The sequence below is a fragment of the Nicotiana tabacum genome, chromosome 18 (assembly GCF_000715075.1).
Source record: "Nicotiana tabacum cultivar K326 chromosome 18, ASM71507v2, whole genome shotgun sequence".
Classification (NCBI taxonomy): Eukaryota; Viridiplantae; Streptophyta; class Magnoliopsida; order Solanales; family Solanaceae; genus Nicotiana; species Nicotiana tabacum.
The window spans coordinates 117,756,729-117,900,907 of NC_134097.1; the positions used below are offsets into that span (position 1 = coordinate 117,756,729).

The 144,179-nt window shown below is 38.5% G+C and overlaps 6 protein-coding genes across 9 annotated transcripts; 3 read left to right on the plus strand and 3 right to left on the minus strand.

Annotated features, from left to right (window-relative positions):
• Positions 1-27,989: 27,989 nt before the first annotated feature.
• LOC107773331 (DNA polymerase epsilon catalytic subunit B-like) lies at positions 27,990-32,993 on the plus strand. 2 transcript variants are annotated; one of them, XM_075237185.1, is made up of 7 exons: positions 27,990-28,292; positions 28,389-28,454; positions 28,626-28,685; positions 28,807-28,902; positions 31,336-31,442; positions 31,995-32,368; positions 32,507-32,644. In XM_075237185.1, exons 1-6 carry the CDS (start codon positions 28,125-28,127, stop codon positions 32,353-32,355), a joined length of 858 nt encoding a protein of 285 aa, XP_075093286.1. In that variant the 5' UTR covers positions 27,990-28,124; the 3' UTR covers positions 32,356-32,368; positions 32,507-32,644. The 2 variants fall into 2 exon arrangements, with proteins under 2 accessions (XP_075093286.1, XP_075093285.1); XM_075237184.1 differs by having other exon boundaries at positions 31,995-32,993.
• A 633-nt stretch (positions 32,994-33,626) lies between these two features.
• Positions 33,627-40,180, minus strand: LOC107816386 (uncharacterized). 3 transcript variants are annotated; one of them, XM_075237186.1, is made up of 7 exons: positions 39,592-40,180; positions 38,019-38,200; positions 37,152-37,301; positions 36,998-37,071; positions 36,738-36,856; positions 35,188-35,271; positions 33,627-34,408 (listed from the first exon to the last, which is right to left on the minus strand). In XM_075237186.1, exons 2-7 carry the CDS (start codon positions 38,023-38,025, stop codon positions 34,312-34,314), a joined length of 531 nt encoding a protein of 176 aa, XP_075093287.1. In that variant the 5' UTR covers positions 38,026-38,200; positions 39,592-40,180; the 3' UTR covers positions 33,627-34,311. The 3 variants fall into 3 exon arrangements, with proteins under 3 accessions (XP_075093287.1, XP_075093289.1, XP_075093288.1); XM_075237188.1 differs by having other exon boundaries at positions 38,019-38,195; positions 39,592-40,170; XM_075237187.1 differs by having other exon boundaries at positions 39,605-40,167.
• Positions 40,181-45,873: 5,693 nt separating this feature from the next.
• Positions 45,874-96,195, plus strand: LOC107775468 (DNA polymerase epsilon catalytic subunit A). Its single transcript, XM_075237189.1, is given in 50 exon segments — positions 45,874-46,186; positions 46,283-46,348; positions 46,519-46,578; positions 46,698-46,793; positions 48,817-48,977; positions 49,180-49,268; positions 49,386-49,603; positions 49,957-50,043; positions 50,133-50,267; positions 50,859-50,981; positions 51,534-51,617; positions 53,595-53,759; positions 53,976-54,152; positions 63,521-63,634; positions 63,930-64,034; positions 65,603-65,721; positions 65,809-65,950; positions 66,035-66,129; positions 66,258-66,363; positions 66,468-66,547; positions 66,652-66,828; positions 67,036-67,123; positions 67,273-67,353; positions 67,547-67,690; positions 77,388-77,483; positions 77,634-77,834; positions 78,987-79,041; positions 79,123-79,265; positions 79,341-79,474; positions 79,476-79,781; positions 81,894-82,038; positions 82,123-82,320; positions 82,415-82,489; positions 85,520-85,710; positions 87,727-87,910; positions 88,011-88,075; positions 89,546-89,672; positions 89,769-89,870; positions 89,958-90,041; positions 90,297-90,371; positions 90,509-90,568; positions 90,699-90,961; positions 91,044-91,092; positions 91,329-91,489; positions 91,577-91,643; positions 92,217-92,363; positions 92,559-92,729; positions 92,830-93,042; positions 94,342-94,448; positions 95,001-96,195. Coding segments are annotated over 50 exon segments (6,660 nt in total). The 5' UTR covers positions 45,874-46,018; the 3' UTR covers positions 95,362-96,195.
• A 615-nt stretch (positions 96,196-96,810) lies between these two features.
• LOC142172658 (uncharacterized) lies at positions 96,811-109,089 on the minus strand. The gene is made up of 9 exons (XM_075236325.1): positions 109,056-109,089; positions 108,418-108,505; positions 108,129-108,255; positions 101,009-101,207; positions 100,158-100,307; positions 100,004-100,077; positions 99,744-99,862; positions 98,194-98,277; positions 96,811-97,414 (listed from the first exon to the last, which is right to left on the minus strand). The coding sequence occupies exons 1-9, from the start codon at positions 109,087-109,089 to the stop codon at positions 97,318-97,320; spliced, it is 972 nt and encodes a 323-aa protein (XP_075092426.1). The 3' UTR covers positions 96,811-97,317.
• Positions 109,090-109,915: 826 nt separating this feature from the next.
• On the minus strand, positions 109,916-114,133 carry LOC107775472 (putative oxidoreductase At1g06690, chloroplastic). Its single transcript, XM_016595211.2, is given in 10 exon segments — positions 109,916-110,379; positions 110,477-110,596; positions 110,906-111,017; positions 111,208-111,287; positions 111,378-111,466; positions 111,547-111,611; positions 112,233-112,349; positions 112,573-112,657; positions 113,870-113,963; positions 113,965-114,133. Coding segments are annotated over 10 exon segments (981 nt in total). The 5' UTR covers positions 113,998-114,133; the 3' UTR covers positions 109,916-110,193.
• A 19,114-nt stretch (positions 114,134-133,247) lies between these two features.
• LOC142172659 (uncharacterized) lies at positions 133,248-133,574 on the plus strand. Its single transcript, XM_075236326.1, has one exon. The coding sequence runs from the start codon at positions 133,248-133,250 to the stop codon at positions 133,572-133,574; it is 327 nt and encodes a 108-aa protein (XP_075092427.1).
• The last annotated feature ends 10,605 nt before the right edge of the window (positions 133,575-144,179 follow it).

Consider the following 144,179-nt stretch of genomic DNA (forward strand, 5'->3'; position numbering starts at 1 on the left):
ACTACAAAATTGCCACTTAAGAGGCAGATAAGCAAATATATAGAGGCAAAGCGACAACTGCCCGCTTACTTAAGAGGGCCAATTAATTCTGGTCGCATTAACTTCACCCTCTCCTAGGGGAGTGTACTAGAGGAATCACTCCGGATCCCACATGACTCAGAAAACTGCGGGACCTCGGGAGACCCCCGACATCATAAACATCAGTTCGAGAGGAGCTGTCGACTCAACCACATGACATGGCCAATTTCAGGGCCCCGATTTGTCCAGATAGAAGGCCCCGAAGGGCCGATGCCGGAACACAAAAGCAAAAAGTCAAGGAGAAGGGATGATAGAACGAAATCCCCTTTTATACATAAACAAAAAGAAAAAAAGTCTTTACACTGTCCATTTCCCGGGGGCAGCATACAAAGCAAAGGGGAAGGCATACAAAAAAGAACTCAGAGACTACTCCTCGTCGCTATTGTCTTCGCCCTTATCGAGGGCAATAAAAAGCGCCAATCTCTCATCCACTACATGGGCCTCCTTAAGATCAGCTAACAGGTCGATGCTTTTGGCCCCGAGTTCCTCCAGGTTCTCTCTCTTCGCCTCCGCTTTGGCATGCTCGATAGCTCAGATTAGTTTCTGCTCAGTTGCGATAGATATGTCACGAGCCACTATATGCGTTGTGGTTGTATCCTCCCGATAAGAAGCAACATCTCATTTGGCCTCAGACTTAGCCGTGGCCAAAGCAACAATCTCCATGCGAGTATCCATAGGAAGATCCCGGGATGTCACCAATTCCCCAGCCACTATTTCGTTTCGCTCTGTCAGCCCTAAGATCTCCGCATTTAACTGATTAATCTGCAAGCCACTCTGCTCGACCTACGGGAGAAGGGCAAGTCAATAAATATACAAATACGGAACGTGTGTGAATACGAGGTAAAAAGTCGGGTACGAGCAAGGCAAAATACCTAAACAGCAAGATTGGCCTTCTCCCGAAGCGCCGTCTCCAAAGCGGCCCGAAGCTCTCCCAACTCTTTATCTCCCCGGACAGAGTGAGCCTTCGAATCCTGCAGCTTCAAAATAACTTTCTTACGCTCCTTTTCATGATAATAAGGCTCCCCACGAAGTCGGAGGATGGCATGGTCGTACATCTCCTTACACTGTGGCACAATGAAAAAATTAGAAAGACAACGAATGACGCCTGAGGACGAAAGAAATGAGCAAGGAATGACTATCACCTACTGCATGGATTTCTCTGCTGCTTTAACGGCGCTAGGAATATCGAGATCACCTCCGTCAATAATGTCATCAAAAATATTGGAAATAAAGTCTCCTCCCTTGGGAGGAGTCCCAGCTGTGGTGCCAATCATCCCGTGGGCATCCCACAGTTCCCCTGATGAAAACGAAAAGTTTGAAATAAGGTCGTTCAATTCGCCGATTTCTCCAAGTGGCAACTCGCATTCCTGGAAGGCCCCGAGCTCCGATCCCTCAAGATCAACACCAACGGTCCCCCTAGTAGAAGTTGCATCAAATCTGGCTACGCGATTGAAGCTACATCAACGTCCTCTTCAAGGACCCCCGACCCATGAGCCCAACCGGAGCTAGCCGTTCCGGACTCAACAGCCTCCGACCGCGATGCCTACAAGTCTGTCGCACTTGACCTTGTTCTCCTTCTTAACGGGCTTCCATCATCGTCCTCACCTTCGGTATCAGGATTCGACTCTAATGTTGGAGAATCAGTCCCGATAGTGGCTCGGTGCTTGAATGACCAGGTTCTCTTTACCATAGGACGAACAACGGCTGCCCTACTTTTGCTCTTCTTGCTCGTGCCGGGCTCCAAGGCCCCTGCTTCACCATTAGGGGCGGCCTCATTTGCATATTCTCACCAAGACCTGCGCTAGCACAATAACTGCGATACGCTTTTGTTAAGGGCTCAGAAGGAAACACAAGATACGAAGCATATGTGGTAAAGGAACCTCACCATGATTCTTGGCCACCCATTGCTTCTTATCTAGGCCGGTCCAAGACCAAACGCGGTACGGGAATTTCTCTATCAATCACCCGATCCATCCCGACAAATCTGGGACCACCTTCGGATGCCAAGCAGCAGCTGCAGAAAGCATAAATAGATTATTATGTCAAACGGAAGAGTAGTTGAAAAGCAGCTAAAGGGAAAATCGCTTATGTCGGGCGTTACACCTCTCCGGAAAGGGCATCCTCTGGGCCGGGATAATGTCTGAGGTCCTCACTCGGATATACCTGCTCATCCATCCTCAGTCCTTTCCCTTATCGATGCTCGTGAAAAAAGATTTTTTGGACCGATCGCGGAGCTTGATTAAGCCTCGATACAGTCGAGGGATGTACATTCCGATCAGATGATTAAGGGTAAGAACATCACCTTCAACTCCTTCGGTGAAATGTCTAAGCATCAACACTATCCTCTAAAAAAGGGTAAATCTGACCAAGTTTCACCTAGTATAGGTCACATAGTTCAAGAATAACCGGGTCGATCTCCAGGGGAGGAGACACGACGAATTTATCAGGGCCCAGGGTAAATGGGTAAGTGTATACATAAAGAAAGCCAATCTTGAAGTCAGTAATATTATTATTAGGACCGGGAATCTCCACCTATACTGCCTTGCTCCATCGGCAGTCCTCCATCACCTTGCTAACATCGGTCACAACGCTGACATATCGGGACATATGCTCACATCGGCCCGGCGTAGATGAGGTAGTATCGACATCGAAATCCCTTGACGTGTTGAGATCAGGTGGGGTATATTGTTCCAAAGTGGGAATCGATCTGGTTTCTTCCTTAGGTGATCGGGACGACGATGCAATGTCGTTCCGTCGGGGAACCGTCATAGAAGTCCTAGCCATGTCAATGGTAAAAATCCTTCTATGAAAAGATGAAAGACTGTCAAATACAAAATTCTGACTCGCCTGCTTGTAAGTGGGATGAAAATGGGAAGTATCTAGCAACCGGTGCATTTATAGGAATCACTGGAGAAGCCGAAAGGATGAGCCGATGACAGTTTATGGGTTTTCTCGATTACCGTATCTGACGACGGCCTTGCACAATTCTCTGGGGCATGACATTTAATGCTCTTAGACGGTTGACGTCATGGCAATAATAACCTCGAGACGATGGGTCAATATCATTTCCTATTACTTTACTCTAGGAAACGCGGAGACTATCTGTATGTGGTGAAAGCAGATGGGTCTATTTCTCACCGATAAGGTGCATTCGGGGAATCATATCAGCATGTCAAGGCTGTAGGATTATGATTGAGCTCCCTCCTTCGAGGTTCGTCTGCGACCCAGCAAAGACTCCGAGGATGGGGAATTTGTTCGCGACCCAACGAAGGTTCTAGGGACGGGGGATTCCCGAGGCAAGTAGCTAAAATCAGCAAACACTAGCATCGTGCCTAGCCGTCCCATCCCCGTATCTTTACATTTAATGCACTTCGTACTATATTGTATCCCCTCTCCTATATAAGGAAAATCCATGCCACTTTGTAGAGGGCTGATGTTGCTCCAACTATTTCTCCACAAGTGCAATAATATCTCTCTCTCTTTCTTCTCTCTAACTTGCTCGCTCTCACTGGCCCGAGGTCACTTTAGCTTTTATCGCTTTCTTCCTTGTTCTTCATTTATCGCCTGCTCTAGCCATATAGACCTTTGTATGATCATAACCTAATTGTTATCCCATTCCCGATTACCCCCGAGCTGGATATCGACCCCGAGGTCCTCCATCGACCAGTCCGAAGCTAGGGCAGTAAGCCCCTCGGTTTGACTACTGCCTCATTTTAGCTTGCATTTCATCGTTAAACTTCATATTCCTAGCATCGTCTTCTCTAACAACTAACATAAAAATAGATCACGTATTTTTAAATTTTCATTTACAAATTTAATTGGTGTTACCATTTTCACGGTAAACACTGGACTATGATGACATGATTAAGTCCACTAATCCTAGAAGCTCATATTGGGTGACAACTAATACATAAATAGTTCCTGGGAAGCATTTGTTTAAATATTTTATGTATTCTTTGAGGCTATGAAGAAGGGATGGATGGTGGGTTGTAGAAGAATCATAGTTTTTGATGGTTGTTTCCTAAAGGGAGCTTGCAAAGGTGAATTATTAGTGGTTGTTAGAAAAAATGAAAATAATCAGATGTATCCCATTGTTTGGGCTTTGGTAGATCAGAAGGTTACACATTCATAGAGTTGTTTCATCAACTATCTCAAAACAAACTTGGAATTGAGGAATGGTGAAGATTTAATAGTCATGTCTAACATGCAAAAGGTACTGCAATTCATTTATTAAGTTGTCTGTTTGCTTTGAGTTAACATTATTATTGCTGCCCGTTGTTGCTATTGTATCTCATTGTTGTTGCCATGTTGTTGATGTTGTTATTGGGGATTGTCATCTGCTGATGCTAATTTTCTACATGTTGCTAAAAGAAGAATGTGTGCAAGACACATTTGGACAAACTGGCAGAAAGCATGGAGGGGAGAGGAGAGAAAAAAGCAGTTTGGGAGATGTGCTAAGGCTCATTTTCAAGTAAAGTTAAGAGAAGAAATGAAGAAATTGGATGAATTAGGAAATGATATTTTTGGAAGTTTACTGTCCTATGATAAAGAATATTGGTGTACGGCATATTTCAATGAGAAAGGTTATATGTGATGTTGTAGAAAACAACATGTGTGAAACATTTAATTCCTGGATACTAAGCCTAGGCATAACTCTGTCATAACTATGCTTGAAGAAATTAGACACACAATGATAAATAGGCAAGTTGATATAATCAAGTTTGTTGAAACATGTTCTTCTGATATATAACATATGGCAAAACTAGTTTTAGAGGAAAACAAGAAAATGGGAAGGAAGTTAAAAGTTCACTAGAATGCTCACACTGGATTTGAAAAGCATGAAGGCATGTATAGACACACTGTTGATATACAAAAAAGAGAATACAGCTGCAGATTATGGCAGTTAAGACGTATACCATGTCAAGATGCAATATGTGCCTTTTATAAGATTGGGAATGAGCCAGAAAACTATGTTGAACAATGGTATACGAAAGACACTTTCCTGGTTGTTTACCAGTACTATATTCAGCCAATTCCAAACATGCAAATGTGGCCTGAGTCTACCAAACCATCAATTGAGCCTCATGAAGTTACATCAATGCATGCTAGGCAAAAAAATACAGAATAAAAGACAAGGATGAACCAAAGAAATGGAAAAAAATATCAGAGAAGGGTGTTAAGATGTCATGTTCCATTTGCCATCAAATTGGTCACAACAAGTCAGTATGCAGTTTAAGGGTAAGTTTGATGACTTCCATTTCAATTTGATTTCATAGTTTTCATAGTACTTGATTAATGACTTGTCACTTTATACTAGAGACAAACAAGCACACAAGCTGGAAGGTCAAATGGAACAACACAATCAAGCACACGAGCTGGTAGTCAAAGTTATACAACCCAAGTTGCAGGTACATCAGCTACCACAACCCAAACTTCAATGGCAACATCATCCTTTTGTGGTGAAATATAAAAAATAAGAAGGAACAAACCATCCGAAAGAGGTAGAGGAACTGTAGGAAGTGGTGGTAGGGGAAGAATTAGATGAGCTGGTAGGGGAAGAGGTGGAAGATCACTTGCTGCTTCTGTTGCATCTGGTGCATCTATTTCTACTACTGCCAGACCACTTGTTGCTTCTGTTGGAAAGAAAAGGACCAGAAATTCTGGTTTTGATTTGTACACAGACACACAGACAGGAACTAGTATCTTTAATGTAAGTGTGATAAGTATTATTCATTATTAACTAACTGTATTTTCTATCCTTAGGCTTATGTATTATTCATTACTAACTAACTGTATTTTCTAGCCAGGTAGGCCAAGTGAAAGACTTATTTCAATGGGTACAAACTTGATGAATGCTGCACAAACTAATACAGATATTGGATCTAGACCAAATGTTCTTAAGTGGAAAATGAATAGAGCTATCACAGGGAATCAACTTAAAAAACAAAGGGATGTTGCAGTTTCCAACAAAAAAATGAAAGCTGGAACCTCTACTTCATCTACACCAGTTGACTCTTGTCAAAGTCAAATTTAGGAAGAAGTTTCTTGTATTTTATTGGTCATGTGTATGAACCATATTTTGTGAAGTAATTTGAACCTACTTATGTTGGTCATTTTGTCATATGTATGAACCTTACTTTCATATGGTATGTAATATGAACCTGTTTTTGTTAGTCCAATTTTTCGGATTAGTCTACCTTTGCTATTAAGATATTGACAGTATAAATTTATTGCAGTGGGGATGATAATAGATTAGTCCACCTTTTCTTCAGCAGTATAATTTTTTGCAGAAACTGAAACATATTTGGTCATTGAAAATGTTACAACCCCAGTTTCGTATGTGTAAGTACGTCGTAAGTTAATTGATGTAAGCTCTGAAATGATATCATCTTTAAAAGTACATAAAGTAAGTTAATCATTTTAACTTGGAGGTTACAGATATTTAAGATCATGGACTGCAACTACCAAGAAGGTTGGAAGGTTTAGATGCTAAACCAATCTAAAAAAAATAACTTTCGTTGAAAGTCGACAAGTTGGGAATGTTATAACATGTACTTTCGGGGTGAGACTAGGGTACTCAAAATGATAAGAAGGTTATGTTATGAGTTATTTTTATCTTATGATAGTCGTGTGCTATGTTTTGAAGTCAAGTGAGTTGTTGAACAAAAGTTGGCAAAAGTCATCACAAGTTATATTCATAAATGTGCTGAAAATTAGGTCAAATATAGATGCGATTTTCTCCCAATATACTTGGAAATAAGGAATGATATACCTACCAAATTGAAGATCTACAAGTCTATTTAACTCATTAAACCGTTCATCAATACAACATAGGATTAGAGAGATATTTGCAGTTTTGTAAGACTGCGCAGACTGCATGGGTGACAAGTAGGTGTGTCACTAAAGATTTTTGAGCAATACATTTTGTGTGTTATATGAGGTCTTTTGGGAAAATATTATATACCAAAATGAAGGTATTGGAATTTAGTTTCTAACGCTCTTAACCGTTCATTCATATGTCATCCGAATAAAAAGATATAAGTGTTTAAAGAAGAGCCAATAATAGGGTGCCAAGCTAGCACCTCTTGGACTTTTCAAAATTGGATATATATAGGCATTATGTCGTCTCTTTCTTCAATTTTCCACATACAATGACCAGAATAAGAACCCTAAACTTATCCCCAAGCCCTCCACAAGGGTTTCCAAGAATAGTAACATCCCGAGTACGAAATCAAGAAGCGATAATACTAGAACGATCCCTACGACGTAAGTATATATCGCCTCTCTTTTTTCTTTGTAGTTTGAGTTTTGGAAGTACTTCATAGTTAAGAAAATGTATACTTTATGTATTTAAGCTTTAAATATCAAGGAAAGTTGATAATTTAGTTTTCTAATAGTTAGAACTCACGAGACGGTGATTGGAAGCCGTGAGTTCGAGCTATTCGACTTGTAGTGGGCTGTTTTGTGGGTTGTTTCGTGTTGCTTTTGGATTGTATATTTTTCTGATATTTTATGGAGTTTTGGAGGATAAATGTGTATAGAAATATCACATAATGACGGAATGGTGGGCTGGTCATTCGTTGTTACATTTTTTAAAGTTATTTGACACTACTTTTGTTGTCGTTTTGTGTATGAAGTGGTTAGGGTGTGTGGGTTGTTTGTGATATATTGTGATGGAGATAAGGTTTGAAAATGATGCATACATGTTGTTATTGTTGTGTTCTTGGTGTTGTTGGTATATGGTATTGGAAGAGGGCCTTGTTACAGGGGAGATGTTGCCCAAATTTACGTAAATGAGCTACTAGTTTAAGTTGTGAACTTAGCCTTTACTCAGCACTGATTTTGAATCTCCTTATGTTGTGGTAGATTGAGTTGAGTTGCTTGAAGAATTGCTTGGAAGGTATTAAGAATTCAACAGAGTTAAGGTATGTTAAGGTTAAATCTTTCTTTCACTTTGGCATGATCCAGTAACTACATCTGTTTGATAACGAGACATAAAGAGAAGTTCATATTTCTGAATTTATGTACATTTTTCTAGTCTCATAAGTTACAGCATTCTCCCTTATCGGGACTTCATTTTCAGTTTAATTTTATCTTTTTTCAGCCAAGAGAGTAGAGAGTCTATATATATACAATATTACAGTATTTTCACCACCATCGAGCTATAATCGATGGCCAAGCGCCTATGAGCGAGCCCAAAATAGCCAAGATACAGAGCCTAGTATGGCCAAGCGCCTATGAGCGAGCCTACTACAGCAAAGCAGTTACACATACCGAGCCTTATAAGGCCAGACAACTATTTTACTTACTATATTGAGAGAGTTGAGTCAATATCAACAGGTAAGCATATCTTCAGATTATCTTTGACTCCCAATTACTTTCAGTTATTATATTATCAATTCAGTTTCAGCTTTTAGTTATTTTGTTTCCTTACATACTCGGTACATTATTTCGTATTGACATCTCTTTTGCCAGGGATGATGCATTTCATGTTTACAGGTCCTCGTTGACAGTTGGACAGACCCTCCCAGTAGACAGAGCTAAATATCAGCTTGGTTGGTAAGCTCCACTTCCTCGAAGTTACCAGGTCTAGACCTTGGAGTCCATTTTATATATACAGGTTTGATGGGTAGGTCGAGGCCTTGTCCCAACCATGGTACAATTTAGTTATCTCTAGAGGCTTGTAGACGAGTCGGATGAGAGAGGCATTATTTTCAGACGATTCAAGATATGGCCTCATCAGCCTAAGTTGAGGGTTACCCCTACAGAGTTCACAACTACATAGTGGTACACTCCGGCCGAGGATGGCACTGGGTGCCGGCCACGCCTCTTCAGGTTTGGGGCATGACAAACTTGGTATCAAAGTAGTTTTATCCTAGGGAGTCTACAAGTTGTGTCTAGTAGAGCCTTGTCTATAAATGTGTTGTGCACCACATTATATATACAGGAAGCTACAAGGCATTTAGGAGTCTGTTACCCTTATTTCAAATACAAATATGCTATTGAGCTGAGTCATAAGAGTTCGAGCCAAAGCTTATGTTTGCTAATGATATATATATGCTTTCAATTAGAAAAATTATAGCTAGCTAGATGGATAATATAACGGCAGGTAAGGGCATTAGTAGAGAGAGAATTTTTGACGACGTGGCGCTGTTTGAGACCCTATTAGATCGTGCATGCCAGATGTGTGAATTTCCCACTTACTCTAACACGGGAATATCTAACATACCCCGCGAATAGCAGACCATGGGAGTATCCGAATGTAAAAGTATAAGTTTCAATAGGTAACATAAGCAAGGTGAAGAAGGTACGAGGTACCTAGTTAATAAAGATTATCCGAATTTCCACGTCAGACAAAGAAATAAAAGGATTCTAAGTTACCTTCAATAGAAATAGAGGTATGTACAATTGGTCACACCCATCTCAAATATGCTATGGGAGCTAACATATATAGTTTAAGAGAAGGATGGGATACCAGGATCCATCTTGGGTTAGAGTAACCCGAAATGGTGGATTGAGCCACGGGAGCTAAAGGTGAAATAATATTTTGTTGAAGTTTTTAGAATAATGCAATAGATAGAAGTATTAGCAGGAGAATAAGAAGAGAGTAAATAACGCATTATGAGTAAGGTATGATAAATGGGAGATAACGGTAAATCAAAATATGGTAGGATGACAGAATCTATGGTCAAGTGAAGCAAAAGACAATAGACGACAGGCTTTGAGACTATAAAAGAGTATATGCCATAAAGTCATATCCTTATTTCGAGAAATGAGTCGGTGACTCCAACATGATTACTAGAAAGCTAAGTTAGACCACCAGAGTGATAGAAATCATGATAGGCTAGTAAACAAGATAAATCAAACATGATTTAGGGACCAAAGGATTCGATAATAGCCAATATCGTAAGAATTTCAGAGATCGTGTTTCGGCAAAAATAGAATGGACAATAGAAGAATAACCTTTAAAGGTATTCAGGAAGACGCTTCCCTAAAGAAAGAACTGTAAGCAGAGTTAAGCTTAAGGAACTAAGTGTGCCAGTTACACTAGGTGTCACCCTCGCACGTAAGAAATTTAGTTATCCCTAGTAGAGAAGGGATACCGCAAGGCGAGTAAGAGGTAAGAGTCAGTGAAGACATGAAAAGACGCTGAAGATGAAGAGGTAAAATATTTGTAGGTGAACCTTCATAGCATTAAATGTTAGTACTACCCTAAAGGGGGAGATGGGGTGATATGGTATTAAGTCAGAGTTAAGTGGTTCAGGTAACTATGGAATAGTAAAGGAAGAATGCGGTAAAAAGGCGAAATGAGTGAGATTGAATTTATTCAGATCATACATATATACTACGATTCCAGAACACTATGCAAGCACGATGCCAAAGAGAGGCAGTAAGGGTTCTTGGCCAGGATGTTATTGATAAATAATTGTGAATGACCACTTGATACATTAGGAGCAGTACGAGAGGTAAGTTAAGACAAAAGAAACAACCCTAACAAGATTACGCGGAATATAGATTTGAGAATGGACCAACGAGCAGTTAGTAGTTAATTCAGAAAGAGCCTAGTTATAGCTAGACAAGAGGATACAGATAAATCAGCAGATAGTGCAAGATAAACCTAGTGAACCCCAGCATAGGGAATTCAGTCTCACAGATACGACATCGTAATCCTTGCAAAATATTTCAATAGGAGTTGAGGTAGTTATAGTTGCCGTAAAAGTGTTACGGAAATAATTGAGAGTGCCACGGGGGAGACAAAAAAATTTTGAGTTCAGAAGTAACCCTATAAGAACAAGGGCACAGAGGTATAAAACTAAGGATATTTATAGGCGAGTAAGCACATCGAAAATTCCATTGGGTATATGATGTAATAAGCACACAACTTTACAAGAGTCAGAGGGTCTCCCCTAAGTGCTACAACACAAGACTAGCTGAGGAAATAAGGAAGAAGGCTTCAACATAAGCATAGTGACCTAATGAAGAAATGATCTTGGAACAACAATTTCACTACAACATTGTATTTACTCCATAACAAGTGACACCTGTCGTAACTAAGGAACGTGAAGTAAAATAAAAAATAATATTCGTGATCATATGAGTTGCACGAAATTCCAATATATGTGGGCACCAATATAAGCTTAAGTATTCATGCAATAAGTGCCAGAAAAACCAAGATAAGTAATTGTTTACGTTTCAAGACAATTGAGAAGGCACGAAAAGAATTATTCGATCTATGACCCAGAGTTAGTTATGTTACGACCGCACTTAAGATTTTAGAGTATTATTCATGCATCATATATGTTGACATTCTTATAGTTATAGGTGACTCTGGTATAACTTAAAAGAAAGAATTGAATCCACGTCACAGACAAATACTTAAATTGCTTGAAGGTTATATCATGGATGTTCCATACATCCACGAGGGGCTAAAGTAATAACTAATACCCCGAGCCGCAGATTAGAAGATAAAGTAAGCCTACTTAAAGGCTGAGATATAAGAGGAAACTAAAGAGTTACATCAGCTAAATGAATTAGAAGTCTGATTATTAGACCCCGATGAGTATAGAAATCGTGATTCAGAACATTGCAAAATCACTTTTAATATAATAGGTACACGAGAGATAGTAAAACGGCCATATTCTATAATGGCTCTACGATAAAGTCAGTTAGAGGAGTACTAGCCTCATAAGAAGTTAGTATGAAACTCCCGCCGGATTATGTATGCATAAGAGGTGCAAGTATTATAGTAGAGCTTCAAGTTGTGGATGTGAATTCCACCTATGTTGAAGGGTAGTTATGAAAGGGACAGAAAATACAATGCTAGATTTAAAGGTAAGTAAGGTAAATATGAAGAAGGTACGAGATGCCCAAGTACATAAGGGTACGAATAATCCAGATATCAAATAGAGGGCTGGAAGCGTCGTAATTCTGTATCAAGAAATGATAGTGGTGTCGTGAGTGGCATATTTTCCAGCTTGTGGTTTCCAGGTACAAAGAGGTCTAGTTAAGAGAGAAAATAAGAGTTAAAGACGATATGATGTCTCGCTTGAGGTTCCAGAATAACATAAGTAAATCTATGGTGTTAGCAAGTTAAAGGAAGGTTGCGAGTGGTATAAATAGATATGTAGGTCGCAAGCTTAAGTATGGTAGAGCGACAAGGTTTTAGTTAGACAAGAGTAAGGATAAGAAAAGGTGAGTGAGAATAGGTAAGTCCTCGGGATTAAACCTATCACAACAAGAGAGCTGATGGTTTCCATAAAGTTATAAAAAGCCCAGTATAGCATGAGTGAACTCAGAGGAGTTTAAGACAAGGAGAATTTAGAAGAGATGGAATGTTACCCTAGTGATAGAATAAGGGTGTAATTTTGATAGATAAGAGGATGGCGTTAGGCTTTTGATTGGATAATGATTAAAACAAAAGGAATTTCATGAATTGCACAGGATTAAAATACCCCCATAAGGTGAATCACGTTGGGGATGATATGAAATACGATTAATGAAGTATTAGATGAGATTGGGCCGTCATTCTTAAGATGAACAGTAATGAGGAATAACTAAAGGACGTAGATTTATATATATAGGATAAGTAGCAAGAGAGTAACTTAGAGTTGGGTATCAAACCTCGGTAATAATAAACTGAAGTAAGTGTTATGGTATAGCATAACATACTTAGATGTAGTAAAGCCATAAGGATAGATATACAAGGCTACGAAACAAGATATAGCAATAGTCATAAGTTCGACAAAGTACTGAGAGAATAACTTCAGTACACCTCTATATACCGGGAGGAACAACTTGTCATAGTTCTGTATATGTTTCCAAAGTGAGGCCTAGAGATTGGCTAAAAGCTAGAGGAAAAAGGACAAAAGAGTCGCATAGGTGCACATACAAGGACAAAGTCGTACAGGTTGCATGACAGAAGGTCGCAACAATTACAAGATTGGAAGAATTCTGACAACAAGTCGTGATGTGAGAAAGAGGCCTAAAAAGGGGGAATGCCCTGGCCTTCGGATTTACTCACATAACAGTTGCCTAGATGTCGAGGACAATACTAAATTATTCGTAAGAGCTATAGGTTATGAAACTAATAAGCGCATCAGTCAACATTCGAGGACAAATGTTCCAAATGGGGGAATGATGTTACACCCCCAGTTTCGTATGTGTGAGTACGTCGTAAGTCAATTGATGTAAGCTCTGAAATGAGATCATCTTTAAAAGTACATAAAGTAAGTTAATTATGTTACATGGAGGTTACAAATATTTAAGATTATGGGTTGCAAGTACCAAGAGGGTTGGAAGTCTTAGAAGCTAAACCAATTGAAGAAAATAAGTTTTACCGAAAGTCGACAAGTTGGGAATGTTATAACATGTACTTTTAGGGTGAAACTAGGGTACTCAAAATGATAAGGAGGTTATGTTATGAGTTATTTTTATCTTATTATAGTCATGTGTTATGTTTTGAAGTCAAGTTAATTGTGGAACAAAAGTTGGCAAAGGTCATCACAAGTTACATTCATAAATGTGCTGAAAATTAGGTCAAATGTATATGCGATTTTCTCCCAATATACTTGGAAATAGGAGATGATATACCTAAAAAATTAAATATCTACGAGTCTATTTTCTAATGCATTAAACCATTCATCAATACAACATAGGAGTAGACAGATATTTGCAGTTTCGCGAGACTGCGTAGACTGCATAGGCAACTAAGGATTTGCCTAGTAAAGAAGCTTTTTGAGCAATACATTTAGTGTGTTATATGAGGTCTTTTTGGGACATATTATATACCAAATTGAAGGTATTGGAATTTAGTTTCCAACGCTCTTAACCGTTCGTTCATACGACATCCAGATAAAAAGATATAAGCGTTTGAAGAAGAGCCAATAATAGGGTGCCAAGCTAGCACCTCTTTGACTTTTCAAAAATGGATATATATAGGCCTTATGTCATCTCTTTATATATATCAGTTTTGGGGTATGTTTACCCCACGGATGAGAGAGACATTATTTTCAAATGATTCAAAATATGGCTTCATCGGCCTAAGTTGAGGGTTGCCCCTCCAGAGTTCATAGTTACAGAGTGGTACGCTCGGGCCGAGTATGGCACCGGGTGCCTGCCACGCCTCTTCAGGTTTAGGTCGTGACAGAAAACTTCATCATACATGCTGTAAATTTCAATTACACTGAATAGGCAACATTGGCCATAAATCAAAAACCACATTGCAGTAAAACAAATGGGGTACATGCCCATATACATATACCATACATCTAAATAATAGAAGATCACTCCAAAACTAAGCTATAGTTACATTACAAGCAACCACATCAGTATACTCTCTTTCTTCATCATCTTCGACTTTTCTTCTTCATAATTTTTTACCCTCTTTAATAATCCATGCATGACTTTGGTATAGTGTTCAGACAATTCAACATCATACCAATGGAAAAAATCACATCCATCATCAGCAACTTTCTCAAATCTATAGCCATAGAATCTTCTACTCGGATTAAATGGTGACCGCGAAAGTTTTAAATGAGCAATTTGGCCGCATTTGCAATTAACAATGGGCTCCATTGAAATAGAAGAAGTAGAGAGGGAGAAGAAAAGAAATTTTCTTCAAAGGGAGGAAGAAGATAGACGTGACTGGAGAGAGTGAGAGAAGTAAAATGATTTTTTGATGTTGGGTTTGGGAATTTAAATTAGGGAGTTCATTAATGTTTTTTTTTGGAATTTCATAAAAAATGGTTTATTACCGTTGGGATGACTTATACATGCACGAATCCGGAGGTGTGTTACACGCGACGGGGCTGACTAGGTTGGTGTATTTATTGAGTTCACTTTTTAGTCACATGAAATGGTTAAATGAAAAAAGACTTAGTTGAGGTGTTCAAATGATCTTTGGGGACAACTTAAACGTACGCTTTATGTATTTCGTGTTTTCCTTTTCATATTGTTTTGCATATCATCTACTAAAACTTCGAAAAGACTTACTTGGATTCTATGTTTCTTTTTTCTTTTTTAATTCAGACTCGATATTTAAATCATTATCAACAACAATAATAACAATCCAGTGAAATCTCATAAGTGAAGTATGGGGAGGGTAGTGAGTACACAGACCTTACCCCTACCCCGAGGGAGTAAAGAGATTGTTTTCGAAAGATACTCAGCTAAAGAAGACGGAAAGAGACAAATACATTAGTACCATCAACAAAAAACATAGAAATAATAGCAGCGACATAAGAACCAGAAAATAGATGAAAATAATAACAATAACAAGTAAATAAGGCCAATACTATGGAAAATGAAAGAATAGTATGAACACAACATTAACCACTAGTAATCTAAGACGAAACCCTATTAGGCTAGTCTCACACCCGATATGAAATAGAAATTGCTCAACTACCTCCTAACTTACAACCCTAATGCAGACCTACACACCTTCCTATCAAGGCCCATGCCCATGGAAATTTAAAGACATGTCATATCATGCCTGATCACCTCTCTCCAATACTTTTTAGGTCTCCCTCTACCTTTTATCATACACGCCAAAGCTAATCGCTCACACCTCTTTATCGGGGCATCTGGGTTTCTCCTCCGCATGTGCCTGAACCATTTGAGCCTCGCTTCCCGCATCTTGTTATCCATAGGAGCCATGCCCACCTTCTCCCGACAAACTTCATTTATAATCCTATCTATCCTAGTGTGCCCCACATCCACCTTAACATCCTCATTTCTGCTACTTTCATCTTTTGGATATGTTAGTTCTTAATTGGCCAACACTCCACCCCATACAACATGGCTAGTCTAACTTCTGCTCTATAAAACTTATCTTTGAGCAACAGTAGCACTTTCTTGTCACACATGACTCCAGATGCTAATCTCCATTTCATCCACCCCGCCCCTATACGACGTGCGACATCATCGTCGATCTCTCCATCCTCCTAGATAACCGACCCTAGGTACTTGAAACTGCTTTTCTTAGGGATGACCTGTGATTCAAGCCTCACATCCATGCCCACTTCCCTCGACTCAGCGCTGAACTTACACTCCAGTTATTCTATCTTAGTCTTGCTTAGCTTGAAACCCCTAGACTCAAGGGCCTGATTCCAAACCCCCAGCCTCTCGTTAACATCACCTCATGTCTCATCAATCAGAACTATGTCGTCAACACCATAGCACCTCTCTTTGAATATGGTGCGTCAGTACGTTCATCACTAGGGCAAATAAGAATAGTCTAAGCGCAGATCTTTGGTGCAACCCCATAATAACCGAAAAATGCTCAGAGTCCCCTCCCATTGTCATAACCTGAGTCTTAGATCCATCATATATGTCCTTAATCACCCTAATGTAAGCGACCGACATACCTTTCGCCTCCAGGTATCTCCAAAGAACCTTCCTAGGCATCTTGTCGTACGCTTTCTCTAGGTTAATAAACACCATGTGTAGATCCTTCTTCATATCCCTTTACCGTTCCACCAACCTCCTAATAAGGTGGATAGCTTCCATTGTCGACCGACCCGGCATGAACCCAAATTAGTTATCAAATATACATATTGTCCTCCTCATCCTTACTCACACCACCATCTCCTAAACTTTCATGGTATGACTTAGCTACTTGATACCCCTATAGTTGTTACAACTCTGGATATTACATTTGTTCTTGTACAACAGTACCACCGTACTCCACCTCCACTTGTCCGGTATCCTCTTCATACTGAAAATCACATTAAACAGCCCAGTCAACCACTCCAAGCCTGCTCTATCCACACTGCTCCAAAATTCTACTGGAATTTCTTCTACCCGTTTGCCCTGCCCCTGCTCATCTTTCGCATAGCCCCAACGACCTCCTCAACCTTAATACATCTACAATATCTGAAATTTCGGTGACTCTCAGAATAACCCAATTTACCTAGCATAATATCCTTGTCCCCCTATTCATTTAGAAGTTTATGAAATTAAGTCTGCCATCTCCGCTTAATCTGTGCCTCTCCCATCAATACTCTATCATCCTCGTCTCTGATGCACCTTACTTGGTCCAGATCTTGATCCTTCCTCTCTCTCCCCTTGGCCAGCCGGAACAACTTTTTATCCACGTATTTGTCACCTAGTTCCTCGTACATACGACCAAACACTGCAGTCTTGGCCTTTGTGATCGCCAACTTCGCCTCCTTTCTAGCTACCTTATACCTCTCTCTTATCGTTATCCTCTCCTCCCCTCCTGAGCTCCTTACTACCTTCAGGTATGCTGCCTTCTTCGCTTCCACTTTACTTTGGACCAATTTATTCTACCACCAGTCACCTTTGTTCCCGTCAAAGTAACCATTCGATACCCATAATACCTCTCTCACCACCTCCCTTATACAGCTCGTCATCGTTGTCCATATTGCACTCGTGTCACGACCCAGATTTTTCACCCTCGAGAGTTGTGATGGTGTCTACTAATGTGAGCTAGGCAAGCCAATTCTTAACTGCTACTTCATTAACAAATTACTTTTTTGAATAATTATCAGTGATAACATGAAAACATTGGAATTAAATAAATAAGCGGAAGACCTAAATTAAATAAGCTGAATAATAATGCGAAAGTCAACATATGCCTCTACCCAAGAACTGGTGTCACATCACTCACGAACTACTAAGAGTACTAGATACAACAATTTGAAAGAAATATAACACCGTTTGTCTCGAATATATGAGATAATAGAATGAAATATAAGATAGAGGAGACACCGGGCATGCGGATGCCTGCAAGGCTACCTCGGTGTCTTGGTGGACTGAAGGCTAGCTCCCGCGCTATTGTTGTTGTCCAATACCTGGATTTGTGCAAAAGAGCACAAAGTGTAGTATCAGTACAACCGACCCCATGTGTTGGTAAGTGCCCAACCTAACCTCAGTGAAGTAGTGACGAGGCTAGGACCACACTCCAAATAACCTGTGCAGTTCATATATATATACATACAGCGGAAAAGAGATATAGGAATAACCAGTCAATGCGGGAAGGGGAAATATGTTGTGGGGGTGAATATAGTTACGAATAGAAAGGCATCAAGTAAGGAAGGAAACAACATAACTAGAATATCAACAAGGAAGTAGAAATCAACAATTTGCATGGCATCACCCTTCGTGCTTTACGCTCTTCCTCATCAAACAACAATCACAGGGAAAATAGGGTAAGAAAATCTAATACCTCGAAGTAAATCAAATAACAACAAGTAATGAAAGAAACAACATAACTCGGATATCAACAAGGAAATCAGAAATCAACAAATGCACGGCATCACCCTTCGTGTTTTACTCTCGTCCTTACCAAATCAATTGTCTCTTAATAATGTGCACAGCATCACACTTCGTGTTTTTACTCTCTTTCTTCACAATATAGTCAATGAATATCGGTACGGAATGGTACATCGTATGACACGACATCACCCTTCGTGCTTTACACTCTTTCCTCACAATAGCAAACAATGCACGGCATCACCCTTCATGATTTATCGCTCTTCCTCACCCAAACAACAATCACAGACAAGGGGCAAGGGATTAAACAAATAATAATAATAGAAATCTCGACAAGAGAATACAATTAAACAGCTAAGTCCCGGCAAGGGAACAATATCAATAAATCTCAACATCCCGGCAAAGGATATAATCAACAAAGCAACAAGCATCCCGACAAGGGAACAATTCAATAAACCTCTCTCTTTCTTTCACTTCTTACTTTATAACTCACTTTACCACTTGAGCCAATGCTCCAAAGGGTTCCATTTATCTCATATACTTTCACAATTTGTATTACCACTCGAGCCAATGCTTCTCGAAGTTCAAAGATCACAATTTCTTTCACATGCTTTTTACAACATAAAGAAATCATCATTAAGGCATGAAAGATACAACAAGATTAGAATATCCGCAATATAAAGACTCACGGTCATGCTAGACACCAACGTATAGATACTCATCATCATGCCTATACGTCGTACTCGACAATTAGTACGTAGCAAATAAGACTCAACTCCTAATCCCTCAAGCTAAAGTTAGACCAAACACTTACCTCGAAGCTTTGAACACCACTCAAGCCTCAATTATAGCTTTACCCCCTTGATTCCACCACCAATCCGCTCGAATCTAGTCACAAGTTACTTAATTACATCAATAAGTGCTAAATGAATCAACCCCAATGCATGAAAATGAGTTTTTCCAAAGTTTTACCCAAAAAGTCAAAATCACCCCGGGCCCACGTGGTCGAAACCCGATGTTCGGACCAAAACCCGACTACCCATTCCCCCACGAATCCAAATGTATAATTTATTTTGAAATCGGACCTCAAATTGAGGTCCAAATCCCCAATTTTTTTGGAAGACCTAGGTTCTACCCAAAACACCCAATTTTCCCCATAAAAATCTTTGATTTTAAGTTGAAACCATGTTAAAAGATGTTAATGATTGAATAAAACTAGTTAAAAATGACTTACAATTGATTTGGAAAAGAAAGGTTGTTTGAAAAATCGCCTCTTATGTTTTTGGGGTTTTGAAAAGTGAAAAATAGTTGAAAATCTCATCTATTTATACCCCTCTCATACCCTCACCGCGGACCGCATAAAAAGGACAGTGGCCGCGGAGCTCCACCGCGAACCGCATTAAACAGACTGCGGTCGCACAGGCCTCCCTGAAGACCTACAGTTCAGCACCCTGTGCGGACCGCACAAAGGCGATTGCGGCTGCACAGCCTCCACTGCGCCTCACACAAAGGCGACCGTGATCGCGCTGGACCCTCCGCGGTCGCACGCGATTTCAAGCGGACTGCACTAAAGGGTTCAGAGGCCTGCAGCTTCTTGAACCTACAACATCTGACTTTCTAAGCCTAAGGCATCCCGGAACCTACTCGAACTCACCCGAGCCCTCGAAACTCCAACCCAAGTATACACACAACCTCAAAAACATCCTACATACATATTCGTGTAATCAAATTACCAAAATAACATCACGAGCATCAAATTAAACCTTGAGATCAATGAAATTTCTCAAAACTCTTTTAAACATCACGTTTCTCAATTAAGGTCTGGATCGCGTCAAACGACGTCCGTCTTTAACCAAATTTCACAAGAATGACTCAAGTCATATATAAGACCTGTACCGGGCGCCGGAACCAAAATACGGGCCTGATACCATTGCTTTCTAATCAGATTTCACTTCAAATTTCCTTAAACAATTTCACTTAAAAATTCATTTCTCGGGCTAGGGACCTCGGATTCCGATTCTGGGCATACGCCCAAGTCCCATATTTTCTTACGGACCTTCCAGGACCATCAAATCACTGGTCCGGGTTCGTTTACCCAAAATATTGACTGAAGTCAAATTTATTCATTTTAAAGTCAATACTTAACATTTTTTTTCCACAGAATTTCATATTTAAGCTCCCCGGCTACACGCTCGGACTGCGCACGCAAATTGAAGCGACTCTAAATGAGGTTTTCAAGGCCTAGGAAGCACATAATGGGTAAGAAAATAGGTGATGACCCTTTGGGTCGTCACAACTCGCGTCCCCGCTACTCCGCCAGGCTCCCATAGCCGATAACCTCCCCCCAACTCCGAAGCTTTTTCCTTAATGAAGGCTCCCCACCTGATCCTCAGTCGACCTCGAACAGACTTCTTCTTCCTCTTTATCACGATACCAACGTCCATCACTAAGAGCCTATACTGTGTCGCGAGGGTCTCCCCCGGTATAACCTTGCAATCCTTACACTACCCTCTATCACACCTTCTGAGGGGGAGGTAGTCAATTTGATTCTTTGCTGCCATACTTTGAAACGTAATCAAATGCTCATCCCTCCTCGAAAAACTAGAGTTCGTAATCACCAGCTCATATGCTTTAGCAAAATCCAATAGTGAAGCTCCTCCTCCGTTTCTATCCCCAAAGCCGAAGCCGCCGTGTATATCGCTATAGCCACCAGCAGTTGACCCAATATGACCATTGAAATCTACTCCTATAAACAACCTCTTAGCAGGTAGAATACTACGCACTAACTCATCCAACCCATCCTAGAAACACCTTTTAACCTCCTCATCCAGGCTCGTTTGCGGCGCATAAGCGCTAACGATATTTAGAGTGTGCTCTCCAACCACTAATTTAATAGTCATTAATCTATCATTCACCTGCCTAACCTCAACCACATACTCTCTAAATTCCGGTTCATCAAAATACCCACTTCATTCTTACCCTTCGTGCCTCTAGAGTACTATAGCTTATACCCGTCAACATCCCCCCCTTCAATCTTACCCACATAGTCTCCTGAACACAAGCTATATTGACCTTCTTCTTCTAGAGAATCTTCGCTAACTCTGTAGACTTACCCGTCAACGTTCCTATGTTCCAAGACCCAATTCTCAACCTAAAAGCTCCTTTACTCCCCCTTCACCCTTGCCTCCCGTCCCACCCCATGTCATGGCCCCCTTACCCCCGAGGACATGACCTTACTCTACCATCCCAGACCACATCCATTATACTTACGACAGACTAAGAAAAATTGCTAACACAAGTTATAACTACAGGCACACTAATAGTATGATTAAGCTAATGCGAACTACAGTGGCAACAATTTAACTAACACAAAGGAGATAAATAGAAAAATGGGAGGTACCAACCAGAGAATAGAACCTGGATATTCGACTCCTGCAGGCCTTTGCAAATTCCAACAGGGGATGCTCTGCACTGCTTGCTTGTACGCCTCACGCTCGTCTCTAATTGGGTTGTAGTTGAGAGCATCGAGCATTTGCTGTCACTTCTTTAACGATAGACGCCTTAAAGGTCGCCAGATAGTTAGCTGATGTGGTTGTATCTCGCCAGAACCGGCTGGGATGTCCTAGCCGAAACTCCACATGTACAATGTGACACTCTATGGCGTGTTTATGGGCCCCGCTGAAAAAATCCTAGTCTTGCCATCTGCGCGCGCACACAACAGAAAACTAAAAACAAAAAATAAAAAAAAACGTGGAGGGGACCAAAAAGATAGAGCAAGGAAGAGGAGATAAAGTAAAGGAAGTAGGGATAAGGAACAATGGCAATCGCCAGATCTGTCAGGCAGTCGGCGATGGGGTAGCAGCTGGGGAAAAAAAGAAAAGAAAACAGAAGATAGAGTAGGGGAATGAGATAAGGGGGATGAGAGAGGGGGGAGAGGAAGAATATGGGTAAAGAGGGCAAGAACTTACCTGGTGGTAGTGGTCGTCGCCGAAGCTGGAATATATATATATATATATATATATATATATATATATATATATATATATATATATATATATATTAATTAAACAAATATGACCAAGCAATAACAATGTAAATAGAAGATACATACCAAATCAATTAATTTAATGTAAATTTCAAGAGCTTGTTTGGATGGTTGTTACATATTATATTGCTTAAATTTTATTATATCATATTATCAAATATGTTGTTATATGACAATAAAAAATTTCATTTTATGTTATAATCGATTTGGTGTGATCATATTTTTTTTATTATTATCTTGCCCTTAATTAATATTTTAATAATCTTATTTTACCCTTTATCATAGCTTTTTCAACCTACCTTCTTTAAAATAACTCTATTTCATACCTTTTTAATAATATTATAAGTATATTCTTCATATTTTTTGTATGTGGCATTGTGAAATAATGGAAGACGATACAGTCTATACAAGCGTCTAATTGATCAAATGAATATGGTACAATACAATACAAATATGAAACTATATATGTAATAAGTATCCAAACAAGCTGTAAAGTTGTAGTATTGTAAGGCCCCGTGAAATTCTTACTAAAAAACCCGAAATCTCATAGTGCCAAGTTAGAAATATGTTTTAGAAATTTTAGATTGATCTGTGCATTAAAAGTTAAGGAAAAATATTTTTCAGAAGAGCGCGTTTCAGCCTATTATGCGGCCGCATAATAGCAATACAGACCGCATAGTCGCCGTAGAGTGAGGCAAAATGTTGGCTAATTTTGAGGAAAACTATGCAGCCAATTATGCGATTGCATAATCTATATGCAGGCTACAGAGTCGTCGCATAACCTCTTTGGGATTTTTGCGAAGGGCGATTATGCAGTGCATTATGCGATCGCAGAACAGGTATGCAGACCGCATATTGGTCGCATATCCGGGCAGAATATTCAAGTCTTGAGGGCTACTTTTGCGGTCCCTTTTGCGGGCTGCATATCAGTATGCGGTCACATATACGACCGCAGATTGAGTCGGGGCTCCTATTTTCTAACTTTTAAAACCCAACCCCATTCCGTTAAAATACCCCATTAGACCCTCTTGTGCTATTTTCTACTATGTTTAGAGTGAGCGAAAGAGTTCTATAGGGAGAAAGTGATCATCACCAGGTCACTATCCAGTCCTTGCCCAAATCTTGGAAGATTATCAAGTAAAGTTACTAAGCATTCATCCTAAGAGATCGAAGTTGCTAGGAGTTCCCGAATTATTGTAAGAATTTAAGGAAAGCTCTATTGAGGTATGTATGGTTAAAACCTCCTCTTCTTAGAAATTGAGCTCCCTTGGTGTCCATGCAAATGTTGTAAGTCCGAAATTTGATTGATGTAGTGCTTGTTATTTCAAATAAATTGGTGTTACAAGAATATATGTGAAAGGTGTGTCTCAATGTATCTATATGCTATTCTTGGTAAATTGAGGATGTGTGAAGAATGTGAACTATTTGCTAAAATACCTAGATTTCAAGTCAAGTTTAAATTATGATTATTATGCCGAACTATGTGAAATCCTCTCTATGCTTACAACTTGAATTGCTCTCGTATGTGCCCATTATCTTAAATTGCAAGGTTAATGTTGAAAGTGGAAATGATGTGAAATGTGGGGGGAAAGAGTTTGAGTTATGAAATGTGGCCTAGTGGCAAGTATGATGTGATAATTGTGGCCCCAAGTGCCAATGAACTGATATATGTGAAACAAAAATTGAAATGAGATGATTGATGGAAAAGGGAAACGTCTTGGTAAGACGGCTTAGCCGATCGGGCCGTGATCGGATGCCATGTCGCACACATGGTGGTATTGTGCTGATATTGAAACTGGAAAGTGAGAATGAAATTGTGATTGAGGTATATATCTCAAATGAGGCAACTTAGCCGATCGGATCGTGATCGGACTCCGCCCAAGAAAGCGGTGGTATTATGAAAGATGATGCAACAATATTAAATGTCCCAACCTAAATCTATGAAGGTTATGTGAAAGCTATGTGATCCCTTTTATTTGATGATGTGGTGATTGTTTAAAGCTTTTGTTTATCCTTGTGATTTCTTTATTCTTGTATGGATGTTCTTTCTAATGAGATGACGTCCCTTTTGCTGGGGGCGCTACATCTTTGAATGGATGTAGGTGGTTCCATAGCAGACAATGCCCACCGCAGGTAGCGGAGCATCCTCCTCTCAGCAATCTTGGTGAGCCCCTCTTCTTCCAGGGGTTATGCAGTATATCTTTTGTTATAAATTATCACTTTTTGAGGTATAGCCGGGGCCTTGTTTCTGGCATTATCATAACTGTCTTTTGTATCTTTAGAGGCTCCGTGGATATTTGTGTGGATTATGTACGGGCGTTGGATGGGTCACTAGACTATGTTGTAATTCTAAACTCTTGTTCTTCTAAAATGTAACTGTATGAAATTTTGAAAACTTAACTATAGTTTAAGGGTTGTAATATAAAATGAACTAGCAATGATATATGTACGATATTTTCTATTATCTAAATAAATGAAAGCATGGTTTCGTGATCATATTGAGTTGGGTAGGAAGTGTCCAAAAGGCTTGCTAAGTTGGGTTCACTCGATTGAGCGCCGGTCACGCCTCCCGAAGTTGGGGCGTGACAAGTATGTAACTCCGCGTCAATGAGTTTGTTCACGTTATTTGTTTCAAGCCTAGAAGAAGAAGGAAAATTTATATAGATTGAATAGCCAGCATAAAAATTGCCTATTTATCACTAGAAGCAAAGTACGTGGACACAAAATCTATACTTGGTTCAATAAAAAGAATAGTATTTCCTTTAAGCAATATCGAGTTCATTTTTGGCGCTTATAGTTTAAAAATTGTCGTGACCATAGGATTCAAGATCCAATTATTTGGCGCAAGTTTAGTATTCTACTCTCCTTATAGTTATATTCAAAACTGTGAAATTTGGCTCATAGTGTATTCAACATATTTATTTTATCAAAATAGACTTCTAATCATGATTTTGATCAATTTGGAAACGAGTCTAAATTTTAAAATGAGTGCTCTTGGAACGAGGCTACTCCTGTGACTTATAGCGGTGAGTACTGAGTATGTAGTTATAAGGATGATCTTCAAAGTGTGTGGTCTTACATTTTTAGCTCGCTTGCCCAGGGGCACACTCTTAAGTTTAAAAAGTTTTAGTAAACAAACTTTTGAATTTGACACTGACAGTTTGCCTATTGGGCAAGCAGGGACAAAAGGTTTGCCCATAAAAAAAGTTGTAGACAAAAATTTAAGACCACACATTATGGTGTCAAAATTTTGCAAGTCTTTGTATGAGAGACCACCCGAAAAATAGTATAGCCACTTTTTGAATATATTTAAAGTTAGCTAAAGTGTAATTTTAACAAATACATACATTCTTACCTTTAATAAAAATAATGAGATATTCAACTAGAGGCATTCAGATTTCCAATCTCACGACCTCTCAATTTACAAACTCTTTTATGTTATTATTAGTTATTATATGATCAAAGTCACATGTGTTAAGTTTCTTGAGAGGCAATGAAGTTGTTAATCTCAACTTAATAATTTCTCTTTTGATTTTAACTAATTATTACACGATCAAAGTCATATGAGTTCAAAGCAGGCAAACATATGATTATTATTCAAAGGTTTAGTATTTTTTGTTTTACAAAAACCGTTTTTACAATTAAACAATATAGAAATTTCGGCAACTAGTCACCAGAAATCTTTCTTCTAACATGTTTTTTGATGAATAATTGTTGAAAGCATCAAATAATTATCATAGAATAATCAGATACTCTAACGAATAAACATAAATACCGCTATTGCCCATCGGACAACTCATGATATTCAAAAGTTCTAACTTTTCCTATAACTAAATATCGGTTTTATATCGAATATTTCAGTGGTTAGCCATTAATAACTTAAATTTTGTCGAATTTACATGAACGCCAAAATTATAAAACCGTAAGAAATATTTGTCGAAAACTTTAATGCCTAGACGTCGAAAAGTTTTCGCAACACACTTTTTTTTGACAATCACTTTTCCGTTGATAATTCTTTGACATTATTTATTTTCTTACGATCTTATTGCAAATTTGACTGTTGGTAAGTTATGTATTTTGAAATTAAGTAGTGTTTATTTTAAATACTTTAATCCACATATTAGAATTTTATATTATCTGGTTTCACATTCAATTTCGTATAAAATATCCACTAACACATGCATAATGAAACAAAAAAGTAGTATTAATTTTTGCCCAAAATTCAACCACAATTAAAATTATTTTTCTTGTTGAAAAAGAAAAAGATTTTCTTGGTGGAAAGGGTTTCTTCTATATGTGACTAATCATTATCTTGAATTTTTTTAAAACATTTAAATATTAAGGATCTCTACTTTTCACAATAATAACAACAATATCCACAATGTAGTAATTAAGAAAATCACGTTTGGGGGGGGGGGGGTTATATTTAATATTTTCTTATATATATATATATATATTTAAATTCTCCTTTCTTATAAATGTAGGTAGATTGACCAAGTCACTTTGCATAATAGTCTTATTTGATATGCATGAGTTATCGTCATAAAAGTTTTTTATTCTCCTCCGCATGCATCATATTATTTCGATCCAACAAGTGGTATCAAAGGTAATGGTTGAATCGAGATTGAAGACAAGTTCAAGTCGGATTCAAATCAAGCAACGACCAATTTGACGATAATGAAGTTTTTGGTATAAAAAAATGTTCGGAATACTATATGTGGAGGTAAAACTTTCAACCATATATTTCACATTCAATCCCGTATAAAATATCTATTAACACATGTATAACGAAATAAGAAAGTAATATTAGGATTTGCCCTGAATTCTACCATAATTAAAATTACTTTTCTTGTTGGAAAAGAAAAAGATTATCTTGGTGGAAAGGATCTCTTCTATATTTGACTAATTATTTCAAACATTCCAAATGCTGCATCTTTAAAAGCAAAACATCATTTTTAACTCATGCTTATCGGCTCCAATTTTTTAAACACATGCTCACTTTTAATGCACAAGGCTTCAATTTAATTCATACATATTTTCAGTCATGGCAAACAACAATGATGGAGATTATGTAAAGAAGAAGAATAAAGTTTTGTCAAAAAAATTCAGGCCAAATGGGAGAACAGTTATAATTTGCCCTTATTCTACTATAATTAAAGTTGCATTTCTTGTTAGAAAAACAAACAGGTTTTCTTGGTGGAACCGAATTCTTGGTGAACAATGTCTTTTCCATATATAACTAATCATTTTCTTAAAAGATAAATTTAAATGTTTATAAATTAAGGATCTCTGCTTGTAACAACAACAATAATATTCACAACATAGTCATTAAGAAAATTATGCTTAGGAAAAGATTTATATTTTAATATTTCATTTTATATTAATATCTTTTTTTTAATCTCCTATATTTTATATATGCAGGTCAATTGAGCAAGCCATTTTACATAATAGTGTCATTTAGAAAATCATATGATGGGTTGCCAAACCCAAATGGTTTAAAGTAGAATTCACTCATAAAGAAGACTGTGGGGCAACATCGTCATTTCAGAGCTAAATAAAACAATAGAAAAAGAAAGCGCGGGAAAGAGAGTCACTCCCCTCTCAACTCGCCCCCCCCCCCCCTCTCGTTTCAGGCGAAGCATTTTTCCCTCTTTTCAGACCCTAAGACAAATCAGAAAAACCAAACTCTATATCCAACTTCCGATTTCAATCCCTTCCCCAGCTCAATAACTATACTTTACTCGCCGGAGTTCACATCGTAAAAAGGATGAACGGCGGTGGAGATAACCGGCGCCGGGACTGGCGAGACACCACGAGGATTTCCAAGAAACAGAAACTCATCCTTAACTCCGAAGAACAACTCGAATCTAAGCTCGGATTCGATGTTTTCACTGAAGGAGATAAACGGCTCGGCTGGCTTCTCACTCTGGCCTCTGTACTACACCTCAAATTTTACCTCTTTTTTTGTGTGTGGAAATTTTAATGAATAAATGAATTTTAATTCTTTATGTTTTCTGGTTCAATTTTGTAGTCGTCATGGGAGGATCAGGAGACTCGCAAAGTGTACAGTTGCGTCGATCTTTATTTCGTTTGTCAGGTAAAATTTATACTGTGATTTTGTTGCTTATTTATGTGAAAAAAGAAAATGTTATTTTTTATGAGTTATTGATAGAATATTCTTACTGATGATGTTTGTTTATTGATTCTAGAAAGGAAAAAATGAATTGTTAATGTCTGTGGGTTTTTATGTGGGAATTTTTGATTGAAGGATGGTTCAACATTCAAATCGAAGTATAAATTCAGGCCATACTTTTACGTGGCAACAAAGGTCAGTGATTTTTCTTTTGAAATGATTTAGCTTTCTATACTCAAAGAGAGGAAGGAGCTCTTTTTTTTTTTTGTGGTGCAAATTTCATATTTTTGTTGATTGTTGTGCTTTTGTTTGACAGGATAAAATGGAAATGGATGTCGAGGCATATTTGAGAAGGCGATATGAATCTCAAATTGCAGACATTGAAATTTTAGAGAAAGAGGATCTTGATCTTGTAAGCCTCTCAACATCAAAGTTAGGATTTTCTTGTCTCACGAGTGCTCTCACTTTCAACATTTCCATGTTGATGGAGTGTAGGGTGTATATGAGTGAGATCTCCCCCCCCCCCCCCCACTCACACAAAATAAAAAGATCTATTGGATGGGTAAAGTGCGCCCAGAAATGCAGCTGGCCCATAACTTAATTTTGCATTCTATCACTTCCCATTTCCTGTTACTAGAATATTTTGTCAGTGGAGTCATCAGTCATCATTGTTTGAGTGCTATGCACTAGAGAAAATGGGTCACATGTCTAGTCATGACGTGGCAAACTGGAGTCTGGAGATGTATATAGATTTAGGGAACTGGAACCACAGAAAAAATGCGGTGTTTTATGTTGTTATGTGTTTAAGCTTGTAAAACATGCTCAAAGTGTTGGACTTTTTGAGCTCACTACAAAATTATACGCATCCCCCCTTGTAGTTATCTCACAGGCTACAACACATTCTTGCTGCTGAAATCAATATAGAACCTTTAACAATAAAAAAACATGCTCAAACTATTAGACTTGAATGATGCCGATACAATCTTATCAAGCTATATTTAGGTTTTTTTTGAACTTTGAAATTTGTTGGATATTTTGGTGTTTATTCATAAGTCGTAACTAACACTGTTAGAGAGGTGTTAGAAAATAATTTACTCCTCCACCCTCCATTTGGTATTTCCTCTTGGATTTACTAGGCAAGAGGAAACAGCTTAACAAGGAATTTAATGAAACCATTTACGTTGTCTATGGTGAAATAAGCATGAGAATTAACTTATTACACTGTATGGAAAGAAAGAAATAAGAGGTGTTTTGAAGGCAAGAAGGAGCAGCTGCAGTCTGTGAAATATCATTGTTTGCATTATTTGTACTATCGGAAAGATAAAAATGTTGTCATGAATTTACATAACACGCTGGACACGCTAGACTGCTTAGGATTTTAATGTTTTTAAGCCAGCACTATCTCTGTATTTTCACAGTATCAAGCTGATACTGTTTTGATAAAATCTTCACCTTATCCTTAAAAAAAACACTAAAAAGGAACTTATATTCTAGCTTTCCCTGCCTTTTTTTTATTTAATGACAGAAAGTTGGTGGCATTGATTCTTCTACCACAAAAAAAGAAGAGTGTACAAGAGGCAATTGCATGGAGATGTATATATATTTTGATCACCACGGTTTCTGGGCCAGCTTGCACGCACCTGGACTAATTCCATGGGATACTTGTTACCTCCCGCTAACATAGGTCGTCGGGTAACTCTGTCCACCAAAGTTTGAACAGATTGGAAGAAATTACCTAGTGTTTTTGCCTCTGTTGGGATTTGAACCTGAGACTTCATCGTACTCAATCCACTTCATTGACCACTAGGCCTCTGTGTGCTTGGTGCCTTCTTCTTGTCCCTTTTCCCCCTTCTGTTGCCCCCAAAATGAATTTTTTTAAAATGCGAAGGACCTATTCTCATTTACCTCTGCTTTCATTGGTTATAACTTAAGTTGCTCGGACTCGAGTGTGGGCATCCGATACGGGCACGGATCCGACTGTCGGATTCGGCAAAAGCTAAATTTTAAGATTTGGGGCTGCGGATCCAGGTATGGATACAGATGCGGGGATTCGGCTAAAATATTCAAAATTATAAAAAATAGAGCTACAAAGAGAAAAAGAAAGCCACTAAAGGCCTTCCACCAACTTTCCATCTATATCGCTACTACTGTCTACAGAAGTCTTAACTCAAAACACGACCCTTTGAATTCTTGGTTTTTCTGAAACACAAAGCAACAGATATAATACAAAAGTACTACAATATTGAAGGTATGCCATTTCCCATGTATTAAATCTATTTTATTTTTAATTTTGAGAAATCAAAATCTCAATTTGCCCCCAAAATTTGTCGATGGACTCAGGTCAAAGTATCCGAAGGTAGTTGACCGAATCCGGGACGTATCCTGCACCCGCTCCCTTCCCGTGTCGAGACGGGTGCGGCACCAAAAACGAAGAGTCAGCGCAACTTATGTTATAACTAGTAGAAATGATTTTTGTCTTGCATCATGCTGTCTCTACTTCTGTCTGATGGCTTTTTTCTAGTTTCTCTTTCACTGAATACATCATCTTTCCTTCTCAATAAACCAGTGTGTTTTGCTAATGTTTTGATCTGCTATTTTGTTGGCTCCTTAGAACTTAGAGATTCTGATTTGAAAAACTATGATCACTTTGGCGCATCATATCATGCTAGATTATTTAGTGATATCCATTGAAATGTGGAGCGCTAAAATAGATTGTAATGGTGTGTTAATTATGGGGCTAAACCGCTAAACATAAGTTGGATATTCACTAGTATGATTCTTCAGCAAGAATAACATTTCATTGCAGCATGCCGTTGATAAGTTCTCATTACTTTCCTTTGTGCAGATCATGAGGAGAAATCTATTAAAACTTGTTCGTGTTAGGGAATTCGCTCCAGAAGCAGAATTTCACGGTCTCTCTATGTCGTATACCCTTCCAAATGTCATTTGCAGGTAAATGTAGGGTAAATAGGTGTTACTTTTGTCTGAAATGAGAAAGGATGGCAGTATCCGCCACTACTGGAACTTTGTCTACTGGATATTAGTTGGTTGTAGGGGTGGCAAAATGGTTAAAAGAAAATAGTTAACCACCCATATTATCGACTAAAAAATGGGTTGGATAATGAACTTTTTAAAAACGGGTCAAATATGGATAAGAACCATATTAGCCATTTAGAAAATGGATAACCAATGGGTCTAACTTTTACATTTGTAAAGCCTCAAATTGGGGGTTCCTCGGGTTAGGGAGATTAAGAATTCTCCCAAAGTGATCATATGCAAGAATTCATGGATAATATGGTTACCCATATTATTCGCCGGTTAACCCATTTTTTACCCGTATTAAATATGGGTTGGGTCGGATAATTTATCCGTTTTTTCATTACCCGTTTTCGACCCTAACCATATCTGACCCGACCAGCCCGTTTGCCACTCCTAGTTGGTTGTCTACTATAGAATCTTCAGGATATTAGTTGGTTTCTTATTTCCATTATCTGTTACTTTCAGTTACTGCAACGACTGCAGAGACCTTGACCTGTGTCGAGACAGAGCTTTGATTTATCAGGAGTGGCGTTGTGCTGTGCCCCAATGTGGGCAACCTTGTGATCGTGAAGCAACGGAAAATGCTCTTATTCAAATTGTGCGGCAGAGAGAGAGGCTATACCATCTTCAAGATCTGGTATGCCTAAAATGCCACCAGATTAAAGCTGCACATTTAGCAGACCACTGTACTTGTGCCGGGTCATTTAGCTGCAAGGAAGGTGTCTCGGAGTTCCGCAATAAAATGCAAGTCTTCTTCAACATAGCTGTAAATCAAAAGTTTCAATTACTCCAAGAGTGCACTTCTTGGATTTTGGAAGCCAGATAACCACAGCCTACAGGTATCAGATAGTTTCACCTCATTATCAGCGATAAATTGTTTGTGATCTCAACATTTGCTGGCTGTTCTGCATGGTGCAAGGGTGCCTCATGGTGTCCAAAACAAGATGTGATTTTTATTGATAGACATAATGTCGCAGAGTATTCTAGGAGTCCATGACATGGGAGCTGACCGGTTTTAGAAATTCAGCTGTCTACATGGGTTCGGTAATTTGGGCTGGATAGTCAAAAGCTGGTATAATGCCCCCGAGGACTGCTAGCACTGGAGAAGTGCCAGTTACCTCAACAGCTGCTCCCTTTTTCGGAGAGGAAAGATGGATAAGTAAATGTTGCATCCAATATCCCATACCAGATTTGCTGGTTTGGTGGAAAATTGACGACTATATACAGAGCATACATATAATTGCTTATTTGGAGGCACCAATTCGTCATCTTTTACAAGAGTTCCGTATCACGCTCTAGAAATGATGCATTCTGCATTTATGTTACAAGAGTTAAGCTGTATATATTCGTATTGCAAGAGTAGTGAAATGTAAATAGTCATCCTTTTTCGAAGCTTGTTGTGAAGCGTACATCACTCATGGGGATTATTTATGTAGTTATGAGAATAATGATTTGAATCTCAAACTTTGCACTTGACAAGGAACCAGCGGTATCTTAGTTTAGCTAGATATGCCTTCGATTGAAGTTGATTACAGAATGAACTACTGAGTAGTGGAAGAAATACTATTGAAACATAAACTTTGTAATTTAACACTTATGTTTCTTTATCTCCTTTTTCCCTCTGCCTAAGGGGATGTATGTACTTTTCTGCTTTACTGAACCAAACTTGCTATTTATTGATAAAAGGGAAAATGCACAAGCATCCCCAACCTATGATCGAAATCTCAAATACAGACTTTTCCTTTTTAGGTGTCCTATTACTCCCTGAAAAGGAAAAGTATATAGTTGGAACTTCGGTCATAGGTTAGGGGTACTTATGCATTTTCCCAGATAAAAAGATTTGCTGAATTAGGCTTTCTTTTATAGTCTATATATTCACTACTAAGACTTGGGGAGGGTGAGGTGTGTGCAGACCTTACCTCTACCTTATGAAGAGGTAGAGAGTATTTACAATAGACTTTCGGCTCAAGAAAAGCATTTTCAAAATCGGTTTGAAAAAAATAGGAGCAAAAAATTATGCTGAAAATACTATAGAAAGGAAAGAAAAAGTACCTGCCAGCAAAAGTAGTAAAGATAGCCAAATTATAGACAACAATATGATAATAAGAAGCCTTCAAACCTAGGAAACCATAAAATATTTGCTTTTGTTGGCGAATGTTCTTGCCAGTTGCCGGTAACAATCCATACATCAAACAAGGAGATAAGTACAAAGTTTCCTCTCTTCCAGAGTATGAATCAAAGTCATGGAAACAGTCCTCTACGAACACACTTCTAACACTAAAACATGAGCGAATTCATTGCTGCACTATCTGACTTGAGTATACATTATTTTTTTTGAAATGGTAAAGTACTTGAGTATACATATTTATGCGTGGGGTTCTTTACCAGTAAAAAATGGTCAAATTCCCCTTCTCAAAAAAAGGATGGAAACAAGGTGCCATGAATAAAATGCGATAAAACATACTCCCTCCGTTTCAATTTAAACGACACTTTTCTTAGTAGTCCGTTCCAAAAAGAATGACACATTTCTATATTTAGAAACAATTTAACTTTGAACTTTTTACTTTACTCATTTTGCCCTTAATGAGAAGCTTTTCCACAAAAATATTATAGTCCCACAAAGCTTTTACCCTTAAGCTTTTAGAATCACATATTTCAAAAGTCTTCTTTTCTTTCATAAAGATTGTGCTAAGTCAAACTACCTCATCTAAATTGAAACGGAGGGAGTAATAAATTATTGAATGTGATGGTAGTACTACATACGACCATGTAAGCATTGTTTTCACCAGAAGAACCATCTTTTCTTGGTAGGTTCACTTTCAGCTGGCTCATCCTTCTTCCTGTTCTCCATTCCCCCCTTCAGGGCCTCCAGCCTTTTCCTGCACGAGGATTAAACCTTAGAAAAGGGTGCTACAAAGAAAGTATGATATCCGTAGTAATTAATGGAACGACTGTTTGCATATGGAAATCCTTTTTTCTTCTTTGTCATCAATGCTCTTCCAGAGGTTCTCCTAAGATTTCACTTTTTAGTTGAATAATTGTACAATAAAAAAGAAGATAGTAAGTCTTAAACGCAAGAAGAGCTTTATGAGTACCAATGGGGAAAATTTCCCATGAACAAATGCAATTACTTTACGTGGCAAGGACAACATCAGCCACTAGGGACTGGCTGGCAAATACTCAAGCTTAACTCTGTTTTGTCAAGACCTAATAGTAGGTTTGATAGAGTAGTCAAGCTCAAGACAGACACATCTCGTGAGACTTACAAACCACGTCCAGCTTATACATATATCAGCAGTTTAAATTGTTAATATTTTGTAGCTGCATCCTTAATTGGCAGAGTATATACTCTCAAACAATCCATAGAACATAGCAAAACTGATTGTATATTTGTAGATGATGGACTAAATCTAGCCATACTTATTGTCAAATTTAAGGTTTCACCAAATTATAGTTTTATACCACAAATAATGGCATGCTTAGTTTTCTTTTGTGAAACAAGTGGATTTTACATTAGATGATCCAAAATCTAAAACACAAACTTTCCTAAGTTCCCTTGCCTAGTAAAGATTATGCTAGAAACAACTGCACCACTCGCAACTTGCCAAGGTAGGGGCTATGCAAATAGCTAACAGAAAAATCAGTTACAGTTTCATACTTGGTATCAGTTAGGCGACCATGTAGACTCCATCGCTGCCGAAAACCATCCATACCTTCAGCTCCACTTGCCAAAATCAAGCGCCTAGAAAAAAAGAAGACATGTCACAGAATACTTATTGTATATTACTTCACATCAAATGCTATAGACAAAAGAGTAAACTCCAGATTCCAACTTATGTTTTTTCTTTTTTTACGCAGCATCCTGATAATGGTTTCAACTAGAGAACAAGACAATCATAAGAAAGAACATTGGCACCATTACCAAAACAGATATAGCCTTTGTTATAACCCTTTGAACATTCCACAATTAAAAAAGATGTGCATTCAGGGTCATTGAAGTATTAGTGACTTCAAATTTGGAACTAACGAATAGGACATATCCCTAATTTATAAGTGGAATATGCCTGCAACATAACAATGATTGTCCCACCAGAAGAGGGTAACAGATTGGAGATGAGTAATTTCATAGAAGGCAAATTGGCAACCGCAGGAATTGGTCTAAGTTCAAGGCAACCTTTGGGTTGTTTGCGCTGTATGTCCAAAAATGCATGCACGCTTTACCTCTTAAATTAACTGCCTTGTACACCAATATTCTATAATACGGATTTGATGACTAAGAATATAATGACGTACATATATTATTATGCTTCACTAGTTAAAAGGATTTTGTTACTTTTTTATTTTGAATTTTTTGCATTCTAGTAATTTTCTATATCTTTTATATTCTAATATTTTAGATGTTATCTTTTAAAAAAAAATATTAAAAAATAAAATGTGTGGTGCTTGCGCCTGTCTCATGATAGGTAGCACACCCCCCCCCCCCTTTTAAAATACTTCATATGAGCTTATGCTATGAATTCAAAAACCATACCATAAGCTATCACCTTGAGATTGGGGATGATACATTTGCAATTAGAAGAGAATATATCAAAAGCAAAGACAGACATGACTGATACTGAGAAGGGAAGTGAATAATATGGAAACTTCTTGCACTCACTAAAACCGTGTCGGTGCTACATTTTATCATAACAACATGCCGTTGATGATAACGCAGCTAAATCTACTTCACTAATATACATAACCAGCAACTTGTTTATGTGCAGAACTGGCTTTATTAGTTTGTTCGTCAGTGAAAATGAAGTCAAATCAATATTGAGATATAGTCCATCTTTATCAGTTCAAGTACAATGAATAAGTAAATGAGTAAAGCATGTTTATATTGTTTTATAGACAAACACATTTTTTAAATCAAAGGTCAGGTCAGACTCCTTGAAAGCAACACCACTATTGGTGTATTTTCACCTAAAATAATAGATTGAGACTACTTAAACTAAGCATTTTACATACCAAGGCTCATACATAAATAAATTGCACAGGTAATGGTAACTTCATGCAAAGGAGCTGCAATTGATTCTAAGAGATAGCCGGGAACTTTCTATTGACTAAACATTTTTTTGATAATTTTTCTATTGACTAAACATTTAATGAGTCATAGCTAAGGAAAAGACAGATTTATCAATATCATTACTAATCTTTACTCTAACATACCTCTCCAGTAATGTGACTTCTGATTCTAGTTGAGTGGCTCGTTCTTTTGCTTGATCTAGAGGCATTGACAATCCTAATTTCTGTTCACTATCTTGAAGGCGTTGCCTAAGCTCCTTATCCTACACAAGAGAACTTCACATTAAACTGCTGGTATAAAATTAGTGTTCAAGCAACCAAAAACCTCATTTAAAGTACAAGAAAATAAACTTTATATTAGCAAAAATGTTAAAAAATTTTAACCAAGTTTTTATCTTTCTCACCCTTCTCTCTGCACATTGCCGATACAGAGCAATCTCATCCTGACAGAATGGCTCAATATCATTGATTTGTAGGCCTAGAAAACAAACCCTTGATTGATGAGCATTATAAACCACATGAACCAAAAAGGGATATTTGAGGAAAAGTTAGACATACAAAGGAACAGGTTCCTCAAGATTCCATCACAGAGATCAACACCTTCGAGTACATGAGACGCTATCTCAGGTGGAATGAGAGGCGATGGCGGGCCCATCATTAGATCATCACCCACCAGGATAGTTTCCTCCATAGTCTGCTGTGAATCAACTAAATAACAAAAACACACAACAAACAGAAACATAAGTCGAACTACTAGTCCTTCGCACTGCATCTTCCACAATATAGTTCACTAAATGCAAAGTGCAAGTAATGAAGTCTCAGAAGCTCAGGCTGCAGTTCTGTACAAAGGGTCCTTTTTATCTTTGTTCCTCCCCCCATCCCCCTTAAAACAGTGTTTTCAAAGGAGAAAAACCAAAGAGCACAAAGTGTTAGTTGGAGCTTTATACACCACTAAAGCTCGCGTTCAGTGAAGTATGGTGAAAATGAGGAAAAAGAATACATGTAATCTAAAAAAGAACTATACGGACCAAGAAATAGAAATATCTGCAATCAAGTGAACTGCGAAGTACAAATAGTGTCAGTTAAATTCAAAAATGCATTTTAAGTTCTTGAATCAAATGCAAAGACATGACTTATATTCTAAATTCAGATCAGTGACTAGATTTCTTACTTTAAATCTCAAATTTCACGACTCTTTACTTAATCTTTCATCAACAATTCATCTATCACTTAAGTGTCCACAATACTACTTCACCATTATTTTCTATGACACAGGAAAATTGTGACAACATTTCTAAGTTATTGAATAATTGACACTTCTTTAGGCTTAAGAAAATCAAAATGTAGCTTGGGGAAGGGGTAAAATGAAAAAAGAGAATAACATGTTGAAGAGAAAAGTAGGTAATACAAAGAGTTTTGAGTTACCATCCATGGTGTCCTCCTTTTGCTATTGCCCACCAGGTGTTCGATTCTATGCACAGAAGAAGTGATTTTTCACAGACACTAATGAATTTCTTCAAGATGTCAAGTCGATACAGATGCAACGGGTCGTTGGTAAGGGGGCGAATGTATTTCTTGTGTTGGCAGTTGAACACTGATGCACTTCGCTACAATGCAAACCAAAAGGAAAGTAATGAGAGAAGAGAAAACAGAAGAAAAGAAAGATGTTTTGTTTTAAGTTGTGCAAGTGCTAATCTCCTATTTGGCACCATTTATTACCCCGATGGAACCTATTTGTCTTTAGGTAAGTAAAGAATAGTGCATTAAATATTCTCGAGCAATTTTGGTCCTTTAAATTTATCAAAAGTAACATTTCTTCCGGTCCACTTTAAATAATTTTTTGGTTATTTTTACGTATATTACAAAATTCGCCTTTGAACATTACTCCCTCCGATCCACTTTAGTTAATTTTTTAGTTTTTTTTTGTGATCCATTATATTTGATTTTTCAGATAGTAAGAAGGAATTATCTTTTTTTTTTTCATAGTTAATACTTAACATTTTTTTCATAGTTAATACTTAACTATACCAATGTCCATCACTAAGAGCCTATACTGTGTCGCGAGGGTCTCCCCCGGTATAACCTTGCAATCCTTACACTACCCTCTATCACACCTTCTGAGGGGGAGGTAGTCAATTTGATTCTTTGCTGCCATACTTTGAAACGTAATCAAATGCTCATCCCTCCTCGAAAAACTAGAGTTCGCAATCACCAGCTCACATGCTTTAGCAAAATCCAATAGTGAAGCTCCTCCTCCGTTTCTATCCCCAAAGCCGAAGCCGCCGTGTATATCGCTATAGCCACCAGCAGTTGACCCAATATGACCATTGAAATCTACTCCTATAAACAACCTCTTAGCAGGTAGAATACTACGCACTAACTCATCCAACCCATCCTAGAAACACCTTTTAACCTCCTCATCCAGGCTCGTTTGCGGCGCATAAGCGCTAACGATATTTAGAGTGTGCTCTCCAACCACTAATTTAATAGTCATTAATCTATCATTCACCTGCCTAACCTCAACCACATACTCTCTAAATTCCGGTTCATCAAAATACCCACTTCATTCTTACCCTTCGTGCCTCTAGAGTACTATAGCTTATACCCGTCAACATCCCCCCCTTCAATCCTACCCACCTAGTCTCCTGAACACAAGCTATATTGACCTTCTTCTTCTAGAGAATCTTCGCTAACTCTATAGACTTACCCGTCAACGTTCCTATGTTCCAAGACCCAATTCTCAACCTAAAAGCTCCTTTACTCCCCCTTCACCCTTGCCTCCCGTCCCACCCCATGTCATGGCCCCCTTACCCCCGAGGACATGACCTTACTCTACCATCCCAGACCACATCCATTATACTTACGACAGACTAAGAAAAATTGCTAACACAAGTTATAACTACAGGCACACTAATAGTATGATTAAGCTAATGCGAACTACAGTGGCAACAATTTAACTAACACAAAGGAGATAAATAGAAAAATGGGAGGTACCAACCAGAGAATAGAACCTGGATATTCGACTCCTGCAGGCCTTTGCAAATTCCAACAGGGGATGCTCTGCACTGCTTGCTTGTACGCCTCACGCTCGTCTCTAACTGGGTTGTAGTTGAGAGCATCGAGCATTTGCTGTCACTTCTTTAACGATAGACGCCTTAAAGGTCGCCAGATAGTTAGCTGATGTGGTTGTATCTCGCCAGAACCGGCTGGGATGTCCTAGCCGAAACTCCACATGTACAATGTGACACTCTATGGCGTGTTTATGGGCCCCGCTGAAAAAATCCTAGTCTTGCCATCTGCGCGCGCACACAACAGAAAACTAAAAACAAAAAATAAAAAGCAAAAAAAAACGTGGAGGGGACCAAAAAGATAGAGCAAGGAAGAGGAGATAAAGTAAAGGAAGTAGGGATAAGGAACAATGGCAATCGCCAGATCTGTCAGGCAGTCGGCGATGGGGTAGCAGCTGGGGAAAAAAAGAAAAGAAAACAGAAGATAGAGTAGGGGAATGAGATAAGGGGGATGAGAGAGGGGGGAGAGGAAGGATATGGGTAAAGAGGGCAAGAACTTACCTGGTGGTAGTGGTCGTCGCCGAAGCTGGAATATATATATATATATATATATATTATATATTAATTAATTAACTATGACCAAGCAATAACAATGTAAATAGAAGATACATACCAAATCAATTAATTTAATGTAAATTTCAAGAGCTTGTTTGGATGGTTGTTACATATTATATTGCTTAAATTTTATTATATCATATTATCAAATATGTTGTTATATGACAATAAAAAATTTCATTTTATGTTATAATCGATTTTGTGTGATCATATTATTTTTTTTTTATTATCTTGCCCTTAATTAATATTTTAATAATCTTATTTTACCCTTTATCATAGCTTTTTCAACCTACCTTCTTTAAAATAACTCTATTTCATACCTTTTTAATAATATTATAAGTATATTCTTCATATTTTTTGTATGTGGCATTGTGAAATAATGGAAGACGATACAGTCTATACAAGCGTCTAATTGATCAAATGAATATGGTACAATACAATACAATACAATACAATACAAATATGAAACTATATATGTAATAAGTATCCAAACAAGCTGTAATGTTGTAGTATTGTAAGGCCCCATAAAATTCTTACTAAAAAACCCGAAATCTCATAGTGCCAAGTTAGGAATATGTGTTAGAAATTTTAGATTGATCTATGCATTACAAGTTAAGGAAAAATATTTTTCAGAAGAGCGTGTTTCAGCCTATTATGCGGCCGCATAATAGCAATACAGACCGCATAGTCGTCGTAGAGTGAGACAAAATGTTGGCTAATTTTGAGGAAAACTATGCAGCCAATTATGCGATCGCATAATCTATATGCAGGCTACAGAGTCGTCGCATAACCTCTTTGGGATTTTTGCGAAGGGCGATTATGCAGTGCATTATGCGATCGCAGAACAGGTATGCAGACCGCATATTGGTCGCATATCCGGGCAGAATATTCAAGTCTTGAGGGCTACTTTTGCGGTCCCTTTTGCGGGCTGCATATCAGTATGCGGTCACATATACGACCGCAGATTGAGTCGGGGCTCCTATTTTCTAACTTTTAAAACCCAACCCCATTCCGTTAAAATACCCCATTAGACCCTCTTGTGCTATTTTCTACTATGTTTAGAGTGAGAGAAAGAGTTCTACAGGGAGAAAGTGATCATCACCAGGTCACTATCCAGTCCTTGCCCAAATCTTGGAAGATTATCAAGTAAAGTTACTAAGCATTCATCCTAAGAGATCGAAGTTGCTAGGAGTTCCGGAATTATTGTAAGAATTTAAGGAAAGCTCTATTGAGGTATGTATGGTTAAAACCTCCTCTTCTTAGAAATTGAGCTCCCTTGGTGTCCATGCAAATGTTGTAAGTCCAAAATTTGATTGATGTAGTGCTTGTTATTTCAAATAAATTGGTGTTACAAGAATATATGTGAAAGGTGTGTCTCAATGTATCTATATGCTATTCTTGGTAAATTGAGGATGTGTGAAGAATGTGAACTATGTGCTAAAATACCTAGATTTCAAGTCAAGTTTAAACTATGATTATTATGTCGAACTATGTGAAATCCTCTCTATGCTTACAACTTGAATTGCTCTCGTATGTGCCCATTATCTTAAATTGCAAGGTTAATGTTGAAAGTGGAAATGATGTGAAATGTGGGGGGAAAGAGTTTGAGTTATGAAATGTGGCCTAGTGGCAAGTATGATGTGATAATTGTGGCCCCAAGTGCCAATGAACTGATATATGTGAAACAAAAATTGAAATGAGATGATTGATGGAAAAGGGAAACGTCTTGGTAAGACGGCTTAGCCGATCGGGCCGTGATCGGATGCCATGTCGCACACATGGTGGTATTGTGCTGATATTGAAACTGGAAAGTGAGAATGAAATTGTGATTGAGGTATATATCTCAAATGAGGCAACTTAGCCGATCGGATCGTGATCGGACTCCGCCCAAGAAAGCGGTGGTATTATGAAAGATGATGCAACAATATTAAATGTCCCAACCTAAATCTATGAAGGTTATGTGGAAGCTATGTGATCCCTTTTATTTGATGATGTGGTGATTGTTTAAAGCTTTTGTTTATCCTTGTGATTTCTTTATTCTTGTATGGATGTTCTTTCTAATGAGATGACGTCCCTTTTGCTGGGGGCGCTACATCTTTGAATGGATGTAGGTGGTTCCATAGCAGACAATGCCCACCGCAGGTAGCGGAGCATCCTCCTCTCAGCAATCTTGGTGAGCCCCTCTTCTTCCAGGGGTTATGCAGTATATCTTTTGTTATAAATTATCACTTTTTGAGGTATAGCCGGGGCCTTGTTTCTGGCATTATCATAACTGTCTTTTGTATCTTTAGAGGCTCCGTGGATATTTGTGTGGATTATGTACGGGCGTTGGATGGGTCACTAGACTATGTTGTAATTCTAAACTCTTGTTCTTCTAAAATGTAACTGTATGAAATTTTGAAAACTTAACTATAGTTTAAGGGTTGTAATATAAAATGAACTAGCAATGATATATGTACGATATTTTCTATTATCTAAATAAATGAAAGCATGGTTTCGTGATCATATTGAGTTGGGTAGGAAGTGTCCAAAAGGCTTGCTAAGTTGGGTTCACTCGATTGAGCGCCGGTCACGCCTCCCGAAGTTGGGGCGTGACAAGTATGTAACTCCGCGTCAATGAGTTTGTTCACGTTATTTGTTTCAAGCCTAGAAGAAGAAGGAAAATTTATATAGATTGAATAGCCAGCATAAAAATTGCCTATTTATCACTAGAAGCAAAGTACGTGGACACAAAATCTATACTTGGTTCAATAAAAAGAATAGTATTTCCTTTAAGCAATATCGAGTTCATTTTTGGCGCTTATAGTTTAAAAATTGTCGTGACCATAGGATTCAAGATCCAATTATTTGGCGCAAGTTTAGTATTCTACTCTCCTTATAGTTATATTCAAAACTGTGAAATTTGGCTCATAGTGTATTCAACATATTTATTTTATCAAAATAGACTTCTAATCATGATTTTGATCGATTTGGAAACGAGTCTAAATTTTAAAATGAGTGCTCTTGGAACGAGGCTACTCCTGTGACTTATAGCGGTGAGTACTGGGTATGTAGTTATAAGGATGATCTTCAAAGTGTGTGGTCTTACATTTTTAGCTCGCTTGCCCCAGGGGCACACTCTTAAGTTTAAAAAGTTTTAGTAAACAAACTTTTGAATTTGACACTGACAGTTTGCCTATTGGGCAAGCAGGGACAAAGGGTTTGCCCATAAAAAAAGTTGTAGACAAAAATTTAAGACCACACATTATGGTGTCAAAATTTTGCAAGTCTTTGTATGAGAGACCACCCGAAAAATAGTATAGCCACTTTTTGAATACATTTAAAGTTAGCTAAAGTGTAATTTTAACAAATACATACATTCTTACCTTTAATAAAAATAATGAGATATTCAACTAGAGGCATTCAGATTTCCAATCTCACGACCTCTCAATTTACAAACTCTTTTATGTTATTATTAGTTATTATATGATCAAAGTCACATGTGTTAAGTTTCTTGAGAAGCAATGAAGTTGTTAATCTCAACTTAATAATTTCTCTTTTGATTTTAACTAATTATTACACGATCAAAGTCATATGGGTTCAAAGCAGGCAAACATATGATTATTATTCAAAGGTTTAGTATTTTTTGTTTTACAAAAACCTTTTTTACAATTAAACAATATAGAAATTTCGGCAACTAGTCACCAGAAATCTTTCTTCTAACATGTTTTTTGATGAATAATTGTTGAAAGCATCAAATAATTATCATAGAATAATCAGATACTCTAACGAATAAACATAAATACCGCTATTGCCCATCGGACAACTCATGATATTCAAAAGTTCTAACTTTTCCTATAACTAAATATCGGTTTTATATCGAATATTTCAGTGGTTAGCCATTAATAACTTAAATTTTGTCGAATTTACATGAACGCCAAAATTATAAAACCGTAAGAAATATTTGTCGAAAACTTTAATGCCTAGACGTCGAAAAGTTTTCGCAACACACTTTTTTTTGACAATCACTTTTCCGTTGATAATTCTTTGACATTATTTATTTTCTTACGATCTTATTGCAAATTTGACTGTTGGTAAGTTATGTATTCTGAAATTAAGTAGTGTTTATTTTAAATACTTTAATCCACATATTAGAATTTTATATTATCTGGTTTCACATTCAATTCCGTATAAAATATCCACTAACACATGCATAATGAAACAAAAAAGTAGTATTAAGATTTGCCCAAAATTCAACCACAATTAAAATTATTTTTCTTGTTGAAAAAGAAAAAGATTTTCTTGGTGGAAAGGGTTTCTTCTATATGTGACTAATCATTATCTTGAATTTTTTTAAAACATTTAAATATTAAGGATCTCTACTTTTCACAATAATAACAACAATATCCACAATGTAGTAATTAAGAAAATCACGTTTGGGGGGGGGGGGTTATATTTAATATTTTCTTATATATATATATATATATATATATATATATATATATATATATATATTTAAATTCTCCTTTCTTATAAATGTAGGTAGATTGACCAAGTCACTTTGCATAATAGTCTTATTTGATATGCATGAGTTATCGTCATAAAAGTTTTTTATTCTCCTCCGCATGCATCATATTATTTCGATCCAACAAGTGGTATCAAAGGTAATGGTTGAATCGAGATTGAAGACAAGTTCAAGTCGGATTCAAATCAAGCAACGACCAATTTGACGATAATGAAGTTTTTGGTATAAAAAAATGTTCGGAATACTATATGTGGAGGTAAAACTTTCAACCATATATTTCACATTCAATCCCGTATAAAATATCTATTAACACATGTATAACGAAATAAGAAAGTAATATTAGGATTTGCCCTGAATTCTACCATAATTAAAATTACTTTTCTTGTTGGAAAAGAAAAAGATTATCTTGGTGGAAAGGATCTCTTCTATATTTGACTAATTATTTCAAACATTCCAAATGCTGCATCTTTAAAAGCAAAACATCATTTTTAACTCATGCTTATCGGCTCCAATTTTTTAAACACATGCTCACTTTTAATGCACAAGGCTTCAATTTAATTCATACATATTTTCAGTCATGGCAAACAACAATGATGGAGATTATGTAAAGAAGAAGAATAAAGTTTTGTCAAAAAAATTCAGGCCAAATGGGAGAACAGTTATAATTTGCCCTTATTCTACTATAATTAAAGTTGCATTTCTTGTTAGAAAAACAAACAGGTTTTCTTGGTGGAACCGAATTCTTGGTGAACAATGTCTTTTCCATATATAACTAATCATTTTCTTAAAAGATAAATTTAAATGTTTATAAATTAAGGATCTCTGCTTGTAACAACAACAATAATATTCACAACATAGTCATTAAGAAAATTATGCTTAGGAAAAGATTTATATTTTAATATTTCATTTTATATTAATATCTTTTTTTTAATCTCCTATATTTTATATATGCAGGTCAATTGAGCAAGCCATTTTACATAATAGTGTCATTTAGAAAATCATATGATGGGTTGCCAAACCCAAATGGTTTAAAGTAGAATTCACTCATAAAGAAGACTGTGGGGCAACATCGTCATTTCAGAGCTAAATAAAACAATAGAAAAAGAAAGCGCGGGAAAGAGAGTCACTCCCCTCTCAACTCGCCCCCCCCCCCTCTCGTTTCAGGCGAAGCATTTTTCCCTCTTTTCAGACCCTAAGACAAATCAGAAAAACCAAACTCTATATCCAACTTCCGATTTCAATCCCTTCCCCAGCTCAATAACTATACTTTACTCGCCGGAGTTCACATCGTAAAAAGGATGAACGGCGGTGGAGATAACCGGCGCCGGGACTGGCGAGACACCACGAGGATTTCCAAGAAACAGAAACTCATCCTTAACTCCGAAGAACAACTCGAATCTAAGCTCGGATTCGATGTTTTCACTGAAGGAGATAAACGGCTCGGCTGGCTTCTCACTCTGGCCTCTGTACTACACCTCAAATTTTACCTCTTTTTTTGTGTGTGGAAATTTTAATGAATAAATGAATTTTAATTCTTTATGTTTTCTGGTTCAATTTTGTAGTCGTCATGGGAGGATCAGGAGACTCGCAAAGTGTACAGTTGCGTCGATCTTTATTTCGTTTGTCAGGTAAAATTTATACTGTGATTTTGTTGCTTATTTATGTGAAAAAAGAAAATGTTATTTTTATGAGTTATTGATAGAATATTCTTACTGATGATGTTTGTTTGTTGATTCTAGAAAGGAAAAAATGAATTGTTAATGTCTGTGGGTTTTTATGTGGGAATTTTTGATTGAAGGATGGTTCAACATTCAAAGCGAAGTATAAATTCAGGCCATACTTTTACGTGGCAACAAAGGTCAGTGATTTTTCTTTTGAAATGATTTAGCTTTCTATACTCAAAGAGAGGAAGGAGCTCTTTTTTTTTTCTGGTGCAAATTTCATATTTTTGTTGATTGTTGTGCTTTTGTTTGACAGGATAAAATGGAAATGGATGTCGAGGCATATTTGAGAAGGCGATATGAATCTCAAATTGCAGACATTGAAATTTTAGAGAAAGAGGATCTTGATCTTGTAAGCCTCTCAACATCAAAGTTAGGATTTTCTTGTCTCACGAGTGCTCTCACTTTCAACATTTCCATGTTGATGGAGTGTAGGGTGTATATGAGTGAGATCTCCCCCCCCCCCCCACTCACACAAAATAAAAAGATCTATTGGATGGGTAAAGTGCGCCCAGAAATGCAGCTGGCCCATAACTTAATTTTGCATTCTATCACTTCCCATTTCCTGTTACTAGAATATTTTGTCAGTGGAGTCATCAGTCATCATTGTTTGAGTGCTATGCACTAGAGAAAATGGGTCACATGTCTAGTCATGACGTGGCAAACTGGAGTCTGGAGATGTATATAGATTTAGGGAACTGGAACCACAGAAAAAATGCGGTGTTTTATGTTGTTATGTGTTTAAGCTTGTAAAACATGCTCAAAGTGTTGGACTTTTTGAGCTCACTACAAAATTATACGCATCCCCCCTTGTAGTTATCTCACAGGCTACAACACATTCTTGCTGCTGAAATCAATATAGAACCTTTAACAATAAAAAAACATGCTCAAACTATTAGACTTGAATGATGCCGATACAATCTTATCAAGCTATATTTAGGTTTTTTTTGAACTTTGAAATTTGTTGGATATTTTGGTGTTTATTCATAAGTCGTAACTAACACTGTTAGAGAGGTGTTAGAAAATAATTTACTCCTCCACCCTCCATTTGGTATTTCCTTTTGGATTTACTAGGCAAGAGGAAACAGCTTAACAAGGAATTTAATGAAACCATTTACGTTGTCTATGGTGAAATAAGCATGAGAATTAACTTATTACACTGTATGGAAAGAAAGAAATAAGAGGTGTTTTGAAGGCAAGAAGGAGCAGCTGCAGTCTGTGAAATATCATTGTTTGCATTATTTGTACTATCGGAAAGATAAAAATGTTGTCATGAATTTACATAACACGCTGGACACGCTAGACTGCTTAGGATTTTAATGTTTTTAAGCCAGCACTATCTCTGTATTTTCACAGTATCAAGCTGATACTGTTTTGATAAAATCTTCACCTTATCCTTAAAAAAAACACTAAAAAGGAACTTATATTCTAGCTTTCCCTGCCTTTTTTTTATTTAATGACAGAAAGTTGGTGGCATTGATTCTTCTACCACAAAAAAAGAAGAGTGTACAAGAGGCAATTGCATGGAGATGTATATATATTTTGATCACCACGGTTTCTGGGCCAGCTTGCACGCACCTGGACTAATTCCATGGGATACTTGTTACCTCCCGCTAACATAGGTCGTCGGGTAACTCTGTCCACCAAAGTTTGAACAGATTGGAAGAAATTACCTAGTGTTTTTGCCTCTGTTGGGATTTGAACCTGAGACTTCATCGTACTCAATCCACTTCATTGACCACTAGGCCACACCCTTGGATACAACTGCATGGAGATGTATATAAGTTGCCTTTAAACTGTTAATGAACTTAATTTAACTTTTATCCCATATATTAGTGTGCTTCCTTTTCAAGAAAGCTCGAAACACATAGCAATGTCCTACATTTTTGAGCTGCCGAGATTTTGCAGGAGGTTTAGAATTAGGTGTCAGCCTTTAGCTGCATTTCTACTAGCTTAAAAGCTCAACTTTTCTCCATGGATTACGAATGTATAAAATTTAGAGTTGTGTAATCTCAAGGAAACTTTAAATAGCTGGATAGTTTCTTAATATGGTTCAGTAAGCTGGGAAAGTAGGTCGGCATATGGCTCAAGTAAGAAGTAGATCTAGAGTGAATTGCACTTGTAAGGTCTGTGTATCTACATTGTATTGCTCCAGACATGGTCACCTAAAAAATGTTAAATGGCACATCACGAGGACAGGTTAAACAGCCTGGTTTAGTATTGATCCTGTGGTGAAAAAATTTCTAGCTATTGGCACTTCTACATTGTTGTTAAAAATTTCGGAATCTGTTTACTGTTTGTTCTGGTTCAACCTACACTATTTATTTTTTATGCCTTCAGTATCTCTTCTGATGATTTTTTTTGTCTTTTTTCAGAAAAACCATCTATCTGGCCTACGCAGATCTTATTTAAAAATATCATTTGATACTGTCCAACAGTTGACGCACGTGAAGAGGGATCTAACACATATTGTTGAGAGAAACCAAACGAAGTTTGATACCATAGAAGCATATGAATCTATACTGACAGGGAAAAGGTACTCTCTGATATTCTGAAATAATATCTATTAGCCATAAATGTACATTCGTTAAATACATAACGAAGTTCACATACCTTTTGAATGATTATCAGTTGTTTTCAAAAGTTTTACATTTCCTTATTAATTGATACCAATCATTTCATTTACATTTTATTATGGTGGTACGTCAATCTTGAGGTGATTGTTTCCTGACATGCAGCAAGCAGCGAAGTCAAGATTTTATAGATTATATCACTGATCTACGTGAATATGATGTCCCGTACCATGTTCGCTATGCTATTGACAACGGTGATGTCCTTTCCAATGTTGTTCATTTTTCTGAAGTCTATTGGTCAACCCTTTTGTAATTTTTGGATTAACTGTTTTATGTGCTCTGATCTTAACGTTGAGATTTACATTTATTAGATGTTAGATGTGGCCAGTGGTACGATGTTAGTGTATCTAGTTCTGGGGTTATGTTAGAGAAGAGGACGGATCTCTTGCAGCGGGCTGAAGTTCATGTCTGTGCCTTTGATATCGAAACAACGAAGCTTCCTCTTAAGTTTCCTGATGCCGAATATGATTCCGTAATGATGATCTCATACATGGTTGATGGCCAAGGCTATCTCATTATTAACAGAGAGGTGCTCATTCTGTACTGCGTTTATGTAAACTTACATTTATTTTCTAATCCTTACTAAGTTTTTTGGATTTCGTTTTCCTACCCATTATAAGAATCTGAGACGTTACTAGTGATAGGCTTCATGATCTACGTGATTTCTTCAGGTCTTCTTCACTGTGTTTGTCCATTTAGGGTCTTAGCATAGATTATATAGCTGGTTGTTGTTAGTGGGACTCCTCCCTGGAGCGGCTCCCTAAGTAATGTCTAAAAAAATATGCTTATTTATTTTGGATATGTAGATTGATTATTACTTTATGCAATTATAACCTATTTGTTCTGATACCTTAAAAAGAACTAGTTCTTCTGAATTTCCAGTGTGTTGCGGAAGATATAGAGGATATAGAGTATACCCCAAAACCAGAGTATGAAGGGCACTTTAAAGTAACAAATGTGAAAAATGAGGTAATGGCTTTTCCTGCAACTTTGTACAATGTATATCTTTGCGATTGAGAATCACAATTCCACTCTTGTACAACATTATTTTGTCACAGGAAGGGCTCCTTAGACACTGGTTTGCACATATGCAAGTGGTGAAACCCGGCATCTATGTAACATATAATGGTGACTTCTTTGATTGGCCATTTTTGGAGACAAGAGCAACTCATTATGGCTTGAGTATGAAGGATGTATGTAGCTCCTTACTCTTAGACTGTTTTATGTTAGTCCTCTCGAGTAATTTATCTTTGAGCATTTTTTCTCTCTTTTCCTTTTTATGAATGGTTCTCTGGAATGATGGTACTTTGTTATTTTTATTCCAGTCAGTATCTAAATAATATGACTGTTAATAAGGTCTAAGAAAATTTCCCGAAGTACCTAATTGAATATCTAACATTGCTCTCTGTCCCATATCAACTTCACAATAATATAATTTGTCTCTGTCTAGGGGCAAAGATATATGAATTGTTTCCTTTTCTGAGGCATTAGACAAGTACCTTTTGGCTCAGTATACCAATGCTGCCAAAAAATCTTTTGTTTTCTGATTTTTCTCTGAACTCTTGCAGCTTATTGCTGTAATTCCAACAATCATGTAGTTCATAAAGGTTGCAGGTTCTTGTTGTGTTATGTTGTTGAGAATAACTTGTAGAATCGTCATTTTCGAAATTAGTATTATTTTTCGTTTCTTTGCTTTTATGTTTTGTAGTTTCTCATATCTGGCTGACACCCATGATACACACAAATTCTTTTTAATTTATCACTGCACCTCTTTTGAGCTGCAGGAGCTTGGATTTTCTTGTGACAAGAATCAAGGGGAATGCCGTGCTAAATTTGCTTGCCATCTGGATTGTTTTGCTTGGGTCAAACGTGATAGTTATCTTCCTCAAGGAAGTCAGGGTCTGAAGGTGTATTTCGTAACTTCTTTTGGTATTTTTATTGCTTATGCACTCTTATTCTTCTTTTTCCCTGATTCCTTGTGATTTTACCTTTTACTGAAGATTTCATGTATTCCAGTAGGATCTTTCTTGTCTTCACACTAGTTCTCTGCCTTTTTTAGGGCTGCTGGTTAATAAAGTAATACTAAACTTTTATATTTTCTGTGAAATTCCACATATTTTTTGCCTAAAGAGTTCAAATCTGCTGAAAGTATTTCTCTTCTTTCATTATCTGCTTAGCTACGCTTGAAATTTATATGCTTGGAAAAATTCACTTTGGGCTGGAAGGTGGTTATTCCCTCTATAATCAGATTACATTTCTTTTTGCTTCTTCAGAATTACATAGGTTCCTACAGCACTTCCTTTTGAGGATAAATTTTTTGGAAATCCGAAGAAATCGCTTCATTTTCTTTTGCTCATGAAATTCCAGCATATTTGGATAAACTTTTATATTGTAACTATATCTGACTCGGCATTGTGATCTCCGATGTAAACTATTGCCATATTCCACTTCTAACTCAGGCTGTTACGAAGGCCAAGTTGGGTTACGATCCTCTAGAAGTTAATCCTGAGGATATGGTTCGCTTTGCAATGGAAAAACCGCAGGTATGAGCTACTTAAAATTGGTTTGTCTTAATAAGTTAACTTAAAAGATGATCTTTTGCTATAAAAGTGTTAAGACTTATGATTGATATACAGACCCGAGCTCCTGGTTGACAATTTATGATGGAAAATATATATGTATAGCTTCCATTATATATGGATTTCACAATCTTCATCAAATGTTCATTTGACTATACCAGTAGCCCGACCGGATCCAAGACTTGTGTATGAGCTTTAGCTTGCAAGTCCATTTAGTTTCCTTGCTGCATAAATGCATGCCTTTGAACTTTTCTCTAGTCCAAAGACTGCTCACTGTTAAAAGGGATGTTTATTTACTTCCAAATCATCACTGTTACCATTTTTGCACATTTCATGCTAGAATTTGTGGATTAATTTCTCTGGTTGCATGTGGTAGCTAAATTACCCGCTCTGATTTGAGGGTTGTGATCCATTTGTCTTCTTTCAATAGCATTTTGGAATTCTTACAAATGTCTTCATTAGCTTCGTCAGCATTCTTTCAGTACTACTATTAAGATGCATAGCCAGAATATATAAAGAATTGACCTTAGCAGATTCCTAGTACGAACTTCTGTTTGGCATTGCCAATTCTTTTGGAGTATTCATCCATGGAATTAGCGGCCAAGAGTAGAGCTCATTCCACAATTGTGCTTGTGTAACCCTGATTTCCGTTCTAGCTAATACTATTTCTTCCCCTCAAAACAATTTTGATTTGCTGAGAAATATATGAGTGCTTAATCTGGTAAAGGAGAAACATATAGAGAAGTGGAATACATTCGTTGTCTTTTGCACTTCATTTACTGGAGGACGTAGAGGTTTGGAGACATGCCCTTGAGTCAAAAGGTTTCAGGTTGAGCAGGACGAAGACGGAATACCTCGAGTGCAAATTTGGGGCCGAGCCGACGGAAGCGGGAGTGGAAGTGAGGCTTGATTCTCAAGTCATCCCTAAGAGGGGTAGTTTCAAGTACCTTGGGTCAGTTATTCAGGGGACCGGGGAGATCGACGAGGATGTCACACACCGTATAGGGATGGGGTGGATGAAGTGGAGGTTAGCGACGGGAGTCCTATGTGACAAGAAAGTGCCACCATTACTGAAAGGTAAATTTTATAGAGCAGTGGTTAGGCCTGCCATGTTGTATGAGACCGAGTGTTGGCCGGTTAAGAACTCACACATCCAGAAGATGAAAGTTGCAGAGATGAGGATGTTGAGGTAGATGTGTGGTCATACAAGGAGGGATAAGATTAGGAATGGAGATATTCGAGAGAAGGTGGGTGTGGCCCCCATGGAAGACAAGATGCGGGAAGCAAGACTCAGATGGTTCGGGCACATTCAGAGGAGGAACAATGATGCACCAGTGAGGAGGTGTGAGCGACTGGCTGTGGTGGGTACGAGGAGAGGTAGAGGGAGACCTAAGAAGTAGTGGGGAGAGGTGATCAGGCAAGACATGGCGCGACTTAGGGTTATTGAGGACATGGCCCTTAACAGTGAATTGTGGAGGTCGAGTATTAAGGTTGTAGGTTAGGGGGAAATTGTGAATATTTCTATAGCGCACTAGATTGAGACTAGCCAGTTAGGAGTTAGTCTTAGGATGCTACTGACCAGCTACTGATGATGGGCTTTATCTGTTGGTTATTAGTATACTTTACATCTTTCTCGTATTTCCTATATTTCTTATATTGCTGTTATTTTGTTATTTTATGGTATTTTATGTTATGCTATGGATTTTATGTTATTTTATTATGAGTCTATTGATAGTACTAATATATCGTCTCTTGTTGCTTTCTTGAGCGAGAGTCTCCTGGAAACAACCTCTCTGCCCCTCGGGGTAGAGGTAAGGTCTGCGTACATATTACCCTCCCCAGACCCCACTTGTGGGATTATACTGGGTTGTTGTTGTTGTTGTTACTGGAGGATGTACAGTCTAGATAACCTAACACTTGTTTGTTTAAATGGTTTTGCAGATGATGGCTTCATATTCTGTTTCAGATGCTGTTTCAACTTACTACTTGTATATGACTTATGTTCATCCCTTCATTTTCTCCCTTGCAACTATAATACCTATGCCGCCAGATGAAGTCTTGCGCAAAGGAAGTGGGACTTTGTGTGAAATGCTTCTTATGGTCCAGGTAGGTGGCCTTTAGAAGCCTTTTCCTGATTTCTTTTCTGGTTCTCTGTTAGTTCCTTGTTTATGATTTTTAGTTTCATGGTTGGTGCCTCTTCATTGTTTGAATTCATTTGACTTGGAAAAGAGGACAAAGAAAATCCCTACTCATGCATTCTGCTTTTCATCTGCATGGTAACTGTCTTATTTTGGTTTTCTTCTGCATTTCTCATTCGTGCAGGCTTATAAGGCAAATGTTATCTGTCCAAACAAGCACCAGTCTGATCCAGAGAAGTTTTATGGTAGTCAACTCCTTGAGAGTGAGACTTATATTGGTGGTCATGTGGAATGCCTAGAAAGTGGTGTATTCAGATCTGACCTTCCAACTAGTTTTAAGCTCGACCCATCTGCCTATGAGGTAAACCATGTTGTAAAGATTTCTCTTCCTCCAGATTAGACAAATTTATGCCGCTACGACTTTATGACTTATTCTACTAGCTACTATATTTTTTCACCATTTTAAACTATTACTATAATCACTTCTTTTACTAATATAACAATCTATGTAAGCTTTCTTTTTTCTGTTAATCCTCCACGGATTTTGAAGTAGGTAATCTATTTCGGGACAAAGGAATAGAGGAGTTGTTCCTCCTCAAACCATCTATTCCTAGTTGATAATACTATAAACTTTTTGGCACTAAGCATGAAGCCTTGGCTTAATACATGGATGTCTGTTGATTGTATTTTCATGAATATTGACTTTGAAAGGAATAGTATATTTGCTCTCCAACTGCCTCTTCACAAACGTAACAAAATATCATAATGAGGTGAATATATTTCCATCTAGTCTAGCAGATTACTACTCTATGTTAAAGATGAACTAACATTAGCTTGGACGCTGTTGCCTGGGTTGTTTCTTTGAAGAAAATGTCTTTGTTGAGCTTTATTGTTAACGAAGCTAAGTATACAAACTTTAAGATCATGCTTAGAGTAGTCTAAGTTATCGTTTTTTTTAAGATTAAGATGTATGAATCTGAATACATATCATATTGTCTCTAAATCTAAACACGGGATAATTAAGAATCTTTGTTTCTCAGCCTATGAATGTGTATATTTATTTTTATTTAAAAATTAGTAATATAAAATTCAAAAAAATATTTACTCCCTCCGCTCCATATTATATGGGTATGACATAGTTTGACTGGCACGAAGTTTAAAAAAGAAAGACTTTTGCAACTTGTGGTGTAAAACAAGCCATAGACATTTGTATGGCTATAAATCTGTTTATTAAGCATAAGTGATAAATTTAACGTTAAATCGTTTCTAAATTTAGAAAGATGCCATTCTTTTTGGGACAAACCACATAAATTGGGGCAGTGGGAGTATTAATTATGATATCGACAAAGTGTTAGAGAAAATTTTAATTTACATAGCGCTGTAAAAAAATGTGTTTGATGAAGTATGCTCCAACGACAGTGTTGGAGGTGAGGTGGTTGGCGATGGTGGCAGGTGATGGTAGTGGTTGGTGGAGGTGCCCGATAGTGGTGGTTGTGAAATGGTGGTTGGTGGCGGTTGTGTGGTGATGGTGCAGTGGCGTTTGGTGGTGGCACTGCGATGGTAGTAGACAGAGTGGTAGTAAAGGTCACCTTGGCAGGAATATTCAAATAAAAAATATTTTTAGACTATATACATAAGATAAAGTAGATTGGTGGTGAAGCGGCTATGAAGTGTACACCTTCATTCCTCGTTGCGAATTAGCTGAAAAATGTTAAAAATGGATATTGGGAATGGAATAAGGATGTCTTTGGGAGGATAGAGCTGAAAATGAGGGAGCTATGGAAGGTGTAAAGAGTGGAAGGGGTGAGGGAGCTTGAGGAAAGGAAAAGGAAAGGAAAGGAAAGGAAAGGAAAGGAAAGGAAAGGAAAGGAAAGGGAAAGGAAAGGGAAAGGGAAAGGGAAAGGGAAAGGGAAAGGGAAAGGGAGAGGAATGAGGAAATAACAGGAGAGCCAGCTTTGGTAGCAGCAGCGTAAGAGACTAGTTGAGGTAGATATTGAGGGCATTTCAATCAAAGGTGGATTCTATTACTAAATTCAATCATAGGGTAGCGGTTGTAAATAAAAGAAGAAGCTTATAGAGTCCTTATAAGTGGATGGGGTGGTTTTTGACGGAGAGGAGAAGGTAAAAGGGACACAACAATGGCATTTTTAATGTTTGTATATGGAGTAAGTGAGTTGGAGACTTAAATTGAGGGGATTATGTTCAACCAAATAGGCTAGGAGAAGAGAGAGAGAGTGGTTGGAAAGGGCTTTTGAGGAAGATGCGGTGAGGGGAAAGGTGGTTAGCTGTGCACGAGACAAGTCTACGGGGCATGATGGTTTTACACTTGCTCTCTAGTTTCTCCACAATGTTGGAGCACAATTAAGGAGGAGGTGCTAGAGACTATTGCTGCATTCCAAGAACTAGGACAATTTCAGAGAAAACATCAATGTAACATTTCTCGGCCGTCAACATCACCCTTTTTGTTAGTGCTCCTTAGAATGTGAACTGTTAATCTGTTAAAATATTAGAGATAGTGTTAACTGTTTGTCCTTGATAAGTTAAATATAAAATGTTGTTTGATGGAGCAGTATAGAGAGAGGAAGATGGATTTACATATGGTGTTCATCGACTTAGAGAAACTTACGATAAAGTGCCGAGGGAGCTACTGTGGAGATGTTTGGAGGCTAGAGGTATTCTTGTTGCATACATTAGGGCTATTAACGACATGTATGATGGTGCTAAGACTCGGGTGAGAACAATGGGAAGGGACTCGGAATACTTCCCGGTTGTGATGGAGTTGCATCAGGGGTCAACCCTTAGCCCATTTCTGTTTGCCTTGGCAATCGACGCGTTGACGCGACACATTCAAGGGGAGGTGCCGTGGTGCATGATATTTGCAGATGACATTGTACTGATTGACGAGGCGCGATGTGGTGTTAATGAGAGGTTAGAGATTTGGAGATAGACCCTGGAGTATAAAGGTTTCAAGTTGAGCAAGACCAAAACAAAATATTTGGAATGCAAGTTCAGTGGCGCGTCTCAGGAAGTGGACGAAGACGTGAGGCTTGATTCACAAGTCATTCCTAGGAAAGAAAGTTTCAAGTACCTTGGGTTTCTTTTATAAGAGAATGGGGAGATCAATGAGGATGTCACACACCGTATTGGGGCGGGATGGATAAAATGGAGGCTCGCTTCCGGTGTTCTGTGTGATAAGAATGTGCCACCAAAACTTAAAGGTAAGTTTTATAGAGCGATGGTCAGATCGACTATGTTGTATGGGGTGAAATGTTGGCCAGTCAAGAACTCCCATGAATAGAAGATGAAGGTGACTGAAATGAGGATGTTGAGATGGATGTGCGGTCATACCAATTTAGATAAAATTAGAAGTGAAGTCATCTGGGAGAAGGTGGGTGTGGCCTATGTGGAGGACAAGATGCGGGAGGCGAGACTTAGATGGTTCGGGCATTTGAAGAGGAGAGGAACTGATGCTCCGGTGAAGAGGTGCGAGAGGTTGACTTTAAAGGGCCAACGAAGAGGTAGAGGCATGCGAAAAAATATTGGGAAGAGGTGATTAGGCGAGATATGGCATTGCTCCAGCTTACTGAGGACATGAGTCATGACTATGAATAGAAATGTGTGGAGATTGAGAATAAAGGTAAACAGTTAGGTAGCCGAGTGTTGTCCTTGTTTGTGACAGTAGCTTTGATGCACCACTTAGTGTCTTTCGTGTATTTTCCTATTCCTAGACTTCTGTTATTACTTGTTGTTGTCTTTATTTCGGTTTTGTGATTGCATTACTTAGTGCTAGTATTGTATGTTTGCGTCGGTTGTCAGATCGGTTTACTTGTTATTGCCCCTCCCCTTTTCCCTTGCTGAGCCGATGGTCTACCGGAAATAGCGTCTCTGCCTTCTTAAAGGCAGGGGTAAGGTCTGCGTACACTGTATCCTCCCCAGGCCCCACTTGTGGGATTATACTGGGTATGTTGTTGTTGTTGTTGTTTGTCTCTCACCCTTACTAATTCTTTGTGCATAATGTTAGAGATAGCTATGTAAATGTTAGAGATAGCTATGTAATTGTCCCACATTGGAATAGTAGTATCCCCTTTGTATAGAGTAGCTATAAATAGTACCTCTTGTATTGCATCACACACAATAACAATATATCATATTTTCTCCCGTGCCTTCTCACATGGTATCAAAGCTATCGTGAGAGATTTATCGCTGTGCATAAATTCCAGCGATTCCGGGAAGTAAAATCGGTCACTGGAACCCTTTTTTTCCGGCGACTTTCAAAGTTGTTTTGCGTCTGCTTTGTCTCGGTCAATGTTGTGCACAAAATCCAACACTACCACAAGAGTAGTCATTGTACGGCGACCAAATCCCAGTGAAAATCTCTGGCGGTACTGTAGCTGTCCAAAGAAAATTTTCCGGCGAAGTTCCAACGTTGCGTGGGCCACCTTCCGGCCATTTTTTGCCGACGACTCTTCAGGACAGATTGTTTCCCTTGCAATTCCGAGCCTACCCATCCAGGTTACACCAAATTCCGACCATTTTTTTATTTTTCCGGCGTGAATAGTGATTTCAAAAAGTTGAGTTCCGGCCATTTTTTGAAAAAGTTCCTTCAGAACAGTTGGGTCTTCAGGTAATTCCGATCCTACCCCTACTGCTTTTATTTCATTCCGACCACTTTGAATATTTTCCGGCTGCAACAGTAACTTTCCAACTGCTACAGTAGTTTACTATTCTGGTTCAGTGTTCCTTACTCTATTTTCAGTGGATTATAGTTGATTATTTCTCTTATTTGGTAATAATTTACAAGATGTCTTTGGGAATTGATGTTTTTGGGTCTAAAAGCATGAGTTCTGGAAACTCTAATGTTATGATTACCTCGGAACCTTTAATGGGAGGTTCAAACTACTTAGCTTGGGCTTCATCTGTCATCTTGTGGTGTAAAGGTCAAGGTGTGCAAGATCATCTGATTAAACAGTCTAGCGAAGGAGATGAAAAGGCGATAGCGCTTTGGGCAAAAATTGATGCTCAATTATGTAGCATCTTGTGGCATTCTATTGATTCTAAGTTGATGCCTTTGTTTCGGCCATTCCAGACATGTTATTTGGTTTGGGCAAAGGCTCGTACGTTATACACTAATGATATATCTCGCTTCTATGATGTGATATCACAGATGACAAACTTAAAGAAGCAAGAATTAGATATGTCTACTTTACTTGGGTCAGGTACATGCAGTCATGGAGGAATTTGAGACATTGATGCCAGTTTCTGCTAGTGTGTCAAAACAACAAGAGCAGCGACAGAAAATGTTTCTAGTTCTTACACTCGCTGGACTTCCTCATGATCTTGATTCAGTACGAGACCAGATTTTGGCGAGTCCGACTGTCCCTACAGTTGATGAATTATTCTCTCGGTTACTTCGCCTTGCTGCAGCACCAAGTCACCCAGTGATTTCATCACAGATACTTGATTCCTCTGTTCTTGCATCTCAGACAGTGGATGTTCGGGCATCTCAAGCTATGGAGAATAGACGAGGAGACGGTCGTTTTGGGAGATCTAGACCCAAGTGTTCTTATTGTCACAAACTTGGACACACTCGCGAAATGTGTTATTCCTTAAATGGCCGTCCACCCAAAAATGCCTACGTTGCTCAGAGCGAGACTACAGGTAACCAGGGCTTTTCTGTATCTAAAGAAGAATATAATGAGCTCCTTCAGTATCGAGCAAGTAAGCAAACATCTCCACAAGTAGCCTCAGTTGCCCAGACTGACACTCCTATTGTTGGTAATTCTTTTGCTTGTGTTTCCCAGTCTAGTACTCTTGGACCATGGGTCATGGACTCAAGCGCTTCTGATCATATCTCTGGTAATAAATCACTTTTGTCGAATATTGTATATTCACAGTCTCTTCCTACTGTTACTTTAGCCAATGGATGTCAAACTAAGGCACAAGGAGTTGGACAAGCCAACCCATTGTCTTCTATCACCCTAGATTCCGTTCTTTATGTTCCTGGTTGTCCTTTTAGTCTTGCATCTGTTAGTCGTTTGACTCGTGCCCTCAATTGTGGTATATATTTTATTGATGATTCTTTTATTATGCAGGACCGCAGTACGGGACGGACAATTGGTACAGGTCGTGAATCAGAAGGTCTTTACTACCTTAACTCGCTCAGTCCTTCCACAACATGTCTAATTACAGATCCTCCAGATCTAATCCACAGACGTTTAGGACATCCGAGTTTATCCAAACTTCAAAAGATGGTGCCTAGTTTATCCAGTTTGTCTAGATTAGATTGTGAGTCGTGTCAGCTTGGGAAACATACCCGAGCTTCCTTTACGCGTAGTGTTGAGAGTCATGCAGAGTCTGTTTTCTCCTTGGTTCATTCTGATATATTGGGTCCTAGTAGAGTCAGTTCAACCTTGGGATTTCGTTATTTTGTTAGCTTTATTGATGATTACTCAAGATGTACTTGGCTTTTCTTAATGAAAAATCGTTCTGAGTTATTCTCTATATTCCAGAGTTTTTGTGCTGAAATCAAAAACCAATTTGGTGTCTCTATCCGCATTTTTCGCAGTGATAATGCCTTAGAATATGTATCTTCTCAGTTTCAGCAGTTTATGTCTTCTCATGGAATTATTCATCAGACATCTTGTCCTTATACCCCTCAGCAAAATGGGGTTGCAGAAAGAAAGAATAGACACCTTATTGAGACTGCTCGCACACTTCTAATTGAGTCTCGTGTTCCGCTGCGTTTTTGGGGCGATGCAGTTCTCACAGCTTGTTATTTGATTAATAGGATGCCTTCATCTCCCATCAAGGGTCAGATTCCACATTCAATATTGTTTCCCCAGTCAGCCTTATACCCTCTTCCACCTCGGGTTTTTGGGAGCACATGTTTTGTTCATAACTTAGCCCCGGGGAAAGATAAGTTAGCTCCTCGTGCTCTCAAGTGTGTCTTCCTTGGTTATTCTCGTGTTCAGAAGGGATATCGTTGTTATTCACCTGATCTTCATAGGTACCTTATGTCAGCTGACGTCACATTTTTCGAGTCTAAACCTTTCTTCACAACTGATGTCACTTCTGCTGACCACCATGACATATCTGAGGTCTTACCTATACCGACTTTTGAGGAGTTTAGTAATCCTCCTCCACCTTCAACCACAGAGGTTTCACCCATACCAACTTTTGAGGAGTCCAGTGTTATCCCTCCTAGTTCCCCAGCCACAGGAACACCACTCTTGACTTATCATCGTCGTTCGCGCCCTACATCAGGCCCATCTGGTTCTCGTCCTGCACCTGACACGGCTCCTACTGCGGATCCTGCTCCTAGTACACCGATTGCACTTCGAAAAGGTATACGGACCACACTAAACCCTAATCCTCATTATGTTGGTTTGAGTTATCATCGTCTGTCATCTCCCCATTATGCTTTTATATCTTCATTGTCCTCGGTTTCCATCCCTAAGTCTACAGGTGAAGCATTGTCTCATCCAGGATGGCGACAGGCTATGAGTGACGAGATGTCTGCTTTACATACAAGTGGTACATGGGAGCTTGTTCCTCTTCCTTCAGGTAAATCTACCGTTGGTTGTCGTTGGGTTTATGCAGTCAAAGTTGGTCTCGATGGCCAGATTGATCGACTTAAGGCACGTCTTGTTGCCAAAGGATACACTCAAATATTTGGGCTAGATTACAGTGATACCTTCTCTCCAGTGGCTAAAGTGGCATCAGTTCGCCTTTTTCTATCCATGGCTGCAGTTCGTCATTGGCCCCTCTATCAGTTGGACATTAAGAATGCCTTTCTTCATGGTGATCTTGAGGATGAGGTTTATATGGAGCAACCACCTGGTTTTATTGCTCAGGGGGAGTCTCGTGGCCTTGTATGTCGCTTGCGTCGATCACTTTATGGTCTAAAGCAGTCTCCTCGAGCCTGGTTTGGTAAGTTCAGCACGGTTATCCAGGAGTTTGGCATGACTCGTAGTGAAGCTGATCACTCTGTGTTTTATTGCCACTCTGCTTCAAGTCTATGTATTTATCTGGTAGTCTATGTTGATGATATTGTTATTACGGGCAATGATCAGGATGGTATTACTAATCTGAAGCAACATCTCTTCCAGCACTTTCAAACTAAGGATCTAGGCAGATTGAAGTACTTTCTAGGTATTGAGGTTGCTCAATCTAGCTCAGGTATTGTTATTTCTCAAAGGAAATATGTGTTAGACATTCTTGAGGAAACACGGATGACAGGTTGCAGACCTGTTGACACGCTGATGGATCCGAATTCTAAACTTCTGCCTGGACAGGGGGAGCCGCTTAGTGATCCTGCAAGCTATAGGCAGCTGGTTGGTAAATTAAATTATCTCACAGTGACTAGGCCCGACATTTCTTATCCTGTGAGTGTTGTAAGTCAGTTTATGAATTCTCCCTGTGATAGTCATTGGGATGCAGTTGTCCGCATTATCCGGTATATAAAATCGGCTCCAGGTAAAGGATTCTTGTTTGAGGATCGAGGTCATGAGCAGATCGTTGGGTACTCGGATGCTGATTGGGCAGGATCACCTTCTGGTAGACGTTCTACGTCTGGATATTGTGTTTTAGTAGGAGGAAATTTAGTGTCCTGGAAAAGTAAGAAACATAATGTAGTTGCTCGGTCTAGTGCAGAAGCAGAATACCGAGCAATGGCTATGGCAACATGTGAACTAGTCTGGATCAAACAATTGCTCAAGGAGTTGAAATTTGGTGAAATCAGTCGGATGGAACTTGTGTGCAATAATCAAGCTGCACTTCATATTGCATCAAATCCGGTGTTTCATGAGAGAACTAAACACATTGAGATTGATTGTCACTTCATCAGAGAAAAGATACTCTCAGGAGATATTACTACGAAGTTTGTGAGATCGAATGATCAACTTGCAGATATTTTCACCAAGTCCCTCACTAGTCCTCGCATTGATTATATATGTAACAAGCTCGGTACATATGATTTATATGCTCCGGCTTGAGGGGGAGTGTTAGAGATAGCTATATAAATGTTAGAGATAGCTATGTAATTGTCCCACATTGGAATAGGAGTAGTATCCCCTTTGTATAAAGTAGCTATAAATAGTACCTCTTGTATTGCATCACACACAATATCAATATATCATATTTTCTCCCGTGCCTTCTCACGCTTATAATGAGCACATCTAATAAGTTCTTTTCGTCCCAATTTTTATGTTCTTGGTTGCCTTTCATGGAGCTCAGCAGTTTAATGTTTTTGTGAAGTATTAGATTTGAGTTTGATGGTTAGTTGTGAAAATGGTGGTTGGAAAATGTATAAAGGCTATAAAGATGTCAGATGGAATGAGAGTACATGTTAATTTTACTATTTTGAATCACAAAATTTGTCATTTAAATGACCAAGCGTATGACCTTCTTGCTTAAATGACAATTTTATTTTTCCATCTCAAAAAAAGATTTTTTGTCATTTAAGCAAGGAGGTCATACGCTTGGGAATAGAATAAACCACAAATGCAGGGTAGCGAGTCAGACAGAGAGTACAATAGATATCTCATAATTCATTATCAACTACTCAGGAATTGGCTGTATTCTTGTTGTGTACACTAACTACATCCTATATTCTTTGAAGACTTGCCTTTTAAAATCTTTGGTGTATATTGTAGTTAGCTTTTGATACTTCCGAGGGCTCTTCTATTCCATTGTACTAATGACTAACATTAAGTTTCTCAACTTCTCCAGCTATTGATCAACAACCTTGATAGAGATCTGCAGTATGCCATTGTAGTTGAGGGGAAGATGGATTTGGAATCTGTCATAAATTATGATGAAGTGAAGAATGCCGTTATGGAAAAGGTAATGTGTCCTTTGTTTTTCATTTTTAATAGTTTTGGCTGAGTTGAGGCATTCAGCCATCTTTATGTGTCTTTTATCTGCCACATGAGAGATTTGACAAGTATTCTCCTGGCACCGAAGGCCATATCCGACATGAGTGGGATTTGGTGTCTTGGAAGTTCGAGATTTCCTTTTTGTTTTCCTCTTATTGCGTTACTTAATAATCTGAGAAAACCCTTTAGATGTATGCTGAATCTTTATCTCCTCTCAGACCATTTTTTTTAAAATCATAACCGTCTTAACCATCTAAGTGCAGTTAATGAGATTGCGAGATAATCCTTTAACGGAAGAATGTCCCCTCATATATCACCTTGATGTCGCTGCAATGTATCCAAACATCATATTGACAAATAGGCTTCAGGTATATCAGTTTTCATTTCATTTTGTGAAGAATGTTCTTCTCTGGCGTGTTAGTGCACATGACTTTTGTTACTTTCTTTTGCCCATATTGAATGAATTCTTTTTCCTGTTCTGAAAGCTTAGATAAGTTGGAAGTCTGTCTTTCAGTTTTAAATGGAGGAAATTGTGGGCCAACAAGTTATTTTTGTATGTGTATATTTTAGGAATTTGATAAGGTAAAAAGAATTCCCAGACCCCATACTGTGGGAATACACACACTGGGTTTGTTGTTGTTGTTGTTGCTAAAGTAAAATGAATTTGGACGAGGGTAAAACACACTTTAAATTTTTTTCTCTTATTGAAAAGTATATGTTAAAATTTATTTTAGGGAAGTGGACATATCTTAAAGAATTTCCCAGAGGGAGGTTAACAGTCAATTCAGAACAGAGGGAGTAGTTTTTGCCAATTTGTTCACTACCTACCAAATGTCAAGACAAATACTATATCCTTTTTTTGGACAAGGTAAATAATTTTACTAATGGTGGGGAGGCCCCCGTATACTAGCTGTATGGCAAAAATAAATTTTCTTTTAACGTCTTTGTTTGTCTGGAATGCAAAGAAAACTTTGCTACAGATGATGTTTATCACAAGCGATGCCTCTGTTTCGAACTGGAACCTTGTGTACTTGCTTCTGGTTCTAAGATAAACTTTGGTTTGCCGCATAGGGCAGCACAATAATTTGACTACTAAAGCAGTACTATCTCTGTGCGGTTAACTATGCTGATGTGGAACATATTGACATTAATATTTCAAACTACACTCCAGTAGCTGGAATAAACAGGTGAGAATTGGGTAGTAAGGAAAGAACAATTAAGGACTAGCAATACATGATGCTAGATATTGAAGACTAGTAGGGTTTTGTTGACTGCTTAATGCTTATCTTGCATGACTTTTAAACCTTTTAATTTTTCTTGTTGCGTTCTGCTTTAAAGTCAGCACCTTGGTCTTTGGTGATTAATTTCTTGTAATTGGGGATAGTTGCACACTACCTTGTCTAAAGGACCTGCTTAAAACTGGATATTTGCAACAATCTTGGGATGGAGATAACTCACATGCTAGTCATTAGAACAGTAACTAAGGGCATTCTGGACCACCAAACTTTGAAAGAATAGAATCTTAAGAATATAATTATCTGTCAATGAGAGTTTCTAGAGGAGACAAGGCAGAAGACAGGGTATGAGTAATAAAAGTTTCAATCAGAGACTCGCTAAAAGAATGTGAATCATTTAAATAGTAGATTCTGAGGGGCATACTTCACACAAAACAATCATATGTGGAGTCGATTAGAATGAAATATCTATTTCTTCTACTTCTTTACCCTTCATGTGGATCTTTTATAGCTGGCACCCAATCGACCCTCAAAACATCAAGTGCTGAACAGCTGGCACATACTGACTGTTACTTCTGTTTCCTCCCCTAATGGATGAGGAACTTGATGTTGGGGGCATTGCATCTCTTTGTTGTGCATGTAGTTTGCATTTTATATTTGGTAACCATTTTAAATTAACTTTAGTTACTTGATTCCATCAGCCACCATCAATAGTTTCAGATGAGATATGCACTGCATGCGACTTTAATCGTCCTGGCAAAAAGTGTCTCCGGAAGCTTGAATGGGTTTGGCGTGGTGAAACGTACATGGCAAAGAGAAGGTAAACTTTTTAGTCATCTATTACAAAATAGGCAACTTTATATGGATTGCTACTGAAATTTGAAAATTTGTTTATACCAAATATCAGTGATTATTACCACATAAAGAGGCAGCTCGAGTCTGAACTTGTCGAAGTAGGAGATGGTCAACGATCACAGTCTTTTCTTGATTTGCCTAAAGCAGATCAACAAGCAAAGCTGAAGGACCGTTTAAAGAAATATTGTCAAAAGGTAAGTGCTGAGTTTGGTGTGCGATCTTCCTTTCACTTCCTTTTCTAGCACAATTGAATGGTACATTTCGTTCTATTTTCTTAGGCATATAAAAGAGTCCTGGAAAAGCCGGTCACAGAACTTCGAGAAGCAGGGATCTGCATGCGAGAAAATCCTTTCTATGTTGACACTGTACGGAGGTAAGACCTGGTTATGTATCGTTTGTTCATCTATAGTATTTTGATTTGCTGTACTATGACACCATCAGTTTGGAATTTTTCAGCTGTTCCCAAGTTTTCTCATATGAAGTTTTGTTTTCTGTTAAAAGTTTCCGAGATAGGCGATATGAATACAAAGGGCTTAATAAAGCTTGGAAGGGTAAGCTGTCCGAAGCAAAGGCTAGTGGAAATTCCATAAAAATTCAAGAAGCACAGGTGCATTCATGTGTCTTTCTACTAGTTGAGCTCACTCTGGTTTTGATGAGTATAAATAATGTCATATATCGCTAATCGATCTACATTTTCATTGATTTTCACAGGACATGGTAGTTCTGTACGATTCATTGCAGCTGGCTCATAAATGCATTTTGAATTCCTTTTATGGTTATGTCATGCGAAAGTATGTTTATTTGCTATTTCTCAGCACACTGTCCTGTGCTGTTCTATGTAGCAATGTATATCTTCAGGCAATGTCACTACCAAGTTTCCTTTCCCCTTCTTCAGGGGTGCAAGATGGTACTCAATGGAGATGGCTGGAGTTGTTACGTATACGGGCGCAAAAATCATTCAGAATGCTCGGTTATTGGTTGAAAAAATTGGAAAACCCCTCGAATTAGACACAGATGGTATCTGGTGTGCATTACCAGGCTCTTTTCCTGAGAATTATACATTCAAGACAAAGTATGAATTAGTTCTTAAGATGCATTGTTTTTTCAAGTGTTATTGCTATCACCCTTTCTTCTATTCTTGTAAGTTGTAATCCGTGGGTATATATTTATTTTCGAAGAAAAATTCTTTTTTTGTAAAGGTTTATCCTTTATATTAAGAATGGTAACTTTTCTCTGTTGTGATACTGGATATCATGATGATTATGGATATGTATTTCAGAGATCCAAAAAAGAAGCTGGCGATCTCCTATCCTTGTGTTATGCTGAATGTTGATGTGGCAAGAAACAACACCAATGATCAGTACCAGGTTAGAGGGGACACTGGTCCTGTACTTTGCTTGTTTCACTTTCAGATGGTTCTTGCATGACTGTTATTATTTGTGTTGTAACCTTAAAGAAACTAGAAACATCGTTTTCTACTGTATAAAAGAAATTATTGTGTTCTTCCATATCTCAGACTCTGAAGGACCCCATCAATAAGACGTATACAACACACAGTGAATGCTCAATTGAGTTTGAAGTCGATGGACCATATAAGGTGAAGCACAAACACCTAGCACGTATCTTTAAACAAACTTCAGTGTTCATTTTGTCATCCCTTTTTGGAACTTTCTGCTGTTTAATAAGGCATGATAACTCACTAGAACATAAACTTACCAATTTCAAAAAAGAAAAAACTAAGGCATGATAACTATGTTGATCATCCTTCTAATTTGTTCTTCTGCAAGTAGGCAATGATTCTTCCTGCTTCCAAGGAAGAAGGTATTCTGATTAAGAAGCGCTATGCAGTTTTCAACGATGATGGTACGCTTGCTGAGCTTAAAGGTTTTGAGATTAAACGTAGAGGTGAGCTAAAGCTCATCAAAGTTTTCCAGGTACTCTCTTCATTTGTTGAATACCCAACTTATCCTTTTCTTTCGAGTAAAAGTTGTTTCTTCTTCTCTTATATACTTTCTGAAATCGTTTCCTCAGTTATTGTGTCCATTCACTTGTCACCAATTGCTGTAAAAAAGAAAGAGCAATATCCAGCCTTAATGTTGTTTTAGTTTCTGATTCCAGCCATTTCCTGATTCAGCATAGATTCCATTTTCTTTTGTTGTTATGTCGCAGCTGTCAGATTCTGAGACCCTTTACCATACATATATTTGAATCTGATAGATCTGTTCATCTAGAGCAATATTAAATAGTTCGGTTTGCGGAATGATAAGGGGACATCATTTTCTCCTTGTTTTAACATGTAGAATACTTGGAGTAGGCTTCTTTAAATGATACCACCAGGATATTTGAGAAACTCATCTAAAATGTAGTTCTTTTTTTTTTCTTTTTGAAATTCAGAGGAACTTTAAGATATAAAACGGGTCAGCAATCAATGTTCAGTGTTTGGGAAAATGGTGTAGTAATATGCAAATTGTGACTTTCTCAGTTATTCTCTGGCAAAATGTTTTCTAACAGTTGATGAGACAAATATCTAGGTAACTCAACTTGCTAATTTATAGAACCCCATACCAGAGTACTGTTTCTCAAAATGACTTTACCGTATGCATTTGTAGGGGTAACATATGGTAATCTTGATTTCGAGTAGCTCATATTAAACGTTTTGACCATGGTCTATATCAACTACCAATTGGTACAATGTGTACTCCCGATGTAGTTCTTTCCCTAGTTGACTTATTTGTTATGGCAAATCTTGTGACGTCTTGGGGTTTTCTTTTTTGTGCTCAAAATTAGGATCCACAAGGACTCTAATTCCAGTCTTTTCTTATATAGAAGTCCTAGGCTATACCATGTTAGATAAATGAGTGACTTTAGATGTTGAGAAGAAAAGTAACAAAGAAAAACTAGTTAAAATTGATCTTTTCTACTGTACTAAGAATTCATGTCTGCTGGTTGTTTACATCTAAAATTGTGTGATTCTTTCACATTGCCTTGTGGGTTAGTATTCTTAGGCATTGGTATTCCCATTGCTTGGTATTAGATGTTGTTAAATTCAAGAAGAAGAAGAAGACTTCTCTGTATTTCTTGTGTATTTTACATCTCACCTCAAACATGTCTTTATGCAGAAGTCCTAAACTATTCTAGGAAATAAAATAAAAGTGAATAATGACAGAATATTCAGTTAAGCTAATTATGATACAATCTTCCTACAATCAAGCTATTAATTAAAATATGATTCTTATCCTACAATTAAGCTGGTCAACACGCCCCCTCAAGTTGATGCAAAGATGTCGCACATGCCCAACTTGCAAAGCAGTGTATGGAAAGTTAGTTTGTTGAGACCTTTGGTAAGCACATCAGCTAGCTGTTTTTCTTATAACATATGACACAAACTCAAGACACCACTCGTGACTTTTTCTTTGATGAAGTGCCGATCAATTTCAACATGCTTTGTTCGTTCATGCTGGACTGGATTATGAGCTATACTAATGGCAGCCTTGTTATCACAATTTAAGGAAAGTTTCCCCTTTTCAAACATTCTCAATTCCTCTAGTAGCTTTTGTAACCACAAAAGTTCACAGACACCTTGGGCCACAACTTTATATTTTTCCTCTGCACTTGATCTATCAACTACACTTTGCTTCTTGCTTTTCTAAGTAACCAAGTTTCCTCCTAGAGTTTATAATAGAGATCCAGCCCAATCCGCGTCTGTTAAGGCTTCTAATTAGAGGTGACCATGTTTGGAGAAAAGCAGACATTTTCTGAGAGCAGACTTCTGATGCTGTAAAATGTGAAAGACAACTTGCATATGAGGGTCTCGGGGATCATGCATGAACTGACTCACCGGGTTGACTACTGAATAGGCTATGTTTGGTCTAGTGTGAGAGAGATAAACGAGTCTTTCAACCAGTCTTTGATATCTTTCTTTATCAACTGACTCTTCAATTCCACTTTGTAACTTGTGATAGCTTTTAATAGGTGATTCTGTCGGTTTGCAACATGTCATACCAGTTCGTTTCAAGAGATCAAGAATATACTTACTTTGAGAAATAAAGATTCCTCTTTTTGATCTAGCAACCTCAATTCCCAAGGAGTACTGCAATTTTCCTAGATTCTTGATTTTTTTTTTTTGGCAATCTGCTAGGCAAGCGCCTAGGGCTAATTTTTTATTAATGAAAGAAAAGAAAAATACAACAATTAGGAACAGTACAAATAAGGGGGACAATAGCACCGGTATTGTTACCCATATGCCTTGGCTATATAATCACTCCTCTGCGCCTCACATTGCCTTATGGTGGCAGCCTCATGTAGAGGATTCATGGTGTAGCTGCCGGCAAAGTCTCACGAGGGCATATAATCTCATAGTCGTGTGGATATTTTTCCAAAGGCATAGTACCAAGGCAACTCAAACCGGGCTAAACCTTACCCTACTAATCCTATTGAGGCAGAGAAAAGGCCTCACCTACTAGCACGCATGTAAAAAATAAGAACCGGAGAGTACCAAATATTCAATGATCATCACAGAGTTTATAACATACTCTGTGATGATATTACAAATGAGAATACTAATAAAGTGGTATAATAGACTGAAGTACCAATTTGGTTCATGTCCCTTCTTTTGCAAACTTGTAAAATCTTCAATTTGTAATTCTTTGTTGTTTTCCTTAACCGTGTTCAAAATGTATTCAAAAATCATCCTTTCTTTTTTGAACGGTTGGACCTCGTTGATGTAGTTGGGGCAACCTGCTTTTGTTTGGCAACTCTCATTGGAGGTCGCCTAACATTTAAAAAATCACTAACCTTGTCGTCCCAACTATTTTTCCTTGTATGAGATTTCCTATTTTTTCCGCTATGCATAGGTGATAAATCACCTTTTCTTGCTGCATGTGCGCGACATTTTTTCAAAACTGCATCTTCTTCTCCTTCCTCGTACATATCTCTACCCACAGATACTGGATCTGGCATGTCTTGTAAAAATTCTTGTGCCATCAAACCATTTCCATCTTGTCTGTTAACCATAGTTGCCTTGTTTTGACTTTGTTTTGTGCCTTTCACCTGGTTGCTGGTCCAATCCCCACGCCCAGTGCTACCAACTTGATTTGTATTTAGAGAATTTAGGGGCTTAGAACTTACCATTGCATCAAGTAGCTTTTTGTCCTCCATCGTGATAACAGGTGCCCTTATAGATAACTGTTGCTATCCAGCAGTTGAAGAAGTTACTGCTGCTCCTGCATTGTTTTCGTTCTGCTGCTGCAATGCATCAAGCAACTTTCCATCCTGCAAAGTGATAGCTGGTGGCGTTGTATCCTGCTGCTGCTGTCCACCAGTTGGAAGTGTGACTATAGCTCCTGAGGTGTTTTCATTCAGCTGCTGCTGCCCATACTTTCGACCAGCTGGCTGGTTACTAGGTGTGGCTGCATTTTGAACTATGTTTCCAGCTACTGCATCCTTGACTTTTAGAGCAGCAACTGGAGAGTACCTGGGAATGAAAGCTGGAGCGTTGAGATTCAACATGCTTTTATGGCTCGTGTTTGGTATACCATCTGGTTTAGGCAGTGTTATTGAATCAAGTTCTTCACCTGCACTCTCCTGATCAACCTCATGATCTGCCTCTTCAGATGAGTATCCAGCAAAATCAACACCACAATCTTCTTCATCATCATACTCACGCTGGTCATCCCAGAGCTTGGATTTAATTGCCATCGCCTTTTGCGCATCAACAGGAACAATGTCCTTCGACACAATAAGTCGACCACCTGTGTTCTTGGCAAGTTGTTGTTTGCTACTACCTGGATATTGTAGTTGGCAAATTTTTGGGGTTGTGTTCATCATCATAGCTGCCACGACATTGTTTACCATTTTATCAAGCTCCGAATTGGAAATATGTAGCGTTGGCGTATCTGCAGCATGAATTTGACTTGTCTCACCATTGTGATTACCACCAGATGCGATCTCAAGGCGAACACTGTCCGCTTCATTTTTCTGCTCCTTTTCACTACCTGTAAAATTAGTTTTTCCAGCATCTGGTCGTATCTCGTACCCCATCTGTTGTTCCTCATTAACATGCTCACCCTCATTCACCAAAGCATCGAAAGAGTTCGAAACTCCAATAGCCTTTGATGGTACAATCTGATTTTGAAGCATTGGAGTTTGCTTCTTGCTAGGTGATTTGTTCACCACTTTCCAGTTGTTACTCTTTGTAGTACCTACTGCCCCTACACCTATTTTATCTTGCCCCGCAGAAATTTGATGACCATGTGCCAAAACATTTTTTCCTCGATCAACATCGGCATGCATTGCACCAGCAGTGACTAGGTGCATTCTTGTAGAGATAGTGGAGGCGTGAACATGTTTGGATTGTTTAGGCAGCCCCTTGTCCAATTTTAACACCTCATCTAGTGGCACGATAGGAGCTGAAGCATGTGTTGTATTTGAATTGTCAATAACCCCAGCAACAGAAGTCATAACCCCTTCATTAAAGAGCCCAGCACCTGCCTTCAAACTTGTAGCATCTGCACTTCTCACAACATCAACATCTTCAAGTTCCTGCTCCTCATCTTGCACTGCAGTATCTATTAACTGAGTTGTTTTTTCAGTTAGATCAACATGTGCAGCAGTAGCTTTAATAACCCCAGCAGTAGGACGATTACCAGTTGCATTCAATGCAACATTAGCCTCCAATTGTGAACCTACAGTAGTTGATCGTCTTTCAGCTTTGTCAACTTGTCCTATCAATGTTACTGCTGCATTATTCTTGGCAAACATTGTTCGAACAGCTGCAGCTAAAGCACTGTCATTCATCATCCCAGGTACAAACGCTGAACCTTTAGAAGTTCCAGGTAAAGCTTGATCAACCACAGTATTTTTTGCAGCCTTCAAGTCCTGAGCAACTCTAGCAAGGGCTTCAGCAACTGGGACAATTGCACTAGAAACAGGATTACGCCCCATATGCCTTGTAGATACAACTGTTACATGTGCTGTCTTGATCAAATTTCAGCGTGTTCATGAGTCCTTTGAGGAGCTCTTAACACCTTTGTAGCATCTGTATGGTTAATGTGATCTCCAACAGTTCGATCACCATCATTTAAGGCCCTCCTCTCATTCAAAAACTGACGCACCTCTAGCAGAAGAAGAAGACTTCTCTGTATTTTTTGTGTATTTTACGTCTCACCTCAAACAGGTCTTTATACAAAAGTCCTACAAGTATTCTAGGAAAGAAAAAGAGAGAGAATAATGATAGAATGTTCAATTAAGCTAATTATGCTACAATCTTCCTACAATCAAGCTATTGATTAAAATATGATTCTTCTCCTACAATTAAGCTGGTCAACAGATGGATTTAGTGGCTTATCTGAAAAAATTAGTGAATATTTTCTCTTTTCGGTGCAGGACCTATTTACTAGCCATCATTTTTGTTTTGCATTTTTCCTTCTGCATTTTATGTTCCTATTTTTCCTATGATCTCTGTGGTGAAACTAATATTCTCTCCTTTTTGTTTTTCTTATTATCTTGAGCCGAGGGTCTTCCGCAAACAGCCTCTCTACTCCTTCGGGGTATGGGTAAGGTCTGCGTACATACTACCCTCTCCAGACCCCACTTGTGGGATTTATTGGGTTGTTGTTTAGAAGGGTTTTGGGACAAATTGGGAGAGCATGTCGTGAATTGTTGTTTTGTTTTGTCCCTTTTGTTTTTTGGGTTTACAAGGGAACTACAAGGGAATTGTAGTTCTACAAGGTAGTGGTTAGACTGATTATGTTGTATGGGGCAGAGTGTTGGCCAATAAAAAAGTCCCATGTCCAGCAGATGAAAGTAGCGGAAATGAGGATGTTGAGATGGATGTGTGGACATACTAGGTTGGATAAAATTAGGTATGAAGTTATTCGGGATAAGGCGGGAGTGGCCCCTGCGGAGGCAAAGATGTGTGAGACAAGGTTGAGATGGTTCGGGCATGTTAAGAGGAAAAGCACAAATGCCCCAGTCAGGAGATGTGAGAGGTTTGCCTTGGGAGGTGAGAGAAGGGGTAGAGGTAGGCCAAAGAAGTCTTGGGGAGAGGTGATCAGGCGGGACAAGGAGCAGCTCGAGCTGACCGATGACATGACCTTAGATAAAATGGTGTGGAGGTTGAAGATTAGGGTTGAAGGTTAGTAGGTAGTCGTGCGTTTCCCTTTGTCTTCTCTAGTTCGATAGTATTAGTGCTAGTATGGTACCTTTTTTTTCCTTCGTTTGCTATATTCGCATGTCTTGTTCCGTTACTACTTGCCATCGGTAATTTCGTAGTTTACTAGCAGTACTTTGTTCATATTCTCGTGTGCTGTCTTGGATTTATTTCTCTAAATATACTATCTTGCTATTACTTGTTATCGGTACCCCTTTCATATTCTATGTTGCTATCTTCGATTTAGTTTTCTAATTACTTGTCTTGCTATTACTTGATATCAAGGCTTACTTCACCTTCTTTAGCCGAGGGTCTATCGGAAACGGTCTCCCTGCCTTTCCAGGGTAGGGGTAAGGCACATCCTACCCTCCCCAGATCCCACTTGTGGGATTATATTGGGTTGTTGTTGTTGTTGTTTGCGTGGAGGATTGACAACGTGTGCATCTTGTAATAAGAAATGGACTTTGAGCCTAACTCAACCTCAAAAGCTAGCTCATGGGGCGAGTATTACCCAAGACCATATAAGGAGACAATAACCTATCTCCTCCATTATTGTGGACACTTAAAATGAAAATTTCTATTATCTACAGATAATTTTTTGCTTTGTTGGAGGTTTTGGTGACTTAACTTGTTGCATCTAGCACTCAAGGGAGTGACCTAGTGGTCAATGAAGTGGTGAGAACTATGAGGTTTCTGGTTCAAATTCCTGTAGAGGCAAAAACACTAGGTGATTTTTTCTTATCTATCAAGCCTTGGTGGACAGAATTACCAGGTACTTGTTGCTGGTGGGAGGTGGCAGGTATTGGGTGGAATTAGTCGAGGTGCACGAAAGCTGGTCCTAGCTAATAACAGAGAAGAGAACATCTAGCTATTTTGGGATGCACATATGAATATTGTGGTTCTTTGCTATTACATGTGTCATTTGCGCCCGTTACCTTAATATATTGTTTGCTACTTGTTGCTTTATCTCCACTGTTCCTTGAGCCGAGGGTCTATCGGGAACAACCTCTCTATCTTTATAAGGTAGGGGTAAGATCTGCGTACACACTACCCTCCCCTGACTCCATTTATGGAAACACACTGGGTTTGTTGTTGTTGATGTACATATCGAATGAGCAGCTTATGCTTTTTCCATGAAAAACAAAGCTTAGTATGAATACTCTCTAATAACGAGTGAGGAAGTTAGGACCATTTCATCTATTATTGCTCATAATTTACTCTGAACCCAAAAAGCTGCTACTCTTGCCATTATATCCGGATGGCTTTTTATGTATTGGTTAACAATTTGCCCTTTTCTATTTGGTTGTACTCTATTATATCGTGTGAGCATTCTAGCCACTCTTGCCTTTAAACAGCTAATTTAATGTTGAAGCACCTTTTTATGGAGCTCTTATCCTATGAGATCGTCTTAGGTATTCCATCGCTTACGGCTTAGCATAATTTGTTTTTTTTTTGAATAAAATAACAAATTTTATTATTGCTATGGACAAGAAAAACATGCCCGTATACAAGAGGTATACCAAAAAGTAGAAAACTTTACAAAAAGAGATGGTTTTCAACGAACGACTCCCAATCATCTATTCACATGAATCTTATGGGTGCACCAAAAAGAAATAAGGGATAAAAGAGTACTTCTCAACTGAACAAAATTTATCTCGACACCCTCAAAAACTCTCCTATTTCTTTCCCTACAAACGACCCTCAAAAGAGCCAGCGGTGCAAACTTCCACGCCCTGCTTCTCCTTCTTCTACCATAATTCCAATTGAACGTCACATCTTTTACCATGCCTGACATCACCCAAGATAAACCAAACCAATTTAGTATCTCCCACCATAACCTCAATGCAATTGAACAATGACTAAGGAGTAATCAACACCTTCCCCGAACCCTTACACATGAAGCACCAACTGACATAAGCAATCTTCCTCTTCCTCAGGTTCTCAGCCGTCAAGATTACTCTTCTTGCTGCTAACCAAGTGAAAAAGCATACCTTTCTCGGAGCCTTCAGTATCCTAATCGAACTATTCGGAAAAGCGACCTCCTTCCTATTCTGAAGCTTTCCATAATAAGATTTAACTGAGAACACAGCATTATTCCCCAAACCCCACCTCCATGCATCGTGATTATCCTGTTGTGGACTTTGTTTATGATGTAACTCAATCAGGCTTTGGAACTCCCCCACCTCCCATCCTGAAAGTTTCTCTTATATCTCAAGTCCCAAAACACTAACTCCATCCTGTATCCTTCTGGCACGTTGGACTGTCATCTCCTTCTGGCATGATATTCTGTAAAACGTTAGGAAACGTACTGCTCAAAGTGTTGTCCCACACTACCTTTGTCCCCAAAACTAACCCTCCTTCCATTCCCAACCTGAAAAGATACATTTTCAGTAAACTTTTCCCATCCCTTCAATATGTTTCTCCACAACCCGCAACCATAAAGCATAGTGACTTTCTCTGTCCTCCATCCCCCTTCCAACACCCCGCATTTACCCGCTATCACCTCCCTCGGTCCCTCCAAAAAGCATTTTCCTCTGTCTCGAATCTCCATGACCACTTGCCTAGTAAAGCCTTATTGAACACCCTTAGATCTTTAACCCAAGACCACTAACACTTGGAGAGGTGTCTCCCGCCTCACCAAGTGAAACTTCCTTGCTCCATCTGACAAATCCGATAGAACATTTCCTTGAAGTCTTCCAACTCTCCGGTGATACTAGCCTGGTGCCTACAACATGGACATAAAATATGTGGAAATGCTCGATAATGTGCTCGTAAGTACTTCCTTTCGTCCTTTGGACACGCATCTTTTCTGCTAACCAGCGAGCCTCTTCCCAGCCCTTTCTCTAGTACCGGGTTCCAACCTGTTTGATCCTTATGTGAAGCACCTAGTGGCAAGCCAAGGTAGAGAGTGGGAAGCGCCCCGATTTTGCCATTCAAAACCTGTGCTGAATCTGCTACATCCTCCAACACTTTTGAGGTTGATCTTTAGGCCTACACAACCTGAAACCATGTTAGCACCTGTCCCAAGTGTTCCAGTTGATCCCTGTCAGCATCACAAAAAACCAAGGTGTTATCTGCAAACAAAAGACGTGAAACCTTGATGCTGCTATTTCCCCCAACTGCACCAGTGAAGCCCGTCAATAATCCCCCACCACAGCTCTATGCATCATTCTGCTCAATGCCTCTATAACAAGAATGCGAAGCATAGGAGATAATTTGATTATCAAAGCTACTACGACCCATTCGCTCAATCTTGAATAGTGCGGTCAATTAGGATCTCCCATATCAGATCAACTGAATGTTTTGGTGGTTACTTGATAATATTAATCTACACCTAATTGTCCATTGGATTTGACTATCATTGTTGGAAGATGAGGAATAACGACATTCTCGGCTCTGATATTTGAAATAGATGCTTCTATTTGCTTCGTTGAGTTTTTGTGTTTTCATATGAACTGATTCTTGGGTAAAAACATATGCAGGCTGAGCTTTTTGATAAGTTCCTTCATGGATCAACCTTAGAGGAATGCTATTCAGTAGTTGCTTCAGTTGCGGATCGGTGGCTTGACCTGCTTGATGTAAGTGAAGATTTATCCGAGTAAACTGTTGTGATGTTCTTAATTTCAAGCCTGCCATGTATAACTACAACTTATTATATGCAAATGCGATCATAGTGGCATTTGTTAAAATTTATCATAGTTGCAGTTATAAGTCTATTGTTTCTCCAGAATCAAGGCAATGATATTGCGGACAGCGAGTTGCTTGATTATATATCTGAATCAAGCACAATGAGCAAGTCTCTAGCCGATTATGGTGAGCAAAAGTCATGTGCAGTAACCACAGCAAAAAGGCTTGCTGATTTTCTGGGGGATGCAATGGTCAAAGATAAAGGATTGCGTTGTCAGTATATTGTTGCATGTGAGCCAAAGGTATACCTGTTTGATCTTAGTTTGGTAGTTCCCCTCTTGTATTCAAAGCTATCAACTTGTGTTTCCTCATCAATTATGAAATCAAGTAATGAAGATATTGTCATGACTTTTATTTGGTGTTGGCTTTTACGTTCACCGTATACTGTGAAGGGAAATGGAAACACATCCAGGAAGTTGCTGCGGAAAGGCGAGTAAAAATCAGAAAGGGCTGCTCGGCTATGTTCTTTATCAAAGATGGAATACTTTGCTCTTAGCTTCATTATTCTTATCTCATTTGGATGAAGTCCTGTTAAGATGTCTCTAACTTCCGAAATAGTTCTTTTGGACAAGTTGTAGTCAATTCATATTATAATCCTCGTCTTGGCAAGAAAATATGCTACGAAATGCCCCTTCTGAAACGCTAAAAAATTCTTTCCCTCTAGGTGTTCCATGACAGTGATAGCTAGCTTTCTGTATTCATCTATAAATTTGTCATGTTTCTTCATTTGACATCATCAAGCGATTGACTTCCATTTACTGGAACCTTTGTTATCTGAAGCTGTACTGGTTTATCATAACTTGAAATCCTTACTAAGGGCCAATAGCTGGCTCATATAACATTTTTTGGATTGTTGACATAAGTTGTTGGTTCAAGAGCAAAACTCTACTACAAGAGTAAATTTCTCTGCGGACATGCTTGGTTTCTTGAGCTTATTTACATGCCATTTTTGCTACTTCACTTGCTTATAGATATTCCTCAGCTTTCTTGTTAGCTCCTCTATAGTGCATCATTCACAAACTGGATGTTCTGATACTATTCTTTCCCTGGTGGTGATGTTTCTACACTTTGGAATAAGTTTGTCCAATGTGAATATTGGGGGAACAGGAAGAAATTTTTAAAACTAGGGCCACTAAAGGTTATATTGATATGATAGATTATCCTAAAATTGGAAGAAATTAAAAGGCATGTTGTATTTTGAAGGCATTCCTATCATTTCTGTTTGAAAAGGTAGTTCATGCATGCAGTTGACTCCCGGATTGAGGGTAAACTGGCTTTGAAGAGATAGAGAACCTACCCTATAATTTTTTTTTTGTACTGTGATGTCTCTTACTTGCCATAAATTTGGCTAATCTGCTTCTTCAGTTAATTTTACGGTTGTCTTATATGTGCAGGGAACCCCAGTAAGTGAACGTGCTATTCCTGTTGCAATATTTGAAACTAATGCTGGTAAAGTTTTGTATTAACTTGCTAGAATTTATCTTTTACCTTACACAAGAGCATTGTTTGCTTATACATTTGGCTATTCAGAGATCATGAGGTTCTATGTCAAAAAGTGGTGCAAAATATCATCAGAAGTTGGAATACGTTCCATTATTGATTGGTCTTATTACAAGCAACGACTTAGTTCAGCAATCCAGAAGATTATCACAATTCCTGCTGCAATGCAGAAGGTATGTGTTATCTGTCTAATCTTATGTAAGATGTGGACATTTGCAACTTCCATTACATAATTCTGGATCTTTCAGGTTTCAAACCCTGTGCCAAGGGTGGTTCATCCTGATTGGCTGCATAAGAAGGTTCGTGAAAAAGAAGACAGATTTCGCCAACGAAAATTAAATGATATCTTCAGCTCAGTGAACAGAGATGATGCAGTGCCCAAGTAAAAATTCTAAAAATCAGCAAAATATTGAAGACCTGGAAGACTTTAGACACAGCGGTAAATCGTCTATTTTTAGTCCGAGGCCTGTTGTACATCGTTATGGAGTCAACAAAGAACATCCGGTGAACACTAGTGATCAAGTGGACAATCAACAACAAAGTGGTCATGCTAGCAGTCCATGCAAGATGTTACCTTCACAAGAAATTGCTGCTGTGGAAGATATTGACAGGAATGTAGATTATCATGGATGGCTACAGCAAAAAAAGAGAAGATGGAAAGAGATTCGTGAGGAAAGGAAACGCCGAAGGTATGCTTATCTCTATAAGAAGGAATAGTTTTCCAAAATGTAGCATATTTATTGCAATTACTGATATAAAAATCAAGCATAGGAAGTAAGGCAATTTCTATATACCACGATGTGTCAACTGTCAAACTATGCGCGGAAGAAAACTAATGCAGCAGCCCAATAATTATAGTTACTAGACTAGCCTAAAAAGGAGATTTCATTGGGCATTAGAATTGGGCTTCATGGGATAGGACTGCTACCTGAGAACGGTTCACCATAAAGGCTGTTGAAACTGCACATGCTACCAGTAACTGGTTCTAATTCATTCTGGTTTGATGGGACAAAGTGCAGGGCTGTTGCTGATGACCATGCTGCCCCTCATTAGAAACGTCCTTTTTATTTATGCCTGCATGAGAATAAAATGTGTTTTACTTTCCTTTTCCTCATAAAGCTCATAAGTTGGGATTGTTTTTGTAAGGTAAGGAAAGATAAGTAGAATGATGGTGTTTGACAAGTTGGCAACTATCAGAATGAAAACTTGAATTATCCTCATCTTCAATATGTATAAGTGACATACCTTAGTAGAAGAAATAAGGGTGGCCAAGCCTATAGTGCCAAAACATAAATTCATCTTTATCTAGAAAGAAATACTTCCAGAAGTTTGAGTAGGTCCATTCCAAAGATACATCAACATCCAAGTAGTGGAGTTGGTCAGTGTGTCTAGTGTTTTATTGTCTTCCCCAAAGTTGCATCGTAGAATTTGCAGCGAGAAGGGGAGAATTTGGTCATACTATATGAATGTCTTGAGATTTTGCTAACAAAGAACAATTTTCAAGAAGTTTAGGAACATATAAACCAAATGCAGCGTTAAGGTGTCAGAAACAATAATTAAACCTTTTCCTGCAATAGAAGCTAAGGATCGATTTGTTTGCAAATGTTAGAATGACAGAATAAGAAGTGTAAGTAAAAAAAATAATGTGAAAGGCAAGTCACGTGATCGCCAGCACCTGAATCTACTATTGAAAGTGCAGGGTCAGGTAACATCTAGAGCAAGAGAGCAAGAAGAATCAGGACTTACTGGAATTGACCAAGAAATCTATACACATTCTCTAATTGTTCCAAAATGAATAACACTTTTAGACATAATGGAAGATTGAGATTTTGAATTAAAAAATAAATATACCATCCTTACAAGTTTCCTCTGCTAATGACTAATCTAATGCAGATGAAAAAATAGAATATAGATGCAATCGCCCAAGCAAAAATACATTGTCGGCTGTATTTTTGGTGTAAAAGAAGTATTTCGGAAAATCTGGAACAATGTTTAAACTTTGTAGAGGAGTTAGATGATATGAATTTAGGGGATTTGGAATTAGTTGATATGTAGAAGTTCTTTTTGTAATCCAGCTGGATTGTACGCTTCTGTACCATCTTGGTACTTCTATTAATAAAATTTTACCTTGTAAAAAAAACATTGTCGGCTAAATAATGTTCGCCAGAATAATGCTCGGGATAGTACTCAGAATAGTAAACCAGAATAGTGTAATATAGTCACTAGAAAGGATGTGGTGACAGAAATCTGATAGTCATAGAAAAACAAAATTAAGTGGAAAAGAATTCTACAGGCACTAGAAAGAGCAGGGACAGAGTTTTGACAAGGTCCCTGGAACACAGAGAGAATTGGGGTTATTTCTTCATAGTGCTTTGGTACCATGAGAACATACCATAAGAATAGAGTACAACTACAACAAAACAATTACTATGCCTCAGTCCCATAGAGTATGAGAAAGAAATTTTCTCAATTGATGACTCGGTTAAATATGAAGGAAGAATGACCTCTATTTTTGGCTGGAGGAAGCCTCTTACCTACATCATTTCATAACATTACATTTCTCACAGGTCACACCTAGTGCAGTTACCTCCTTGTGCAAACAATAAGGAATATCACATCGCTGCACAACTTTCATTATTGTTGTCTTGGACTCTAATAAATATCTCCTTAAATACACTCAAATAAGTCAAATCAGGCACAACATATATTCAGATTCAAATATTTCAACATCTCTATTTCAATTGAACTCTCTGTGGTGCATCACTGCTTGTTCTTATGATGAGGTACTTGGTGTTTGTTAGGTTGGATACCTCAAGGACAGTAAACCATGTTAATGGCAGTACTGAATTGTCTCATCACATGGTAAACCACAAACGCCAGGGTAGAACTGGGGTTAATTCCTACTTTGAGCGACATGAATTAGCTCTCACACGAAGTCACTGGCAGGTGATGTTGCTCATATGATTTTAATGAGCATTCTGCTGAATCCATTTCTTCCATTGGTGCTTATGTAATTTGCTTTTCCTTCAGATAGTTCAGCTTGAACCTACTTCACAGCATGGACAGTTTTTTGCATGGGTAGTTGTGGAAGGAGTCATGCACAAAATTTCAGTAACTATCCCCAGAGTGTTTTACCTCAACTCCAAAGCTCCTATAACAGAGGAATTTCCTGGAAGACGTGTCACCAAGATTCTTCCTCATGGACGCCATAGCTACAATTTAATTGAGGTACATTGATCATAATCAGTTCTGGTCATCTTTTAATATGCTTGGCTGCAAAGGTTCTAGGTTCTCTCATTGCACTTTTGCTGTTTTGTACTAGGTTATTATTGATGAGGATCAATTCAAGTCAGAGAGCAAAAAGCTAGCAGCTCACCTTGCTGATCCAGAAGTGGAGGTTAGCATGCCTTTTGCCGAAAGTTCTGTGTTATTCATAAACCTGAACATGCTTGCATGCATGTTCTTCAGTCGTAAATGGCAATCACAAATGTAAACAGAATTTTACTTTTGATGTCAAGCTCTTTTATATGATACAACAGTCAACATGTGTTTTTCGTTCTATTTTCTTTTAAAAATTGGATCCATTGTATACTAATCTACTGTTAATAATGGTTTTGATTGGGCAATTGCACATACATGTTATTCTCTGGAATAATGTTCTTGAATTTCCTGCTCTTGATGTTTCTTTTGCCTTTCTATATTCAAAAACTTGAAATCTGTAGCTTGAGATTTTGTTATGCATGACCTAGTTTTACTTCATATTGTTTTGTATTTGTCTTACGCTTTTATTAAGAGGATGTACTGAAAACCGGAATATAATGAATTGACAATAAAAAGAGTGTGGGTATAGATCCAATTCAAAATATGTATATTGATAAACTTGAAACATCATAATTACCCCCCAAAAAGAACTTGAAACATCATACTTTTTTTCTTGAATCTCCTTAATTTAAGTGCAACACAGCCCGAATAGATGACCTGTAGAATGAACTAGTAACGTAATGGGCAATATCTGAATATGAAAGCTAAGACAAAATTGTCAGATCGGTTTGTTTGTTATTGACCCCCCGCCCCCCGCCCTAAGCCGAGAGTCTTTCTTTGCCTTCTTAAAGGCAGGGGTAAGGACTGCGTACATTCTACCCTCCCCAGACCCCACTTATGGGATTATACTGGGTGGTTGTTGTTGTTGTTGAAAGCTAAGACAAAATTCCTAAATCCAAGTGCATTTGCACTTTAATAGAATTTTAAATACTGTGCCAAGTCTGGTGTTAATTGGTACAATATGGTCTCAAATATTTATTTTTTCTTGGTACCAATTTATTTCTATAAAATTAGATTTAAGTATGGAAAATCATAGATCTCAAGAAAATAAGTCATGAAATATCAATACTATATGTTATGGGAAGTCTTTACACTAATTAACCCCCACACCCCCAAAAAAGATGTGAAGTCTTCCATTACTCTATACTTAATTTATGAATTGTATATCATTAATTTGACATTTCTTTAAGTGCAAAACAAAAAATATAGTTGTGTAATTTTTCCTTACATCGGTGAAAGAGATAAAAAATCAAAATCAAAAGATCGTTAAGACAGATGTTTTCACCAAGACCAAATAAAAGATTACAAAGTAAAGAATGAAGAACTTCAAATTTTCATTTTCTTTTAACCAGCGCCATCTCTGTACCTGAGATGTCTATGATGTATTTGGTCCTAATAGAGCACCAGGTTTTGTAGAACCAATAAATGGATTTGCTTTTGGCTGTTGAAATAGGATGATATATTTTTTGATAACCGAGAAATTCCAGAGGGAAAGTGGTGCAAGGTTCGTAACTTGGCGGATAATGGGCCTGCCCTTCTAACCTTCTTCACTTAAATACCGGGCTTTTATCCGTGGCAGGTTTTGAACCTGTAATGTGAGCCTATCCTACATCAGGAGTTGCTCTCTTACCACTAGACCAAAACCCTGGGGGCAAAATAGGATAATATTACCAGCTTAGTTATTTTTCATTTTCATGGAGAACATTCCCTTTTAGTACATTCTACCCTCCCCAGACCCCACTTATGGGATTATACTGGGTGGTTGTTGTTGTTGTTGAAAGCTAAGACAAAATTCCTAAATCCAAGTGCATTTGCACTTTAATAGAATTTTAAATACTGTGCCAAGTCTGGTGTTAATTGGTACAATATGGTCTCAAATATTTATTTTTTCTTGGTACCAATTTATTTCTATAAAATTAGATTTAAGTATGGAAAATCATAGATCTCAAGAAAATAAGTCATGAAATATCAATACTATATGTTATGGGAAGTCTTTACACTAATTAACCCCCACACCCCCAAAAAAGATGTGAAGTCTTCCATTACTCTATACTTAATTTATGAATTGTATATCATTAATTTGACATTTCTTTAAGTGCAAAACAAAAAATATAGTTGTGTAATTTTTCCTTACATCGGTGAAAGAGATAAAAAATCAAAATCAAAAGATCGTTAAGACAGATGTTTTCACCAAGACCAAATAAAAGATTACAAAGTAAAGAATGAAGAACTTCAAATTTTCATTTTCTTTTAACCAGCGCCATCTCTGTACCTGAGATGTCTATGATGTATTTGGTCCTAATAGAGCACCAGGTTTTGTAGAACCAATAAATGGATTTGCTTTTGGCTGTTGAAATAGGATGATATATTTTTTGATAACCGAGAAATTCCAGAGGGAAAGTGGTGCAAGGTTCGTAACTTGGCGGATAATGGGCCTGCCCTTCTAACCTTCTTCACTTAAATACCGGGCTTTTATCCGTGGCAGGTTTTGAACCTGTAATGTGAGCCTATCCTACATCAGGAGTTGCTCTCTTACCACTAGACCAAAACCCTGGGGGCAAAATAGGATAATATTACCAGCTTAGTTATTTTTCATTTTCATGGAGAACATTCCCTTTTATCTTCTTCCTATTTGTCAACAAAACTTCCTTTTTCTAGATGAGGAGAAGATCCCATGTAAATTATCTTTACTAGTAACATAATTTTAAGTTGTTACTAGATGAGAACCATGAATGGTAGTAGCACAATACTTTATGCAGAGACAGTCTTTTCGTGGACAAAACATGCATGCAATATAAAAGGGTGGATCTTCCCCTTTGTTTATATCAGCCTTAATACCTGAGTAGTAATTCCCAAGGTGTAGATATACTTCCACTTTCATCGGGTTTCTAAGGTTTACTATTTATTTTTTCCTATGCACTCTAATTTTCAGTCAGCAAAGAGTGTGTGTGTGTGTGAATATAAACCCTATATGTCAGATTTATATGTTTCATATTGTGACACGTTTTGCTGAAAAAGCATTTCTCTTTAACTCTTACTCTTATGGTTGAACGTTGAATATCTGTCTATAAATGCTGCGACATGGCTTACGAGATTGTTTTATCAGGGAATATATGAAACAAAGGTTCCATTGGAGTTCAGTGCTATTCTCCAGCTGGGTTGTGTTTGTAAAGTTGATAAAGCAGCTAAAAAAAGGAATCCACAAGATGGTTGGAGTTTGAGCGAGCTGCATATGAAGACAACCACTGAGTGCCCATATTTGGATCAGTCAATTACTTTCTTCTACTTATATCACAGGCAAGTTAGGGTCCCCTTTCATTCTAGTATATACCTGCTAAAAACTACAGCTACACATTTCCATTTCAAGTTTGATATTTTACGTGCTTATGATGAATCATGATACATTATGTTTAATTCAACGTGCATGGTAAAGACTTGTTCTATAGAGGAAGCATGTTGGTGGGTGACACTGTCTTATGAGGATAAGATTGAACAGTTCTGTTTCACCAAAAGTAAATCTTTGAATATATTTTCACTTGACTGTAAAAAAAAAAAAATTCTCTCCACGTATTAAAAAGATCCTCTTTGCATATTATTCTGATAGTAAGCATCCGGGTTCCAAATCCCAAATTCTGAGGTAGTCCTGTAAATCTCAAACTTAAACTAAAATTACCCGTGGTTGACTGTTGGTACTCTATAGACATGATTACTCGTTAACTACCAGGTAAAACCCATTCACTTGCCAAACTCTTTCCTGCTAAGAATACAGCAAGCTAATAGTGCTCTAATATATAAATATTGCTCGGAAGTACCAAAATCATTGATGTCCAAATTTGTCTGCATTAATCTACTTGGGTTCTAAGGTGCTGCCTTACTTTGCTCACTTCTGATGTAAATTACTTGGGTATTACTTACGGCTTATCTATTTGGCTTGTTTGTTGGATTGATTATCCCGTTTCTTAGTCAGACCACATTGGATGTTAGGGGATAAGGATTTCAACTGCAAGCATGAAAATAGAGTTGATTTGCTTCGTTTTTGGTGGGATTGTATTTTGCCTGTCATTGTAATTTATTTTGTTTAATGTTTGCTCATTCAGTTTTCTCTGAATATTGCAAGTCCTAGTGGGATTTGTCATTTGGTGCAATATATGCTAATTGTTTTGGCCTAACTTTTGCCTTCTCTTCTATCTATCAAAGATACCTTTTGGATCCAAGGATGCAATTACTTACATGTCTTTTTCCATTGATCATTGTCTTTTTGGCTAGCTGGCATTTACCTCATCACTAGGAGTTTAAATATAGTAGGGTAGCCTATTCTTTTCTCCTGTGGGGAAAAAGAGGAATCCTTGTATTGCTCCTCAAATTAATGGCATCTAAGTGGTTGTTTCATTTTGAAGATTAAGATGTTTGAATGTGAATATCTATCTAATTATTAAGATATTATCTCTAAATCTGAATACTTCTTAGTTAAGATAGTTTGTTTTCTCAGCATTTGAATGTGCGTATTTATCTTATTTAAAAATTAGTAAATATAAAATGCAGTGCCACCAGCTAATAATGCACTGCGTGGTGCTTACCATTAATAAACCGATTGTTTCTTCTTCTGGAGAGGATTTTTGTTATCAGTGAGCCACCAGCTAATAATGCACTGCCAGATGCTCCCCATTCACTTCTAACCTCAAAAAAGCTTCTAAAGTGTTCCCATACTGCAACTGAGGGGACTATCAATAACACATTACTCCATTGTCTCACATGTAGTGGCATTTTCCAAAAAGACGACCCAATACCTATTCTGTCTAAACAAACTTGAAACTAGTTCAACCAAAACTAAATCCATACACCCTCATTTGCTTTTGGAAGAGAAACCAAACCCAGTTCTTCCCGAACATCCTCCCAAAAAAACCCAAAACTAATTCAACCAAAACTAAATCCAAACACTCACATCTATACATTTGTGGTTCAAAATAGGACCCTTGTTCTCCCAAATCTAAACCAAATATCCACGCCTTTTCTAATTCAAATGCTACATAATCAGAGCCTTAACATTTTACTTTAAATAACCAACTCTAGAATTTTCCCGTAGGTGTAAGCAAACATGCAGTTCATCGCTGGTATTAATAAAGGGGTTTGCTAGAATGATATTAATTGTTCTCACTTCAACTGCAGGCATGTTGCTTTTTCTGAAATCCAATATCCATTTTCGCCACCAATTTTGTATCATCTAGATTTGGTCACACCAATGTTTAAGTCTGCATATGTATAGATCGTGCTAGTTATTAAGAATTAACATTTGATATATGAATTACATTTCAGCTTGTTCGATGGACGAGCCATTTATGTGGGATATTTTCCTTCGTCCAAGATGATACATGTTGTGGTTGTTAATCCATTTCAAAACAAAGAATTATCACCACACATTCTTGAAAAACATTATTATGAAGCTTGCCAAACATTGTCTGGTCAGCCTATCACACAAAAGGAAGGTATTAGTTTTAAGGTAAGGTCATTGTTCTTTCAAAATAACATTCAATTAATAATGTCTTTGCTTTGAATTTTGATCTCATTTTTATCCTTTTTGTATTTTGGCTCCTATTTAGGTGGATTATATCAGGCACATCAAGGAAGCGGAGAGGATTCTACAGAGAATAATAAATGAGCATAGGTTAATTTCCATTATCTTAATCCTTATCGTTTTTATTTTTCAGTCTGTGGGCTGATAATGTAAAGTTTCTTCAGCCTAAACAATGTTCCACAGAATCTTCTAGAATCCTTAATGGCCTGCTTGTGCATAGGTTGAACCATCTCTCATACTGCATTATATTGTTTTTGATAAGAAAATGGATGTTGGCCGTAACTCAACCCCAAAAGGTAGTTCATGAGGTGATGATTACCTAAAACCATACAAGAAGACCACAACCCATTCCCTCAACCAATACGGGATACTCTAACAACTCCCATGCTCATGACCGGACATCTGAAGCATGAATAACATATTATCTGGGCCCAACTTTGAGTAAACCATGAACAGAGGTGGGTCTTGCTCCGATACCATGTTAAGCAAATAGATCCTGGGCTTAACTCAAGCCCAAAAGTTAGCTAATGAGGTAAAAATTGCCCAATACCATATAAGGAGACACCAATCCATCCTTTCAACCAATGTTGGACGCCCTAACAGGTGCAAGCTACTTTACTGGGAGGAGAACTATTTCCCTTTACTGAACATATTGAATTTGATTAGCTTGTTTTTGGCTATTTATCACCCAATTCCTCACTGGTAAACATGTTTATGAACTTAGCAGGAACAATAAGAACACACTACCATGAGTGAGTGAGTGAGCTGGGAGGAGAATTATTTCCCTTTACTGAACATATTGAATTTGATTAGCTTGTTTTTGGCTATTTATCACCCAATTCCTCATTGGTAAACATGTTTATGAACTTAGCAGGAACAATAAGAACACACTACCATGAGTGAGTGAGTGAGCTGGGAGGAGAATTAAGGGAGGGAGGGTGTACTTCTTTGGATGTTGATGGCATCTCAAGACTAATGACATATTTTTGGAATTATAGAAGTTTGTGTTTCTCTTTGTGTTTTCCTATCTTAAAAGTGTGGGTGTGGGTATGGGATCCGTAGCAGATCTGGTCAAACAATTTGGGTACTTTGACCCACGACGACAAAAAAATTCGGGATGAGATACAATTTGATTCCCGAAATAAGAACCAAAACTAGGGTAAATTTGAAGAAAATAGCATATCTTGTTTAGGAAATCAATCCTTTACTTATCTCCAACTTGAGAATAAAAAAAATCCACACTTTACAAGTTATACATTCGTATTCCATAAAATTTCTCATAATTTAGAGATATTTTTATTTTTTGGAATTATTTTTAGCCAGATCCCCGCACCCGTATCCATACTAGGATCCGTATCCCCGAATCTTATAATTTATATCTCGAAGGATCCGACCTCTAGATCCGCACCCGTGTGGGACACCCGCACCCCTGTCCTAGCAACTTAGCTTAAAAGTATTGAACTCAAATCTTCAGTTCAGCTTTTCTAGAGCATTTTGTTTATATTTAGTTTCATACCATTTTGTAAGCTTCTCATGTTAATTGAATTGGTTGACATACAGGCATCATGGGCCTGCAGTTGCCATGATTGAGTGCCCGAATGCCCATTCGCTGAAGTCTGGTATACGAGCTTTGGATGATTTTCCTTGCATCAGTATCCCTTGTAATGCGCGGGATAGCCAATATCAGGTTCAACTACTGCTGATAGTGCCTGATTAAGAAGGAGAAAGTGCTTTGTTTTTCTTAACTATATTCAATGAAACAATGAAAAATTCTCCTTTTCAGGCACTAGGCTGGCAAAATGTTGCAGCAAAGATTGGAATGCAGCGATGTGTTACATCCTCCCAGTGGTTAAATGAAAGGATCACTCTCTCAAGATATGCCCATGTAATTTCTTTCTTACTGTCTCCTTGCCAGTATGGCCTAATCAAAAAAGTTCTGAACGTTAACGTTTCCAATTGCCTCATTCTGCAGGTTCCCATAGGGAATTTTGATGTTGATTGGCTCATGCATACAGCAGATATCTTCTTTTCTAGAGCACTGCGTGATCAGCAACAGGTTGTCTCATTTATATTGCATGCTATTTCTTTACTTGATGACGAGTTTAATCTTTCTGATTATATATAGTGCTAAGATATCCACCTTCATTACTAGTTTTTTTAATTTCAGTTGCCTATGTTTCTCTCATCTTGTACTTTTGCTAGCATGAATTTTGATTGAAACTCTCAGCAACTTTAAGTTTTCTATATGCATCATAAATATCTTTTCTAGATATCCTTTACAGGATTATATAAATTTTGTTGATTCTCACAGGTCTTGTGGATATCTGATAATGGCATCCCTGACTTGGGAGGCGTAAATGATGAAGTATCATCTTTTATGGATGAGGTCAGCTTTACATATCAACTTATTTCATGATAATATCTGCTTTGTTTATTTTTCTCACTGGTTATAGAAGAGAATTTCTAGCGTTCTGCCATTTTCCTTGAGCACATTTTAAGCTATCTTGTGCTTTCTGAAAGCAGGTCAATCAACCGGTTCTTACTTACCCGGGTGCATATAGAAAAGTTACTGTTGAGCTGAAGGTCTACATTTCCACCAGTTTTCATCCAGTTACTTCTTTCCATTATATGTCTTGGCAAAAATAACCAATACACAAAGGTAATCCTATTACGACTTTTAGAAAATTCTTCTTATGTCTGCTATTGTCTTCAGATTCATCATCTGGCTGTTGATGCTCTTCTGAAAAGCAACCAAGTAAACGAAATGGAAGGAGGCACTTTGTTTGGATTGGACCAGGACTTGAACTCTACCACGAATTTTACTAATGATAATTACTGCTTTGACGCAACGACCTCCTGTGCACCTGCATTTCGTGTACTCAAACAGTTGATCCAGAGGTGCCTTACGGATGCAGTAACATCAGGAAACATATTTGCTGATGCAATGCTGCAACATTTGTATCGATGGCTCTGCAGGTTGTAACAGCCTTGCTTCTTTCACCTCTGTTTTCAGTCGTATTTGATTGCTAATGCTACATCTGTTCTCTAACTATTACAGCCCCCGGTCTAGACTGCATGACCCAGCTCTCCACAGTATGCTTCACAAGGTAATTTTTGTAATTAACAAACTTCTGGAAGTCAAGATGCATGACATTCCTTCTTGTTACTAGTACTGGGAGAATCTTTTCTCCAACTCCTAAACAAATGCCTTACAGAAAATGTAAGACACTCATGAGATCTATTTCCCTAGAATGTGTTCCTGCATGATGATTCATTCACATGTAGTTTCTCCATTTCTTTGCACTCATCAAAACTGTTGTTTTAATATTTTCATAATTGGCAGGTTATGCAAAAGATGTTTGCATTGCTTGTGGCTGAACTCCGAAAATTGGGTGCTGCTATTGTGTTTGCCAGCTTCTCAAAAATTATAATTGACACTGGAAAGTCAGATGTATCTGCAGCCAAAGCCTACTGTGATAGTGTTATTAAAACAGTACAAAATAGGTCAGTCTATCTCTTGAATCTGAAGATTTTTCCTCCAACACATTTAGTTACTTTTGGCTTTCTCCCCTTATTCTTGTGTATCTGCAGAGAATTGTTTGAGTGGATTGAACTTGAGCCCTTGCAGTTTTGGCACTCATTGCTTTTCATGGATCAGGTTAGCTATTGTAGTTTACTTTTCTTTTTCTTGTTATTAATATTTTGGCTCTGTTATCTTTTCCTTCATTTCTCCAAGGAACAGATTTATGCATATGAAATCACAATAATATCCTTTTGATATGTATAAGTCAATGCTGATACATGCTTTACAAATTTTGGATTACTATTAGAACTGCTCATGTTCTGAATCTCTTGCTGTAACTTAATGGTTGTCAAATTTCCCTTCAGATCAAGAATTTCCCTGAATCCCTGTTTTTGAGTTTATGGTGATGAATTTGATGCCTAGAAATCTCTTGACAGTAGTTTTATGCTAACTATTAATGCCCTAGCCAGGCTTCTTTATGATGGGAAATGACTTGGTATTTTTTTTCCAACCCAAATGAATGTTATATATGACTGCCCACGTGTAATTAGGATTGGAAAGAGTTGGGTTGCTCGCCTCATGGAGTATTTATTATTCTGGGTAAAGAGGTTGAAAGCTCATGCTCATTTAATGGTTCTGACAACAGATATTTTCTTTCTTTGCTCATTTGTTTAATTTCTATGTCTTACCATTTCCCTTTTATGATAGTACAATTATGGGGGAATACAAGCTAGACTTAGTGATGGGCCTTTAGAAGTTAATTCAGAACCAGGTGAAGAAAGCGTGTGCGGTGAATCACAAGTCGACATTGTGTCAAGCTGGAACATTGCAGAAAATTTACCTAAGGCAACTCAGGTATTTCCCGCAGCTAGTAATTATACTGGAATTTTGCTTTCGTTACATGAAGCTGCAACAAGGTACAAGTGGGCCTACCATTGTTAAAACTGTCAATTAACTTGGATGCACCTTAGTGCCACAATATACAGTTGATCCTCGGGTGTCCTTGATAAGGTGTTCTGCCTTATGAATCTCTGCTGGACTTTCATGCAGGATCACTTCATTTTGATTGTTTCGGAATTTATGTATATTCCATGGAAATTCGCACAAGAACAAGCTACACATCGAGCATCTAGTAGCATTGGTGATTTATGTACACCATCAATCACTGCTGCACTTGCTGAAACATTTGATTTGCAAATGGCGGAAGATCTAAAGAAGAAGGTATCTGCTATGACTCATTTGTAGGCATCCTTTATAATTTCGATTTTGTGCTTGGTTCTTTAAAGCATGAGAACTAAACTTCAGAAAATTCTGCCTGCAGATCCGAACTTACTTCACTGACAAACTTCTGAAAATTGTTTGTGACCCTAATTTACAAATGAAAGTGATGAACAACTCCCAGAAGACTCAGGAGACATCAGATGCAAACTCACAATCTTATAGCCATGTCCAGAAGGGGGATCCAGCTTTAGAGTTCATTAAGCATGTCTGTGCAGTTTTGGCCCTTGACCAGAATGTGCAGCATGAAGTTCTGGTATTAAATGTTTTCAAGCTTTCCTTTTCTTTCTAATGAAAGAAATATGCACTAGTGATACCTATGCATCATTTGCTAAAAAGACTGACCCGTCTCTTGTCTATCCAGCCTCCTTGGGCTTTTAATTAATGTGTTCTGGCTCTTAATGCTTGTTATTTAGGCTTGTAAGCACCTATGCATTGATATCGTGACAAACCTGCCAAAATTAGTTGAGTTATTCTCTTTTAGCAACGACACAAAACTTCCAAGGCTCCTATGTTTTAGTCTGTGTGCTTGGTGCCTTCTTCTTGTCCCTTTTCCCCCTTCTGTTGCCCCCAAAATGAATTTTTTTAAAATGCGAAGGACCTATTCTCATTTACCTCTGCTTTCATTGGTTATAACTTAAGTTGCTCGGACTCGAGTGTGGGCATCCGATACGGGCACGGATCCGACTGTCGGATTCGGCAAAAGCTAAATTTTAAGATTTGGGGCTGCGGATCCAGGTATGGATACAGATGCGGGGATTCGGCTAAAATATTCAAAATTATAAAAAATAGAGCTACAAAGAGAAAAAGAAAGCCACTAAAGGCCTTCCACCAACTCTCCATCTATATCGCTACTACTGTCTACAGAAGTCTTAACTCAAAACACGACCCTTTGAATTCTTGGTTTTTCTAAAACACAAAGCAACAGATATAATACAAAAGTACTACAATATTGAAGGTATGCCATTTCCCATGTATTAAATCTGTTTTATTTTTAATTTTGAGAAATCAAAATCTCAATTTGCCCCCAAAATTTGTCGATGGACTCAGGTCAAAGTATCCGAAGGTAGTTGACCGAATCCGGGACGTATCCTGCACCCGCTCCCTTCCCGTGTCGAGACGGGTGCGGCACCAAAAACGAAGAGTCAGCGCAACTTATGTTATAACTAGTAGAAATGATTTTTGTCTTGCATCATGCTGTCTCTACTTCTGTCTGATGGCTTTTTTCTAGTTTCTCTTTCACTGAATACATCATCTTTCCTTCTCAATAAACCAGTGTGTTTTGCTAATGTTTTGATCTGCTATTTTGTTGGCTCCTTAGAACTTAGAGATTCTGATTTGAAAAACTATGATCACTTTGGCGCATCATATCATGCTAGATTATTTAGTGATATCCATTGAAATGTGGAGCGCTAAAATAGATTGTAATGGTGTGTTAATTATGGGGCTAAACCGCTAAACATAAGTTGGATATTCACTAGTATGATTCTTCAGCAAGAATAACATTTCATTGCAGCATGCCGTTGATAAGTTCTCATTACTTTCCTTTGTGCAGATCATGAGGAGAAATCTATTAAAACTTGTTCGTGTTAGGGAATTCGCTCCAGAAGCAGAATTTCACGGTCTCTCTATGTCGTATACCCTTCCAAATGTCATTTGCAGGTAAATGTAGGGTAAATAGGTGTTACTTTTGTCTGAAATGAGAAAGGATGGCAGTATCCGCCACTACTGGAACTTTGTCTACTGGATATTAGTTGGTTGTAGGGGTGGCAAAATGGTTAAAAGAAAATAGTTAACCACCCATATTATCGACTAAAAAATGGGTTGGATAATGAACTTTTTAAAAACGGGTCAAATATGGATAAGAACCATATTAGCCATTTAGAAAATGGATAACCAATGGGTCTAACTTTTACATTTGTAAAGCCTCAAATTGGGGGTTCCTCGGGTTAGGGAGATTAAGAATTCTCCCAAAGTGATCATATGCAAGAATTCATGGATAATATGGTTACCCATATTATTCGCCGGTTAACCCATTTTTTACCCGTATTAAATATGTGTTGGGTCGGATAATTTATCCGTTTTTTCATTACCCGTTTTCGACCCTAACCATATCTGACCCGACCAGCCCGTTTGCCACTCCTAGTTGGTTGTCTACTATAGAATCTTCAGGATATTAGTTGGTTTCTTATTTCCATTATCTGTTACTTTCAGTTACTGCAACGACTGCAGAGACCTTGACCTGTGTCGAGACAGAGCTTTGATTTATCAGGAGTGGCGTTGTGCTGTGCCCCAATGTGGGCAACCTTATGATCGTGAAGCAACGGAAAATGCTCTTATTCAAATTGTGCGGCAGAGAGAGAGGCTATACCATCTTCAAGATCTGGTATGCCTAAAATGCCACCAGATTAAAGCTGCACATTTAGCAGACCACTGTACTTGTGCCGGGTCATTTAGCTGCAAGGAAGGTGTCTCGGAGTTCCGCAATAAAATGCAAGTCTTCTTCAACATAGCTGTAAATCAAAAGTTTCAATTACTCCAAGAGTGCACTTCTTGGATTTTGGAAGCCAGATAACCACAGCCTACAGGTATCAGATAGTTTCACCTCATTATCAGCGATAAATTGTTTGTGATCTCAACATTTGCTGGCTGTTCTGCATGGTGCAAGGGTGCCTCATGGTGTCCAAAACAAGATGTGATTTTTATTGATAGACATAATGTCGCAGAGTATTCTAGGAGTCCATGACATGGGAGCTGACCGGTTTTAGAAATTCAGCTGTCTACATGGGTTCGGTAATTTGGGCTGGATAGTCAAAAGCTGGTATAATGCCCCCGAGGACTGCTAGCACTGGAGAAGTGCCAGTTACCTCAACAGCTGCTCCCTTTTTCGGAGAGGAAAGATGGATAAGTAAATGTTGCATCCAATATCCCATACCAGATTTGCTGGTTTGGTGGAAAATTGACGACTATATACAGAGCATACATATAATTGCTTATTTGGAGGCACCAATTCGTCATCTTTTACAAGAGTTCCGTATCACGCTCTAGAAATGATGCATTCTGCATTTATGTTACAAGAGTTAAGCTGTATATATTCGTATTGCAAGAGTAGTGAAATGTAAATAGTCATCCTTTTTCGAAGCTTGTTGTGAAGCGTACATCACTCATGGGGATTATTTATGTAGTTATGAGAATAATGATTTGAATCTCAAACTTTGCACTTGACAAGGAACCAGCGGTATCTTAGTTTAGCTAGATATGCCTTCGATTGAAGTTGATTACAGAATGAACTACTGAGTAGTGGAAGAAATACTATTGAAACATAAACTTTGTAATTTAACACTTATGTTTCTTTATCTCCTTTTTCCCTCTGCCTAAGGGGATGTATGTACTTTTCTGCTTTACTGAACCAAACTTGCTATTTATTGATAAAAGGGAAAATGCACAAGCATCCCCAACCTATGATCGAAATCTCAAATACAGACTTTTCCTTTTTAGGTGTCCTATTACTCCCTGAAAAGGAAAAGTATATAGTTGGAACTTCGGTCATAGGTTAGGGGTACTTATGCATTTTCCCAGATAAAAAGATTTGCTGAATTAGGCTTTCTTTTATAGTCTATATATTCACTACTAAGACTTGGGGAGGGTGAGGTGTGTGCAGACCTTACCTCTACCTTATGAAGAGGTAGAGAGTATTTACAATAGACTTTCGGCTCAAGAAAAGCATTTTCAAAATCGGTTTGAAAAAAATAGGAGCAAAAAATTATGCTGAAAATACTATAGAAAGGAAAGAAAAAGTACCTGCCAGCAAAAGTAGTAAAGATAGCCAAATTATAGACAACAATATGATAATAAGAAGCCTTCAAACCTAGGAAACCATAAAATATTTGCTTTTGTTGGCGAATGTTCTTGCCAGTTGCCGGTAACAATCCATACATCAAACAAGGAGATAAGTACAAAGTTTCCTCTCTTCCAGAGTATGAATCAAAGTCATGGAAACAGTCCTCTACGAACACACTTCTAACACTAAAACATGAGCGAATTCATTGCTGCACTATCTGACTTGAGTATACATTATTTTTTTTGAAATGGTAAAGTACTTGAGTATACATATTTATGCGTGGGGTTCTTTACCAGTAAAAAATGGTCAAATTCCCCTTCTCAAAAAAAGGATGGAAACAAGGTGCCATGAATAAAATGCGATAAAACATACTCCCTCCGTTTCAATTTAAACGACACTTTTCTTAGTAGTCCGTTCCAAAAAGAATGACACATTTCTATATTTAGAAACAATTTAACTTTGAACTTTTTACTTTACTCATTTTGCCCTTAATGAGAAGCTTTTCCACAAAAATATTATAGTCCCACAAAGCTTTTACCCTTAAGCTTTTAGAATCACATATTTCAAAAGTCTTCTTTTCTTTCATAAAGATTGTGCTAAGTCAAACTACCTCATCTAAATTGAAACGGAGGGAGTAATAAATTATTGAATGTGATGGTAGTACTACATACGACCATGTAAGCATTGTTTTCACCAGAAGAACCATCTTTTCTTGGTAGGTTCACTTTCAGCTGGCTCATCCTTCTTCCTGTTCTCCATTCCCCCCTTCAGGGCCTCCAGCCTTTTCCTGCACGAGGATTAAACCTTAGAAAAGGGTGCTACAAAGAAAGTATGATATCCGTAGTAATTAATGGAACGACTGTTTGCATATGGAAATCCTTTTTTCTTCTTTGTCATCAATGCTCTTCCAGAGGTTCTCCTAAGATTTCACTTTTTAGTTGAATAATTGTACAATAAAAAAGAAGATAGTAAGTCTTAAACGCAAGAAGAGCTTTATGAGTACCAATGGGGAAAATTTCCCATGAACAAATGCAATTACTTTACGTGGCAAGGACAACATCAGCCACTAGGGACTGGCTGGCAAATACTCAAGCTTAACTCTGTTTTGTCAAGACCTAATAGTAGGTTTGATAGAGTAGTCAAGCTCAAGACAGACACATCTCGTGAGACTTACAAACCACGTCCAGCTTATACATATATCAGCAGTTTAAATTGTTAATATTTTGTAGCTGCATCCTTAATTGGCAGAGTATATACTCTCAAACAATCCATAGAACATAGCAAAACTGATTGTATATTTGTAGATGATGGACTAAATCTAGCCATACTTATTGTCAAATTTAAGGTTTCACCAAATTATAGTTTTATACCACAAATAATGGCATGCTTAGTTTTCTTTTGTGAAACAAGTGGATTTTACATTAGATGATCCAAAATCTAAAACACAAACTTTCCTAAGTTCCCTTGCCTAGTAAAGATTATGCTAGAAACAACTGCACCACTCGCAACTTGCCAAGGTAGGGGCTATGCAAATAGCTAACAGAAAAATCAGTTACAGTTTCATACTTGGTATCAGTTAGGCGACCATGTAGACTCCATCGCTGCCGAAAACCATCCATACCTTCAGCTCCACTTGCCAAAATCAAGCGCCTAGAAAAAAAGAAGACATGTCACAGAATACTTATTGTATATTACTTCACATCAAATGCTATAGACAAAAGAGTAAACTCCAGATTCCAACTTATGTTTTTTCTTTTTTTACGCAGCATCCTGATAATGGTTTCAACTAGAGAACAAGACAATCATAAGAAAGAACATTGGCACCATTACCAAAACAGATATAGCCTTTGTTATAACCCTTTGAACATTCCACAATTAAAAAAGATGTGCATTCAGGGTCATTGAAGTATTAGTGACTTCAAATTTGGAACTAACGAATAGGACATATCCCTAATTTATAAGTGGAATATGCCTGCAACATAACAATGATTGTCCCACCAGAAGAGGGTAACAGATTGGAGATGAGTAATTTCATAGAAGGCAAATTGGCAACCGCAGGAATTGGTCTAAGTTCAAGGCAACCTTTGGGTTGTTTGCGCTGTATGTCCAAAAATGCATGCACGCTTTACCTCTTAAATTAACTGCCTTGTACACCAATATTCTATAATACGGATTTGATGACTAAGAATATAATGACGTACATATATTATTATGCTTCACTAGTTAAAAGGATTTTGTTACTTTTTTATTTTGAATTTTTTGCATTCTAGTAATTTTCTATATCTTTTATATTCTAATATTTTAGATGTTATCTTTTAAAAAAAAATATTAAAAAATAAAATGTGTGGTGCTTGCGCCTGTCTCATGATAGGTAGCACACCCCCCCCCCCCTTTTAAAATACTTCATATGAGCTTATGCTATGAATTCAAAAACCATACCATAAGCTATCACCTTGAGATTGGGGATGATACATTTGCAATTAGAAGAGAATATATCAAAAGCAAAGACAGACATGACTGATACTGAGAAGGGAAGTGAATAATATGGAAACTTCTTGCACTCACTAAAACCGTGTCGGTGCTACATTTTATCATAACAACATGCCGTTGATGATAACGCAGCTAAATCTACTTCACTAATATACATAACCAGCAACTTGTTTATGTGCAGAACTGGCTTTATTAGTTTGTTCGTCAGTGAAAATGAAGTCAAATCAATATTGAGATATAGTCCATCTTTATCAGTTCAAGTACAATGAATAAGTAAATGAGTAAAGCATGTTTATATTGTTTTATAGACAAACACATTTTTTAAATCAAAGGTCAGGTCAGACTCCTTGAAAGCAACACCACTATTGGTGTATTTTCACCTAAAATAATAGATTGAGACTACTTAAACTAAGCATTTTACATACCAAGGCTCATACATAAATAAATTGCACAGGTAATGGTAACTTCATGCAAAGGAGCTGCAATTGATTCTAAGAGATAGCCGGGAACTTTCTATTGACTAAACATTTTTTTGATAATTTTTCTATTGACTAAACATTTAATGAGTCATAGCTAAGGAAAAGACAGATTTATCAATATCATTACTAATCTTTACTCTAACATACCTCTCCAGTAATGTGACTTCTGATTCTAGTTGAGTGGCTCGTTCTTTTGCTTGATCTAGAGGCATTGACAATCCTAATTTCTGTTCACTATCTTGAAGGCGTTGCCTAAGCTCCTTATCCTACACAAGAGAACTTCACATTAAACTGCTGGTATAAAATTAGTGTTCAAGCAACCAAAAACCTCATTTAAAGTACAAGAAAATAAACTTTATATTAGCAAAAATGTTAAAAAATTTTAACCAAGTTTTTATCTTTCTCACCCTTCTCTCTGCACATTGCCGATACAGAGCAATCTCATCCTGACAGAATGGCTCAATATCATTGATTTGTAGGCCTAGAAAACAAACCCTTGATTGATGAGCATTATAAACCACATGAACCAAAAAGGGATATTTGAGGAAAAGTTAGACATACAAAGGAACAGGTTCCTCAAGATTCCATCACAGAGATCAACACCTTCGAGTACATGAGACGCTATCTCAGGTGGAATGAGAGGCGATGGCGGGCCCATCATTAGATCATCACCCACCAGGATAGTTTCCTCCATAGTCTGCTGTGAATCAACTAAATAACAAAAACACACAACAAACAGAAACATAAGTCGAACTACTAGTCCTTCGCACTGCATCTTCCACAATATAGTTCACTAAATGCAAAGTGCAAGTAATGAAGTCTCAGAAGCTCAGGCTGCAGTTCTGTACAAAGGGTCCTTTTTATCTTTGTTCCTCCCCCCATCCCCCTTAAAACAGTGTTTTCAAAGGAGAAAAACCAAAGAGCACAAAGTGTTAGTTGGAGCTTTATACACCACTAAAGCTCGCGTTCAGTGAAGTATGGTGAAAATGAGGAAAAAGAATACATGTAATCTAAAAAAGAACTATACGGACCAAGAAATAGAAATATCTGCAATCAAGTGAACTGCGAAGTACAAATAGTGTCAGTTAAATTCAAAAATGCATTTTAAGTTCTTGAATCAAATGCAAAGACATGACTTATATTCTAAATTCAGATCAGTGACTAGATTTCTTACTTTAAATCTCAAATTTCACGACTCTTTACTTAATCTTTCATCAACAATTCATCTATCACTTAAGTGTCCACAATACTACTTCACCATTATTTTCTATGACACAGGAAAATTGTGACAACATTTCTAAGTTATTGAATAATTGACACTTCTTTAGGCTTAAGAAAATCAAAATGTAGCTTGGGGAAAGGGGTAAAATGAAAAAAGAGAATAACATGTTGAAGAGAAAAGTAGGTAATACAAAGAGTTTTGAGTTGCCATCCATGGTGTCCTCCTTTTGCTATTGCCCACCAGGTGTTCGATTCTATGCACAGAAGAAGTGATTTTTCACAGACACTAATGAATTTCTTCAAGATGTCAAGTCGATACAGATGCAACGGGTCGTTGGTAAGGGGGCGAATGTATTTCTTGTGTTGGCAGTTGAACACTGCTGCACTTCGCTACAATGCAAACCAAAAGGAAAGTGATGAGAGAAGAGAAAACAGGAGAAAAGAAAGATGTGCAAGTGCTAATCTCCTATTTGGCACCATTTATTACCCCGATGGAACCTATTTGTCTTTAGGTAAGTAAAGAATAGTGCATTAAATATTCTCGAGCAATTTTGGTCCTTTAAATTTATCAAAAGTAACATTTCTTCCGGTCCACTTTAAATAATGTTTTGGTTATTTTTACGTATATTACAAAATTCGCCTTTGAACATTACTCCCTCCGATCCACTTTAGTTAATTTTTTAGTTTTTTTTTGTGATCCATTATATTTGATTTTTCAGATAGTAAGAAGGAATTATCTTTTTTTTTTTCATAGTTAATACTTAACATTTTTTTCATAGTTAATAAATAAATTAAAGTTAATACGATCAATTTTTTAATTAATTAATGCTAATATGTGAATTCCTTAATGTGCGTAAAAATAACTAAAAAATTTATTAAAGTGGACTGGAGGGAGTAATTACCAATTAAATTGACAATATTAATATTTATTACCAATTAAATTGACAATATTAATATTTATTATCTCTTTAACTTGTTCATTGGAAATATAAAGATACTCTAAAACTCTTTACTCCAAGAGAGAAAGGCACTCTGAGAATATTTGAATCAAGTTTCAGTGGGTATGAATTAATCATGGATAATTTTGGGAGATTTTAACTCTGTCTTGCATGTAGAAGATAGACAAGGAGGTAATCTTGTTACTACAGCTATTTTCAAACATGTTTAGATATGAATGGACTGGTGGAGCTTCCTAATGGGGGTGCTCTTATATATGGAATGATAAACAAGATAATGGTAGGGTGTTCTCTAGGATTGATTGGGTATTTGTGAATGGGGAATGGATGGTTGGTAGATTGTCGAGCAAGGTTCTTACCTGAAGGGGTGGGTGATCACAGCCTGTACAGGTTACAACCATGCAGCAGCCTTGCAGGAGAAAGAAGCATTTAAGTACTGTAATGTATGGAGTACTCATCCTCAATTTATAGAAATAGTAGAGGAGGGGTGGAAGCAGAACATAGAAGCATGGAAGATGTTTCAAGTGGTGAAGAAACTTAAAGGTCTCAAACCTAAGCTGCAGAAGCTGCATAAAAGCAATTTCAATAACATAGTGAAAGAAGCAACAATGGATAGGGAGAATCTATTGAAGTGCGAAGAATTACTCGAGCTAAATCCTTTGGATGTACATTTACAACAAGAGGAGAGAAGATTGGGGGCAAAGTTTAAGAGGTTGACTTATCTGATAGAAATATTCCTTCAACAAAGAAGTAAAGCAACACGGATGCGGTTGTGGGATGATAACACTAGGTACTTTTATTCTATGATCAAGCACAGAAAATTAGTACAAGTAGTAACGCAGTTGCAAGACAGTAATGGGAACATACAGGATGATCCAACAACTATAGCCAAATTGTTTGTGCAGTTTTATAAAGAATTACTGGGTAAATAAGGAGGATGGAGAAGAATAGCATCACCATGATTTCTACGGAGTCAGAGACTAACTACTCAACAACAACTGGTTCTACTTGACCCATAATCAAGGAAGGATGTTAAGGATGTCAATGATGACTATCAATGTGAACAAGAGCTCGGGGCCTGATGGATTTGGGAGTAGTTTTTTCAAAAGTGCATGGAACATTGTGGGAGATGAAGTGAGTGAAGCTGTGTTATAGTTCTTTAAAAATGGGAAGTTATTAAAACAACTGAATGCTACCTTGATTAGTTTGTTTCCTAAGGTGCCTAATCCTCTGAATGTAGGGCAGTTTAGGCCAATATCATATTGCAACACCATATACAAATGCATCTCTAAGATTCTATGTAAGAAACTAAAGAGAGTGTTACCGTCACTGGTCAATGAATCACAGGTAGCCTTTGTCCAATGAAGATCATGGGTGCATAATGTACTGATTTGTCATGATCTCATGTGACACTATAATAGGAAAACTACTCCAAGATGTCTAATGAAAATTGACTTGAGGAAGGCTTATGATATGGTGTGCTGGACGTTTATAGAGGAGATGCTGAAAGACTATGATTTTCCAGCAGGTTTCATTCATTTAGTAATGGCATGTGTCTCTTCTACATCCTTTTCTATCAAGTAAATGGGGAGGAATATGGTTGCTTTACTGGGAGAAGGGGATTGAGGCAAAGATATTGTGGAAGGGGATTGAGTTAAGGGGGATGGGGGGAGGAACAAAGATAAAAAGGACCCTTTGTACAGAACTGCAGCCTGAGCTTCTGAGACTTCATTACTTGCACTTTGCATTTAGTGAACTATATTGTGGAAGATGCAGTGCGAAGGACTAGTAGTTCGACTTATGTTTCTGTTTGTTGTGTGTTTTTGTTATTTAGTTGATTCACAGCAGACTATGGAGGAAACTATCCTGGTGGGTGATGATCTAATGATGGTCCCGCCATCGCCTCTCATTCCACCTGAGATAGCGTCTCATGTACTCGAAGGTGTTGATCTCTGTGATGGAATCTTGAGGAACCTGTTCCTTTGTATGTCTAACTTTTCCTCAAATATCCCTTTTTGGTTCATGTGGTTTATAATGCTCATCAATCAAGGGTTTGTTTTCTAGGCCTACAAATCAATGATATTGAGCCATTCTGTCAGGATGAGATTGCCCTGTATCGGCAATGTGCAGAGAGAAGGGTGAGAAAGATAAAAACTGGGTTAAATTTTTTAAACATTTTTGCTAATATAAAGTTGATTTTCTTGTACTTTAAATGAGGTTTTTGGTTGCTTGAACACTAATTTTATACCAGCAGTTTAATGTGAAGTTCTCATGTGTAGGATAAGGAGCTTAGGCAACGCCTTCAAGATAGTGAACAGAAATTAGAATTGTCAACGCCTCTAGATCAAGCAAAAGAACGAGCCACTCAACTAGAATCAGAAGTCACATTACTGGAGAGGTATGTTAGAGTAAAGATTAGTAATGATATTGATAAATCTGTCTTTTCCTTAGCTATGACTCATTAAATGTTTAGTCAATAGAAAAATTATCAAAAAAATGTTTAGTCAATAGAAAAATTATCAAAAAAATGTTTAGTCAATAGAAAGTTCCCGGCTATCTCTTAGAATCAATTGCAGCTCCTTTGCATGAAGTTACCATTACCTGTGCAATTTATTTATGTATGAGCCTTGGTATGTAAAATGCTTAGTTTAAGTAGTCTCAATCTATTATTTTAGGTGAAAATACACCAATAGTGGTGTTGCTTTCAAGGAGTCTGACCTGACCTTTGATTTAAAAAATGTGTTTGTCTATAAAACAATATAAACATGCTTTACTCATTTACTTATTCATTGTACTTGAACTGATAAAGATGGACTATATCTCAATATTGATTTGACTTCATTTTCACTGACGAACAAACTAATAAAGCCAGTTCTGCACATAAACAATTTGCTGGTTATGTATATTAGTGAAGTAGATTTAGCTGCGTTATCATCAACGGCATGTTGTTATGATAAAATGTAGCACCGACACGATTTTAGTGAGTGCAAGAAGTTTCCATATTATTCACTTCCCTTCTCAGTATCAGTCATGTCTGTCTTTGCTTTTGATATATTCTCTTCTAATTGCAAATGTATCATCCCCAATCTCAAGGTGATAGCTTATGGTATGGTTTTTGAATTCATAGCATAAGCTCATATGAAGTATTTTAAAAGGGGGGGGGGGGTGTGCTACCTATCATGAGACAGGCGCAAGCACCACACATTTTATTTTTTAATATTTTTTTTTAAAAGATAACATCTAAAATATTAGAATATAAAAGATATAGAAAATTACTAGAATGCAAAAAATTCAAAATAAAAAAGTAACAAAATCCTTTTAACTAGTGAAGCATAATAATATATGTACGTCATTATATTCTTAGTCATCAAATCCGTATTATAGAATATTGGTGTACAAGGCAGTTAATTTAAGAGGTAAAGCGTGCATGCATTTTTGGACATACAGCGCAAACAACCCAAAGGTTGCCTTGAACTTAGACCAATTCCTGCGGTTGCCAATTTGCCTTCTATGAAATTACTCATCTCCAATCTGTTACCCTCTTCTGGTGGGACAGTCATTGTTATGTTGCAGGCATATTCTACTTATAAATTAGGGATATGTCCTATTCGTTAGTTCCAAATTTGAAGTCACTAATACTTCAATGACCCTGAATGCACGTCTTTTTTAATTGTGGAATGTTCAAAGGGTTATAACAAAGGCTATATCTGTTTTGGTAATGGTGCCAATGTTCTTTCTTATGATTGTCTTGTTCTCTAGTCGAAACCATTATCAGGATGCTGCGTAAAAAAAGAAAAAACATAAGTTGGAATCTGGAGTTTACTCTTTTGTCTGTAGCATTTGATGTGAAGTAATATACAATAAGTATTCTGTGACATGTCTTCTTTTTTTCTAGGCGCTTGATTTTGGCAAGTGGAGCTGAAGGTATGGATGGTTTTCGGCAGCGATGGAGTCTACATGGAAGCCTAACTGATACCAAGTATGAAACTGTAACTGATTTTTCTGTTAGCTATTTGCATAGCCCCTACCTTGGCAAGTTGCGAGTGGTGTAGTTGTTTCTAGCATAATCTTTACTAGGCAAGGGAACTTAGGAAAGTTTGTGTTTTAGATTTTGGATCATCTAATGTAAAATCCACTTGTTTCACAAAAGAAAACTAAGCATGCCATTATTTGTGGTATAAAACTATAATTTGGTGAAACCTTAAATTTGACAATAAGTATGGCTAGATTTAGTCCATCATCTACAAATATACAATCAGTTTTGCTATATTCTATGGATTGTTTGAGAGTATATACTCTGCCAATTAAGGATGCAGCTACAAAATATTAACAATTTAAACTGCTGATATATGTATAAGCTGGACTTGGTTTGTAAGTCTCACGAGATGTGTCTGTCTTGAGCTTGACTACTCTATCAAACCTACTATTAGGTCTTGACAAAACAGAGTTAAGCTTGAGTATTTGCCAGCCAGTCCCTAGTGGCTGATGTTGTCCTTGCCACGTAAAGTAATTGCATTTGTTCATGGGAAATTTTCCCCATTGGTACTCATAAAGCTCTTCTTGCGTTTAAGACTTACTATCTTCTTTTTTATTGTACAATTATTCAACTAAAAAGTGAAATCTTAGGAGAACCTCTGGAAGAGCATTGATGACAAAGAAGAAAAAAGGATTTCCATATGCAAACAGTCGTTCCATTAATTACTATGCATATCATACTTTCTTTGTAGCACCCTTTTCTAAGGTTTAATCCTCGTGCAGGAATAGGCTGGAGGCCCTGAAGGGGGGAATGGAGAACAGGAAGAAGGATGAGCCAGCTGAAAGTTTACTGTGGACAATTGAATATGTTTACCACTCATCATATTAGTTTTTCACATATCTAACTGTTTAGACAATTCGTTCACAGTGACATCATTTGAAGAAGCATTGTCCACAGTAATAGTGAAAACCTTGTCTAATTTCCATTCAAGCAAACAATCCCTAATAGCTTTAGCCATCTCTTCACCCTTATGACTAGTGATAGGGCAAAAATTAAGTATTCTTTTATGCAACTTCCAATCCCTATCAATGAAGTGGGCTGTCAAACACATATAATTTATTCTTTGTAATGAAGTCCAAGTGTCTATTGTTAGGCAAATTTTTGGTTGTGCTTCTCTAAAAGAACTTCTTAGATTTTGCCTCAATTCACCGTAAACTTCATAGCAATTCCTTGTTATTGTTCTACGAGAAGGAAGACGAAATAGTGGTTGAGTTTTTCTCATAAACTTCATAAAGCCTTCATTTTCTACAAAGCTAAATGGTAGTTCATCAATAACTATCATCTCAATTAAGGCCCTCCTAACCACTTTTTGATCAAATTTCCAAATTGATCCTTCATCATTTTGGCAAGATTGAAAATTTATCTTTGTTTGACTATTATCTTCTGCAATTTTAAGTGGGTATTCTTTGCATCTAAGCAAATGATTCTTCAATCCTGTTGTTCCATTCTTAGATGAATTAGCAGCATAAGCTTGTTTACAATATCGACACCGTGCTTTCCCAACCCCATTAACCTCAAATTTATCAAAATGGTTCCAAACGTCAGACCTAGGTTGCATTGCTTTCCTTTTCTTGGAATCTTGAGTATCAATGGTGTTGGTGTTACTATCTACCGTAATAGGTAAACTTTCACTAGAACCAACATCACTTACTTTACTTGTATCTTCCATCTATACAAAATTAAACAAATATAAACATAAATTAACAATCAACAAATTAACTACCTTGCTATCAGTAATGCTGAGAGAATGTAAATATGAGAGTGCACTTTTAGATTTTAGTTATTTCAAAGTTCAAACTAGCTATAAGTAGCTTAAACTACCATGTTTCTATGTTTCTGCTATAACGAATTAACAATATCTTTCCAGCAGATGCAGCAGCAGTCTAATGTAACTGCAGCTAAGCAAAGCTAAAAAGGCTAAAAAAGCCATTAACAATATCCTTTTCTAGCCATCTATAAATAAATAAAAAACCATGGCCATTACTACTCAAGTGACAAGTCCACAATTATTTAAATCTTTCCAAACCAGCAACCATAAGAATGTCACAACAAAGAAGACTAACAGTGAATTCACTCAACTGTCATCATCCTAAAGTGTCTATCACAAGAAAATTGCAAGGAAAGTTCTAAAAATCAGACCTAAACAAAGTAATCATATGGTAAGCCTAACACATAGTCGTGTACTCACAACTGTTATTATACAAGCAAATGAATTAAACAGCATGAACGTGATACAGATGATATTTTCCTACTAAAGGGAAAAGCCCGGAACAACAGTTCATTCAATCAGCAGTACAACCAAAAGAAAACGAAACATACCTTTGAAATTGAAATTGAATCGAGCTCGGAATACTGGAACAGGACAACAGCGTCTTCGACACTTCGTTTGCCCGGAATTTGTGAGGAGCGAGGAATCGAATCGAGCTGGAAATCGCCGCCTATAACCCTAAATTAGTTTGATGCAGAAAATCAGAAATTAAAAAATTTATGCGTCTGAACTCTGAACTCAAAAAGTTCAAAACTTAAAAATATAAAAACTCAGAAAAAACCTCAGAGATAGTCGAGTACTGGGATGAGAATGAGATGAGATGAGACTTACAAAACTTACAAAAGCAGTGAAGTTAACCGGTGAAGATGAGATGAGACTCGAGCTCGACTATCGACTGGTCGTAAGTCGTAACTCGTAGACTGATATCCTAAGCAGTCGATTCTCGTCTAGACTCGCAGACTGATATCCTAGACTCGCAGTCGATTCTCGTCTTCTTCTTCTCGATGATATCCTAAGCAGTAAGCCCTAATGGCTAATGCCCTACTTTGATGAGAATGCCTAATTTGATTCTCGACTTGGGTCTTGGGTATTAACTGACTTGGGTAATTGATTGGGATTGGGCTTGGGAGTTGGGGGAGCTGGGCCTGGGTGGGACGCGGGGACGGTATGGGACATTGGGACTATGGGCTATTAAATAGGTAATTGAGCTTAGATATAGTCATATATATTATATGGGTTCACCAAATTTTCGGTATTTCGGTTTATCGAAATTGTAAAATTATAATACCGAAAATCGAACCGAAATACCGAAAATCCAGTACCGAATTAGACCGAAATACCGAAAAAACCGAAACCGAAATACCAAATTAATTTGGTTCGGTTCGGAATTCGGTTTTTCGGATTTTATGCCCACCCCTACTATGCTTCCACCCACTTAGAAAAGTAATCAGTCATAAATAAAATAAATTTAGCTATACCTGGGGCTGTTGGTAAAGGGCCGACTATATCCATTCCCCATTTTATGAAAGGCCACAGGGATAAGACCGAATGAAGTTGTTCTCCGGGCTGATGGATCATCGGTGCAAATCGTTGACATTTATCACATTTTTTGACAAATTCCTTAAAATTTATATTGGAAAGGATGTGAATGAGAATAACTAAAATAAATATGCCTTTCTCCGATTTCTAAGACTACCTTTCCCATTATAAATTATATGAAAATAATTTCTTACATTCGCTTGTTACGCCAAATAAATTAATATCCTTTCCGATCCATAATAAGTGACCTTTTGGCATTTGACCCAAAATACTAACTTCTAGAAAAAAAAGTATTTTGACTAAATTGTTCTTAATTAAATTTTGTATATTGTTAACTTGACACATTGGAATATGATAATAAGCACAAATTTAAAAAGTTAGAGTTAATTTATTCTTGATTATGTATCTAGGAAGAATATATGGGAAAGTTAATTGCCAACAGAGTTTAAAAACTAGAGGTAAAGGGACGATTGGTGTATCATTTACGGCTAGCTCGTATGGCTGTTTATGATTCCCCTTCGGTTTGGAAAAATGATACTGTATAGCTGATGTAAAAATAATAGTTAAAAAATGTATAAAATTTGTATATATATATATATATATATATATATATATATACATTCTGTATGTTATATACAAAAGTTATACAAGTTTTATACACTTTTTCGGCTACCAAAATGTAAATAATTTTTGACGCAAGCTAAACGTGATATTACCCCATTCGGTTTTTGTGTCTAAATCGAAAACCAAATGAATTATATTGGTCTGTTAGATGTACAAACAAAACCAAACCAAAATATTACTTCTCAAGGGAGGACTTTGTCATTCTTCTTAGTACGTACAACTGAGAAGGCTCTTTATCCATTCCAAGATACATTTCTAGTTTCCTGTTGAAAACAATGATTCTTACCTTTCTATAAATAGAACTTATAAAATACATTTTAGAGTAGAAAGAGTTACACAAGACTTTGTTTTGCAATTTCCAAGCCTGCAGTATCCACAACTCAACAATGCCTGCAATGACATTTTTCATAGGTACAAGTGTATAGCAAAGAGACAATGTCCCTTTTAATGGCTCTAAGCACGCCTGTATTCATCCCCGCAATCGCCAATAACTTTTTGAAGATCTTTACCTTTGTTTGTGACTTGTAGGATGCTGCTAATGTCTTCTTCATCAAGAACCAGAGAAAACACAGCATTGACATCTTTAATGTGTTCCGACAGACCAAGCCTAACACCTACCATCGATCCTGCCACAGTTGGCTGCAATAGTAATGCAACAGTTTAGCCAAAATGCATCGGTATAACTGACATAACTCTCTTTTTGATATGCAGGAAAATGATTAAAACAGGTAAATACCTGATCTAGTATGTACTTCACGGCAACTGTTGGAATAGAGACTTCATGTTTGCTGGCCACCGTTTTCAGTGTCCTGAGCAACTCTTGAAAGAGACTCCATCCTCCCCAAGCATCAACCATCTGCAAAGTTTTTTTTTCCAGAAAAAAGGAAATTCGTTGAGCCAAATACTCATAATCAAGAAACTATATCTTATGTCAAAATGAGAAGAATTCAAATGCCAAGAAACAGGACAGGCGGTATCCTTCGTTTTGCTCGGTTTCCTTAAAGAGCCAAATAACCAGGCCCCTTCTATAAAAGGTTTACAAAAAGAAGCCCTCAACTTATTTTTGTTTTGCAAGTTCTTGGTACTCACAAAATAATCCCTTCTATGGAGGAATAACAGATTCATCAGCATGACCGCAAAAAGTAGTCTTTATAGGCGAAATTACCCTTTTGTACTTCTGTAGTGAAGGGGTGTTCAATGGAGGGGCAGCGAATGGTATCGATAAGTTGGTATCAAGAAACTTTTCTGATAATAATCCTCCCATTACTGTTCCATACCTGCATTTAAAGCAAAGTTAGGAATACATCAGATAGTGCCACTAATTCATACAAGGTAGCCTGAAAATTAACTACTATCATTTAGGCTTAACGACTTCGATTTAAGGTGATAGAAAATGAGGAAATTATGTATCGTTATAGAAACTTGCATCCTCAAAAGTTAAAAAGAGAAAGAGAGAGAGAGACGGACGTTATTAGTTTGACTCCTGTAAGCTGACAAAGCTCTGCCATTTTCTGTTGAGGACGCATGTCAACAAGTGAATGTTGTACCTGCAGAAACAACCGCTTTTACTTCAGAGCTGAGTGTAGAATATGGAGCAAAGAACAGGAGAGTAATGAGAGCTGTCGACAACTCAATACCTGATTGCTAACAACCGGAATCCCATTTTCCAGAATTATCCTTAATCTCTCAGTGTCAAAATTAGTTAAAGCAATGGTCTTAATCTTGCCTGCATGTCAGCTGTGTAACTATATAGCCTAATAGACAACTTCGGGATGAAAAGCTCCAAGACTGCAATATATGACTAACCTTCTTCTTTGAGATCTGTAAGATGCTTTAGTGCGTCTAGGTAACCAGAATTAGAGTAGTCCCACCTGGTGTTCAAGCAGAAAAGCAAAGAGTAACAGAAACTAAAACTTAATCTTTTCTAATTCCTTCTATAATTTGGTAGATAACTGGAAAGACTAATTCAGTGTGGATCAATACTTTGTGAAAAAGAACTCTCCTCCGATTCCAAGGGCCAAAATTTGTCTGATATGGGACACTCTTATTTGAAGTTGAAGTTCATAAGTTCGCTATCATACCACACGTTTAAGAAGTGGGCTGCAAGTCTAGGTAAATGTTGCTATTATACTACAAATATAAGACGTTGGCTGCTAGTTTAATATTGGAACCTTACATGATGAAAGCAATCATATCACATAAAGGATAGCATTTTGAGAAGAAAAAACAAAAACTCATGAGTAGAACAAGAGATGATAGCTTTAGTGGTTTCTTTTTAATGTGCCTTGAGCGATTGTCTAGTGCAACTTACAGTATGCACTGTTTGTGCTAAACCAAATTAAACCTCAAGAAAATAAGAAGAGCAGTAACCCGCTGGTGTTATTTAATATCTAACATCAGATTGACAGTCTAATATTTTTCACTGCCATTTTCTTAACACTTGAACAATGGCATGAGTAGTATTCTTAATAAGGACTAGAGGCAGTTATTACCAATGAAATTGAAGCATGTCCAAGGATGCAACATCCATCCTTTTCCTTGAAACATCAATGTTCTGAACGACAAAACTGCGGGTCATCTTGACCGGTGGTGGCACCCATTTGGTAAGCCTGCATTGCAAAATCAGAAGAATAAAGTTTAGGGGTCTAACTTTTCCTTCAAGCTATTACAGTTCTTTCTATGCATTGTTATTATGCAAATTTAAGTGTTTAAGCAAATGCTGGTACAATCATAGTCAAGAGGAGATATGCAGATTCATTTAAAAGACTGAAAGAGCAATTACATTCTACTTGCTCAACAATCTTAATAAAGAAGCATGCTTTTGTAACTCACCCTCTCACAGTTTCTAGAAGTTCCGGTGGGCGTTCTCTGCGTACTCTATTAATAAAGATGCCATAAAGATCTTCGGCGGGTCCGTCTGCAAAGCTAACCATGATAAGAATACATTTACTTATAAACATTGTCTCTTTGGGATCCAACTGATCAAAAACTGCTCTAATCCTACATAATATGTTGAGTTAGCATATATCAATAATACTTGTTGGTAGTTGAATGTGTTGCGGAAGCCAAATGTATATAGTGTGAATGAGTCACAACTACTATACCAAAAATTATGGCAGCCACCAAATAATAAATAAGACAATAAAGCAACAATAAAAGGAACACCAGAATTTACGAGATTCGGCCAATTTTGCCTACTTCCTCGGACACAACCAATATTTTATTCCACTCCAAAATACAAGTGAAATAATACTAAAGAGAGAAGATACAAATGCCTTGAGAAGATAAGAAGGCAAATGAGAGTTGTATTTAAATCCTAAACATTAGGCCTCCTTTTATAGAGAAAAATTCTCAAACCCAAATTGTCACCCACAGATGTGGGACTTTTGACAATCAACAATTAGACACATACAAAACAGTCCACCAAGGTAAATGACATAAGTAACAAGAGCATAATCGCGACAATAAACAAGAAGATAAATTCAGATTTTAAGGTTTACATATGTCAGCCAAGTCAAAAGTGTTAAGTCCAGCATCAGCATATTGAAGCATAGCATCAACTGCACTGTCTCGTTCGATTCTTCCCCATCCGCCACTAGTCTGCCACATCCCATTGGCAACTCTACAAATATCCAGTGAATCTTTCCCATTCTTAACTATAGCACGTTGTTTATCTTCAGTTAACGAGCATTTGAATGGTCTTGGTGTTAATGTTCTTGCTTCAGTTGCTCTAAAAGACTTAATCTTGATTGAGTTCAAGCAAAATTGACTGAAACTGCTGTTCAAGAGCTCTGTCATTCTTGATCAATAAGGTTGTTCAAAGAGTAGTTAAACAGTTATCCCACTTCACATAGAGTAGAATGACATCAAAATATGAGTAGTTAAACAGTCACTGGTTCATTTGAAATAAGGCTTTTCTTATCTGTTTAGATTATTTAGCTACATTTCTATTATCTGTCAAGTGAGTTTTTTACATAACATCTAAAGTACGAAACTGAAAATAGAAAAAGAAAAAGAAAAACTCCAAAGCTAAGACTATACTGACGTGTCCAAGCAAAGCACACAAGAAAAACCAGCCAATCATAACATGCCACGTGCAAGGAAAAAAAGGATATGTTTGATTTCATACAGTGGTCAGCCATGTCGAAAGTTGAAAGACCAGCGTCAGCATATTTAAGCATAGCCTCAACGGCGTCGTTTCGATCAATTCCCCCCCACCCACCACTCGTTTGCCACATCCCATTCAGCACTCTGCATATTTCCAACGTATCGTCACCGTTCTTTAGTACTGCCTGCCGGTTCTCTTTCGCCGCCACCTCCGCCGCCGTCGCGGCGCAGCACCTTGGTGGCGCCGCCCTTCTTCTCCTGCTCGAAAAACACTGTCCATTACCACTCCTTATACTTCTAATACTGCTAGAATAGCTTAAAGGAGTTATTTTTTGAAGGTTGCTGAATGCTTGTTGTGTAGAAATGGCTGTCGACCCCATCTTTTTTACTTGAATTTCTTCAGATTGTTTTTGCTTTCCAATTCGTGTTTCTCTTCGCTTTGATTTGAACCTTTCGTTTATCACGTAAAGGATTTGTATTTGTGGGATTACGAGTATGACCTTGTAAATGACCTCTGTCCAATTTTATGTAACATGTGTTTCATTAGATATGGCATTTAAGAATAAAATTAAAATTATAATCTAAATTAAGTGACTCCATTCATTTCAAAAAAATGAACAACAACAAGCCCATTGAAATCCGAAAAGTGGTCTGGGAGGGTGAAGTTTATGCAGACCTTATCCCTACGTAACGAAGGTAGAGAGGTTGTTTACGAAAGACCCTCGGCTCAAAAGAAGTGAAAATGAAGCAATAAACAGACAGTAACAACAATCAGTTAAGTAGACATGGAAACAAATAAAGATACGTGCAACAACAGATATCTAAGAATATGACATTATAAAAATAGATTCAGTCTTGTGGGAAATAATGACACAATATGAAATAGCAAAGGGCTAAGCATAGAAAAATACAAGACTGTGACTAATACTATTGGGATGCCTAGACGAAACTCTAGACTGCCTATCAATCCACAACCCTAATCCTCGACTTCCACACCCTTCTATCGAGGGTCATGTCCTCGGTAAGCTGAAGTAGTGCCATGTCCTGCCTAATCATCTCACCCCAATACTTCTTAGACTTCCATCTACCCTCCTTTGACCCGCTATGGTGAACCTCTCACACCTCCTAATCGGGGCATCAAGGTCTCCCCTTGTGACGACCCAGCCAGTCGTCTCATGAGTTGCCGCTCCGTTTCTCCCATTTCTGCTTCTTATTGCTTTGTCTATCGGTTCTATATGTGATCGGGTTGGTTGGCTCGGGTTCGGAAAGGATTTGGTAAGGTTTGAGACACTTAGTCTCTTTTGAAGGAGCTTAAGTTGGGAAAGTCAACCGGATATTGACTTATGTGTTAGAGGGCTCGGATGTAAGTTCCGATGGTTTGGATAGCTTCAGGAGGTGATTTTGGACTTAGGAGCGTGATCAGAATGAGTTTTGGAGGTCCGGAGTAGATTTAGGCTTGAATTGGCGAAAATGGATTTTTGGCGTTTTCCGGTTGATATGTGAGATTTTGATATAGGGGTCGGAATGGAATTCCGAGAGTATCACTAGTTCCATGGTGTCATTTGGGATATGTGTGCAAAATTTCAGGTCATTCGGATGTGGTTTGGTTGGGTTTTTGATCAAAAGCGTAATTTAGAAGATTTTAGAATTCTTAGGCTTGAATTCGATGCGAATTTGGTATTTTGATGTTGGTTTGAGCGTTCCGAAGGTTGGAACAAGTTTGAATGAGGTTATGGGATATGTTGGTATGTTTGGTTGAGGTCCCGGGGGCCTCGGGTGAGTTTTGGGTGGTCAATCGGACCATTTCATGCTTTGGAAAAGTTGCAGATTTTTTAGCTTCAACTGTTGCAGAGTTTTCTTCTTCGTGATCGCGTAGGGGGTCTCGCGATCGCGTAGAGCTTTTGTGGGGGATGCCCAGGTTGTTCTTCGCGTTCACAAAGTTGGAGATGCGATCGCATAAGGTGGCGAGATTGTTGATCGCGACCGCGTGGAGAAGGTCGCGTTCGTGTAGAGTTAAGTGGACTAGGGGTTTGACTTGGAGATTGTTCGCATGGGAGTTGGCCCGTTCGCGTAGGGTAAATTTTGGGTTCTGATAAATTGTGCTTCGCGATCGCGAGGAAGTCCCGTGATCGCGATAAAGGATTTCAGGCCTGGGCAGAAGGTTTAAATAGTTGTCTTGTCAGCGATTTTGGGGTTTATTTCCACCATTCTTGATCGTTTTTGGAGCTTTTTGAAAAGGATTGAAGAGGGATTCAAGGGAAATCACTTGGAGTAAGATTCATGGACTTAAAACTCGATTCTAATGTGAAATCTACCTAAATAATCATGGAATCTAAGCCTAAAATTGAAGAACTAGGGCTTGAAATTGGAGACCTAGAATTTGGGATTTGAGGGGTCATTTGTGGGTGGATTTTGATGCTTTTGGTATGAATGAACTCGGGGAGTGATAAGGAATCCATTGATGTGAATTTTATCGAAATCCGAGACGTGGGCCCGAGGATCGGGTTTTGGTAATATCGGGATTTGTGTTATAAATTAATTATTTTCGCTTGGGCTTCGTTCCCTTAGCATATTTTGACGTCATGGTTCTGATTTTGGATAGATTCGACGCGAGTGGAGGCCGATTCGAGGGGGAAAGACGTCGCGGGCTAGAGTTTGGACTTGATTGAGGTGAGTAATGATTGTAAATGATGTCCTGAGGGTATGAAACCTCGGATTTGTACATCGTGTGCTATATTGAGGTGACGCACACGCTTGATGACCTGAGGGTATCAACAAGTCATATTTGTTGATATGAGGCCAAGAGCCTAGTGATGATTCACGAGATGACTTGATATTACGCTTGGGACGTAAGGGGCCCCTCTAGGAGTCTGCACACCCCCAGTGAGTGCGGGTACCCATTGTGATATGAGATGTAGCCCGAGGGGCTGGTATTGTTCTGAGATATTGTCCGAGCGGCGGATTTGTTGACATTGTGCTCGAGGGGCGAACGTTTATATGTTTATCTTTCTTATTTGTCTGTCATTTACCTGTTTAATTGTTGAAAAGGTATTTCCTGATTATTAAACTGAACTTAAATGATTTTACACATCTTTATTGGTTTTACTGCTTCATTATAGCCTGTAATGTGCCTTACGTGTTTTCATATCTCTCAGTCGTTTATTTATGATTATTACTCACTGAGTTGGAGTATTCACTTTACTCCCTGCATCCCAAGTGCAGATTAGGCATTGCTGATCCTACCAATGCGAGTTGAGAGCTTCCGGCATACTTCAGAGTCCACGAGGTAGATGCTTGGCGTCCGCAAACCCGTGTTTCTCCCCCTTTATCTCATTTATATTTCTTTATCAGACATTTTGTAATATCTTATAAGACTTGTGTTAGGATTGATAGATGCTCATGACTAGTGACACCCCGGTATCGGGTTGTGTTGGATTGTTCTTCCGCAATTTGCACTGTTGACTGCTTAATTTTGGATTATTTATCATGTTTTATACTTAATTATCATTGTTAAATGCTTAAAACTTAAATGGGTAAGTGTTGGCTGGCCTTGTCTTCACGAGAGACGCCATCACAACCGGGTTCGGGTTTAGGGTCATGACACTCCTCTTCACATGCCCGAACCATCTCAGCCTCAATTCCCGCAACTTATCTTCTATTGGAGCCACTTTGTCCCTAATATACTCATTCCTAATCTTATCTCTCCTGGTATTCCCACACATCCATCTCAACATCCTCATTTCCGCTACTTTTAACTTTTGAACATGAGATTTTTTGACTGGCCAACATTCAGCTTCATACAACATGGCCGGTCTAACTCCATATAACATGGCCGGTCTAACTGCTCTTAAGTCTAGGTGGCACATTCTTGTCACACAAAATACCAGAAGTGAGCCTCCATTTTATCAATCCCGCTCCAATACGGTGCGACATCCTCGTCGATTTCCCTGTTATCTTGTATCACAGACCCAAGATATTTGAAACTATCTCTTCTGGGGATAACTTGTATATCCAGCTTCATGTCCACCTCTGCTTTATGAGCCCCAGCACTAAACTTACACTCCAAGTACTCTTCGTCCTGCTCAACTTGAAACCTTTAGACTCCAGGTTATGTCTCCACACCTCTAGCCTAGCATTAACCTCATAATGCGTCTCATCAATACCCACTATGCCATTTGCAAATAACATAGCACATCCATCGCTAGGGCAAATAAAAATGGACTAAGAGCTGATCCTCAATGCAACCCTATCTCTACTAAGAAATAGTCCGATTCACCTCCCACAATTCTCACCCGAGTCTTAGCTCCACCATACATGTCCTTAATCACCCTAATGTACGCTATTGGGACACCTCTAATCTCTAAAGATCTCATGTGATGACCCAAAAAGTCATCTTATGTTTTAGAACTCGATTCTGTGCTCTTAAGCCTTAAAATTTTCATTTTTACCCTCCTCGATTTGAGTGCATAGTCCACGTGTGTTTCCAAAAAGCTTTTATGTTAAAAGTGGACAAAAATAAGGAATTTTGCTTAAAACCCTCATTTGAGTTGACTCCGGTCAATATTTTTGGTGAACGAACCCGGACTCATATTTTGATAGTCCTGGTGGTCCGTATAGAAATATGGGATCTGAGCATATGCCTGGAGTCGAATTCGGAGGTCCCTAACCCGAGTTATGAATTTTTTTTGAAAATTAAAAGTCTGAAAATTTAGTTGTTTTTAAGAAATTATTGATGTTTGATCTTATCTGTATCAGGTCCGTATTAGTTTTGGAGCCCAGTACAGGTCCAACATAATATTTATAACTTATCTGTAAAATTTGGTGAGAAACGGAATTGGTTTGACGTGATTCGGACGTCCGGTTGTAAAGTTAGAAATTTTATAGCTTTCTTGAAAATTTCATTCGATTTGGTACTAAATTCGTAGTTCTAGGTGTTATTTTGGCGATTTTATCGTGCGAGCAAGTTCCTATGATGTTTTAGGACTTGTGTGCATATTTGGTTTGGAGCCCCGAGGACTCGTGTGAGCATCAGATAGGCTACGAGATGTTTTGAACTTAGGAAAAAATCTGGTTTTTGGCTTCAGCTGTCATCTGGTGTTTTCTCCTTCGTGTTCGCGAAGGAACTCTAGTGAATGCGAAGAGTAAACTAGGGCAGGATGAGTTTTTCCTCTTCGCGAACGTGAAGGCTTGGTCACGAACGCGGGGTGAAGGGCGGCTTCACACTTCGCGAACGCAACCGGCTCATCGCGAACACGAAGCATTTGGAACTTGGGGGAGGGGTCAGACTTTCCTTCTACGCGAACGCGAGCACGGGCTCGCGAACGCGAAGGCCAGGGGGCATAGCCTTCATGAACGTGGTGAAGGTTTAGGGATCGCGTAAGCCTAGAAAGTCAGCTCTTTGCGAATGCGACAGTGTCCTCGCGAACGCGATGAACACTGTCATCCAGTCCTTAAAACAGTCCCAAAACGGGACTTAAGCCACTCTTTCAAATTTTCAAAAGCTAGACGGCCTAGAGGCAATTTTCAAAAGATAATTTCTTCCCCAAAGTGTTGGTAAGTGATTCTAAATCACTTTCTTTCAATTACCCATTGCATTTCATGAATTTCAATCTAAAATCTAGAGTGTTCATGGTAGAATTTGGGGTTTTTGGGTAGAAACTAGGGATTTGGGAAATTGGGGATTTAGACCTCGAATTGACGTCTGATTCCAAAACCAATTATATATCCAGGCTCGAAGGTGGATAGGTAAATGGATTTTGATCCGAATCTCGGGTTTTGACTAAGCGGGTCCGGGGTTGGTTTTTGACTTTTTGGGGAAAGTTTGAGTAATCTGAATTTATGCATTGTAGTTGGTTTCTTTAGCAATAATTAATGTTATTGAGTTAATTGTGACTAGATAGAGTGGTTTAGAGGTGGATACTAGAGGCAAAGCGGTAATTGAGCATCGAGTAGCCCGCAAAGCGAGGTATGTGTCGTGTCTTACTTTGACTCGAGGGATTAGGAACCCTTGACTTATATGCTATATTAAATCCATGTGAGCGGTGTATAGGTGAGGTGACGAGTACCTATGCGCCACCAATTTACCTATTTTGCCTGTTTCCTTCCCGTTCCTCTCATATTGTCTCATTTCCTATCATAACTGCTACATGATTTACTTGTATTTCTATGCTTAATTGCTACTTGTTAGACATTGTTTCTCCTTGCTGAAAGTATTGGTTATTTCATAGTTTCGTTGCCTCCTATTATTTGCTTAAGTTGGTTATCGGTACTTTCAACGCATATTTTCTGGATTGGTCTCGCTGAGTAGTATTTCTTGTGTAAAGTCTTATAGTGTATAAGCTCCCTAATTGTTTTGGTTTGATGTTGAGCCTTGTGAAGAGTTATGTGATTTGAATTGTGTAATTTCTATGTTTGCTGAGTAATTGATATTGATATGGTGGGATCGGGTTGCGCGCCGCAACAAGTGAAATAAGGGTGATATATTGAGGAGGAATAAGGGTTAAATGTGATATGGGCGCGATAGTTGCACGCCGCAACAGGTGTAATAAGGGTGGATTGTGGTGAGATAAGGGTGAACTGTAATTGTGATTATTGTGATATGGTAGGATCGGGTTGCACGCCGCAACAACCTGTATGCTTATGCTTTTCCTTGATTGTGTTAGCTGAACGATAGTCTTAATTGCACTTAAAGATTGGTAATAGTTGAACGCTGATGACATGCTTCGACAACTGTAATCCCTTATTGCAAGTTACTAGTCCATTTTATCCTATCTTCTTTATGCTTTTATTATACATTGTATGTGTGAGCACGTGATTTTTGCCCGACTAGAAATACTCCTATAAAATTAAAAAATAGGTTTTCTAAATTATTTTTAGCTTTATAGAATTTTGTAGGGTTTTCTTAATTAATTGTTTGCATTTTGTGCACATTTAATATTTTAAAATAATAAAAAAATATTAAAATATCCAAATCATCATTACATAGTATCTTAGGCTTTAATTGCATTTAGAATTTAATTGCATAAGTTAATTTCATTCATTAAACAAAAATCATAAAATTGCCATAGTCATGTTTACATTTTTAGTTTTAATCAATTAGTATTAAAATTAGTGAAAATAAATATCGATAATTTTATAAAATAGATTAATTTAGAATCTAAATTAGGATTTCATTTAGTTTATCTAGGATTTTATTAAAAAAAAAGAAGAGAAAGAAGAAAAGGAAAAAGAAAAAGGAAGAACATTGTTTGGTTTCCTATTCTGGACCACCCAAAACAAATTTAGTGGCTCAATTCCCTTTCTTTTAATTTAATTCCGCTCCAGCCCAATTAAAATTCAACCGATTCGATCCCAATCCCCATCACCCAAACGACATTGTTCCACCCCTAATCAATCTCAGTCATTGATCAATTATGATCTAATGGCTGAGAACTAACCTACCCAACCCCTTAAATATGTCCGAACGGACCCCCAAACCCCAAAATCACCCCCTCATTCTCTCTTCTCTCTCAGAGATTAAACCTAGCCGACCCCAAATTTCCTTAGAACCCTAGCCTTTCTCCGTCGTCCTCCGCCGCCCGGAAATTGCCTCACGGCGGAGGACCACCCCCAAACCACCCCAAAATTTAACCATACACCGTTAGTTTTCCCAAATTCCTCACCAAACTTGTCGAATTTCAGATTTGAGAAATCATGAAAACCTAGGTTTGCCTTTTCTCTAATTTTCCTTCTAAACCGGGCCTGTTTTACTTTGAAACTTACATCAATTAATTTCTCTCGTTGAGAACTATTGATTGATGTTAGTTTCATAACGTTTGACAAACCCTAAATTCGGCCAAAACCCCACTGACTTTGCCGGAACTTCGGCAAAGTTCTGCCTTCTCCGTTCAACCTCCAAATCTCCCCAGAATCACACCTCTCACCACATTCAATCTAAAAATAAATCCTCAAATTTTCAAAACCAAAAACCCAGAAACCCTAAGGGCCGTTGGTATATCTGGTTTTCTTCAAAGGTCCTCGAGTAGAGATATCCCATTAGGAATTCAAATTCTGGACGGGTCTCTTGGCACAAGGGATTTTGGTGACTAGGTGTTGGTCTCAAATCGGCAGAATCCAGCTTAGGTATACCCCTTTTTTTCTTTCTTTTGCTTTTCCTGCTTAGTTTCTTTTTCTGCTATTAGCTGTTTTGTTTTTCTCTTAATTGTTCTGTTTTATTGATAAGACTGTTTAGCTAAGTTGCATGCAATTAGCTTAACTCATAGGTTTTTTAATTTAATCAAATTTAGGTTAATTAAGTTAGCTATTAAGTGTTTTTGCATCACTGTTTCTGTTTTTCTTCTTTCTATTGATGTTGTTCTTTTATTTGTTGTTTTGGAATTCAGGTTTGTTTAGGTTAATTATTCAGTAAAGTAGGTTCAATTAGCTAATTGCCCTAATTCAATCATTTGCTTAGTTTTAAATCAAGGTATTTGTTTTAGCTAGGTTCATTTAATAAGCTGCCTTGATTTAGTGTAACGATTCGACCGATCGTTTTGAGCTTTTGCACTTTGTTTACCAGTTCTCGGGCATGTATAGCCCTCTGTGATGTATTATGACTTATGTAAATTGTTAGTTTTGATTTTCAGGGTAATCAGAATGGATTTGGAAGAACAATTCTTAGTTTGAAACTTAAAAATTTGAAAGGTTTGACCAAGTTTTGACCTTTTAGTATTCGATCTCGGATTTGTATTTTTATGATTTGGTTATCTTAGTTAGGTAATTTTGGACTTGGGAGCGCATCTGGAATGTATTTTGGAGGTCCATGGTAGATTTAGGCTTGAATTGGCGAAATTGAAAATTTGGCATTTTCCGGTCGGCAGTGGAAATTTTGATATCGGGGTTGGAATGAAATTATAGAAATTAGAATAGGTCCGTTGTGTCATTTGTGATGTGTGTGCAAAATTTCAGGTCATTCGGACGAGGTTTGATAAACTTTTTGATCGAATTCGGAATTTACAAATTTTTGGAGTTCTTGGGCTTAAATCCATTGATGATTTGATGTTTTGATATTGTTCTGAGCGTTCTGAAGGTTTGAACAAGATTTAATGATGTTATGGGATGTGTTGGCATGTTTGGTTGAGGTCCCGAGGGCCTCAGGTGAATTTTGGGTGGTTAAACGGATCAAATGCATGTTTGAGAAATTGCAGATTTTTCTTCAGTTCTGTTGCAGACATTTTGTTCTATGCGATCGCATAGTTAAAAAAAGGCTAGTCATCATTTGTGCTATGCGATCGCAGGGTTATTGCCGCAATCGCGATTAAGTAATTTTAAATCGTTGGGCAGAATGTTTAAAAGGCCATTTTCGCGATATTTGGCCATAGTTCACCATTTTTGAGTCGGTTTTGGAGCTTCTTGAGGGATATTGAAGAGGGAATTCAAGAGAACTTCTTTGAAATAAGATTATTGAACCTAAAACTCGATCCTATGTTGATTCCTAATTGTTTAAACATGAAATTTGTGGGATTTGAAGCCTAAAATTGGGGAATTATGGCTTGAAATTGGAGAGTATAAATTGGGGATTTGAAGGGCCATTTGAGATCCGATTTTGATGTTCTTGGTATGTATGGGAGGATAAGGATTTTATTGATGTGATTTTTATCAGATTTCGAGATGTGGGCCCAGGGGTCGGGTTTGGCCAATTTCGGGATTTTGATATAAATTGGTTATTTTCGAGTTGGCTTTGTTCCCTTAGCATATGTTGATGGTATAAATCTATTTTTGGTTAGATTTGGAGCATATGGAGGCCGAGTCAAGAGGTAAAGGCATCGCGGGCTAGAGTTGGACCGGATAGAGGTAAGTAATGATTGTAAATGTTGTCCCGAGGGTATGAAACCCCGGATTTCACATCGTTGTGCTACTTTGAGGTGACGCACACGCTAGATGACGAGCGTGTGATCGTGCACCGTTGGGGATTATAACTTGGTCCATCCCGTATGATTGTTAAATCGCGTATTTGATTGAAAACTATTTGATATCATTGTGTTTTGGAATGTATTATCGTGTTTTGTGCTGAATGCTATATTTGGACCTCGTGCCAAATGTTTGAACCCTTAGGGAATTTTTACTTCTATTCCTCACTGTTTTGACTTCATATTTATAGTCAGTCATGTTGTATTCTACTGTTTTTCATAACTCAGCCATATTTACTCCGTTTTGATATTTTAAATGTATTTTGGGCTGAGCATCATGTTTTACTATTGCCGAGTGGCTTGAGAGATTTCTGACTGAGTGAGGCCGAGGGCCTGTGTTGTGAGGATATTATAGGATTGGGCATGCCGCAATAGTGTTGCACTGATTCATGATTATGAGGCCTAGGGATTTGTTATGCCACGAGATGGATTGTTAAGAGGCCGAGGGCCTGTTTGATTATGCCACGAGATGGCTTGTTATTGCGCTTGGGCTGTAGGAGCCCCTACAAGAGTCTGTACACCCCTAGTGAGCGCGGGTACTCAATGTGAGTGGCATGATGTAGCCCGAGGGGTTGTTGTTGTTTCATATTGTTGCCCGAAGGTCTGTTCTTGATCCATGTTTTGCCCGAGGGGCTGATTGCGAGTGATTGTGAGGTAGCTCAAGGGGCTGGTTCGATTGATATTATGCCCGAGGGGCGGTTTATGGCACATGTTTTTGCCCGAGAGACTGTTTACGTTTCTATTATTTTTACTCACTGTTTATCACTCGTTTGAAACTATTGAAAGTTGTTTTAAAAGATTTTACTGAAACTGAGCTTGATTTACAAAGAAAATGATTTTCTGTACTGTTTTGGAAATGTATTGCATTTGCTATAGCATTATGACGTGGTTTACGTGTTTTCTTACCGCTCAGCTTTTATTTACTTTTATTACTTACTAAGTTGGCGTACTCACATTACTCCATGCACCTTGTATGTAGATTCAGATATTTCTGAATCCGGTAGCGAGTGTTGATTGCTCAGTGGCAGAGTCATCGGAGTAAGCAAGGTAGCGACGTTCGCAGCCGTGCTCTTCTCCCTCTTGTCTTACTTAGATTGATTTTAGTATATTTTCAGACTCTTCATTGTATTCAGACCTTAGTAGATGCTCGTGACTTGTTTATTTAGACTTACATTATGAAATATTTGATTAATTAAAGACTTTAAAATGACTTTTATTGAATAATGGTCAATTTGGGAATTGTGTCAGCTGGCCTAGTTTCATGATAGGCTCCATCACGACTGAGTTGGTTTTAGGGTCGTGACAAGTTAGTATCAGAGCCTGAGTTACATAGGTCTCACGAGTCATGAGCAGGTTTAGTAGAGTCTCGTGGATCGATACAGGTCTGTCTGTACTTATCCTTGGGAGGCTGTAGAACCTTTAAGAAATCCCAAATTCTTGAATTCTTATCGTGCGACATCGATTCAGCTTGAAATATAACCCTTGAAATTCCTTCCACACATTCGTATGCGCGTATGAGCACTCGGTATCAACTGTGCATCGACGACTTATGATTTCCTGATCGAGGGGCGAGATGTGATTTCTGTGTGTTGATATTGGGCCAGTCTAGAGGACTTGAGGCTGGGTTTTGCCTATAACTTGAGCCTTGAGTCGTTGATTGTGTGAGCACGTGTTTCTGGATTTATATGTTCGATAGTGTCCCTATTAAGGGAAGTGATGACTGGATAGTTATGTGATGAGTGTGATGTGACTGCGAGATGTGTTCATTTGAATTGAATGAGACAAGAAGGGTCTGCTTGGGGTAGCAAGAACTATCTGGTGCTTGATTTCCATCTTGATTTGATATATAGACCTGAGTTATGGGTGTGTGAAGAATCTTTTCATGTTGTCTAGTTGGTGAGTGAAGTAGATTTCATGTTACGATATGAGTTCAGACTCAGGAAGATTAAGTGATTGCGTAATGTTTATGATGGTGGAAAGGTATAAAGAGCTATTAGTTTGAGGCAAACAGGTGGGTTATCTCCTTTGGAGCGTTCTAAAGTTTGTGTGAGTATTACGTTGTTTGTTGAAAGATCTCTTTTACCAGTGAAATATATGTGTGCAATTTGAATTTGGGTTGCTTAAGAGAGTGGGCTTGACTGTTACGAGGGTGAATGCGACATTTGTAGAAGATTTGAAGTACTAGATGGTCTGTATTGTACGAACTTATGAAGGATTGAGTTTAATCTCACTATGGTATTATGACAGTAATAGAGTATATGCATTATGAGTTATTATGTGTTTTGATCTATGGCTTTGAGCCAAGTGAGGGAGTCTGCTATTGATTAGTTGATTGCACGGTTAAATGCTATGTTGGTTCCATGTTTGAGGCATACTGTGGATCAATTATGGCTTATAGAGGTTGAGACCGAAGATGGCTCGAGTAAAGGAAATTTCACTAAAGGTTATGTTATGCTTTATGGGTGTATGAGAATAACAGAATGACTTGAGTTGTTATGAATAAAGGGTATACGGTGCATAGAACAAGAAGTTGCTTGGTTGCATTAAGGTGAGGTTACATTCTACGGCATCAGAGTGCTAATAGAGCACAGGTCATCCGATCCGTTTTGATTGGTCTAATTGCAGTTTGAGTAGAGTGGATGATTCTCGAGAATGGTTCTAATGGGTTCATGATTTTACATGTAATAATTTGAGATTTTCAAGTTGTATATTTGGCCAAAAGCTGAGGTTTGCATTGGAGGGTGTCAAGACTCGTGGTGTTTCTATATCATTATGGATTCTACACATCAGTATCAAGAAGGTGAAGGTAATGGCTTTAGATTCGCAGGAAGTCTCTTCAGGGAAAGTATTTCGAATGTGGTGCTTTTGGGGATATTTGAGAGAGTAGTCAGCGACTTATGAACTGTAGGACGGTGTAGCTTTATGCTTGGGTCTTGCATGGCGAGTCTGGGTTGAGGATTGTGGTGTTATAGCGATAAGAAGTGTCAAGTTGAAGGTAAATCAGAAGGAACTTGGATAGATGCCACAACTTGGTAGTAGGTTGGATCGACATGATAATGGATATGATCGGTTCTTGGGTGCCTATGATGCAGTGGTTTTCTACAGGTGTTTCGTAGCAATGCTCTTAGGTTTTGATGGCTTCTGTAGCTTGGTTGAGTTAGAAGGAGGCAGTCCTGACGGTTTGGTTTTGTGCAAAGGGGATTCGGAGAGCTCTTGATGGTTTCTACCATTGTTAGAGATGTATATTTTCTACGAGCGTGAGGAGCATGGGATGTATAGTGATTGCCTTGTAGATGGGATCAATGGAAAGTTCTTGGCTAGTTGAGTACGTAGTTGCTAGTGGCTTGGAATGGATATGAAGTTCTCATGTTTATCCTAGGATGGTATGGTATATGCGGTAGGTTGTGTAGGATTGAGATTTGCATGTGTAAGGTCATGGTTCAGTTCTGAAAGGAAGGGTCATAAATTCTTAGATAACATGGGCAGTTCAGATGATTAGGCAAATGATATTGCTAATTGGTGTGGCTTGATGAGGGCATACGTGTCAGAAAGGGCAATGTGATTGAGTTAATAATACATCTTTGGTATCGCAGCTCTCTCTTGTTGGATCGACTGCTGATATTCGAGTTTTCTTGGTGGAACATAAGAATTTTTGGAGTACCTCTCATGGAATGATTGGGTATTAGAGGTGTGGTATGTATTCGGACGATAGAATTGAGATCAAATATGGTGATTCGTGTGCTATATGGATTTGGAGACTGGGAATTCTCATAAATAGGTTATGTTGTGGCTGTGGGTCGCGTATATCGGCCTTGTATGGTGGATCCTTTGTTGCTTTGTATGTTAGATTTTGGATGTGATATTGGGTATAGACTGGTTGTCTAAGTGTCATGTTATTCTGGACTGTTGCGCTAAGACGACGACGTTGGCTATGCCAGGGATGCCACAGATTGAGTGGCGAGGTTCGACAGATTATGTTCCCAGTAGGGTGATTTCATTTTTTTGAAGACCCAACGAATGGCTGGGAAGGGTTGTCTTCCTTTTTTGGCCTTCGTGATGGATGTTAGTGTAGAAACTCCTACCATGGACTCAATTTCGATGGTGAGGGATATTCCGGATGTGTTTTCTACTGCTGGGCATGTCACTGGACAGAGATGTTGATTTTGGTATTGATTTGGTGTCAGGCACCGTATCGTATGGCACCGGCGGAGTTAAAGGAGTTGAAGTAGCAACTTCAAGAACTCCTTGTTAAGAGGTTCGTTGGTAGGCCAATATGGATGTGTGTTCTACATCGAGTCGGTTTGGTTGACTCCGAGTTGTATTGTTGAGAGATGTGTTGATTCGATTGTTATTGAGCTTATTAGCGATATGGGGAGATCTACGAGTTACCTTTTCGTGTTGCGAGGCGTTAAGATTTGTTGGTTATAGGCACATGTGGTGCGGTTTTATTGGGGTCTCTCAGTGGAATTCGAGCGGGAATAGTATTGGGTATTGCTCGGCGGATGGCGTATCGGTTGTGTCCTTTCGTGTTTGTGTAATGTTATGTCAATTGCTTCACCGTGGTTATGATGATTTGCTTTGGTTCTAGACATCAAATTGCGCGCGGTTTTCGATTTTGAGCATAGTGACTTAAGGTATTTCATATGGACCGGTGTTTGGATAGGGTCGCGCATTGCAGCGAAGTTATGTGGAGGTATGATCCTTCAGGTTAGATTCGTGTGTTCTATTTCTACGACGGGTTCTCAGCATGATGTGTGGTGGTACTGGTGAGCCTGCGGTACAACCTTCTCATTTGAGTCATTTTTCATGATTTGAGTACGTTCGGATTGTTGCTTATTGGTGCGCGGATTGCACGAGTTGTGGCTTTAGATTATAGAGATGTGTCATGTCACTCGAGTAGTTGTGTTGGATTAAATGAGATCGTTGGGATCTAGAATGAATACAAACGGATTCTATTTCAGCATGTTGGAAGGATAATATCGATGTTCGGCTCAGAAATTTGCTATGGTCTTTGTCAAAGGAGAAGTGGCTTCACAACTGGTTGATTTGAGGAATGGTTATGACTTTTTACGTGTTTCATTTATCATTGGCAGTATACGAAAGTGTTGGAATGAGGCTTTATTTGATAAGAGGTTTATTATCGATATTCGGTTGTTCTGAGCAACTATTGTGATCAGAAGTTATCGCTACGAGAGTTTGAGCTATGTGGTATATCATGTAATTGCATCTGAGGCTGCATGTATGGTTTGTTACAGCTTGTTCAGGCTTATTCAGAGTATAGATGTGAGATTCTGATCTTTTAGATGATTTCAGAAGTGGAATTGTGGTTCTAAGGTTTATGGGCTAGGTTGGATTGTGAAATTTCCGTTACATTATGTTATCGGACCTATACAAGATAGGGTGACGTGGGATCACCCCAGGGTATGTACATGGTAAGGTTACATAGCAATTTGGTGGTTTTCGGAACAAATCTGGGCACGTTCGAGGACAAACGTATGTTTAAGTGGGGGAGGATGTAACGACCCGACCGGTCATTTTGAGTTTTTGCACTTCGCTCGCCAGTTATCAAGCACAACTAACCCCGTGTGATGTATTATGACTTATGTATATCGTCGATTTTGGTTTTCTGGGTAATCGGAATGGATTTGGAAGAACAGTTCTCAGTTTGAAGCTTAAAAATTTGAAAGGTTTAACCAAGTTTTGACTTTTTAGTATTCGATCTCGGGTTTGGATTTTTTATGATTTGGTTAGCTCCGTTGGTGATATTGGACTTGGGAGTGCGTTCAGAATGTATTTTGGAGGTTCGTGGTAGGTTTAGGCTTGAATTGACAAAATTGGAAATTTGGCATTTTTCGGTCGGCAGTGGAAATTTTGATATCGGGGTCGGAATGGAATTCTAGAAATTGGAATAGGTCCGTTGTGTCATTTGTGACGTGTGTGCAAAATTTCAGGTCATTCGGACGAGGTTTGATAAACTCTTTGATCGAAATCGGAATTTGGAAGTTTTTGGAGTTCTTGGGCTTGAATCCGTTGATGATTTAATGTTTTGATGTTGTTCTGAGCGTTCCGAAGGTTATAACAAGTTTGAATGATGTTATGGGATGTGTTGACATGTTTGGTTGAGGTCCCGAAGGCCTCGGGTGAATTTTGGGTGGTTAAACAGATCAAATACATGTTTGAGAAATTGCATGATCGCGTAGGGTTGTAAGGTTGTTTTTCGCGAAGGCGGAGTGAGGGTCGCGTTCGTATAGAGTAAATAGGAGCTGCTGGGGTCCTGTCATTTGTGCTTCACGTTCGCGAGCTGGAGACTGCGATCACGTAGAGTTTAAAAAAAAGGCTAGTCATCATTTTTGCTATGCGATCGTAGGGTTATTGCCGCGATCGCGATTAAGTAATTTTAAATCGCTGGGCAGAATGTTTAAAAGGCCATTTTCGCGATTTTTGGCCGTAGTTCACCATTTTTGAGTCGGTTTTGGAGATTCTTGAGGGAGATTGAAGAGGGAATTCAAGAGAACTTCTTTGAGGTAAGATTATTGAACCTAAAACTCGATCCTATGTTGATTCTTACTTGTTTAAACATGAAATTTGTGGGATTTGAAGCCTAAAATTGGGGAATTAGGGCTTGAAATTGGAGAGTGTAAATTGAGGATTTGAGGGGCCATTTGAGATCCGATTTTGATGTTCTTGGTATGTATGGACTCGTGGGAGGATAAGAATTCCATTGATGTAATTTTTATAAGATTTCGAGATGTGAGCCCGGGGGTCGGGTTTGGCCAATTTCGGGATTTTTGATATAAATTGGTTATTTTCGAGTGGGCTTTGTTCCCTTAGCATATATTGATGGTATAAATCTATTTTTGGTTAGATTTGGAGAACCAGAGGCCGAGTCGAGAGGCAAAGGCATCGCGGGCTAGAGTTGGACCGGATAGAGGTAAGTAATGATTGTAAATGTTGTCCTGAGGGTATGAAACGCCTGATTTCACATCGTTGTGCTAATTTGAGGGAGATTGAAGTGGGAATTTAAGAGAACTTCTTTGAGGTAAGATTATTGAAACTAAAACTCGATCCTATGTCGATTCTTACTTATTTAAACATGAAATTTGTGGGATTTGAAGACTAAAATTGGGGAATTAGGGCTTGAAATTGGAGAGTGTAAATTGGTGATTTGAGAGGCCATTTGAGATCCGATTTTAATATTCTTGGTATGTATGGACTCGTGGGAGGATAAGGATTCCATTGATGCGATTTTTATCAGATTCTGAGACATGAGGGCGGGGGTCAGGTTTGGCCCATTTCGGGATTTTTTAATGTAAATTGGTTATTTTCGAGTGAGCTTTGTTCCCTTAGCTTATGTTGATGGTATAAATATGTTTTTGGTTATATTTGGAGCATCCAGAGGCCGAGTCGAGAGGCAAAGGCATCGCGGGCTAGAGTTGGACCGGATAGAGGTAAGTAATGATTGTAACTGTTGTCCTGAGGGTATGAAACCCTGGATTTCACATCGTTGTGCTACTTTGAGGTGACACACACACTGGATGACGAGCGTGAGGTCGTGTACTGTTGAGAATTGTGACTTAGTCCATTCCTTATGATTGTTAAGTCGCGTATTTGATTGAAAACTATTTGATATAATTGTGTTTTGAAAAGTATTATAGGATTTTGGGCTGAATTCCATATTTGGGCCTCGTGCCAATTGTTTGGACCCTTAGGAAATTTTTACTACTATTCCTTACTGTTTTGACTTCATATTATACTCAGTCATGTTGTATTCTACTGTTTTTCATAACTTAGCCATATTTACTCCGTTTTGATATTTAAATAATATTTTGGGCTGAGCATCATGTTTTACTATTGCTCGAGTGGCTTGAGAGATTTCGACTGAGTGAGGCCGGGGGCCTGTGTTGTGAGGATATTATAGGATCGGGCTGCATGCCGCAGCAGTGTTGTACTGATTCATGATTATGAGACTGAGGGCTTGATTTGTTATGCCACGAGGTGGCTTGTTATGAGGCCGAGGGCCTGCTTGATTATGCCACGAGATGACTTGTTATTGCGCTTGGGCTGTAGGAGCCCCTCCAGGAGTCTGTCCACCCCCGGTGAGCGTGGGTACCCAGTGTGAGTGACATGATGTAGCCCAAAGGGCTGTTGTTGTTTCATATTGTTGCTCGAGGGGCTGTTGTTGATCCATGTTTTGTCGGAGAGGCGGTTCCTAATTCATGTTATGCCCGAGGGGCTGATTGTGAGTGAATGTGAGGTAGCCCGAGGGGCTGGTTTGGTTGATATTATGCCTGAGGGGCGGTTTATGGTACATATTTTTGCTCGAGGGGCTATTTACGTTTCTATCATTTTTACTCAATGTTTTATCACTCGTTTGAAACTATTGAAAGTTGTTTTAAAAGGTTTTACTGAAACTGAGCTTGATTTACAAAGAAAATGATTTTTTGTACTGTTTTAGAAATGTACTGCATTTGCTGTAGCGTTATGTCGTGGTTTACGTGTTTTCTTACTGCTCAACTTTCATTTACTTTTATTACTTACTGAGTTGGCGTACTCACATTACTCCCTGCACCTTGTGTGCAGATTCAGGTATTTCTGAACTCTGTAGCAGGTGTTGATTGCTCAGTGCCAGAGTGATCGGAGTTAGCAAGGTAGCTGCCCGACGTTCGCAGCCCTGCTCTTCTCCCTCTTGTCTTCTTTAGATTGTTTTTAGTATATTTTCAGACTCTTCGTTGTATTCAAGCCTTAGTAGATGCTCGTGACTTGTGACACCTCGATGTCGAGCTTGTGTATTTATCCTGCATTGGTCATTTAGACTTACATTATGAAATATTTGATTAATTAAAGACTTAAAAATGACTTTTATTTAATAATGGTTAATTCGGGAATTATGTCGGCTGGCCTAGTTTCGTGATAGGTGCCATCATGATCAGGTTGGTTTTAGGGTTGTGATATTTAGCTTTAGTTATTTGATTTTGAGGTTTGAATGGTTTAAGAGTTGAAAGGGTAATATTGAAAAATTTAAAGGGGTAATTGGAAACCAAAATCAGGGAGTCTAAGTCTGGAATTGCCTAGAAGGTTCTAGAAGATAATAGTAGGGACTAAAGTATATTGAAACAACTGAAATTAGGTCAGATTGGGGGTAAAAAGGGTAATAACAAGAACCTAAAGGGGTTAATTTGGAAGTATGAATGGATAAACTTTAGGGAAAATATCGGAAGTTTTTAGTATTGGATAATTGTCCCTTTTTTGGTGTTGAAAGATGCTAAAAATTGGTAAAAAGGACAGTTGTGCCAGGTCTATTGAAAAAGATGTTGTACTATCCTTTTTTACAGCTGATATCTCTAAAATTTATGCTGGAATATGAAAGTCACAAAGTCAAGCCCATAGGCAAAGGAATAGCATCCTTTTTAGCCAGTCAAAAAGTCACATATCCAGCATATGAAAGTAGCGAAAATGAGGATGCTGAGATGGATGTATGGGCATACTAGATTAGATAGAATTAGAAATGAAGTTATTCAAGACAAGGTGGGAGTGGCCCCTGTGGAGGCAAAGATGCGTGAGGCAAAGTTGAAATGGTTTGGGCATGTTAAGAAGAGAAACACAGATGCCCCAATCAGGAGATGTGAGAGGTTGGCCTTGGGAGGTGAGAGGAGGGGTAGAGGTAGACCTAAGAAGTCTTGGGGTGAAGTGATCAGGCAGGACATGAAGCAGCTTGAGCTGACCGAGGACATAACCCTAGATAGAAGGGCGTGGAGGTGGAAGATTAGGGTGGAAGGTTAGTAGGTAGTCGGGCATTTCCCTTTGTCCTCCCTAGTTCGATAGTATTAGTGCCAGTATGGTACCCATTTTTCCTTAGTTTGCTATAGCCGCGTGTCTTGTTCTGTTACTACTTACCTTCGGTATTCCGCAGTTTGCTAGCAGGACTTTGTCATATTCTCGTGTGCTGCCTTGGACTTATCTGCCTAAATATACTATCTTGATATTACTTGTTATTGGTACTATCTTGCTATTCTTTCTTGTTATCTTCGATTTAGTTTTCTAACTATTTGTCTTGCTATGAGGGATTCCTTCACCTTCTTTAACCAAGGGTCATTCGGAAACAGTCTTCGGGTAAGGCTGCGTACATCCTACCCTTCCCAGACCATACTTGGTGGGATTATACCGGGTAGTAGTTGTTGTTGGACCCGCTCCCATCCTTCCATTCTTGCTCTCTCCTCTATATAAGACCACTCATTTTTTGTCACGACCCTAAACTCAGACTCAGTCGTGATGGCGCCTCTCGTGAAGACAAGGACAGCCGACACAACACCCAATTCATTTTAAACAATTAAAATAAAATAATTTAAGACTTTAACATAATAGGTCCCAAATAAATAGTGAAAAAGTACAATTTGCGGAATAGACACAGCCCAACATCAGAGAGTCACCAGTTATGAGCATCTAACACAAGTCTAGGAATACGAAAAAGGGACTACACAGTCTATTACAAAATCCAGTACAAGGGAAAGAAATAATGATAAGAGGGAGAAACACTGGGTTGCGAATGCCGAGCAGCTACCTAGTGAACTCTGAAAATCTGCTGAAAGCTATCAACCCTTGCTAGCAGGACCTGAAGTGCCTAAATCTGCACACAGAGTGTAGGGATAAAGTGAGTACTCCAACTCAGTGAGTAATAATAATAAATGAAGACTGAGCGATAAGAAATCACGTAAAAACACAACAACATGCTATAAAGAGGCAGAGTAAAACCAGTAAAGTGCAATAAAGTAGTGAAATCTCATAAAACACCTTAGTTCAGTTTAAGCTTCTTTAAAATACCTTTTAGCAGTTAAACAAGTAAATGACAGGCAGCTAAAAAAGATAAACACATAAAAATCGCCCCTCAGGCAGAATACCAACAGAATCAACCCCTTAGGCAATACAATGGAACAACACCAGCCCCTCGGGCTATATCTCATATAACAATGGGTACCCGCGCTCACTGGGGGTGTACAGACTCCGGGAGGGGCCCTTTACGGCCCAAGCGCAATATCAAGCATTCTCGTGGCATAATCAATAGGTTCTCGGCCTTATATCAACAAGCCACCTCATGTCGTACAATCTCAGGCCCTCGGCCTCATAATCATAAATTAGTGTATCACTGCTGCGGCGTGCAGCCCGACCCAAAAGTATCCTCACAACACAGGCCCTCGGCCTTACTCAGTCAAAAATCTATAAAAGCCACTCGGGCACAGTAAAATATGATGCTCAGCCAAAAATATTATTTAAAGTGTCAAAATAGAGTAAACATGGTTGAGTTATGAAAACAGTATAGTATAGCATGACTGAGTACAGATGTAAAATCAAAATAGTGAGAAAATAACAGTAAAAATCCCCTAAGGATCCAAATAGTTGGCACGAGACCTAAACATGGCATTTACCCCAAAACATGATGACAACAAACAATTTTCAATCAAATACGCGGTAAAACAGTCATTCAGGATGGACTAAGTCACAATCCCCAATGGTCCACGACCCCATACTCGTCATCTAGCATGTGCGTGACCTCAATATAGCACAACAATGTGAAATCCAGGGTTTCATACCCTCAGGGAAGCATTTAAAATCATTACTCACCTCTATCCGGTCCAAACTCTAGCCCACGATGCCTTTGCCCCTCGAATCGGCTTCAACTCGCGTCGAATCTATCCAAAATCAGAATAACTACGTCAAAATATTCTAAGGGAACGAAGCCCATGCGAAAATAATCAATTTACAACATAAATCCCGAAATTAACCAAAACCTGACCCCGAGCCCACGTCACGGAATTTGATAAAATTTACACCAATAGATTCTTTATCTCCTCTCGAGTTCATACATATCAAAAGTCCCAAAATCCGACCATAAATGGTCTCTCAAATCCTCAAGCCAAGGTCTCCAATACCAAGCCCTTGTTTTTCCAATTTTTAACCCTTGATTTCCTTAGTTACAGCTCTAATATGTGAAATAATACCATAGAAACGAGTTTTAGATTCACCAATCTTACCTCAACGAAGCTCCCTTGAATTCCCTCTTTAAAATCTCCCAAAAAGCTCCAAAACTGACTTAGAAATGGTGGAATAACCAAAAATTCGTGAAGGAAATAATTCATACCTTCTGTCCCAGGCTTTTCACAACTGCGGTCCAGATCCCGCTCCTGCGGTCCCGCTTCTGCGGTCTAGACCACCGCACCTGCGGTTTCGACTTACTTGACCATTTCCGTATCTGCGGTTGAAATATCGCACATGCGCCACCGCATGTGCGCCTTCTCGATCGCTTCTGCGGTTCCAGATAACCTTCTAATTGGCCGCATCTACGGCCCCCCTATGCTTCTGCGAGCCTGCACCTGCGGTCACCTAGCCGCAGGTGCGTTTATAACAGTAATGGAACATCTTCAGCTGCCAAAACCAACTTCCAAACTTTCCGCCAACCATCCGAAATCACCCCAAGGCTCCCGGGACCTCAACCAAAAGCACAAACACATCATGTACCACTACTCAAACTTGTACCAATCTTCAAAATGCCTCAAACAACACAGGATCAACCAAATCACATCAAAATCAAGCCTAAGATTCCAAAATCTTCCAAATTTTACTTTTGATCAAAAAGTCTACCAATTCATGTCAGAATAACTTGAAATTTTGCACACACATCCCAAATGACACAATGAACCTACTACAACTCTCAGAATTCCATTCCGACCCCTATATCAAAATCTCACTTATCAACCAGAAACGCCAAAATTCCAATTTTGCCAATTGAAGCCTAAATCTACTATGTACCTCCAAAACACCTTCCGATCACGCTCCTAAGTCCCAAATCACCTCCCGAAGCTATCCGAACCATCAGAACTCATATTCGAGCCCTCTAACATATAAGTCAATATCCAGTTGACTTTTCCAACTTAAGCTTCCTCAAAAGAGACTAAGTGTCTCAAACCTTACCAAAACCTTTTTGAACCCGAGCCAACCAACCCGATCACACATAGTACTGATAAACAAAGAAATAAGAAGCAGAAATGGGGGAAACAGAGCGGTAACTCACGAGACGACTTGCCAGGTCGTCATATCCTCTCCCTCTTAAACAAACGTTCGTCCTCGAACGAGTCAAGAAACATACCTGAAGCCTCAAACAAGTGAGGATATCTGCTCCGCATCTCTCGCTCGGTCTCCCAGGTAGCCTCCTCCATGGGCCGACCTCTCTACTGCACTTTCACTGAAGCTATATCCTTTGATCTCAACTTTCGAACCTGACGCTCCAAAATAGCTACTGGATCCACATCATAAGTCAAATCACCATCTAACTGAACCGTGCTGAAATCCAAAACATGAGACGGATCTCCAATATACTTCCGGATCATAGAAACATGAAATACCGGATGCACACTCGACAAGCTAGGTGGAAAAGCAAGCTCATAAGCCACCTCCCCAATCCTCCAAGCACCTCAAAAGGCCCAATGAACCGAGGACTCAATTTACCCTTCTTTCCAAACCTCATAACACCCTTCATGGGTGAAACCTTCAACATAACCTTCTCACCAACCATGTAGGACACACATCCTGAACCTTCCTGTCATCATAAATCTTTTGTCTCGACTGCGTTGTACGAAGCCTCTCCTGAATTACCTTCACCTTTTCTAAAGCATCCTGCACCAAGTCTGTCCCCAATAGCCTAGCCTCACTCAGCTCAAACCAACCAACTGGAGATTTACACCGGCTCCCATACAAAGCCTCATATGGAGCCATCTGAATACTCGACTGGTAGCTATTGTAATAAGCAAACTCTATGAGCAATAGAAACTGATCCCATGACCCTCCAAAATCAATGACACAATCCTCCAATATCTGAATAGTGCGCTCGGACTGTCCGTCCGTCTGAAGGTGAAATGCTGTGCTCAACTCAACTTGAGTACCGAACTCTCGCTGCACATACCTCAAAAACTACGAAGTAAACTAAGTGCCCCTGTCTAAAATGATGGAAACTGGGACACCATGCAAACGAACAATCTCCCGGATATAGATCTCTGCCAACCGCTCTGAAGAATAGGTAGTACACACAGGAATAAAGTGCGAAGACTTGGTCAGCCGATCCATAATCACCCAAATAGCATCGAACTTCTTCAAAGTCCGTGGGAGCCCAACTACAAAGTCCATGGTGATCTGCTCCCACTTCCACTTTGGAATATCCATCTACTGAAGCAAGCTACCTGGTCTCTGATGCTCATATTTCACCTGCTGCACCGAGCTACAAATCCCACAATGTCCTTCTTTATTCTCCTCCACCAATAATGCTGCCTCAGATCCGGATACATCTTCGTGGCACCCAGATGAATATAATACCGTGAGCTATGGGCCTCCTCTAGAATCTACTCCCGAAGCCCATCCACATTGGGCATACATATCCGGCCCTACATCCTTAACACCCCATCATCACCAATGGTCACATCTCTGGCATCATCATGTTGAACTCTGTCCTTAAGGACAAGCAAATGACGATCATCATACTGGCTCTCTCTGATGCGATCATATAAGGAAGACCGAGAAATCACACAAGCCAATACCCGACTAAGCTCCAAAATATCCAACCTCACGAACCGATTGGCCAAAGCTTGAACATCAACTGCAAGAGGTCTCTCCCCAACTAGAATATATGCCAAACTCAAAGCATCGGCCACTACATTGGCCTTCCCCGAATGGTACAATATAGTGATATCATAATTGTTTAGCAACTCCAACCATCTCCGCTGCCTCAAATTGAGATCCTTCTACTTGAACAAGTGCTGAAGGCTATGATGATCGGTAAACACCTCACAAGACACACCATACAAATAATGCCTCCAAATCTTCAACGTGTGAATAATGGCAGCCAATTCCAAATCATGAATATGATAGTTCTTCTCATGGGGCTTCAACTGACGAGAAGCATAAGCAATAACTCTACCCTCCTACATCAACACACACCCATTATCAACTCTCGAAGCATCACAATATATGGTATATGAACCTAAAGCTGATGGCAAAACTAACACTAGAGTTGTGGTCAAGGCTGTCTTGAGCTTCTGAAAGCTCTCCTCACACTCATCCGACCATATAAACGAAACACCCTTCTGAGTCAACTTGGTCAAGGGCGATGCGATAGATGAAAATCCTTGAACAAACCAGCAGTAATAACCCGCCAAACCAAGAAAGCTGCGAATCTCTATGGCTGAGGACGGTCTGGGCCAACTTTGAACCGCCTCTATCTTCTTCGGATCAACCTGAATACCCTCACTAGACACCACGTGCCCCAAGAAAGTCACTGAACGGAGCCAAAATTCACACTTGGTGAACTTTGCATAAAGCTTCTCCTCCCTCAATCTCTGCAACAAAACTCTCAAATGCTTCGCGTGCTCCTCCTAACTGCACGAATACACTAGAATATCATCAATGAAGACTACAACGAACGAGTCGATATAAGGCCGGAACACGCTGTTCATCAAATGCATGAATGCTGCTGGGGCATTGGTCAGCCCAAAAAACATCACCAAGAATTCCTAATGACCATATCGGGTCCTGAAAGCTGTCTTAAGAATATCCGAGTCCCTGATCTTCAACTGATGATAACCTGAATGAAGATCAATCTTGGAGAACACTCTCGCTCCCTGAATCTGGTCGAAAAAATCATTAATGCGAAAAAAGGATACTTGTTCTTAACTGTTACTTTGTGCAGCTACCTATAATCAATGCACATTCTCATCGTGCCATCATTCTTCTTCACAAATAAAACCGGCGCACCCTAAACTAGGCCGAATAAACCCCTTATCAAGGAGTTCCTAAAGCTGCTCCTTCAACTCCTTCAACTCCGCTGGTGCCATACGATACGGTGGAATAGAAATAGGCTGAGTGCTCGGCACCAAATCAATACCAAAATCCGACGGCATGCTCGACAGGTCTGCAGGAAATACATCAGGAAAATCCCTCACAACTGGAAGAGAATCAATACTAGGAGTTTCTGCACCAACATCCCTCACAAAGGCTAGATACGAAAGACAACCCTTCCCAACCATAAACTGGGCCTTCAAAAATGAAATTACCCTAGTGGGAACATAATCAGTCGAACCTCACCACTCAATCTGTGGTGCCCCCCGCATAGCCAATGTCACGGTCTTAGCATGACAGTCCAAAATAGCATGATACGAAGATAGCCAATCCATGCCCAATATAACATCGAAATCCACCATACATAACAACAAAATATCTACTCGAGTCTTCATACCCCTAATAGTCACCACACACGACCGGTACACATGGTCTACAATAACAGTATCGCCCACCGGAGTAGATACATGAACATGTGAAGCAAGAGACTCACGGGGCGTATCCAAATAATGACCAAAGTATGATGACACATAGAACAAGTGGAATCAGGATCAAATAATACAGAAGCATCTCTGTGGCAGACTGAGACAATACCTGTAATAACAACATCAGAAGCAATAGCATCAGGTCTAGCTGGAAGTGCATTGAAACGGGCTTGACCGCCACCTGATCGACCTCCCTCTCTAGGGCGAACCATAGTTGACTGACCTCCACCCCTAGCTTGGTGCATGGGTGGTGGTGAAGTAACTGGAGCTAAAGCCGATGGCTAACTCCTCTACTGAGATAAACTCGCAAGATGATGAGGACACTGCCTCCACATATGACCCATCTCTCCACACTCATAGCAACTTCCGGGTGCTGGAAACGGGGACTGAAGGGAACCCCTAGCAACGGAATGACTAGCAGATGCACTCGGCATAGAAGAGCCCTGAACTAACGGAGCATAGGACAAAGTCTAAGCTGGAAGGGAATTGAGTGATGACTGGACCTGATGAGAACCGTAAGAACCATGACCCGATGATGCCTCACGATAACCTGGGCGAGCTGGCTGAGCATGCCTGAATGGACGACCTCTGCTGTGCTGAAACTGACCTCTCGAAGGAGCACCATCATAACTACCAGATCCTTGAGGCCTCTTGTCCATCTTCTCATCTCGCTCCTGGCGATGAACTGACTCAATCTCACGAGCAATGTTAACAACCTCCTAAAACTAACACTAGATACCCTCTCCCTGGTCATGAGAATGCGAAGCTGATATGTGAGGCCATCAACAAACCTCTCATAATTCTCTCTCTATCTGTCGGAACCAACAAATAGCATGCCGAGCTAACTCGGAAAACCTCATCTCATACTGTGTCACAATTATCTCTCCCTGACGCAACCACTCGAACTGCCTGCAAAGCTCCTCTCTGCGAGACTGTTGCACATACTTATCCAAAAAGAGAACGGAGAACTGCTGCCAGGTAAGGGGTGCTGCACTAACAGGCATACGCCTCTCATAAGCCTCCCACCAAGTGAAGGCAACTCCAAAAAATTGAAAAGTAGTGAAAGCGACCCCGCTGGTCTCCAGAATACCCGTTGTGCGAAGAATCCTCTGATACTTGTCCAAGAAACCCTGGGCATCCTCCCCCTCTGCACCATTGAAAGTGGGAGGCTGAAGTCTACCAAACCTCTCCAACCTGCTCTACTCATCCTCTGGCATGGCAGGAGCTACACAGTCCTGAGCAGCTGCAACCGGCTGGGCTGGGTATGCCCTCGGTGTCTGAAGTCCCTGCACGACCTGCTCAGGTGTGCGAACGGCGGGAGTCTGAGTGCCTCCCCAGGCCTGAGAAGTAGGTACAACAGTAGTAACTGAGACCTATGCTAGGCCAGTGCATACTGATAGAATCTGAGCCAAGGCCTCCTGAAGACCCAGAATCATAATGGACACACCTGGTGCCTAAGCTGGTGCTGCTGGAGCGTCCACAACTGGGACCTGATCCTAAACTGGGGAGGCTGGTGGATCTGTAGGTGCTGTCCTACTTGTTGTGTGGGCCACACCCCTGCCCTTGCCGCGATCACAACCGCGTCCTCAGCCTCTAGTGGCCACAGCTGGTCGTCCATACTGACCGGTAGCGCGTGTCCTCATCATTTGTGAGAGAATAGAATAATAAAAGTTTAATACTAGGATCGACAGATTCACACGATAAGAATTTCAAGAATATGAAGTTTTCCTAAAGGTTCTGCAGCCTCTCGAGGATAAATACAGACGTCTCCGTACTGATCCACGAGACTCTACTAAACCTGCTCATGACTCGTGAGACCTATGTAACCTAGGCTCTGATACCAACTTGTCAAGACCCTAAACCCAGACCCAGTTGTGATGGTGCCTCTCGTGAAGACAAGTCCAGCCGACACAACACCCAATTTATTATTATCAATTAAAATAAAACAATTTAAGACTTTAACATAATTAGATCCCAAATAAACAATGAAACAATATAATCTGCGAAAGAACAACACTGCCCGACATTGGGGTATCACCAGTCATGAGCATCTAACACAAGTCTAGGAATACGGAAAAAAGGACTACACAGTCTATTAAAAAATCCAGTACAAGAGAAAGAAATAATGATAGAGGGAGAAACACTAGGCTGCGAACGCCGAGCAGCTACCTAGTGGACTCCGAAAATCTGCTGGAAGCTATCAACCCTTGCTAGCAGGACTTGAAGCGCCTGAATCTGCACACAGGGTGCAGGGAGTAAAGTGAGTATCCAACTCAGTGAGTAATAACAATAAATGAAGACTGAGCGATAAGAAATCACGTAAAAACACAACAACATGCTATAAAGAGGCAGAGTAAAACCAGTAAAGTGCAACAAAGTAGTGAAATCTCATAAAACACCTTAGTTCAGTTTAAGCTTCTTTAAAATACCTTTTAGCAGTTAAACTAGTAAATGACAGGCAGCTAGAAAAGATAAACACATATAAACCGCCCCTCGGGCATAATACCAACAGAATCAGCCCCTCGGAAAATAACATGGAACAACAGCAGCCCCTTGGGCTATATCTCAAATCACAATGGGTACCCGCACTCACTGGGGGGTGTACAAACTTCGGGAGGGGCCCCTTATGGCCCAAGGTCAATATCAAGCCATCTCGTGACATAATCAATAGGCTCTTGGCCTCATATCAACAAGCCACCTTGTGGCGTAGTATCTCAAGCCCTCGACCTCATAATCATAAATTAGTGTATCACTGTTGCGGCGTGCAGCCCGACCCAAAAGTATCTTCGCAACACAGGCCATCGGCCTTACTCAATCATAAATCTCTAAAAGCCACTCGGACACAGTAAAATATGATGCTCAGCCTAAAATATCATTTAAAGTGTTAAAACAGAGTAAACATGGCTGAGTTATGAAACAATATAGTATAGCATGACTGAGTACATATGTAAAATCAAAACAGTGAGGAAATAGTAGTAAAAATTCCCTAAGGGTCCAAGTAGTTGGCACGAGGCCCAAACATGACATTTACCCCAAAACATGATGACAACAAACAATTTTCAATCAAATACGCGGTAAAACAGTCATTCAGGATGGACTAAGTCACAATCCCCAATGGTCCACGACCCGCCCATACTCGTCATCTAGCGTGTACGTTACCTCAATATAGCATAACGATGTAAAATCCGAGGTTTCATACCCTCAAAACATCATTTAAAATCATTACTCACCTCTATCCGGTCCAAACTCTATCCCGTGATGCCTTTTCCCCTCGAATCGGCCTCAACTCGCGCTGAATCTATCCAAAATTAGAATCACGACGTCAAAATATGCTAAGGGAACGAAGCCCATGTGAAAATAATCAATTTACAACATAAATCCTGAAATTAACCAAAACCCGACCCCCGGGTCCACGTCTTAAAATTCGATAAAATTTACATCAATAGATTCCTTATCTCCTCACGAGTTCATACATATCAAAAGTCCCAAAATCTGACCACAAATAGCCCATCAAATCCTCAAGCCAAGGTCTTCTATACCAAGCCCTAGTTTTCCCAAATTTTAACCCTTGATTTCCATAATTACAGCTCTAATCCGTGAAATAATACCATAGAAATGAGTTTTAGGTTCACCAATCTTACCCCAACGAAGCTCCCTTGAATTCCCTCTTCAAAATCTCCGAAAAAGCCCCAAAACCGACTTAGAAATGGTGGAATAACCAAAAATTTGAGAAGGAAATAATTTATACCTTTTGGCCCAGGCTTTTCGCACCTGCAGTCCAGATCTTGCTCCTGCGGTCCCGCTTTTGCAGTCTAGACCACCACACCTGCGATTTCCACTTACTTGACCATTTCTGCATCTGCGGTTGAAATATCGCACCTGCGCCACCGCATGTGCGCCTCCTCGATCGCTTCTGCAGTTCCAGCTAAACTTCTAATTGGCCGCATCTGCGGCTCCCCCTACGCTTCTGCGATCCTGCACCTGTGGTCACCTAGCCGCTTGTGCGGTTATGACAGCAATGGAA

Bases quoted from the DNA above. Each gene is read 5' to 3' on its own strand.
- LOC107773331 (XM_075237184.1), top strand. From the start codon at position 28,125: ATGAACGGCGGTGGAGATAACCGGCGCCGGGACTGGCGAGACACCACG. The intron at 28,686-28,806 runs GTCAGTGATTTT...TTTGTTTGACAG, and splicing joins ACTTTTACGTGGCAACAAAG to GATAAAATGGAAATGGATGT. The intron at 28,903-31,335 runs GTAAGCCTCTCA...TCCTTTGTGCAG, and splicing joins AGAAAGAGGATCTTGATCTT to ATCATGAGGAGAAATCTATT.
- LOC107816386 (XM_075237186.1), bottom strand. The intron at 37,072-37,151 runs GTATGTCTAACT...TTTGTTTTCTAG, and splicing joins CTTGAGGAACCTGTTCCTTT to GCCTACAAATCAATGATATT. The intron at 36,857-36,997 runs GTGAGAAAGATA...TCTCTTGTGTAG, and splicing joins GGCAATGTGCAGAGAGAAGG to GATAAGGAGCTTAGGCAACG.
- LOC142172658 (XM_075236325.1), bottom strand. From the start codon at position 109,089: ATGGATATAGTCGGCCCTTTACCAACAGCCCCAG. The intron at 108,256-108,417 runs GTAAGTTTTGTA...AAACTAATTTAG, and splicing joins CGGTTAACTTCACTGCTTTT to GGTTATAGGCGGCGATTTCC. The intron at 97,415-98,193 runs GTATGAAACTGT...ATCCTCGTGCAG, and splicing joins GGTCGCCTAACTGATACCAA to GAAAAGGCTGGAGGCCCTGA.
- LOC142172659 (XM_075236326.1), top strand. From the start codon at position 133,248: ATGAGGATGCTGAGATGGATGTATGGGCATACTAGATTAGATAGAATT.